The 121,896-nt window shown below is 49.2% G+C and overlaps 1 protein-coding gene across 1 annotated transcript; it reads left to right on the top strand.

Moving 5' to 3' along the window:
- Positions 1-1,903: 1,903 nt before the first annotated feature.
- On the top strand, positions 1,904-109,892 carry RPH3A (rabphilin 3A). Its single transcript, XM_060276326.1, has 20 exons — positions 1,904-2,173; positions 34,842-34,937; positions 59,783-59,926; positions 67,034-67,163; positions 70,410-70,496; positions 73,265-73,421; positions 75,948-75,989; positions 78,837-78,998; positions 85,777-85,863; positions 87,377-87,436; positions 89,016-89,246; positions 93,155-93,234; positions 94,138-94,212; positions 98,660-98,769; positions 99,965-100,091; positions 102,076-102,132; positions 105,375-105,526; positions 106,572-106,653; positions 107,471-107,567; positions 108,486-109,892. Exons 2-20 carry the CDS (start codon positions 34,861-34,863, stop codon positions 108,614-108,616), a joined length of 2,088 nt encoding a protein of 695 aa, XP_060132309.1. The 5' UTR covers positions 1,904-2,173; positions 34,842-34,860; the 3' UTR covers positions 108,617-109,892.
- The last annotated feature ends 12,004 nt before the right edge of the window (positions 109,893-121,896 follow it).

Below are 121,896 nucleotides of genomic sequence, written 5' to 3'. Positions count from 1 at the left end.
TCCGACTCTGGGATTGCGGCGCTCATCTCGCTCTATAGGCCAAGGGAGCCAGCGTTTGTCCGCAGACAGCTTCCGGGTCATGTGGCCAGCATGACAAAGCAGCTTCTGGCGAACCAGAGCAGCGCACAGAAACGCCGTTTACCTTCCCGCCAGAGCAGCCCCTATTTATCTACTTGCACTTTGATGTGCTTTCGAACTGCTAGTGGGCAGGAGCTGGGACCGAGCAACAGGAGCTCACCCCGTTACAGGGATTCGAACCGCCGGCCTTCTGATCAGCAAGCCCTAAACTCTGTGGTTCAACCCACAGCGCCACCTGGGTCCCTTTTATATATATATAGGTTAAAAACAACTAAATATTTTTTTAAATAATTAAAATAAGTGATAAGCCAAAAGCAGATTAAGGCACGGCAACATTCTGCATATCTGGACAAAAAATGTTTTTATTAGGCGCTAGGGGTAGTGACGGTGCCTGCCAGATGTCAATCGGCAGGGAGTTCCAAAGAGCACCAAAAGATCTATTTCTTTCAAAAGTGGTGCTACGTGGCATCTGTAACAGCACCAGTTCCACTGATCAAAGCAGTTCAGTGGGCATATATGAGGTGTGTTGATCTCACAGGTAAACCGGTCCCAAGCTGAACTTTGAATCTGCCAGGCAGCAAACAGGCAAACCATGCAAGGTTCCTGAGCACAGGTGTTATTATACTCTGTCAGCAATCATGCTGCAGCACTCTGGACTAACTGCAGGTTCCGGATCAAGGACAAGGGAAGCCCAATGCAGGCAAGAGAAACAGGATGAATGCAAGAAAATGCAGTTGCTCTTAGACTTAGACAAAGCTGGGAAGGAGGATTGAGGAGTTAAACAGCGGGTGCTTGAGGGATTGAGAGAGAAGAGGAGCAGTATGTGCACAGCCTGGGGGTGGGGGCAGCGGGACAGCAGGAGACCTGGGGGTGGCGGAGGATGAAAGCGTTGCAAGAGAGAAGATTGTGGGCAGGGACGCGGTCTAAGTTTAGACAGAATTTGCCTGATAATTTGGGCGGAACGTTCCCCAGGATTTTGCCACACACACACACTCACACACACGGAGGCTTCACAGTTAGCAAAAATGAGGGATGGGGTTTCTGAGACACATTGGGAAGACCCTTTGGATATGTATGAGTCGGACTATATTGGTCTACCTAGCTCAGTATTGTCTTCCGTGACTGGCAGAACTTAGCTCTCCGGAATTTCTCTCCCAACCCTGCCCGGAGATGCCATCAGAGATTGGACCAGGCACTTTGTGCATCTAAGGAAAATGTTCTCCCCCCTGAGCTACAGCCTCTGCTTTCTCTCTCCCCTCCCCAAACCTGCCGTCCTGCGGAAAGCTGAAATGTGCCGATCCATTAAAAAAACACACCTTCGGGAGGGAAGAGCCCAACGACCGTTTGTGAACACCGTGCACTTAGAAACCCAGAATTAGAATCCCGGAATTGTGGAGCTGGAAGGGATGGGTCATCTAGTCCAACCCCCCCGCCGTGCAGGAATCGCAGCTAAACTAAAGAATCTCTGGCAGGTAGTAGCCACCTGACCTCTGCTTAGAAACCTCCGAAGGAAGACAGCAACCGCTTACGTGTCCACCTGCGCGTGAGAGTGAGAAACCTGCGTGTTGGCCGTCACGTGGGAACGGCGCGTATATTGTGGCTTCCCTTGCACCACCCGGCCCGGGCTCCTTTTCTGCCCAGCTGCTCCCTCCCCAGCCCCTCCCAAGCGGCTGGCCAGTCCCTCCGCCCCCCCCGCTCCCGCCCCCTCCAAGCTCTGCGCAGCAGGAGCCTCGCCTGGCAAGGCGGGGCAGGGCTTGCGATTGATGTGCCTCTTGCGACTAGTCCGGGCGGCTCGCGCATGCGGGGAAGGCGAGGGCTCGCGCCACAGCTGGACGGAGAGGCGGCGAGGCGCGCGCAGGGCATGCTCTCTCTCTCTTTCGGCTGCGCACGGGCGTCTCCCCCGGGCGATGTAACCTCTCCCCCGCTAGGCTTTCTCCAGGTTCCCTTTGATCTCCGCGTCCGGCTCAGCAGGGAGCGATAAACAAGCGCGCGAGCGAGGACTTTCCTTTTCTCTCCGCGTCTCTTGGCGAGTCTCCCTCGGTCAGAACCGCTGCCGCAGATCCGCTGCGGAAGGAGAGCCCTGCCTGCCTTGACGGTAAGCCGCTCGCCCGCCTCTCTCTCTCTCACCCGCCTGTTTGGGCTGGCCGGCCGGTTGGGTCACGGCTCGGGCGACGCCGCTGGGCGCTTAGGAGGTATTCTGGGCGCGGGTTGCAGGCAGGGGTATCCCCACGTTTCCTCCCCACCTCGCCTCCTGTTGGAAAACACGGGAACGATCTTTCTTGCGGGATCACTCTCCCGGCGCCGTGGGAAAGTTCAGCAACCTCACCTCGGTATCCTGCAAAGAATCACAGCATTGGAAGAAGTAGCCCAAGGGTCATCTAGTTCAATCCCCCCCCCAAAAAATGAGAGGGGGCTCCCAGTGGCAGGCGTCTGGCTTGGGGGCAGAGCATTTGAAGCACTCTCAACACCCATTTAAAGCGCAGGACTCCTCCTCCGAAGAATCCAGGGAGCTCTAGTCCCCCCCCACCAATCTTTAATTCCCAACACCCTTAACAAACTGTAGCTCCCGGGAAGTCAAATGCCCGTTGAGTGTGCTTTAGATACGAGGGGGATCTGCTGTTATAGACTGGGCAGATGTTCCAAGTGGCTTCTTGTGGCTTTGTTGCTCCTCCTTGCCCCCCTTGGTCCACTGCCTCAAATGGGGAGGGGTCCTAGCGCTGGGGTGGGGTTCAATGCCTGCTCTGCATGCATGCGGAAGCCTCAAGTGCTGCCCTTGTCTTTGCCAGCAACAGGCTCTTGGCTGGCTGGGTATGGAACTGCCTTCCATTGCCCGAAACCTGATTGAACTGGCCTGGGGGGGGGTTGGATCAGTGAGGTTTTGACCTGCAGGTGATAATCAAAGAATTGTAGAGTTGGAGGGGAACATGAGGGTCCCCTAGTCCAACCCCCTGCAGTGCAGGAATCTTTTGCCCAACGTGGGACTTGAACCCATGACCCCGTGATTAAGCATCTCACGTCAGGTTTCTGAACAGTGTTAGCCTGTTACAACAAAGCCAGGTGGCAGCTGGCAGCAAAGGACTCCCTAATCCCTAGGCACGCCTGCCATATATTTATAGGGCACCACCTTCCCCAGTGAATCCTGGGAACTGTAGTTTGTTGAGGGTACTGGGGGCTGAAGTGTTGGGCATGGGGAACTACAGTTCTGGTGCCTGAATGGGATGCAGGGAAAGGAAAAAGCATAAATTCTCTTGCTATGGGAAAGCTTGTGGAAGGTTGGCTTTGTGTCCCTCGAAATGAACTGGAGGGTCTGCGTTGTCTTGGCTGGTGCTCCCTGCTTTGCTGCAGACTTACTGGGTCTTGCAGAGTCCTCCCTGCTCATCTTTGATCCCCAGGCCCACAGAGCTGTGGAGCTGAGCAGCTGCACAAGAAAGGGCAAAAGCCCATATCCCATTCTAAGTACACCTGGAGTGGCAATATGTTTGAGGGGTGACGATGAAGGAGGGTGTGATCTGCAATGCCTTGAGAGGGATGGAGGTGGACAGCTTCCTGATGGGTGAAAAACCGGACGAGGCTCCTGCATCTTTAATAGCAAGCTGCCTGTGCTGCGAAGCCTTCATCTTCACATCTATTGATGGTATGAGAGCCCTGTCCACCCTCTTTCTTGACTGAGTGCTTTCTTGTACTTGAAGGAGGTGGCTGTGGCATTGGGCCAAGGAGGAGCACCTGTATTGCCAAATGGGCATGTAGCAATAACGGGGGTGGGCTGGGCCTTCTGGGCTCTACGTAGGTATACATCTGGCCGCTACTGGCGGCCACAGGATGCTGGGCTAGATGGGCATTTGCTAGGATCCAGCAAGGCAATTCTTGTAAAGACTTGGACAAACTCTCAGAGGTGAGGTCTGTCAATGGGTTTCTGCCCCAAGGAAGGAACCTCCCTGTTTAGGGGTAATCTACTGGGGACAAAAGGCTAAGATGCCTGGCTGGCCCCTGCTGGAAATGCGATGCACCCTAGGTGCAATGTGGCTTGGATATTATGTTCTCGTGCTCGTAGCTCCGATATGAATCGATGGGAACTCCTGTACATCACATTGTGTTACGCAGAAATGATTAACATGGGAGCGTGTGTGATAGAAGGCACTTTCCTATTTAAACAGGATTCATGCAGAGTTAACAGATACAAAAAAAGAAAGAAAAAGGAATGCAATAATATTGAGAAAGATATTCTGTGCTAGGTGGGGAAACTGGTCCAAGCCTTGGCCAAGTTGCATGAAGATGGGAAATGGGAGGCAGAACAGAAGGGAAATGGCGGGTCGTGATGGTGTTAAACCCAAATGGACAGAGGAATGGAAGAGAGGGAAGTCCTCTACAAGCAATCAGTTTAGTTTGGACTTCTGAGAAGGAGAGGGAAATTGGGGGGGGGGGGAGAGCAGAAATGGATGGAATAATGGAAGGAAGCAAAAGCCCCCTGCAAATGAGAGGAAAAAGCTTTCCCTTACTTTTATCAAATTTTCATGAATCACAGAATTGTAGAGTTGGAAGGACCTCAAGGATCATTTAGCCCAACCCTCGATTTCAACTAAAGCATCTCTGACTGATGGCCATCCAACCTTCTGCTTCAACGCCTCCAAGGAAGGGGAGTCCACCACCTCCCAAGGGAGTCTGTTCCACTGTCAAACAGCTCCCACCTCCGGAAAATCCTTTCTTGCCATTGGTTCAAGTCGACACACTTTTGGACAATGTGTTCCATGTGACCCTAACAAGAAAGATTTTTCTGAGATTCCCTTGCCCCCCTTTGCTCTGGCTCTGCTCCAGTTTTGGGTCCCCCACAAATCCACCCGTCCCCCGGTGACAGAGGAAAGGCTCCTGGCTCCTGCCCTGCATGGAGGTCGTGTCTGTGTAAGGATGACATGCGACCCAGTGTTTGTTCTGCTGCTGCATCTGAGAATCACACCTGTGGGGTTTTTTGTTTGTTTGTTCTGTGGTCCATATCCTCTGGGGAGTCATAAGCTGTGTGCGCGCATGCATGGAGAGCAAGGAGCTGATTGCAATAGCTGTCAATTCTGCTGCTGCTGATCTTCCTGACCAAGCTCTAGATTTTGAAACACTTCCCCCGCCTGCGTGTTGGCAACCGTGCAAAAGGTTGTCGACGATGAGCCTGGCTTTTTGTCACAAAATCCATGGGAGTCTGCAGCAGTTATACAGCGGTGGTCTTTCAGACCCATACTTTACTGCGGAGCAGCAAGGCTTAGCTAGGGGATGGGCTTGGCCCTGGGCCCTGCTCTGGATTCCGGAGTTTGTTCCTGGGATGCGCCTGACCACGTACAGCAGGCATGACCAAACTTGGCGCTCCAGTGTTTTGGGACTACAACTCCCACCATCCCTAGCTAACAGGACCAGTGGTCAGGGATGATGGGAATTGTAGTCCCAAAACGTCAGGAGGGCCACGTTTGGCCATGCCTGATGTACAGAGTGTGTTTTCCTCTCACCAGCCGAGGAACCACAGCCCATATCACAGAGGATGGTCCTGAATGTGTGTAGTGCAGAGGCCTTGCTGAAGCTAAGCAGATTCCAGGTGAGAGGCCACCTGGAATTACCTCCCCCCCCAGGGCCTCACCAGGTCCTATGCCATCTTCCATCTACCATGGAAGAAAGGTGGGGTATATAACATAATCATTAAAGGACAGATGAGGGAGTTGGGTATGCTTAGCCTGGAGAATGAGAGGTGATGGGATAGCTATCTTCAAAGATCTGAAGGGCTGTCCCATGGAAGATGGAACAAGTGTTTCTCCTGCTCTGGAGGAGAGGACACAAACCAAGTGGAGCCAAATGACAAGGAAGGAGATTCTGACCAAACTTCAGGAAGAACTTTCTGATGGGAAGAGCTGATCACCAGTGGCAAGGCCTCCCTCGGAAGGTGGCGGACTCTCCTTCCTCTGAGGTTTTTGAACAGAGGTTGGATGGCCATCCGTCAGGGATTTTTAAAGCCATGATTCCTGCATTGCAGGGGCTTGGACTAGAACGGTGATGCACGTTCCGGTGCTACAATTCTGCGAAAGAATACACCTGGGATTAAAAGGATGGGCTTCTGTGTAAAAAAAAAAAGGCCTGAGGTGGTTGCACGCCACGGAAGGGAAACCGAGGGTTGCCCAAGGGCAGATATGGACTCCGTGATGGAGATGGAATGCAATAATTATTCCAACGGCTCAATGTGCTTCATGCCTGTTACCCAGTTGCAACCCTCATGACAACCTTGCAAAGCAGGGCTGTGGTTCTTTAGCTATTGTTGAAGTCCAAATCCCATCAGACCCAGCCAGGATCTCCAGTAGAGAGGCATTTTGGGAGTTGTGGTCCAGCAACATCTGTGTAAAGTGTTCTTATCTGCTGTAAAGCGAGTCGGTGTTCTGATCTCTAATACCGAAGATGGCGAAATTGAAGCTGAGCGATCGTCTCAGGCTAGCACATGGAGTTTCAAGCAGGGTTCAGCCCCAGCTCTACTAGGGGGCTGAGCGATGGCCCAGTACTGCTACCTTTGTGTGTGTGTGGCAGCAGCATCTGCGCTAGGGCTACTGAATGAATTAGGGGCCAAGTCGAACCCTTGCAGTTACTGCTTGCTCCCCCTTTTAATCCCGGAGAGACATCACTTACTAACTGAGCTTGAAAGGTGCTTTAATCCATTTCAGAATTAGCCGTGACATTTCCACGCAGGTCCCCGAGGTCTTGTGCCACAGGCTACTGGGGCGGTTCTGGTACATCAGGAGTGTGGAATCGATCTGGCTTGCTACATGGTGCTTCTGCTTGCTCTCTCCTTCCCCACAAAGATGCCCTGCTCCTAAATGGGTCTGTTAATGGATGCACAGAGCCTCGCGCAGAGCTAGTACTAGTTTGTACACATACAGAATGTACAGTGCCAAAAATGGACTGAGCGTTCGCTGCCAAAAAGCCCCTTCAGTGAATGTGGGTTTCTTTCCCAGGAGCTCAACTCTGCAAATATCTTCTATGTAAATCAGTTTGTTCTTGGTGGTGGTGGTGGTGGGGGGCAGAAGGGGAGTCTTAATGACTGTGTCCACAGAAAAAAAAAAGGCCTCTCTTGTTCATCTTTGTGGAAGTGCTTGATGGAGGCTGGAATCTATCTATCTACCTACCTACCTACCTACCTACCTAATCTATCTTCAATTCTCCATCCATTAGAGGCACCATTATTTATGCCCACTTCACAGCAGGGGGAACTGAGGCTAAGAATGAGGGCATGCAACAAATCACGGGAAAGTAGTCTATGGACCTCCAGATGTTGATGGGTTTTAGTTCCCAATGGTTCCACCCCCACCCAAAATCAATCCATAGCAAAGGTGTCCTCGAAGGACTTAATAATTGCTTTACTCAATCAAATCAAGGTCCATTTGAATTAGTGGCCTGTTTCCAACAGCACACAGCCAGAGGCCCGTGGAAGCTCAGGGTGCAATGGCAAGATGGCTTTCCCCTCTTGGTTCCCGCTGGTACTTAGAGGTGTAGTGCTTTAGAATATGGAGGTTCATAGCTATGGATGGATCTCCACCATAAATTTGACTGATCTTTTAATTCAGAGGTATCTAATATAGGGAGCATGGCCAATTTAAGAAGGATGTTGACAAGCTGGAAGGTGTGAGGGCAATCCAATCATGATGATCAATATATATATATAGGGTCTGACACTTCTGTTTCTAGTGTATCTGAAGAAGTGTGCATGCACACGAAAGCTCATACCAAAATAAAAACTTAGTTGGTCTTTAAGGTGCTACTGAAGGAATTTTTTTATTTTGCTTCGACTCAGACCAACACGGCTACCTACCTGTAACTAGTATGATGATCAAGGTTCTGGAAACAAAGCCTTATGAGGAATGGTTGAAGGAGCTGGGTATGTTTAGCCTGGTAAAGAGAGGAGACTGAGAGATATGATAGCCATCTTCCGATATCTGAAGGGCTGTCATATGGAAGATGGAGCAAACTTGTTTTCTCCTCTGGAGGGTGGGACTCAAACCAATGGCTTCAAGTTACAAGAAAGGAGATTCCGGCTAAACCTACGGAAAAACTTTCTGACTGTAAGAGCCTGTAGAAGGTGGTGGGCTTCCCTTCATTGGAGATTTTTAAGCAGAGGTTAAATGGCCACCTGTCTTGGATGCCTTAGTTGAGATTGCAGGGGGTTGGACTAGATGCTGCTTGGGGCCCCTTCCAATCCTACAATTCTCCGATTCTGTCTCATGTGTGTAACGGTTGTGCAGGGATTTGAACTTGGATCTCATCCAGAAAAACTCTGGAATGTGACCTACTCCGTTGCATGCACAGCTTCCTGATGCAGGCCCCCAAATGCAGCACAGGTGGGTGTTTCTATAATTCCAAAAGGAGATGGGGAAGAGCCAAACAGTGTGATTGCTAACATTGCTGTTTTATTGCTTCACATTGGGGCTCGCTCTGCTCTTCTGCCAAGGGCCTGCTCAGGCTCACGTTTTATCCACACACAACCCTGTGCAGTAGTTTGATCTGTCTGTGACCGGTCGAATTCCATCCAGTGATACTCATGGCCGAGTGGGGGATTTGAACCCAGGTCTCGCCAGGTCTTTGCTCAGCATTCTCACCATTGCACCACGCTACCTCTCAAATGTATGGAATTGTTGATTGATTAGTCCCTAAAAGTAAATGCCTCTGAGGTTTTTGATCCAGGTACCGCCGTTCAAGTACGTACCTGGTTCCACCAACTGACGATGCCCTCCAGATGCAGGCTACAATTCCCAAAACATCTGGAGGGCACCAGCTTGGTGAAGGCTGATCTCTGCAATACAAGGAAAGGGCCTTCTTGCTGGTGGATCCATTTCTGCTCGGTTGTCTTTAATGTGAGCTTGCTTAATTCGCACTTCCTGAAACAAAACAGGCGTCCTTTGAAGTCCATACTTCTCTGAATTTTCAACCCTCAAATGTGTACAAAAATGTATATTCAGGAAAAATGTGTAATCAGGGGAAAGTGACATCTGTATACGGTGATGAAAATAACATACACAAATGAATTTTATTGGGGGGAAATTGTTTGCACACGTGCATTAAAATGTGGGTTGAATTTTCATGAGGACTAGCATATATCACAGACTGATGAAGATATTTTAGGGGGTTGGACTAGATGACCCTTGGGTCCCTTCCAACTCTATGATTCTATGAAATATGAGAGACTGAAAAGGATACATTACTCCATCCCTCCTTTAAGATCTTTTTATCGTCTGCTGACCTTTACGTTTCCCCCAGGCTTTTAAAATTTGCTGCTTTGAAATGTCTTGTTTTCAAATCCCCTCTCCTCATTTAATTTGCTTTTGTTTCTTGGCATTTTAAGCCTTTTTGTCCTCGTTAAAGTTTTAGCTCTCCTTTTAATTGCTCAATTGCTGGCTTCTCATATTGTTGTTGCTGGATCCTACCCCCCCTCCATTTCAGTATCTTTCTCCTTTTATACTTACACCCTGAGTGTCTTCTTTGGGCAGCATTACAAATTAAGCAAATTATCATCCAGAATAATCTTTTGGATTGGAGACAGGGATGGAAGAAATTTCTGTATCTCCAGTTCCTGTTTTCCTAATCTTAAACCCAGTTTTCCCAATTTCTGCATTCATTCGTTATTTTTTTTTAAATGAAATTTTGTTTGCGCTTTCGTCCTAATAGAACCTGTTTTGCCTAATATATTTTTTGCAAGCCGCTTTCCCTAATATAATGCATTTTTACATATTACTTCGATTATTATATACATTATTTTTGGCAGAAAAAATCTCGACTGGTTCGAATTTTGAAGGAGAGGCATGCTTGGCTTGGGGGAGGGCGAATCAGGTGGGTTCAAACTGAAACCTCTCCTTCTCCCCATCGTTGGAAGGTGAGGATCCGAAGCTGGGAGGGTTTGATGGTCAATTTTTTAGCAATGCGATACGTGGCTCAATTCAGGAATTGGTCGGGGGGGGGGGGCAAGGAGGAGAGGGAGCCAGCAGGTATCCTCACTTTCCTCCCCTTTTAACTGCCTGTGATGGATTTTAAAATTCAGCCCAGCGGGTATGCAGTGCCCCGCTTTGGATTTTCAACAGAGATTTGCAGCGCGTCAAATTTATAGCTCTCCATCTCTCCGCCTGGCTTTCTCTGGCATCTAGTGGTTCACTGGCTTGCGGGGGGGGGAATGGGGGGGGAGTGGATGTGGTTGCCATGGTGAGGCTGCCACCGAAGCTCTTTTGGGATGGGGAGGGCGGCGGGCCCTTTGGAACGGCGCAAAAGGCGACGGGGTAAAAGATAAAAGAGATCCGATGTGGCAGGCAAAGGCAGCTTTTGGGTTTCCTCCAAGACCCCCCCCCAAAACCAGGTCACTGCTGCGTTTCGGAAAGCGCAGCGTATCACGAGGGTTTATATAACTCTAGGACTGGGCTGTTTTAAGAGACGAGGCTCAGGCCTGGAATGAGGAGCGCTGCACTAGACCGGGAAGTCTTGGGTTCGAATTTTGCCTTCTCTCTGAGTCTGCAAGATGGACTGCGGGCCAGGCCACTTGATTGGAGATTTTGTGGCCATGGGTGGCACTAGAGGAGGGGGGGCAAGGTGTCCCCCCAAAGGAGCTCCCCCCTCCGGCCTCTCCTCCATTGATGGACTCCTGTCATTAATGGACACTACGGAGATCTATATTCAAATGTAGGACACAACTACATACTTGTCCCTTCTGTGCCCCCCCCCAATGTTTTTCTGGTGTCCCCACTGCATACCCTCCAACAATCCTCTGATGAATATAGGGATGTTGTTGTTGTTGTTGTTGTTGTTGTTGTTGTTGTTGTTGTTGTTGTCATCGTCGTCATCGTCATCGTCATCCTATTTATACCCCACCCTTCTGACTGGGTTGCCCCAGCCACTTTGGGCAGCTTTCAACATATATAAAAACGTAACAAAACATTTTAAAAAACCTTCCGTCTACACGGCTGCCTTCAGATGTCTTCTAAAGGTTGTCTAGTTACTTATCTCCTTGGCTCGGGGTGGGTGGGTCACATAGCTCCATACCCTCCAACATTTCTCTGATGAAAATAGGGACATCCTAAGTTAAAGTGGGACATTCTGGGATAAAATTGGAAACTGGGATGGCTTCCCTGGAAAATAGGGACACTTGGAGGGTGTCTGCCACCGTTTGCGACTGAGCTTCCTGCGTTTTGGACTAGGACCACAAAGCTGGGGAAGGGAGGGCTACAGCTTACTGGCAGAGCATATGATCTGCATGCAGAAGGCCTCATCCTCAACTCCTGACTCCCGTTCAGGAGTCCAGAGAGCTGGTCAGTGCAGACCAGTGTTTCCCAACCAGTTGTGCCTCCAGATGTTTTGGGACTACAACTCCCATCATCCCTAGCTAGCAAGACCAGTGGTCAGGAATGATGGGAGTTGTAGTCCCAAAACATCTGGAGGCACACTGGTTGGGAAACACTGGTGCAGACAACACTGGCCTAAATGAACTCAGTGGTCTGACTCAGTCGAAGGCAGCTTTCAGTGTCCCTGTTTAAACGGGTAACTTATGTGGAACCACGAGGAATGGTATCCTGAGTTATTTTTAGGGGCAGTGCTGTAGCTCAAAGGCTGGGAAAGACCCCCTACGAAACCCCAGAGAGCTGCTGACAGTGTCAGCGGGTCTGAGTGCTGTTTCTCCCGACCTTCCTCTTATTTGTCTCATGTGGGCAGAAACATACAGCAGCGGTAGGGAACTCGATTCCCACCCAAGGTGTTGGTGGACCACCCCTCATATAAAGGCACCTAATTCGTGGTGGACGTGTCTAGCTGCTTCTATTAGCTGTGGTAGGTTGGTGGAGCTTCCATGTTTAGAGGCAGTATACCACCAAATAGAAAGTTCTGGAGACAAAACAAGGGAGGGAGGACTGTTGCTTCCATGCCTGGTTTTTGTGAGCTTCCTGGAAGCATCTAAAGAAGCTTATGGCCCCCTGATCTAGCTGATAAAAATAACACGCTGCTTAAAAGTGCTTTTTTCTGGGGGGACGCTGGGGTACACATACCCCTAAACCTATTGTGAATCTTTGTACTTTTGTCCATTTACTGTATTGATTTCCCCCAATTTGAACTATAAAATTTCGATTTTCTTGAGTCAAAATGAGAGTACCGCTAAAGATTTTTTTAAAGAAAAAAAGCACGTCTGGCTTAATGCCAAAATAGGCATCTAAGTAGTTTACAAAATATAGAAACCACTTGCACAACACTATTGAAATACACCATAATTAAAATGCACCAGAAAAGAATCCCATATAAACATCCTGCCCAGCACACGGCAGCAGCTGTGATGTGACAAGTTCCAGGGAGTTTTTACTAAAGAAAAATCACACCAGGATAAGGGTGGGGGACAGTAAAGGGACATTTGTACTGCTTAATTCCTGAGATGATTTGCTCTCTTCCCTGCTGAAAGGAAGAACTCCTGCAGGTGACCTGTTTATTCAGCATTCACCCTGATTTGCTTGCACAAAGCTCACTCAGTGCTTAGATTCTCTAGCGTTTGTTTGGATTTGTTACAACAATGAGAATTCATCCTGATTTCATGCGTTCACCCCAAACTTTCTCATTCATTTCCCCATCCCATTCCAAATGCAGAAAGCAAGCCCACGCCCACCCCTCTTTTAAACATGATTTTTTTCATGCTAAGGTGTCAGAGCACTTTAATCCATCTAAAGGTTGGGGCTATGTGCTTTCATCCCTCTCAAAAAATACCGACAGCCTGGGGGCATATAAGTGCACATAAGAGGTCTTTTCTGTGACATTGGCTCAGTTTCCCTTCCCCTCAAGTTTCCTCCCCCTTAATTGAGATTTAGCTTTTAAGCTCCTCTGGGCAGAGACCTCTCGCTTGCTTTTCTGTGCAAAGAACCGCATTGCACTGCTGCTTATCATAGTAGCAATAGTAGAAGAGGTAATACTACTATGATAACTGGGTATCTTTCTTTCAGTAGCACCTTAAAGACCAACTAAGTTTTTACTTTGCATGCACACGAAAGCTCATACCAAAATAAAAACTTAGTTGGTCTTTAAGGTGCTACTGAAGGAATTTTTTAATTTTGCTTCGACTCAGACCAACACGGCTACCTACCTGTAACTAGAACTATGGGTATCTTTCATGGGTCTCCTCTACCCTTGTTAAGGGCTTGTTGTAGGGAACAGGGAGAGGAAGGAGAAAGTGATTTATTTAATAGATTTATATCTCACCTTTGTCCCTAGATGGGATTCTAGGCTGCTTCCAACATTTAAAAGCATCGTTGTAAAATGCAAAGCAAAAAAAAAGTTAAAGACAGTAGTGAAAATGCATCGAAACACATTTAGAACTAGCAAGATGAATAAATAAGTAAAAATTCAGCGGTTCCCATGATCCACTGGGCAGCTTCCGGGAAAAAGTCTTTGAACCTTGACTGCGGTCCACTGCTTAGCATTTTCTGACCCTCAGTTTCCAAAGGCCTGTCTGAACAAGAAAGCTCTCAGCCTGCCTGCAGAAGGAATAACAAAGAGGGAGCCAGCCTTACGAGGGAATTCCACAGTATGGGAGCAGCCACAGAGAAGGCTCTGTCTTGTGTCCTCAACAGCCAAGCTATGGAATGATGAACCTGGAGGGACAAATTGCAGAGGCTGCTGTTTGGGAATGAGTGGAGGGTTGCGGGGCGGGCTTCCCCTTGCCCCAGACATTGGATCCACTGAAATTCAGGGGGCATGTTTTGCCCCATTCCTCTAAGAACACCTAGAACTTCCTGACGTGTGAGTGGATCAAAAAAAGGGGAGCCTACATATAAGGTCAAGAACCCACTTTGCACATGGGTCAAGGTACCAGGGGGAAGAAGACCCTTCCCTGCTGGAGACCCATAAGCCCCAACAGGCATTGCCCTGTCATGCTGGGGCTGATGGGAGTTGTAGGCCAAAAAATCAGAAGGGCAGCAGGTTGGCAAAGACTAGGGAGCAGGACCTCTGACGATGGGAATTGCTAGCTAGGGATAATGGGAGTTGTAGTCCAAAAACAGCTGGAGATCCAGGTTTGGGAAACACTGGTCTAGCTCCTTCTGTCTACACTAGGCATCCCCAAACTTTGGCCCTCCAGATGTTTTGGACTACAATTCCCATCTCCCCCAACCACTGGTCCTGTTAGCTAGGGATCATGGGAGTTGTAGGCCAAAACATCTGGAGGGCCACAGTTTGGGGATGCCTGGTCTACACTGACAGGCAGCAGTGTCTCTCCAGGGCTCCTGGCTGGGAGTCTCTCCCGACCCCACCTGGAGACACCAAGACTGGAACTTGGGACCTTCTGCATCCAAGCAGAAGCTTTGACCCTGAGCTATGGCTGTTCTGCTTGCACAGGTAGTATTTCTTTAGTTATACCCCAGGCAAGAATTGTCTCCTTGCTTTGCTTTGCCATTTTCAGAAATCCAAAGCATATGGAGCAGCAGAATGTTTATTTTCTCTCTTTCTGAACTCTGCTGCTGTCGTGCCGTCTGAGAAAAAAAAGGGGGGGGCTCTTCTGTGATGGATTTTCCCTACAATGGGATTTTTTTTACTGGTTTAATCATCATAACAAAATGAGGACATAATTCTCCAGTGGGGAGAGAGGAACGATTTGCACCTGCTGTTAAGAGGATAACAGATAAATAATTTGGTTCAATTGCTAATGCCAAGGACTTTGTTTGTGTTCTGTGGCATAAATATAAATGCTGGAGAGGGTTTATGCGTGTGCCTGGCATGTCTCTATGTAAGCCATTCTTGATGTATCAGTCCCCGCCCCCCTTTTTTAAAAAAGATCCAGATGTTGTGGGTTTGGGGGCAGTCAGTCTGGATGATGCTGCAAGTCCCTTCCGATTTTGGGGATCCTGAGTGTTAGAACAAAGGAGAGCAAGCTTATCAAACCAGCCCCTTTGTCTAGGTAATGACTTTGGCCACCACGACCAGCATAACCAAAGGAGTTGCACTAGCCACTAGGTAGCAGCACAATAGTCAAAGTTGTGCGCGAGAAAGCAGAGTTGGGAGTGGGCTGGAGGCTGGAGACACCGGAGACCTGCTTGCTCCATGCTGGATCCATAACTGCCACCATTGGAGAAGCAGGATCTCTTGGGGTGTTCATGCTGTGAGCCCCTCCATCCTATGCTGGGGTTGTATATATGTATCTCCGAAACTATTCAACTTCGTTGGATTGGTCATGTTGTTTGGAGGCCTGTTGATCGTCTTCCAAAGCAACTACTCTATTCCGAACTTAAAAATGGAAAGTGCAATGCTGGTGGTCAACAAAAGAGGTTTAAAGACTCTCTCAAGGCAAATCTAAGAAATGTAGTATAAACACTGACAACTGGGTAACACTGGCCTGCGAGGGCTCCAACTGAAGGCACTCGAACCCAGGACGAAGGGGAGAAACGTGCTAAGAGGATGGCACCTTTGAAAACCCTCACTGTGATCAACTCCTGCCTGGAAACCTGTGGTGGCCTTGCGGGCCTTGAAATTCGCCTGGTGCTTTCAGTGCACAGCTTCCAGAGGTTGATGAAGAAGAAACATCTCTTCACCCTGGCTCTTGACACTTGAGGAGTCCATTTTCACGACCCACCTTATTTCTGCGAGAAGAATGGTTGATGAAGATGACGGACTATGCCGAAATGGCAAAATTGACTGGGAAAATCGGAAACCAGGAAGAGAAGAACTTTCAGAAGGAATGGGAAAGATTTGCAATGTATTTAAGAGAGCACTGTGAACAACTTAAAAACCTTGGTAGGATTTGAGTAAAGCTTGTACTGTATAAGAGACTAATGGTAAAAATGGACTATTAAAAAACAGGGAAAATAGAGAAGCAGTTGAAAAAAGATTGATAATAGAAGGGCGGAGGGGAGTCGAAGGATTCAGGGTGATGATGTTGATGTTTAATGCTTGAATTTTAATTGGTAATGTGACAAAACATTTCTGTGATTGTAAATAGTTTTAAATTGTTGTTAATATTGTTGATGATGCTGTGTGTGTGGGGGACGGGGACGGGACAGGAGGAGCTGATTTATAAGGTCTTCATCCTGGCTTTGGGAAGGTGTGATTGCCTCATCATCCGTGATGGATTTTTATGCTTACTGTACTGCTTGCCGTTTGGATCTATTACCTGCTCTTTTTTTTAAAAAAAAAGATTTTTAATTGTTTCCCCAGCTGGGGGGCCTGAGAAGGGTGGGCAAAGGGCTATTTTAAAATGGCAAACTCCGTCTCCTTTCTCCTTCTGCCTTAGGCCATTTTGAAGATCTTAAGCTGATCCCTAGTGATCCCCCGTCCCGTCCCACTGCCCTGCACCCACTGCTTTCATAGAATCATAGAATCATAGAGTTGGAAGAGACCACAAGGGCCATCCAGTCTAACCCCCTGCCGAGCAGGAAACACCATCAAAGCATTCTTGACATATGCCTGTCAAGCCTCTGCTTAAAGACCTCCAAAGAAGGAGACTCCACCACACTCCTTGGTAGCAAATTCCACTGCCGAACAGCTCTTACTGTCAGGAAGTTCTTCCTAATGTTCAGGTGGAATCTTCTTTCTTGTAGTTTGAATCCATTGCTCCGTGTCCGCTTCTCTGGAGCAGCAGAAAACAACCTTTCTCCCTCCTCTATATGACATCCTTTTATATATTTGAACATGGCTATCATATCACCCCTTAACCTTCTCTTCTCCAGGCTAAACATACCCAGCTCCCTAAGCCGTTCCTCATAAGGCATCGTTTCCAGGCCTTTGACCATTTTGGTTGCCCTCTTCTGGACACGTTCCAGCTTGTCAGTATCCTTCTTGAACTGTGGTGCCCAGAACTGGACACAGTACTCCAGGTAAGGTCTGACCAGAGCAGATTACAGTGGTACTATTACTTCCCTTGATCTAGATGCTATACTCCTATTGATGCAGCCCAGAATTGCATTGGCTTTTTTAGCTGCTGCATCACACTGCTGACTCATGTCAAGTTTGTGGTCTACCAGGACTCCTAGATCCTTTTCACATGTACTGCTTTCAAGCCAGGTGTCTCTTGTGTTTCTTGGTGCAGTTGGTGCCCAAAACACCCTGCAGGACTCAAGGTCGACAGAGACACATTTCCCAGGAACTTTGTGCTGGAGAGCTAAGACGAGATTGTCAGGACAGCATTCCCCGAAATGCTGAAGTGCTGCTGTTGTGGTGCACATCCTGAGATCCCCCCTCCCCACTGCAAAAGAGCCTAGCCATCCCGGATAAAGCGCCCCCCCCTCTCCCTCCTGTTCTAGATCTACCTCTTCCTTTCCACATCTGTTTGTTTACCTTTCTATCTACCTGTGTACACAGGTACTTTGAGGGCCGCTCTGTTTCCCCTGTAATTGGCCGCTCTGTTTCCCCTGTAATTAACGCTCACGACTCCTCTGTGATGATGTTTGCTTTAGGGAAAGAGGTTTCCTCGCATCGCTGGGGCTTAATTCCCTGGGCGCTGCGGTGAGTGGATGCCTTCTTCTTCCAGCATAGCGTAAAGTGTCAGAAAGTCCCAAATTTGGGTGGCAGGGACGGGAAGAGAGAGAAAAGCGGGGGGGGGGGGGTCAGGTCCCAACAGAACAAGGCCCCCTGGAGAGAGCTTGCTTGTCTCCATCCTTCTGCTCTTCTGCAGGGTTACTAAAGACAAGGTTACCTGAACTGTGAGGGGTTGCCCTCTGAGGTGTTCTGCAGATGGAATCCCATTCATAAGGGTCTGCTAGGAAGATTTTAGTAGACTGAAGTTTGGTAATGATTGGTGCTTGTATGGGGTACTAGGGATGGGGTAGTACCTCTGCTGGGGGACAAGGGACATGGGTGGCACTGTGGTCTAAAAACCACTGAGCCTCTTGGGCTTGCTGATCAGAAGGTTGGCGGTTCGAATCCCTGCGACGGGGTGAGCTCCCGTTGCTCTGTCCGAGCTCCTGCCTACCTAGCAGTTCGAAAGCACAGCAGTGCAAGTAGATAAATAGGTACAGCTGCGGCGGGAAGGTAAACACCGTTTCCGTGCGCTCTGGTTTCCGTCATGTTGCGCCAGAAGCGGTTTAGTCCTGCTAGCCACATGACCCAGAAAGCTGTCTGTGGACAAATGCTGGCTCTCTCGGCCTGAAAGCGAACTGAACGCTGCAACCCCACAGCCGCCTTTGACTGGACTTAACCATCCAGGGGGTCCTTGACCTTTTTTCACTTTCTGCTGGTCGACATGTAATGCTCCTTCTGGGGGTACTTTGTCCACCTCTGGTCCCCACCTCGCACTCGGCTCTCATCTGTGGCTCCTAGAAGCTGCCAGCATGCGATAGCGGCCACACTGTAGGAGCAGCTTTGACCGGCTGGGCTGCCCACTGTGTCCAGACTTGCACCCCAAAGAAGCCACTTTGGTGTTGCTAATGGAGTGGTTTGACTTCACTCCTGTGGGTGAAGTCTCCATTGTCTCTTGAGGCAGACAGAGGCCAACATGAGGTGCTTGTAGGAATGGACAGGGAGGGTGGAAGTGGGCAGAGGTATTCTGGGGTGGGATTCCAGGCATAAGGGAGAACATAAGAAGAGCCTGCTGGATCAGGCCGGTGGCCCATCTAGTCCAGCATCCTAGCAGCCACCCAAGATGCCTGTGGGAAGCCAGCAAGCAAGATTTGAACACAAGAGCCTTCTCCCTTCCTGTGGCTTCCAGCAACTGGGATTCGGAAGCACGGTTGCCTCTAACTGTGGAAGGCATAGGCTAGGAGTAGCCATTGACAGACCTCTCCTCCTTGCAGGGGGTTGCACAAAAAGGCTGTGATGCCCAATGTTCCTAGTGCCTGCAACGATGGCTGGGGTAGGAGCTGCTCTGCTCGAGCGACTTGCGATCTACCTGCCGGGGAAGCTGCGCTTCGCTTCTCCTCTGCAGCCGTTGCCAATCGCAGGGGTTTTTTTCCCTTTCTTTCTGGGGGTGGGCACGCCTGGCGAATTTGCTCGCCACCCTGCAGATGTCTGCACCAGGCAGGAGGAAATTCACATTGCAGCATTACGCTCTCTCAACGACGACAAACTGGAACGGGAACACATTGGATTCCTCGTTCTCGAGGATGGAACGTGAGTTGTGAATGAGCTTTGAGGTTGGGGGGGGGCGAGGAGAAGGAGGAGGAAGGGAGGCTGCGTTTCATTGAAAAGCTCCTGCGCTGTTTTTGTTTAATTTTGCCTCTCCCTTCTGTGAGCAGAGCCCAGCTCCGAGACGCCTTCTGCCGCAGCAGAAGGGAGGCTGGGCAGCCTTTCAGGAATCGCGTGGCATGCCTCAGCCTCTTGGGATCTGCTGTTGCAGTGTAACTGGGGTTTGCCCCGGGGTGTGGTTGGCTCCCAGGAAAGAGGGAAAGGACCCCATTCCCGCAGGCTCTAGGGCAGGGAGCCTCTTTTGGATGAAAGGCCCCATTCCCTGATGGGGAACTTTCCCAGGGATACTTGTCAGGCTGGGGCTCAGGCATCTCCTTATACAAATCTGCCCAGAGGCATGGCTGGTAGTGACCCACGAGAGAGCCTTCTCTGTGGCTGCTCCCAAACTGTGGGATTTGCTCCCAGGAGAGGGCAGACGGGCTCCCTCCTTGTTATCCATCTGCCTAAGGCTGAGACCTCTTGTTCTCCGACAGGCCTTTGCAAACTGAGAAGCTGGTTTTAAATGTACTTGGAAGTTGAACGGAATCCATTCCAGAAGTCCATTTGACTTCCAAAACGTTTGGAAACCAAAGCGCAGCTTCTGATGGGCTGCAGGAAGCTCCTGCAGCCTATCAGAAGCCGCGGAAGCCCCACCGGATGTTCAGCTTCCAAAAGAACATTCACAAACTTGAAGAGTCACTTCCGGGGTTGCATGGGAGCCAAAACGTACGAGTGCCAAGTTGTTTGGGATCCAAGGTACGACTGTATTGTGTTTTTATTTTATTTTTTTGTTGGGAGCTACCCAGAGTGGCTGGAGCAACCCGGTCAGATGGGTGGAATAATAATAATAATAATAATAATAATAATAATAATAATAATGCGTATTTTGCAAAATAAAAAAATTCCTTCAGTAGCACCTTAAAGACCAACTAAGTTTTTATTTTGGTATGAACTTTCGTGTGCATGCACACTTCTTCAGATACACTTGAAACAGAAGTCAGACCCTTATGTATATACAGAGGGTGGGGGGTCGGTGGGAATGGGTGATGGGCTGATGGGAGTGGTAAACCTGTAGATGGCTGTTAATGACTGCTGATGACTGCAATTGGTCCTGTGGGGAAAAAGCAAGGGCTGAGGCACTAAAGAAAGCTTGATCATGCATAATGAGATAAGAATCCAATGTCTTTGTTCATCCCAGGTGGCTCCATGGTTTTAAGCTTGGTAATGAGTTCCAATTCAGCAACTTCTCTTTCCAGTTTGTTCCTGAAATTTTTCTGTAATAAAACAGCTGCTTCGAGATCTTGTATAGAATGTCTTTTTTTTGCAGTATTTTGCAACAATGCTTTAAAACTTTGTAAGCCACCTTGAATCCCGGCTTGGGAGAAAGGCAGGATATAAATACATAAATGCAAAATAATAACAACCGCCTGCAGTCGGTGGGGCCAGACGCAAAACCCGGTGGAGCATCCGGTGCAACTTTCCCCTTTGTGCAATAGGCTTCCCCCAGGATATCTCTGTCTTCCATCCAGGCAAGAAAGAGGCAAAACAGCAGTTCAGGGACACCTTCCAGCCAGTCAAAAATACTTGAGGGTGTTGTCCTTCTCCCAGATTGCATTGCTTTCAGTAGAGGAACACGGGCGTTCTTTAGCTGTGATTCCTGCATTGCAGGGGGAACCAGAAGACAACCGCTCACGGCAGCACTCAGGAAATCAAATTCAAGCGATGCCATGAAATTGTTTCCTAAAGCAGACACCATCGCTAAGTAGTCGCGAGCATTAATTACAGGTCTTCCCCGGGAGTGGGGATTCGAACCCTGGTCTCCCAGGCCTTAGTCGGACACTCTAAACACCACACGACTACTGGCTTGCAACTCCAGGCCTGCCATCTCCTGCAACAGGGACACAAAACAGGTCCTAGCTCATACTTTATCCTGACACATTGAACTTGCCTCGAAGTTGAGCAACGTATTCCTTTCCCTCTGAAACATTTATCTATGGGCAGATCCACACCATAAATTCAACTGGAAGCTGTAGTTTCCCCTTACAGAGCTACAATTCCCAGCACCCATAGCAAACTACAGTTCCCAGGATTCTTTGGGTGTAGTCGTGTGCTTTAAATGCGCGTGGGATGTGCTTTAAATGTATGTCTAGTATCTTCCAGAGGGCAGGTTGATTGTGGTGGAAATTGTTTTCTCCCTCTCTCATAGCGCTTGAATTTGTGGGCATGCAGTAGAGCTGAATGTTGGAAGATAAAATGAAGTCCTTCTTCATGCAACAACAACAACAACAACAATAATTTCTACCTCGCCCATCTGGCTGAGTTTCCCCAGCCACTCTGGGAGGCTCCCAATAGAGGAATAAAAACACAATAAAACATCAAACATTAAAAACTTCCCTAAACAGGGCTGCCTTCAGATGTCTTATAAAAGTCAGATAGTTGCTTATTTCCTTGACATCTGAGGGGAGGGTGTTCCACAAGGCGAGTGCCACTACCGAGAAGGCCCTCTGTCTGGTTCCCTGTAACCTCACGTCTTGCAGGGAGGGAACTGCTAGAAGACCCTCAGCACTGGACCTCAGTGTCCGAGCAGAACGATGGAGGTGGAGATGCTCCTTCAGATATACTGGGCTGAGGCCGTTTAGGGCTTTAAAGGTCAGCACCAACACTTTGAATTGTGCTCGGAAACGTACTGGGAACCAATGAAGGTCGTTCAGGACCAGTGTTATGTGGTCTTGGCGGCTGCTCCCAGGCACCAGTCTAGCTGCCTCATTCTGGCTTAGTTGTCGTTTCCAGGTCACCTTCAAAGGTAGCCCCATGTAGAGCACATTGCAGTAGTCAAAGCTATTAATGGCTGCTAGCCAGGATGGCTCTGCTCTGTCATCTCCTTGTTCAGAGGCTGGAGTGCTTCTGAAAACCAGTTCTTGTAATCCACAGGAAGAGAGAGTGCTCTTGTCCTTGGGTCTTGCGTGCGAGTTTCCCACGGGCACCTGGTTGGCCACTGTGAGAACACAAGTTGGACTAGTTGGGCCACTGGCCTGATCCAGCAATTTGCTCACCTCTACAGCAGCGGCTTTGCAAGGGCAGGTGCTTAGGCAGAACAGTGTGGAGCAGTCGAAAGGAGCATGCGCAGAGTGCCTTCCTCCAGCAATCGCGGCAAGCTCACGCCCAGTTGAGAATATGGGAGAAGACAGTTGCACCCCTGTTGTTGATCTGCTTTTATTGACGGCTGCTTCCTTATTGCCGTTATAGTTCTCAGCAAATGCCGCCCCGCGCCGTTGCCCTCGCTGCCAAGGGGGTCTTTGTTGAGCATGGTTTTAATTGGGATGCACAGCTCTGATAGAGGAGCTGGAGCATCATTAAAAGCGAGATGCCGTGCGCTGATAGGCCTTGAAACCTCTGTGCTCTCTGAAATACATTTTTTTTTGCTTAGATGGATGCACCAGACAACGGCTTATTAAATTGCTAATTGGGAGCTGTGGGGCATCTTTGAGAGCCAATTTGAGATACCTCCTGTGCCTGGAATAGATGGTGACTAAGAATTAGGGTGTGAGGAGGAGGAAGGGGGGCTGTTTATGGAGGAGGGCCTCCCCCACCCGTTTGAGGGGAGTGTTGGCACTGGCAAAATCTGCAGGTTGTTCCCAGCTCCTGGGAAAATGCTGGGCAGAGACTTGATAGAGAGCTTGGGTTTGATGCCTGGATGCCTAGCTGATACTGGAGGAAGCGCAGCAGATGCTCATTTTTCTTCTGCAGTCTTTGAGCAGTGGCATAACATCGGTTGCTGGTGCCCGGGGCGTGTGTGTGTGTGCACTGCCACTGAAGTGACCCCACCCCCACTGGAGCAAAGCGGGGCCGTGCTGAGACCCCCTGCCCGCCCTCTGCGCAGGGAGGAGCCTGGCCAGCCGATGCAGCCCTTGGCGGGCGGAGAGGAGCACCGGGCCAGGCTGCGCTGGGGCCAACCTGCATGGGGAAACCTGGTTCGGCCCCCTCAAAAATTGTGTGCCTGGGACCACAGCTCCCATGGTACCCCCCCATGCTACACCTCTTCCTTTGAGTCTTTCCTCCCTTTGGGGAAGCATAGAACAGCTTTGCTTTGTTTTTGCAGAAGTTCCAGTCTCCCAAAGGGGTTGGCTCTGGGTATAGCTGCTGGCTCTTGGAGCCGAGGCATTTCCCCTCGCCCAACCTTTTTTTTTGGGGGGGGGAGGGGACCAGGTCCCCTCAATGTTCAGAGGGCATTCAACTCCGCCCCCCCCGGCTCCTCACGATGTCACAGGCGTGACATCAGGATATCTCGTCAGGTCCCCTCAAGCATCTTGAGAAGTTGGCGCCTCTGACTCTGGGGTTAGGAATGTATGGAGAACCTGCAGGATCAGGTCCAGCCCAGTGTTTGAAACTCCCATTTGTTCTAGACGCATTTTGCATCAGGAAATTTCATTAGTGCAAGCAGTTTCTGATCTCTGGCCGCAGTGCTGCACCTAAGATTTCAGATTAAAACAGCAGAGTGGAAGGAAAGGAGGACCTTTTTCTGCCTCCCTACTTCCAGCTGCTCTCTGAAGACTGGTGAAGAGACCCTCTTAAGAATATTATGGGGGGCAAGCGGGAGAAGGACTCACTAGACCAGGCATAGGCAACCTTGTCTCTCCAGATGTTTTGGAACTACAACTCCCATGATCCGTGACAACTGGCCCTGTTAGCTAGGGATCATGGGAGTTGTAGTTCTAAAACATCTGGAGAGCCAAGGTTGCCTATGCCTTCACTAGACCATATGAAAAATGAACATAACATTTTACCTGCAGTTCATTCATTTTCAGCTCTGTTTTCTTGTTATAAAAAAGTGCATAGATATTCAATTGTTGCACCCATAACCCCAGGTTTAAGGTGCCATTTAGCTCCTAGCTTTCGCATCTCAGTTTCTAACACTGGCCCAGCATCCTGTTCTCACAGTGGCCAACCAGCTGCCTGTTGTGGGAAACCCACAGCACAAGAGCCCTCTCTGTGGTTTCCAGCAACTGCTATTCAGAAGCATTGCTGCCTCCCACCGTGGAGGCAAAACTTACCCATCCTGGCTAGTAGCCACTGGGCATCAGATCTCTCCTTCTTGCCCTTGCTCTTGGGACTGTCCCCAAGTCACGACCTTCAGTGACCCCGCTCCATGCCTTCTTCTGAGGCCTTTGCATGCCTGGGATGTACTTAACGGACGTAGGTAGGCAGGTCTCCCTGTGCAGAAGCTTTTGCATGGCTGCGATGTTGCCTCCTTAAAAAGGTAAGAGTCACATCCATTGCCCAACCCCTCACCTTTGCCTTTGGCTCTACCCATCTCGAGCGCCTGGTCCCCACAAGGGAGTGGGTGGCGGTGTGGTCTAAACCACGGAGCCTCTTGGGCTTGCTGATCCGAAAGTTGGCAGTTCGAATCCCCGCGATGGGGTGAGCTCCCGTTGCTCTGTCCCAGCTTCTGCCAACCTAGCAGTTCGAAAGCAAGCCAGTGCAAGTAGATAAATTGGTACCGGTGCAGCGGGAAGGTAAATGGTGTTTCCATGCGCTCTGGTTTCCGTCACGGTGTTCTGTTGCGCCAGAAGCGGTTTAGTCCTGCTGGCCACGTGACCCGGAAAGCTGTCTGTGGACAAATGCTGGCTCTCTCGTCCTGAAAGCGAGATGAGCACTACAACCCCACAGCCGCCTTTGACTGGACTTAACCACCCAGGGGTTCTTTACCTTTTTATCCCACAAGGAAATGTAGTCCTCAGGCTGAAAATATTGCCCCACTCTTGGAAGAGCTGGACCATGAGTTTGGCCTGCAACCACCTCTTCCCCCAAGACCATCTATCTGCTGAACTGAATTCATCCTGCTATGAATGAATGATTCATATGATTGAGGGCACTAGGAGAAGGGCACTAGGATTGAGGGCACTAGGAGAAGGGGACGACAGAGGACGAGATGGTTGGACAGTGTTCTCGAAGCTACGAACATGAGTTTGACCAAACTGTGGGAGGCAGTGGAAGACAGGAGTGCCTGGCGTGCTATGGACCATGGGGTCATGAAGAGTCGGACATGACTAAACTAAACAACAACAACAACAACATGCCCATAAGGTCACAACAGGTGTGGACATTACCTTTCCAGCGTCAATAGCCGACAGTGGGGAGAGGGATTGCAATGGGGGCTGGGGGCTCCTGCAAGCCCTCTCCCAGTTGGGTTCAGGAGGCTGCCGAGAAGGCGTTCAGCTCTTTTGAACATAGCCAGTGAAGAATAAAAGAACTGTAGAACTGAAAGCAACTCCGTCCGAGGGTCATCTAGTCCAACCCCCTGCAATGCAGATGCCTCTGTCTTTTTGCAGGTGGGTGGCAAGGAGCCAGCCTGGCAGATCACTTTGTGCAGAGCTGAAGTTGCTTTAAAAGCCCAGCACTGCCCACCTGGGTGTCTACCTGCTCCCCAGCTTGCATATTTTCTCATAAACCTATTACATAACAAACTCGTGAACCAGACGTTGCTGGACTCCCGACAGCCAGCACCCCTGAGAGTCTACCGGCATCCCTGCGGGGAAACGGGCCCTGAAAAATGCCCACCGCCTTCGCCTTCTTGGCTCTGCGGATCTCTCCCTCTTGCTTCTATTCCCCTCTCGCCACGTCCTCTTTGGTCATTCGTTCCCCCTTGTCGGGCTTTCCTCCTTCTTTTCCCGAATGAAGATTGATTGCGTTCAGGCTTCCTCAACGTGGGGAAGAAGAAAAGAAAGCCAAGAGCGGTCCCTCAATCTTGGCTTTACCCGCCGGAGTTGCATCAGCCAGCCTGTTCAATATTTAAGAAAGCTGCATTGCAGAGATGGAAACAAGCCGGTCGCCAGGTTGCTCCCACTCTGGAAAGGCCGTTTCCGGGAACCGTATAGCACCCTTGCGCCTCTCCTTTTCACCCCTGCCCAGGTTCCAGGTTTTCCTACGGGACCCGTCTGCTTCAGGGTGTGCCAAGGGGTCTGAGTGCTGCTTAGCTCTCGGTAAGGCAAAATGGAAAAGCGCACCCCCCCCCAATTTCAAGCTCATGGTGCCTTATAGCTCCTGGCTCTGATGTTCTGCCTCTAGGGTCAGAGGCAGCAATGCTTCTGAATGCCAGTAGAGGGGGCTCTTGTGCTTGGGTCCGGCTTGTGCGTTTCCCTTTGGGGCATCTGGTTGGTCAATATGAATCATAGAATCATAGAATCGTAGAGTTGGAAGAGACCACAAGGGCCATCCAGTCCAACCCCCTGCCGAGCAGGAAACACCATCAAAGCATTCTTGACATATGCCTGTCAAGCCTCTGCTTAAAGACCTCCAAAGAAGGAGACTCCACCACACTCCTTGGTAGCAAATTCCACTGCCGAACAGCTCTTACTGTCAGGAAGTTCTTCCTAATGTTTAGGTGGAATCTTCTTTCTTGTAGTTTGAATCCATTGCTCCCTGTCCGCTTCTCTGGAGCAGCAGAAAAACAACCTTTCTCCCTCCTCTATATGACATCCTTTTATATATTTGAACATGGCTATCATATCACCCCTTAACCTTCTCTTCTCCAGGCTAAACATACCCAGCACCCTAAGCCGTTCCTCATAAGGCATCGTTTCCAGGCCTTTGACCATTTTGGTTGCCCTCTTCTAGACACGTTGCAGCTTTTCAATATCCTTCTTGAACTGTGGTGCCCAGAACTGGACACAGTATTCCAGGTGAGGTCTGACCAGAGCAGAATACAGTGAGAAGATGCCAGATTGGTTGGGCCCTTGGCTTGATCCAGCAGGCTCTTCCTAGGGTCTTTGCAGGCTTCCACCAGCCTGTACTGGCTGGCGCTGGTGGGCCTTGCAGTTCAAAACATCTGGAGGGTACCAGGTTGGCAAGCTTATGATATCTATTTTTTGCATTTCCGTCCCACCTTTTCATCCAAGGAGCTCAAGACGACATGCATGCCACCCACCCCATTTATTCCCCACAACAACCCTGTGAGGTGGGTCAGGCTGAGAGGCAGTGGCTGGTCACCCACCAATGAGCTTCATGGCTGAGTGGGGATTCAAACCCTGTCTCTCCCAGGCCCTTGGCAGACCCTCTAACCACTACACCACACTGCCTCCACTTCATCAGACATGCGGCATGTCAGTGTGCACAGAGTGAAGGCTTTCCCAGTTCAGCCATTTAAGCTGGAGATGTCAGGGCTGGAACATAGGGACTTCTGCATGCCAGGCAGGCGTCCTGAGCAAGAGACCCTCCCCAGAGTTACTGTAACTGCTGTGGAAGCTGCCCCTCTCTTTGTCTTGTGGGAATGCTGCTGGTGTTGGCATTCTCCCAACCAGGTTAAGCTCCCTCTCGGAGTCTTAAGCAGTTGGGTCTCTCAGCGGAGGGTAGTTCCACCAACAACACCATCAATATACAGTCGTACCTTGGTTCTGGAACGCCTTGTGACCCGAACGTTTTGGCTCCCGAACGCCGCAAACCCGGAAGTGAGTGTTCCGGTTTGTGAACGTTTTTCGGAAACCGAACGTCCGATGTGGCTTTCCAATTGAAGCTCCTGCAGCCAATAAGAAGCCGTGCCTTCGGTTTTTGAATGTTTTCGGAAGTCGAACGGACTTCCAGAACAGGTTCTGTTTGAGAATCAAGGTACAGGCTTCTCTCTTGTGTCTTGGTCAGACCACGCCTGGGGATCCTGTGTCCAGTTCTGGGGACCACAATTTAAGAAGGATGTTGACAAGCTGGAAGGTGTGCAGAGGAGGAGGACCGAGGTGTTCAAGGGTCTGGAAAGCAAGCCTTATGAGAAACAGTTGAGGGAGCTGGGTATGCTTAGTCTGGAAAAGGGGGGACTGAGAGGAGATTACCATCTCAAGGATGGATGGAGCAAGCTTGTTTTCGCCTACTCTGGAGGCTAGGACCCGAACCAATGGATTAAAATGACAAGAAAGGAGCACACTGACTAAACATTAGGAAGAAGTTTATGAAAATAAGAGATGTCTGACAGTGGAGCAGACTCCCACGAAAGGCGATGGACTCTCTTTCATTGGAGGTTTCTAAAGAAAGTTTGGCAGGCCATCTGCCTTGGATTCCTTAGTTGCAATTCCTGCACCACAGGGGGTTGGACTAGATGACCCTCGGGGGTCTCTTCCAGCTATACAATTCTACATTTGAGTGGCTATTATCCATAAGCCATTTTAAGGTGGCTTTGGATTCTGCTTGGATAGCCACTCTGCAGCGTGGACTCAATCACTTGGTTCCTCTCACAGGCTGCCCCATTTCTTGTTGACATCAACCTAATAATAATAATAATAATAATAATAATAATAATAATAATAGTAATAGTAATAATAATTTATTATTTATACCCCGCCCATCTGGCCGGGTTCCCCCAGCTACTCTGGGCAGCTTCCAACAAAATATTAAAATACAGAAATCCATCAAACATTAAAAGCTTCCCTAAACAGGGCTGCCTTGAGGTGCCTTCTAAAGGTCTGGTAGTTCTCTTTGACCTCTGGTGGGAAGGCATTCCACAGGGTGGGTGCCACTACCGAGAAGGCCCTGCAGTCATTGCTGCCTTATGGAAGAGTTTGGAGCCCAAGTCCTCGAGACTGGTCAAAAAGGCTGAAGCAAGTTGTAGGGCTGTTCCCCACAGAGCTGGCATGACTCAGAGATGTTGCCTTCCTTCCTCGTTTACATCTGTTCTCCAAAGATGCAGGAAGCAAACCGGAGCCTCCCTGCCCCGCCCCCCTCTGGGGATTTGAGGACCGGAGAAAACAAAAGGAAAACAGCATTTCCCCTTTGATCATGTTTTTCACATGCCTGAAATGAGATACTTGGTGAAATCTTGGCAGCTTTTTCTTTTAATGATCCAAGTGCGAGGATGTCTCCTGCTGCTGCTGTTAGATGGAGAGGCTATTAATGGTGCTGAGACACGGAGGCTTCCCCCCCCCAAAAAAACCTACTTTGCAAGGTAATTAAAACCATCCTCACCTGGCAGGGAAGGAAGGCAGGTTTGGTTGAGGTTTGAAGTGTGCGCCGCCCCCTCTTACAGTAGAAGCTGTTCACCACCCCTCCAATTAATCAAGCTTGATTTTCACAGATCCCTTAAGTTTTTAAGATTTCAGGGCTCTGCTGTGCCAGCCTCGTGGCTTGCTTCTGCACCTCATGTACATGACACCTGTTCAACCCATGCACTTTTGATGACAAAACCGTTACAGGTTTGTGGGGTCAGTCTGGATGATGTCCCGGGTCCCTTCCAAGACTGTAAGCCAGCATCCAGTGATGTTAAAAATCTAGAGACTGCAGAACCAGTCCAATCTGGCTTTGGCTGGCCAGGTAAATTCTGCTACTTACCAAAGAGGTTGCTCTGTTGCCATGGAGATAAATGGGTGGGTCTTTTCCAAACTCACCTGTCTGGATGCAGATGCCATTTCGGGATGGAGAACAACAGGCACGATGGTAGGAGGGCTTGGTATGTGAGACTTGTGTGTGTGAGTTTTTGGCTGGTGCTGGAAGCTGGGGAGGCAGAGGCCTGCCTTGCTCTTTGGACTCAAGGGCTGTGAATTCGGGCTTCCCTGGAACCCTGATATCTTAAGATCTGTCACATGGAAGAGGGAGCAAGCTTGTTTTCTCCTACTCTGGGAGGGTAGGACTTGAACCGATGGCTTCAAGTTAAAAGAAAGGAGATTCTGACTAAACATACAAAAAAAAAAACTTTCTGACAGCTCTCGACAGTGGAACAGTCTCCCTCAGGAGGTTGTGGACTCTCCTTCCTTGGAGGTTTTTAAAAGCAGAGGTTGGGTGGCCATCTGCCATGGACGCTTTAGCTGAGATTCCTGCATTGCACGGGGTTGGACTAGATGACCCTGGGTGTCCCTTCCGACTCTATGATTCTAATGGGGAAGGAAGTTCTGTTGAGGCCTTAATGCTGCGAGTCCCTCCATCCTCTGCTCAGGTTGTATGTATGGATATACATCTTTGGGGAACACTGCCACCACCAAAAACATGCACCATAGATATGGGAGGTATGTAAAAGAAAAGTGAAGGTGTGTAAATAGAGATTTTACAATACTGAAAACACAGAGCAGAGTGCCTTTTTTGTTGTCCTTAGCATAAGGTTCCTGGCCTGTCCCGTGAAAAAGAGCTTGAGAGTCAAGGGGTTGGGAAATCCTTTCTGCTTAAGTGGGCTACGTCACTGTGCTCCGTGGACCAATGCTCTGGTTTGGTATAATACAGGGGTAGGCAACCTATTGTTGTCTTTGTCCTTGTCCATGGAGTTTTCTTGGCAGGGATACTGGAGTGGCTTGCCAGTTCCTTCTCCAGGTGGATCACATTTAGTCAAAACTCTCCACTATGACCTGTCCATCTTGGGTGCCCCTACACGGCATAGCTCATAGCTTCTCTGAGTTATTCAAGCCCCTTCGCCACGACAAGGCAGTGATCCATGAAGGGGAGCCCACTGGAAGGACAGATCCTGAAGCTGAGGCTCCAATACTTTGGCTACCTCATGATGTTGGGAAAGATGGAGGGCACAAGGAGAAGGGGACGACAGAGAATGAGATGGTTGGATAGTGTTCTCGAAGCTACGAACATGAGTTTGACCAAACTGCGGGAGGCAGTGCAAGACAGGAGTTCCTGCCGTGCTATGGTCCATGGGGTCACGAAGAGTCGGACACGACTAAACGACTGAACAACAACAACAGGCAACCTAAGGCCCATGGGCCACAAGCGGCCCACGGGGGTCATTTAACCAGCCCATGAGCTGCCGCCGCACTGAGCCACCCACTCGGCGAGTCCCCGCACACTGCGCTAAACCAGCGCAGCTCAGCTCGGGGACTCGCTTCCACGGCACCGGAAATCGTGTCTGCACCGATGCTGGAAAACACAGGCGCACACGCAATCCAGCCCATGGAGGGATCTCCGCTGGAGTGAACTGGCCCAGGCGAGGTAAACCTTGCCAACCCCTGGTATGATACTTCTGATTGCAAACTAGTGGGAAATCCTTTTGGCTTGGTGGAAGTGCCCCCACCACCACCGCACATCTCAGAGATGGGAGGTTATCCCCTTACCCCATGAATGCCCACTTGACCGCTTTGATTTATGGAACTGGCTCTGTTGCAGGTGCTATGTAAGACTTGTTCTGCGCTGGCAAGAAACTGATCTTTTATTGTGTTAGCAGCACCCGCACTTTGGAACTCCCTGCCTATTGATAACGTAGAATTATAGAGTTGGAAAGGGACCCTGAGGATCATCTAGGCCAGGGGTGGCCAACTTCCAAGAGACTGTGATCTGTTGTTGTTGTTGTTATTGTTGTTGTTGTTGTTGTTGTTGTTGTTGTTGTTGTTTAGTCGTTTAGTCGTGTCCGACTCTTCATGACCCCATGGACCATAGCACGCCAGGCACTCCTGTCTTCCACTGCCTCCCGCAGTTTGGTCAAACTCATGTTTGTAGCTTCGAGAACACTGTCCTACCATCTTGTTCTCTGTCGTCCCCTTCTCCTAGTGCCCTCCATCTTCCCCAACATCAGGGTCTTTTCCAGGGAGTCTTCTCTTCTCATGAGGTGGCCAAAGTATTGGAGCCTCAGCTTCAGGATCTGCCCTTCCAGTAAGCACTCAGGGCCGATTTCCTTTAGAATGGATAGGTTTGATCTTCTTGCAGTCCATGTGACTCTCAAGCGTCTCCTCCGGCACCATAATTCAAAAGCATCAATTCTTCGGCGATCAGCCTTCTTAATGGTCCAGCTCTCACTTCCATACATCACTACTGGGAAAACCATAGTTTTAACTACTGTATATTCCTGCATACAAGACTACTTTTTAACCCAGGAAAATCTTCTCAAAAGACGGGGGTCGTCTTATACGCTGGGTCATATTTCTTATACGGCGAGTATATCCCAAACTCTATATTTTAACTGGAAAAGTCGGGGGTCGTCTTATACGCCCAATATACGGTATACAGACCTTTGTCAGCAAGGTGATGTCTCTGCTTTTTAAGATCTACTCAGAGTTAAAAACTGGCAGTGATCTACCCCTTTTGGGGGGGGGTTCAGGTTGAGGTTGTTGAGCTTTTTTAGGAAGGAAATCCATGCTTTGGGGGGTTCGGGTCAAAGTTGAGCTTTTTTTTTCCTCTTTTTTTTTTAGGAAGGAAAGCCCTGTTTTGGGGGCTTCAGGGCAAAGATGTAGAGGGAGCCAAAGTTGCTGAGCTTCTTTGGGTGGAGCCAGTGATCTACCAGTGATCTACCACAGAGATCCAGTGATCTACCAGTAGACATGCTCTACCTGTTGGACATACCTGATCTAGGCCAACCCCCCTGCAATGCAGGAATATGCCACTGTCCCATACGGGGATCGAACCTGTAACCTTGACATTATCAGCACCACGCTCTAACCAACTGAGCTACCAGGCAGGCACCCTCCCACTGCTCTTTTTGGCTCCTGCTTGCTCAGACAAGCTGCCCAGATACATAAAATGTTGACATGTGTCTTAATCTGTTTTTCACATCATTAATTGCAATAATAATTGTATTATTTCAACAGCTGCTTTAACTGGTTTTATTGATAATTTTCTTGTTTTATTCTTTCTTAGTAAACAGCTTTGAGGTTTTTCTCTCTCCTTACGATCAAGTGTATATAAATTTTATGAAACCTATAAAATATCCAAGCTAGTAGGCCTAGCCTTGTCACCATTTCTTCACACAATAACAATAAATAGGTAAAGGTTGGTGTCCAGTCATGGACGACTCTGGGGTTGCGCACTAATCTTGCTCTATAGGCCGAGGGAGCTGGCGTTTGTCCGTAGACAGCTTCCAGATCATGTGGCCAGCATGACAAAGCCGCTTCTGGTGAACCAGAGCAGCGCACGGAAACGCCGTTTACCTTCCCACCGGAATGGTACCTATTTATCTACTTGCACTTTGACGTGCTTTCAAACTGCTAGGTTGGCAGGAGCTGGGACCGAGCAACGGGAGCTCACCTCGTCACGGGGATTCAAACCGCCGACCTTCTGATCGGCAAGCCCTAGGCTCTGTGGTTCTATATTAAATAGAACACCCCTATTTTCATCAGAGAAATGTTGGAGGGCATGAATCTGTTGTCATTGTCCCAGCATGTCACCGTTATGTAGGATTCATTCCTGAAACAGGAAAAGGAAGCCAGCTCTCTGGATTCTACGCCATTCACAGTCTGTTTTGCTTGTTTAAAGTTGTGCCTCTTTGTGCTGTTGTGTGGCGATGCTATCTCAATCCACACCGCTGCATCTCTTCCGATACCCAGGAGCTGCTTTCTGGGGTCCCATGCTCGCTGGCTTTCCTCGTGCAAATGGCGTGGTGTGTGGCAGGAATCTAGCATCTAGACTCAGCGCTGACATAGCAAGGCAACACCCAACGTACGGCTGGCGCACTGTAGCATTGCGCAATGTTTAGTAATAATAATAATAATATCCATCTGGCTCGGTTTCCCCAGCCACTCTGGGCGGCTTCCAACAGAAAAATAAAACACAGTACTCTATTAAACATTAAAAGCCTCCCTGAACAGGGCTGCCTTCAGATGTCTTATAAAAGTCTGGTAGTTGTTTTCCTCTTTGACATCTGTTGGGAGGGCGTTCCACAGGGCAGGCGCCACCACCGAGAAGGCCCTCTGCCTAGTTCCCTGCAACTTGGCTTCTCGCAACGAGGGAACCACCAGAAGGCCCTCGGTGCTGGACCTCAGTGTCTGGGCAGAATGATGGAGGTGGAGATGCTCCTTCAGGTATACTGGACCGAGGCCATTTAGGGCTTTAAAGGTCAACACCGACACTTTGAATTGTGCTCGGAAACGTACTGGGAGCCAATGTAGATCTTTCAAGACCGGTGTAATGTGGTCTCGGCAGCCGCTCCCAGTCACCAGTCTAGCTGCCGCATTCTGGATTAGTTGTAGTTCCCGGGTCACCTTCAAAGGTAGCCCCACGTACAGCGCATTGCAGTAGTCCAAGCGGGAGATAACCAGAGCATGCACCACTCTGGCGAGACAGTCTGCAGGCAGGTAGGGTCTCAGCCTGTGTACCAGATGGAGCTAATAGACAGCTGCCCTGGACACAGAATTGACCTGCGCCTCCATGGACAGCTGTGAGTCCAAAATGACTCCCAGGCTGAGCACCTGGTCCTTCAGGGGCACAGTTACCCCATTCAGGACCAGCTCTCGATCGCTCCCATATAAATGTCTGTGCAGACTTGATGTCAAACTGACCCGTTGCAGCGTTCACAGATTCAGTTCTACTTGCATCAGATAAAATGCCCCATGTTGCTTTCCCTCCAGGAACCCTGCCTTGTGAACAAAATTGCAACTCGGCAAAATCTCTCCAGGCCAGAGAGGCAGTTTCTTCCCTGTATATTCCCTGGTATCCACTTATGGTGCCCAATGATCCTTTAAGAAGAGACCTGTTAGTGACCTGCAAATATGGAGGTTTCTCAGGGAGCTAAAGGGCTTGTTGCCTTGGAGCTCTGTCAGCAGAGCGCGAGACTCCAAATCTCAGGGTCACGGGTTCAAGTCCCATGTAGGGCAAAAGATTCCTGCATTGCAGGGGGTTGGATTAGATGACCCTCGCGGTCCCTACCAACTATTCTAAAGAGCTCACCACACCCTCTTCTTTGCTGCCACAATCATTACCTCTTCGACCCTTGATCTCGCTGCTGATTTACAAGGTCTCGCTGCTTTTTTGTCTTTCAGGGAGCCTCAACATTCAGCCATGACGGACACGGTCGTTGGCAACAGCGCTGGTCAATGGATGTATCAGAATGATAGACAGATGGCTCTTCGGGGCGGGTAAGAAGATTCCCTGGCTTTTGACTCTCCACTTCCACCACCCACCTGCCAGCTGAGTTGTATATTATATCACAGCTTGCGTGGAACTTACGTTCCGGGGGTGGCACATATACAATATATATATATATATATATATATATATATATATATATATATATACAGTGGTGCCTCGCTAGACAAATTTAATTCGTTCCATGGGTCTTTTCTTATAACGAAAAATTCGTCTAGCGAATCCCATAGGAATGCATTGAATTTGTTTGGAAATTTTTTTTGCCCATAGGAACGCATTAATTGAATTTCAATGCATTCCTATGGGAAACCGCGATTCGCTAAACGAATTTTTCATAAAACGAATTCGTCTAGCGAGGCAACCTCCACTCGAAAAATCCTTTCGTTAAGCGGAAATTTCGTTAAGCAGGGCATTCGTTAAGCGAGGCACCACTGTATATATATTCGAATCGCATACCCCATCCTTACTTTCCAGAGCTGGCAAACTGAGTGGGCCTAATCCCTGCACCCCGCTAGCAAGGCAGAGAGCTTTTAAACTCTCCTCCTTGCTTACCAGGCAAGGCCTGTACAGCACACAGACTCTGGGATGCTCTCATGAGATCTTCTGGAGCTGTCTGAGTTCCCATGGGATGTCGTGAGAGCATCCCAGAGCCCCTCTCCAAGTGGAACTTGCCTGGAAAGCAAGGCGGAGAGCTTAAAAGGTCTTTCCACGTAGGTAAAGCCTGACGCAAAAGGAGCTTTTAAGCTCTCCGCCTTGCACGCAATTAATTTGCACTGTTTCGACCGGCCAGTTTTCAACTCTGGAAGGTTGAAATTGTGCAAATGTGTTGTGCATAAGATGTGACCATACTGTTTAATAATGTGTGTGTTGTGTGCATGCCTGCTGCGATTCAACAGGCATGCACAGAACCTGGAAGAATGTGTTATCAGTGGCATAATTTAGTTGCCAGAAAACCAGAGGTTTCATTCCTCGTTTCTAAGCCATATTTCTTTAGAGAACTAGTTTCACCCCACTCTTTAGCCAAAACAATGTGACTTACAAGATCAGTCGTAGAGACTTACAATAAAAAAGACATGACACACAAGGAAAAGGGGATGGGGAGGGAGGAGGGAAAAAGTCAGCTCATGCAGCAGTTCTCAGCATTAACAGTTCTTATAACGATGCAAATATCTGTTTGAATTATGCATTATGGCTGTCACCTATTGAAATATCAGCAGCCTGAGGAGGTACCGGTAGTTGATCAAGGGAGCTTGTGTGTGTGTGCTTCAGTGCTCTGCAGAGTTTCTTTGTTCCTTCCTGTGATAAGCAAAGCAAACCAGAATAAAATGCACAGAATGGTAGGAGCACTGCGCAAAAGAAGGGGAAACGGGGATCATTAACACAGGTTGCAGAATTAAGTCTGTCTGATTGCAGAATGTTGATACCCTTCAAAGATGAACTCAAGAAGAGCCTTGCTAATTCCAGCTTTGGCAGGTCCTGACAGCAACTGGGGGCATGGGGGTGGGGGGTGGAGTGGGGAGACTCTTAAACACCGACAGCACCTCTAGGCACACCAGCAGTGATCAGAAACTTTGCTGGAAAAGCTAAAATTGTGACCTGAGTATCTCTTCCCCCAGCCACCCGTGGCCTAATTTAATTTTGCCCGTTAATTCTAATCCTTAAACTGCCATCCATCTCAAGTCATCCCTCAGCTTGGCAGCGGAATTAAATTCAAATCATTTAAATAATGTATGCAGCTATTCCCTTGCCAGAAGTGTTTGCTCCTTATCAGACTGGATTCCAGGAGCTGCTAATGACCGGGGGGGGGGGGGAGGAGACAGACACGGAGAGTCCAGTAGATGTTAAATTGTTTGGAGATCATTGTCAGAGGGCAGGGAATGTAAGGAAACTGTGATAGCCATGGGCCTGTTGATGTTGTTGGTTGACCGTGCGGGGGAATGCCAAGTTGGCGTGGGTTTAATTGGGGAGTCCCAGAGCTCCAACGTTCATGGGCTCTGAACTAGCAGGGGCAGACCTGGAAGGAGACCTCGGTGTGTGTGTGTGTGTCACAGTAGAGAGCTGAATGAAGATGTTGATGCAGTGTGTGGCAGCTGTGGAAAAAAAAGCCAAATTGCACGGTCGGGATCATTAGGCAAGGAATTGAAAATAAAACTGCCAATAGACGGAGAGCAAATACGATAGCCATCTTCACATATCTAAAGTGCTCTCACATAGAAGATGGAGCAAACTTGTTTTCTCCTGCTGGCAAGAAAGGAGATTCTGACTAAATATCCGGAAGGTCTTTCTGACACCAAGAGCTGTTGGTGCAGTGGTACAGACTCCCGCAAGAGGTTGTGGACTCTCCTTCTTCGGAGGTTTTTAAGCAGAGCTTGGATAGCCATCTGTTGGATTCCTGTGTTGCACGGGGCGTTGGACTAGATGACCCTCAGAGTCCCTTCCAACCTTGCCATTCTATAATTGTCACAATGCCATTATACAAATCTATGGTGCCAACTGCATTTGGAGTACTGTGTAAAGTTCTGGCCGCCTCCCTTCGAAAGGTATTGTAAGGGGGAGGGCTCATAGAGAACCCCCCCTTCATCTGAAGCAGCCCGTCTCCCAGCAGTCAGGAGAGCGAAGGGTCTGATAGAGGGAGTCAGGGAACGGAGAGGGAGGGCCAGGGCTCTGGCAGCATCCAAGAGCCCCTGCTCCATAGGCAGGAAGAAAGGGAGGCGGACAGAGAGGACAGGAATTGGTCAGACAGAAGACCCGTCCCCCCCGACGCCGGAATTGAGGAGGAGGAGGAAAGGGAGGCGCTTCTCAGTTCCGAGGCTTTTATGTTGGTCCAGAACGCAGAGGGGGGCAGTGCAGGAATCTGACTCGAGCGGGTAGACATGGAATCAGTAATTCGTTACACTGTAAATAATGTGCACCAATAAAAACCTCTGAAAGACAAGCATGTGGAAGGTCGTTACTCAAGAGTAGTCACCACATCCCTGACAGGTATATTGAAGAGTTTTTGTTTAGAGAAGAGGGGGAAGTTTTTACTCCCTGTCTGATAACTCTGGAACTCAGGGACATCCAAAGAAAGTGAATATTAGAAGATTCAGGACACATAAAAGGAAATATGTGCATCACATACCCACTCTCACAGGAGGCAGTGATGGCCACCAACTTGGGCAAATGAATGGAGGAGAGGGCTATCGATGGCTACCAGCCAGAATGACTCTGCTCTGCCTCCAAGCGTGGAGTTTCTGAATACCAGTTGCTGGAAGCCATGGGAGGGGAGAGCGCTCTTGTGCTCAGATCCTGCCTGTGGGATGTCCTCTGAGGGTTCTTTTTCTGGTACCAGGTCAGGGCAAGGCATGATGTCAACCTGCCCAATTTCCAAACTTGGGAACCGCTCATACGCAGGGCTTCCATCTCACAGTAATCTCCTTGGGTTGATTGGCCCTTACCCAGCCCGTCCCCAACTCCAGGCATGTGTCCAGGACTTGATCAGCCTCCCCTTACTGAGACGGTTGCCGAGAAATATTAGCATCCTTTGATGATGTTTGTTTGGTGCAATAATGTATTTGACTTTTCCCCTCTTCCTTTTCCTCCCCCCACGCTGCTTTGAAGCGGAAAAGAACAGTAAGTCCTCTGATTATCTGTTGTGCATTTAGTTCACATATACACTCATGGCATCTGGCTCGCCGGGGACTGATTGATAGCTTGATGAAAATGTGGACACACAAGTGTTACAGATCGGTAGGAAATGAAGTGAAAATAAACTGCCAGTTAATATCATGATGCTGGTATGCAAATCAAGGGTGTGAAGTCACGTCAGAAGGCTTCGTGAAGCTGGGACTCCATCTCCAAGGCTTACCTTCCAAGACCCGGATTGCAGAATCCGGGACCGGCAGCCGTGTGACACCGGAAGTTGCGTTGACATAACTTCTGGTGTCGCTTTGCCCTTCTATGGGTACCAAAAATGGCCGCTGCCGGCTTCGAAAGTCACTTGTACGCATGTCAGGAAGTGCGTCAACGCAACTTCCGGTGTCGCTCCACCCATCTATGGGCACCAAAAATGGCCGCCGCCGACACCGGAAGTCGCGTCTATGCACTTCCGGACATGCGTAGATGCGACTTTTGAAGCCGGCGGCGGCCATTTTTGGTGCCCATAGAAGGGCGAATCAGAAAGAAAAAAAATGGATGCCGGCAGGAGAAAATAATGGAGAAAAACGGGAGACGAAGTGATATGGGGACCACCGGGAAAAGGTAAGTAAAAACGGGGGTTTCCCGGGGAAAACGGGGTACTTGGCAGCTATGCTCCAAGGCCCCAGACACCACTTCTGAGTCCTTGAGAGGCCTCAGGCTTGAACTCCAGTGCTTCGCAAGGCACCAGAAGTCGTGTTGGAGGCCCCGCTGTGTGGGTGCCAAGCACCCACAACAATTTTTTTGTGGGTGCTCGGTCCCCCAGGGCCCCCCAGTTGGCACCGGTGGGTCTGGAGTTGTAAAGTGTGGACCTGGGCCTGGAAAGAGCAGGGCAAACGTTAAGTGTGGACAAGCCCTCTGGGTAGATAGCACTGATGTAGATGGACCAAAGGTCTGGCTCATTGTCCAGGATGCCATCACAAGAACATAGCCAGGCTTTGAAAGGAGCCAACCTCACTCTGAAGATGAATGGGAAAACTCATCTGCCAACCCCCTCCTAACGCCGGCTGCCTGCGAGGAGGCATTTCTGTCTAGATTACCCACCAAAAACACCCCGCCTTGGCTTGGCGAGGGGAAGAATGGGGAGACGAGATCTTTTCAGAGCCCCCCTCAATTTCACGATGTGAGCAGCGCAGCGGGCAAGAACAATTGGCACTATTTATACGTGCCCTATTTAGCTCTCTGCCTGCGCCGGCTGGCTTTTGTTCCTCGATTCAGCTGCAAATTTCTGCTTGTTCCTGACAGAATAGAAATGCAGATGGCAGTTTGGATTCTGGGCGGGGTGGGCGCCATCTGGGTGGTGTGGATCTGCGAGGCGGCTCCCAAAGGGCTTTGTTCTCTCAGGGTGGGCAAGGTCTCATGCCTGTGCCTTCCCCAGTTGTAACGGGAGCCTGTAGGAGAGAATTTGGAGGATTGCCATCCGTACCCCTTTCTGAGGTGTCTCCAGTAATATGTTCCCTACAGTTCTGGTCGCCTCCTCTCAAAAAGGAGGTTCAAAGATGTTAAAGGTGGCCATAAAATGGCAAATGCAATTCAATTGAAAGATTTCTCTGATGAAAATAGGGACATCCTGTTTAATAATAATACTGTAATAATAATAATACCCCACTCATCTGACTGGGTTGCCCCAGCCACTCTGGGCAGCTTCCAACATATATAGAAGCATAACAAAACATTGAACATTAAAAAACCCTTCCCTATACAGGGCTGCCTTCAGATGTCTTTTAAAAGTTGTCTAGTTATTTATCTCCTTGGCTCAGGGGGTCACATACCATCTAACATTTCTCTAATGAAAATAGGGATATCCTATTTTAGAAGACACCTGAAGGCAGCCCTGTTTAGGGAAGCTTTTAATGTTTAATAGATTATTGCATTTTAATGTTCTGTTCTGTTGGAGGCTGCCCAGAGTGGCTGGGGGAACTCAGCCAGGTGGGCGGGGTATAAATAACAAATTATTATTATTATTATTATTATTATTATTATTATTATTATTATTACTACTACTACTACTACTAAGGAAAAGCGGGACATTCCCGGATCAAATAAGAAACTGGGATGGCTTCTGTAAATCTGGCACTGACTCTGGAAAATAGGGACACTAGGAGGGTCTGGCAGGGACCCAGGTAGCGCTGTGGGCTAAACCACTGAGCCTAGGGCTTGCTGATCAGAAGGTTGGCGGTTCGAATCCCTGTGACGGGGTGAGCTCCTGTTGCTTGGTCCCAGCTCCTGCCAACCTAGCAGTTCGAAAGCACATCAAAATGCAAGTAGATAAATAGGAACCGCTACAGCGGGAAGGTAAACAGCGTTTCCATGTGCTGCTCTGGTTTGCCAGAAGCGGCTTTGCCATGCTGGCCACATGACCTGGAAGCTATACGCTGGCTCCCTCGGCCAATAATGCGAGATGAGCGCGCAACCCCAGAGTCGGTCACGACTGGACCTAATGGTCAGGGGTCCCTTTACCTTTACCTTTAGGAGGGTCTGGCAAAGTGATCCACATCTGGGTAGAAAAACTGATGCCCTTGAGCAGGGGTCAGCAAACATTTTTCATCAGGGGGGCGGTCCACTGTCCCTCAGACCTTGTTGGGGGCCGGCCGGGCTATATTTTTTGGGGGGGAAATGAACGAATTCCTATGCCCCACACATAACCCAGAGATGCATTTTAAATAAAAGCACACATTCTATTCATGTAAAAACACCAGGCAGGCCCCACAAATAACCCAGAGATGCATTTTAAATTAAAAACACGCTGATTCCCGCACTGTCCTCAGGCCAGATTTAGAAGGCGATTGGGCCGGATCCGGCCCCCCAGGCCTTAGTTTGCCTACCTATGGCTTTGAGAAAGCTACAATTGCTCAGGTAGATTTTGGCCCCAAAGCCATTGATGTTCCTTGAACCACAGCTTGCTTTGTGGTTCTGTTGCTGTGACCTATTTGTTACGACCAGGAATTTTCACCGGTTGTTGTTGTTTTTTTTTAATTGCCCTTCTGAGGAGTATCTAATAAACCGAGTGTCAGGGGGCCTGGTATGGCTACTCTAGAGTAACGACTCCAGCATGGTCTTTTAAGGCTTTTATTAAGTGCTGATTATTTACAGTGTTCAGAGCAGTAAAAATGCATCCTTAAGGTGAGGTGTCAGAACTCCCGAATGGCGATTGGCGCGTTTTCTTCCAGCACCACAACTTTGGCAGACCCAACCTCTTCCCCCTACGTTTGCGTCGCAATTCGGGAGTTGGGGGGATTGGCCTCCCCCCCGTGCGTCCAACTTCCTGTCCCACCTGAGGCATGGGCTCCACAACCCTGCCTGAGCCTCGGACACCACTTCCTGACTCTCCGCTGGAGGCAGAGCTCTCCTTACTCTCTCCAGCGCTTGGTGATGGGCTGGAACTTAAGATGGGAGGGACTTCCCTGTATCCCTTGTCCCTCACATCCACCCCCCTCCCAGGCTCCTCTCTCCTCCTCCCCAGTGGCTCTCTGCTTGCTGGGGACGAGTGAAATCCCAAGAAGTCTGTGGCATCCGAGCCTGTGGGTGTGAAAATTTCCCCCCAATCCTGCGATCTCTCTCCTTCCCCCTGAGAAGACGGAAATCCCAAGAAGTCAGTGGCATCAGAGCTGGTGGGAGTAAAAATGTTCTGCCAGTCCTCTCCTGCCTCTGACGTCGTTGACCTCGGTGAAACCCACACCTCTTCTTCCGTGTCCTCAAATTCCGCTTCCCATCTCCATGGGGAGCTGCTGCCTGCTATCCCTTCCTCCTGCTCCTCCCCCTCTCCCTCCCTTTCCATGTGCCAGGGCTTGGGCCTGTGGGGGAACAGGGCGTGGAATTCTTCCACTAAAAATTCCTCAGGTACTTCCGTGGCCGGTATCCACTCATTGTGGGATGGCGGAGTGTCCTCCCATGCTATCAGGTACTCCAGTCCTCTCACCCCTCTCCTTGAGTCTAAAATCTCAGTTGCCTCATTGAGCTGTCGGGCGTTTCCCGTCTCCCCCCCTCCCTCTGGAGGCTGATCGCTGTCCCTGAACCTGGTACTTTCCCTGTACGGCGACAGCAGTGATCTATGAAACACTGGGTGCACTCTCATGTCCTCCGGCAGTGCTAGCCTGAAGGCTACCGGGTTGACCTGTTGCGTGACCGTGAAGGGGCCCAGCCTCCTGTGTGCTAACTTTCTGCATCGCCCCCTGGTGGGAAGACCTTCCGAGGATAACCAAACCTTGTCCCCCACCCTTATGACCTCTCCCGGCCGCCTGTGGCGATCTGCCCCCTTCTTATACGCTTCCTTGGCCCTCTCCAAGTGTTCTCTGAGCTGTTGGTGCACCGTCTCCAGGTCCTCTGCCCACTCCTCGGCCTGTGGGCCCTCTTCCTCCTCCTCCCCCTCCCTCTCCGGGAAAGATCTGAGGTCGCGCCCATAGTTGGCCTTAAAGGGCGACACCCCTGTGGAGACGTGCACCGCATTGTTGTAGGCAAATTCTGCCAGTGGCAGGCGATCCACCCAGTCCGTTTGCCTCTGGCTGACGTAACATCTCAGGTACTGCTGCAGAATGGCGTTGACCCGCTCCGCCTGTCCATTGGTCTGCGGGTGCCGAGCCGTCGACAAGCTGACCTCCACCTGCAGGAGGTTCATGAGCCGTCGCCAGAACCTGGAAACAAATTGGCGGCCACGATCCGAAATAACTCTTAAAGGCAATCCATGCAGTCGGAATACGTGGTCCACAAACAGTTTGGCCGTCTCTTCTGCCGAGACCGCCCTGGCACACGGTATAAAGTGGCACATTTTGGACATGAGGTCCACCACCACCAACACTGCGGTCTTGCCCCTGGACGACGGCAGGTCTGTGATGAAGTCCATGGACACTACTTCCCACGGCCTGTGCGGTGTGGCTAATGGCTCCAGCAAACCTGCTGGTGGCGCTCTGACCACCTTTGCTCGCTGGCAGGTGTCACATCCCCTGACATAATCCCGAACATCCTCCCGCACCCCTGGCCACCAGAAGTGTCTCATGACTAGGTGAGTGGTTTTGTCCCTTCCGAAATGACCCGCCGTTGGGTTGTCGTGCATCTGCTTGAGAACCTTACCTCTCAGCTGTTTGGTCGGGAGGTACAGGGCTCCCCTGTAAAAAAGCAAACCCCTCTTCTCCTCAAAGTCTTTGGCCTGCTCCCTCCCCCCTCTCAGGTCTCTGAAGATGCGGGTGGCAAATTCATCCGCTGCCGTCAGTGCTGTGAGTTCTGCCTCGCTCACCACTGCTGCACCACATGACCATGCAGATGGGGGGAAAACGTGCCTGGGTGCTGGTGGCAACTCCTCCTCCATGTACTCTGGCTTGCGGGAGAGGGCATCCGCCCTGACGTTCTGCTCCCCCGGGATGTAGTGGATGGAGAAGTTGAAGTTCGAGAAGAACTCTGCCCACCGTATCTGCCGCTGGTTGAGCACCCTGGCCGTTCTCCAGAACTCCAGGTTCTTGTGGTCTGTGCACACCTGGATGGGGTGCTTGGCGCCCACCAGGAAGTGTCGCCAGTGCTGGAACGCCGCGTGGATCGCGAGAAGTTCCCTATCAAACACTGTGTAGTTGCGTTCAGGCTGGGTCAGCTTCCTGGAGAAGAAGGCACAGGGTCTCCACTCTCTGTTGGCGTCCAGTTGCAACAGAATCGCTCCCACAGCTTTATCAGAAGCATCTGTCTCCAGGCGTAGGGGCGCATCCTGCACCACGTGGAACAGGTGCTGGTCTGACGCGAACACCCTCTTGAGGCTTTCGAACGCTGCTTGTGCCTCTGGTGTCCACCTGAACTTCTGCTTGCCTCTCAGGCAGTCGGTGATGGGAGCCGTGACCCGAGAGAAGTTCTGGATGAACTTCCTGTAGAAGTTAGCGAAGCCTAGTAGTCGTTGGGCATCTTTGCGCGTCCTGGGGCTGTGCCAGTCCAGGATGGTCTGCACCTTGTCCTTGTCCATTGCCAGTCCCTTGTCTGACAGCTTGTAGCCCAAGAAGTCCACCTCCTTGGTGTGAAACTTGCACTTCTCCAGCTTCACATACAGGTGGTTGTCCTTCAGGCGCTGCAACACCTCCCTGACATCCTTCACATGCTGCACTGGGTCATTGGAATAGATAAGGATGTCATCCAGAAAGACCAGGCAGTTCTTGAAGAGGAGGGACCCCAGGACGTGGTGCATGAAGGCCTGGAAGCAGGCTGAGCCCCCTTGCAACCCGAAGGGCATCACCAGATATTCAAAAGAGCCCAGAGGCGTGAACATCGTGGTCTTCCATTCATCGCCTTCCCGGATCCTGATCAAGTTGTACGCCCCCCTCAGGTCTAGCTTGGTGAAAATCTTGCCCCTGCGTGCCGCTGTCAGGAGATCATCCACTCTGGGCATGGGGAAAGCCACTGGCTCTGTCACCGAATTCAGCCGTCTAAAATCCACCACCAGGCGGCGCTGTTGCGTGTCTTTCTTGTCCACCCAGAAGACCGGGCTGCCCCCTGCTGCCTTGCTTTCTCTGATGAACCCCCGCTTGAGGTTCTTGTCGATGAAAGCGCGCAGATCCTCCAGTTCCTGGTCTGACATGGCGTACAGCTTGGCTGGGGGTATAGTTGCCCCTGGCACCAGGTTGATCTGGCAGTCAAAAGGCCTGTGTGGGGGTAGGTGGTCGGACTCCGCTTCGCTGAAGACCTCCTGCAGGTCCCAGTACGGCTTGGGTATCGCCTCACCCCCTTTGACGTGCATGGTGGCCACCGTGGCTATCGGAGGCCCCTCCCCTGGTTGGTGCTGCATGCAATGTTCCAGACAAAAGTCCGACCCAAACGTGATGCATCTCTGGTGCCAACTTATGGAAGGGTCGTGGCGCGCCAGCCAGCTCATTCCCAAAACGATGGGGGGGTCTGAGATGGTCGTGACGTTGAAAGCCAGTGTCTCTGAGTGCCTTCCCACCGTCATTCTCATGGGGGGGGTTTGATGAGTGATGGCCCCTCCCAGCAACTCTCTGCCATCAATGGTGGCCACATGCAGGGGAAAATCCAGCTGCAGAAGTTGGATTTGGTGCTCTTCTGCAAAGTTTCTCGAGAAGAAGTTGGCAGATGCCCCACTGTCAATTAAGGCGAGGACTGACAGGGGGTAGCCATTTGGGAGCGTCAGCGTGACTTCTAGAACCACTCCTGCTCTGGGAGGGGTGGGCTGGCTCTGCTCCTCTCTGTGCGGGTGGGCGGGCTGGGGCTGTTCACTGCTGACTGTGCCTGGCTGCTGCCCCTTGTCTCCTGCAGCCAGGCTGTCTCGTTTCCCTGCTGTGGTGCTACGTCAGTGGGGGAAGGTACAACCGTTCCCGCCTTTCCTTGCCACTCCCTGCGATGAGGGCAGTCTCTGACGCGATGCCGGGGGGAGTTGCAGAGAAAGCAATTCCCTCCTCTTCCCTCCTTGCGTTTTGGCGCCGCCGGGGTTTGAAAAGCCCGCGCGCGCGCTCCCCCGATCTCCATCGGTTCCGGCTCTGGGCTTGGTCTGGGCGGGTCTGGGGGCGGTCCCTGGGGTGGGTTTTGGTGATGTGGTCTGTCCTGAGAGCGTGGGAACCAAGGTTTTGCTGCGCGCGTCGCTTGTTTGTCATACCATCTGGATTCCTGCCTCACCCCCACCGCTAGCGCCGCTTTGCTGAGCTGATCCATAGTCTGCGGTCTAGGACCTCTTGCCAGCTCATCCTTAACGTCTGCATGCAAACCTAGGTAGAAGGCTGATTTCACTGGCTCACTGTTCAGATCCCACCCCAGTTTGTGCACCAGCATGGTGAATTTCGCCCAGTAGTCTCTAACTGTCGATTTTCCTTGTGTTAGGTCATGAAGCTCCTGTTTAGTGGCCTCCATTTCACTGTCGCTAGCGTACATTAATTTTAAAGCTTCTAGAAATAAAGTTGCGTTCTTCATGCAAGGATTTTTTTGCGCGATGAGCGGTCTTACCCATTCCCGGGCGGCCCCCGTCAAATGCTCTATGATAAAGTAGACTCTGTGCGCGTCATCTGGGAATTCTGCTGCATGCAATTCCAGCGCATAATTTATCTCAGTCTCGAATCCGAGGTACTCCCTCGGGTCTCCGCTGAACTTGGTGACTAGGCTCTGTCCCCTTCTCACTTGGACTAGCTGCGGCTGGGGTGCCCCCCCACCTCTAGCGGCTTTCTCCTCTTCCAACTTTTTCTGCAGGTCTAATACCATCACCCTTAGCTGTTTCTCAGTCTCCTCTTTTGTCCTCACCTGGTCCACCAGCTTGTTCAGCTCCTCCTGCGCCCCTCGCGCTTCCTCCTGAGCGGCATGCAATTGCTGCTGTGCGTGCGCTGTGAGGGTCTGTAGCTCCTGCTTCGCTGCTTCAGCCTCCAGCCTCCAATGCTCAGCCTCTTGAGCGCTCATCGCTGCACTCCAAAGTAGCCAAAAAAGATTCGGGAGTTGCTGTCAGGGGGCCTGGTATGGCTACTCTAGAGTAACGACTCCAGCATGGTCTTTTAAGGCTTTTATTAAGTGCTGATTATTTACAGTGTTCAGAGCAGTAAAAATGCATCCTTAAGGTGAGGTGTCAGAACTCCCGAATGGCGATTGGCACGTTTTCTTCCAGCACCACAACTTTGGCAGACCCAACCTCTTCCCCCTACGTTTGCGTCGCAATTCGGGAGTTGGGGGGATTGGCCTCCCCCCCGTGCGTCCAACTTCCTGTCCCACCTGAGGCATGGGCTCCACAACCCTGCCTGAGCCTCGGACACCACTTCCTGACTCTCCGCTGGAGGCAGAGCTCTCCTTACTCTCTCCAGCGCTTGGTGATGGGCTGGAACTTAAGATGGGAGGGACTTCCCTGTATCCCTTGTCCCTCACATCCACCCCCCTCCCAGGCTCCTCTCTCCTCCTCCCCAGTGGCTCTCTGCTTGCTGGGGACGAGTGAAATCCCAAGAAGTCTGTGGCATCCGAGCCTGTGGGTGTGAAAATTTCCCCCCAATCCTGCGATCTCTCTCCTTCCCCCTGAGAAGACGGAAATCCCAAGAAGTCAGTGGCATCAGAGCTGGTGGGAGTAAAAATGTTCTGCCAGTCCTCTCCTGCCTCTGACGTCGTTGACCTCGGTGAAACCCACACCTCTTCTTCCGTGTCCTCAAATTCCGCTTCCCATCTCCATGGGGAGCTGCTGCCTGCTATCCCTTCCTCCTGCTCCTCCCCCTCTCCCTCCCTTTCCATGTGCCAGGGCTTGGGCCTGTGGGGGAACAGGGCGTGGAATTCTTCCACTAAAAATTCCTCAGGTACTTCCGTGGCCGGTATCCACTCATTGTGGGATGGCGGAGTGTCCTCCCATGCTATCAGGTACTCCAGTCCTCTCACCCCTCTCCTTGAGTCTAAAATCTCAGTTGCCTCATTGAGCTGTCGGGCGTTTCCCGTCTCCCCCCCTCCCTCTGGAGGCTGATCGCTGTCCCTGAACCTGGTACTTTCCCTGTACGGCGACAGCAGTGATCTATGAAACACTGGGTGCACTCTCATGTCCTCCGGCAGTGCTAGCCTGAAGGCTACCGGGTTGACCTGTTGCGTGACCGTGAAGGGGCCCAGCCTCCTGTGTGCTAACTTTCTGCATCGCCCCCTGGTGGGAAGACCTTCCGAGGATAACCAAACCTTGTCCCCCACCCTTATGACCTCTCCCGGCCGCCTGTGGCGATCTGCCCCCTTCTTATACGCTTCCTTGGCCCTCTCCAAGTGTTCTCTGAGCTGTTGGTGCACCGTCTCCAGGTCCTCTGCCCACTCCTCGGCCTGTGGGCCCTCTTCCTCCTCCTCCCCCTCCCTCTCCGGGAAAGATCTGAGGTCGCGCCCATAGTTGGCCTTAAAGGGCGACACCCCTGTGGAGACGTGCACCGCATTGTTGTAGGCAAATTCTGCCAGTGGCAGGCGATCCACCCAGTCCGTTTGCCTCTGGCTGACGTAACATCTCAGGTACTGCTGCAGAATGGCGTTGACCCGCTCCGCCTGTCCATTGGTCTGCGGGTGCCGAGCCGTCGACAAGCTGACCTCCACCTGCAGGAGGTTCATGAGCCGTCGCCAGAACCTGGAAACAAATTGGCGGCCACGATCCGAAATAACTCTTAAAGGCAATCCATGCAGTCGGAATACGTGGTCCACAAACAGTTTGGCCGTCTCTTCTGCCGAGACCGCCCTGGCACACGGTATAAAGTGGCACATTTTGGACATGAGGTCCACCACCACCAACACTGCGGTCTTGCCCCTGGACGACGGCAGGTCTGTGATGAAGTCCATGGACACTACTTCCCACGGCCTGTGCGGTGTGGCTAATGGCTCCAGCAAACCTGCTGGTGGCGCTCTGACCACCTTTGCTCGCTGGCAGGTGTCACATCCCCTGACATAATCCCGAACATCCTCCCGCACCCCTGGCCACCAGAAGTGTCTCATGACTAGGTGAGTGGTTTTGTCCCTTCCGAAATGACCCGCCGTTGGGTTGTCGTGCATCTGCTTGAGAACCTTACCTCTCAGCTGTTTGGTCGGGAGGTACAGGGCTCCCCTGTAAAAAAGCAAACCCCTCTTCTCCTCAAAGTCTTTGGCCTGCTCCCTCCCCCCTCTCAGGTCTCTGAAGATGCGGGTGGCAAATTCATCCGCTGCCGTCAGTGCTGTGAGTTCTGCCTCGCTCACCACTGCTGCACCACATGACCATGCAGATGGGGGGAAAACGTGCCTGGGTGCTGGTGGCAACTCCTCCTCCATGTACTCTGGCTTGCGGGAGAGGGCATCCGCCCTGACGTTCTGCTCCCCCGGGATGTAGTGGATGGAGAAGTTGAAGTTCGAGAAGAACTCTGCCCACCGTATCTGCCGCTGGTTGAGCACCCTGGCCGTTCTCCAGAACTCCAGGTTCTTGTGGTCTGTGCACACCTGGATGGGGTGCTTGGCGCCCACCAGGAAGTGTCGCCAGTGCTGGAACGCCGCGTGGATCGCGAGAAGTTCCCTATCAAACACTGTGTAGTTGCGTTCAGGCTGGGTCAGCTTCCTGGAGAAGAAGGCACAGGGTCTCCACTCTCTGTTGGCGTCCAGTTGCAACAGAATCGCTCCCACAGCTTTATCAGAAGCATCTGTCTCCAGGCGTAGGGGCGCATCCTGCACCACGTGGAACAGGTGCTGGTCTGACGCGAACACCCTCTTGAGGCTTTCGAACGCTGCTTGTGCCTCTGGTGTCCACCTGAACTTCTGCTTGCCTCTCAGGCAGTCGGTGATGGGAGCCGTGACCCGAGAGAAGTTCTGGATGAACTTCCTGTAGAAGTTAGCGAAGCCTAGTAGTCGTTGGGCATCTTTGCGCGTCCTGGGGCTGTGCCAGTCCAGGATGGTCTGCACCTTGTCCTTGTCCATTGCCAGTCCCTTGTCTGACAGCTTGTAGCCCAAGAAGTCCACCTCCTTGGTGTGAAACTTGCACTTCTCCAGCTTCACATACAGGTGGTTGTCCTTCAGGCGCTGCAACACCTCCCTGACATCCTTCACATGCTGCACTGGGTCATTGGAATAGATAAGGATGTCATCCAGAAAGACCAGGCAGTTCTTGAAGAGGAGGGACCCCAGGACGTGGTGCATGAAGGCCTGGAAGCAGGCTGAGCCCCCTTGCAACCCGAAGGGCATCACCAGATATTCAAAAGAGCCCAGAGGCGTGAACATCGTGGTCTTCCATTCATCGCCTTCCCGGATCCTGATCAAGTTGTACGCCCCCCTCAGGTCTAGCTTGGTGAAAATCTTGCCCCTGCGTGCCGCTGTCAGGAGATCATCCACTCTGGGCATGGGGAAAGCCACTGGCTCTGTCACCGAATTCAGCCGTCTAAAATCCACCACCAGGCGGCGCTGTTGCGTGTCTTTCTTGTCCACCCAGAAGACCGGGCTGCCCCCTGCTGCCTTGCTTTCTCTGATGAACCCCCGCTTGAGGTTCTTGTCGATGAAAGCGCGCAGATCCTCCAGTTCCTGGTCTGACATGGCGTACAGCTTGGCTGGGGGTATAGTTGCCCCTGGCACCAGGTTGATCTGGCAGTCAAAAGGCCTGTGTGGGGGTAGGTGGTCGGACTCCGCTTCGCTGAAGACCTCCTGCAGGTCCCAGTACGGCTTGGGTATCGCCTCACCCCCTTTGACGTGCATGGTGGCCACCGTGGCTATCGGAGGCCCCTCCCCTGGTTGGTGCTGCATGCAATGTTCCAGACAAAAGTCCGACCCAAACGTGATGCATCTCTGGTGCCAACTTATGGAAGGGTCGTGGCGCGCCAGCCAGCTCATTCCCAAAACGATGGGGGGGTCTGAGATGGTCGTGACGTTGAAAGCCAGTGTCTCTGAGTGCCTTCCCACCGTCATTCTCATGGGGGGGGTTTGATGAGTGATGGCCCCTCCCAGCAACTCTCTGCCATCAATGGTGGCCACATGCAGGGGAAAATCCAGCTGCAGAAGTTGGATTTGGTGCTCTTCTGCAAAGTTTCTCGAGAAGAAGTTGGCAGATGCCCCACTGTCAATTAAGGCGAGGACTGACAGGGGGTAGCCATTTGGGAGCGTCAGCGTGACTTCTAGAACCACTCCTGCTCTGGGAGGGGTGGGCTGGCTCTGCTCCTCTCTGTGCGGGTGGGCGGGCTGGGGCTGTTCACTGCTGACTGTGCCTGGCTGCTGCCCCTTGTCTCCTGCAGCCAGGCTGTCTCGTTTCCCTGCTGTGGTGCTACGTCAGTGGGGGAAGGTACAACCGTTCCCGCCTTTCCTTGCCACTCCCTGCGATGAGGGCAGTCTCTGACGCGATGCCGGGGGGAGTTGCAGAGAAAGCAATTCCCTCCTCTTCCCTCCTTGCGTTTTGGCGCCGCCGGGGTTTGAAAAGCCCGCGCGCGCGCTCCCCCGATCTCCATCGGTTCCGGCTCTGGGCTTGGTCTGGGCGGGTCTGGGGGCGGTCCCTGGGGTGGGTTTTGGTGATGTGGTCTGTCCTGAGAGCGTGGGAACCAAGGTTTTGCTGCGCGCGTCGCTTGTTTGTCATACCATCTGGATTCCTGCCTCACCCCCACCGCTAGCGCCGCTTTGCTGAGCTGATCCATAGTCTGCGGTCTAGGACCTCTTGCCAGCTCATCCTTAACGTCTGCATGCAAACCTAGGTAGAAGGCTGATTTCACTGGCTCACTGTTCAGATCCCACCCCAGTTTGTGCACCAGCATGGTGAATTTCGCCCAGTAGTCTCTAACTGTCGATTTTCCTTGTGTTAGGTCATGAAGCTCCTGTTTAGTGGCCTCCATTTCACTGTCGCTAGCGTACATTAATTTTAAAGCTTCTAGAAATAAAGTTGCGTTCTTCATGCAAGGATTTTTTTGCGCGATGAGCGGTCTTACCCATTCCCGGGCGGCCCCCGTCAAATGCTCTATGATAAAGTAGACTCTGTGCGCGTCATCTGGGAATTCTGCTGCATGCAATTCCAGCGCATAATTTATCTCAGTCTCGAATCCGAGGTACTCCCTCGGGTCTCCGCTGAACTTGGTGACTAGGCTCTGTCCCCTTCTCACTTGGACTAGCTGCGGCTGGGGTGCCCCCCCACCTCTAGCGGCTTTCTCCTCTTCCAACTTTTTCTGCAGGTCTAATACCATCACCCTTAGCTGTTTCTCAGTCTCCTCTTTTGTCCTCACCTGGTCCACCAGCTTGTTCAGCTCCTCCTGCGCCCCTCGCGCTTCCTCCTGAGCGGCATGCAATTGCTGCTGTGCGTGCGCTGTGAGGGTCTGTAGCTCCTGCTTCGCTGCTTCAGCCTCCAGCCTCCAATGCTCAGCCTCTTGAGCGCTCATCGCTGCACTCCAAAGTAGCCAAAAAAGATTCGGGAGTTGCTGTCAGGGGGCCTGGTATGGCTACTCTAGAGTAACGACTCCAGCATGGTCTTTTAAGGCTTTTATTAAGTGCTGATTATTTACAGTGTTCAGAGCAGTAAAAATGCATCCTTAAGGTGAGGTGTCAGAACTCCCGAATGGCGATTGGCACGTTTTCTTCCAGCACCACAACTTTGGCAGACCCAACCTCTTCCCCCTACGTTTGCGTCGCAATTCGGGAGTTGGGGGGATTGGCCTCCCCCCCGTGCGTCCAACTTCCTGTCCCACCTGAGGCATGGGCTCCACAACCCTGCCTGAGCCTCGGACACCACTTCCTGACTCTCCGCTGGAGGCAGAGCTCTCCTTACTCTCTCCAGCGCTTGGTGATGGGCTGGAACTTAAGATGGGAGGGACTTCCCTGTATCCCTTGTCCCTCACACCGAGGAATCCAAACAAAGATGGTTTATTGATTGGAACAGAGAAAAACACCTGATGGGATTCTGCTCGGTTGCAAAGATCTGCCGGATAAACTGCTTACTTTGGTAATCCAAGATGAGGGCCTGGGAATATAGGCAGGGTGTGGGGTGGGGAGAGATTTATTGACGGCCTGATTGTACATGAAATACAATTTGGTCGATAAGAGCTGCAGCCAAAGGCTTTGCTTGTAATTTCAAACTGAGACGGGGGGGTTCGGCTCCCTCCACCAGAGAGTTTGTCTCCTTGCAAATGCCGACTTTTCAGACACAAACCAGAGGGGAGAGGGGGAAATGTGCAGCAACGCGACAACCTTCCCAAGCGATTTAGCAAAGACCACCGCTACGAGGGCTGCTGCTTAATGGAAATCTGGAAGTGTTGTTCTCAAGTGAAATACTGCTCCCTTTCCTTTATGGGGTATCTAAGAGCCCATATCTCCTACCGATAGAGAACCTTAAGCATGACAGAGCCGCTTCTGGCGAACCAGAGCAGCACACGGAAAGGTCGTTTACCTTCCCGCCAGAGCGGTACCTATTTATCTACTTGCACTTTGACATGCTTTCGAACTGCTAGATTGGCAGGAGCAGGGACCGAGCAACGGGAGCTCACCCTGTCGCGGGGATTTGAACCGCCGACCTCCTGATCGGCAAGCCCTAGGCTCTGTGGTTTAACCCACAGCACCACCCGTGTCCCAGGCTCACCCTATTCATACACAAATATGCCCTTAAGACAGGATTTGCGAGCAAAGAGACAATGGGGAGGCTTTCCCACTTCCTCCTTGCAGAGAAACATTTGGGGTAAATTTGGGAGAGTCAAAATGGTTTCAGGATTGCTCTCCTGTACTATTTCAGACACGTAGTTTATATAGAGTGGTACCTCGGGTTACAGACACTTCAGGTTACAGACTCAGAAACAGTACCTTGGGTTAAGAACTTTGCTTCAGGATGAGAACAGAAATTGCGCGGCGGCAGCGGGAGGCCCCCATTAGCTAAAGTGGTAAAAAGGTAAAGGGACCCCTGACCATTAGGTCCAGTCGTGACTGACTCTGGGGTTGCGCGCTCATCTCGCATTATTGGCCGAGGGAGCCGACGTATAGCTTCCACGTCATGTGGCCAGCATGACAAAGCCGCTTCTGGCAAACCAGAGCAGCACACGGAAACGCCGTTTACCTTCCCGGTATAGCGGTTCCTATTTATCTACTTGCTTTTTTTGATGTGCTTTCGAACTGCCAGGTTGGCAGGAGCTGGGACCAAGCAACAGTAGCTCACCCCGTTGCAGGGATTCGAACCGCCGACCTTCTGATCAGCAAGCCCTAGGCTCAGTGGTTTAGCCCACAGCTCCACCTGGGTCGCTAAAGTGGTATCTCAGGTTAAGAACAGTTTCAGGTTAAGAATGGACCTCCAGAACGAATTAAGTTCTCAACCCGAGGCACCACTGTACTTATGGATGTGTTTGCCTTGAAAATTAATGAACATATGATTTATATACCGTATATGAGATCTTAGAATTCCTGTAACACAAGGAGTTTGCCTTATGGCAGGGCTGTCACCTCAAGGATGAGCAGCTCTGGCCAGGTTCTTCCAGGCATGAGACCTGCCTTGGTCTAAAAGGCCTTGGGATGCTCACAGCACCGGCCTCCTTAGGTAGGAATTGGTGCGTTTCATGCCTGGCTGGCAGATGTTTCCCTCGTGGAGTCCCTCCTCTCTTCCTTTCTCTTCCTTGCGCTCTGGGAGCGAGAGAACCCTGTTGGCTCATTTCACAGATACGCTCAGCCTGGATTGCAGAGGAAATTGCTGCATCAAATCCCACTGCAGGATGAAAAGCGTGAGCAGCCTCAGATCCGGAGAACAAGCCCAGTCTCTCTCTCCGCCTGTCTTTTTTGCAAAAAGACAACTCTCTTCATGTTCTCATTTCCTGGAACGCTGGTAGTTTTCTGGGCGGCCTTTATGTGGGTCGGTGGGAGGTTCCCCCGCTGGTCTAATATCATGCAGAGGCGCAGGAGCAGGCGCACAGCTCACATGCAGCAACATGTGGGGAGTGACAGTGTGGTACAGTGGTTAGAGCGTCAGGCTAGGAACCTGGGAGGCCAGGGTTCAAACCACACACCCCCACACACACTTGGCCATGAAGCTCACCGGGTGTGACCTCGGAGCAGTCCCTGCCTCTCAGCCTAGCCTATTTCATAAGGTTATTGTATAACTCCACACTCTCCAACAATTCTTCAATGAAAAGAGGGCTGTTCTAAGGAAAAGCGGGGCGTTGCAGGATCAAATCAGAAAGTGGGACAGTTTCTGTAAATCTGGGACTGTTCCTGGAAAATAGGGACACTTGGAGGGTCTGGATAGCCAGCCTGCAACTCACGTAGGGGCCTAAAGCCAAAATTGCAAATAGTCAAAAGTTCATTGTTGGGTAGGATTGCCAAAATCACCCCCCACCCCCAGGAACCCCTTCCCCTTTCCATATGCGTAAAGCTGAATGCGCACAATAAGTTAAACGTGCCTAAGTTATGAGCACAGAAAGCTGTGACCTAAGGCTTTGGGGCTAGACCTGAACTTCCCTACTGTTTTGCTCGGTGATGCTGACTTAGCAAGCGGTTTTGAAGGAGCTTCTCCTGCGTTGCCATTCTGCTCTGCCGTTGGCCCGCTGCCTTGGCCGTGACTCAGTTGAGCTGCAGCAAGCAAACCCCCTTTTCTCATTGCCTGCGTTTCTTGGAAGCCGGCGCTGCTGCTGGGCTGCAGACTTAATTCTCGTTCTAGTCGACAAAATATAGGCTGCCATCGGAAGGGAAACAAGCTGACAGGCTCCTCGGCCAAAATGCTCTTGCTTATTATTCCAAGAGGACAAACTGATTATTAAAAGGAGCTGGGCTTGTGGCAACAATAGTAATTTTGCACTTTGCTTAGCTGCTTCCCCCCCTGTTCCTCCCCCCACTTTTGGTGGTGGTAGGTTCCCCCCCCCCCGGCAGGCAAAGCCTTGAATGAGGAAAAAGCAAATGTGAGTGACAGCTCTGCCTCCCAGGCCCTGATGACCCTGTTGGCATCCACCTCTGGTCCTGCTGTGTGTTACTCACAGTTTGCAAAGGCCTGGCAATGTGGAAGGCATGAAAGCACCTGAATTATTTTTAGGCTTTCTTTATCATTGTTTTAAATGGTATTTAGGTGGCGCTGTGGGTTAAACCACTGAGCCTAGGGCTTGCTGATCAGAAGGTCGGCGGTTCGAATCCCTGTGACGGGGTGAGCTCCCGTTGCTCGGTCCCAGCTCCTGCCAACCTAGCAGTTCGAAAGCATGTCAAAAATGCAAGTAGATAAATAGGGGGAAGGTAAACGGCGTTTCCATGTGCTGCTCTGGTTTGCCAGAAGCGGCTTCGTCATGCTGGCCACATGACTTGGAAGCTGTACGCCTGCTCCCTCGGCCAATAATGCGAGATGAGCGCGCAACCCCAGAGTCGGTCACGACTGGACCTAATGGTCAGGGGTCCCTTTACCTTTACCTTAACATTGTTTTTAATGCCGACACATGCCCTGGGACTTTAGGGTGAAGGGAACAACAACAACAACAACAACAACAACAACAACAACAACAACAACAACAACAACAACAACAACAATACAGTGGTACCTTGGTTCTCAAACGCCTTGGTTCCCAAACACTGAAAACCTGGAAGTGTTCCAGTTTCCAAACTGCGGCTGTTTCCAGGGCACCTGCACCAATCAGTTGCTGCTGTTTGGTTTTCAAACATTTCGGACGTCAAACAGACTTCTGGAACGGATTAAGTTTGGCGCTTTTGTTTTTGCTATTTATTTTGCAGTTTTGTTTTTGAAGCTTTTTCAGTTAATTTGTTTTTTTGTGACGGTGTGGAACCCAGTTCAGCTACTGATTGATTGTGTGACTGCAGAAATGGATAAAAGCTCCCCATCCAAACAATGACGGTACGGTGGTACCACAGGTATAAAACATTTCAGGTTACAAACTCAGCTAACCCAGAAATAGTACCTCGGGTTAAGAACTTTGCCTCAGGATGAGAACAGAAATCGTGCTCTGATGGCGCGGTGGCAGCAGGAGGCCCCATTAGCTAAAGTGGTGCTTCAGGTTAAGAACGGACCTCCGGAACGAGTTAAGTTCTTAACCAGAGGTACCACTGTAATCAGTATAAATAAGAAAAAAAAATAATTTTAATTTTTATCATCTACAATACTGTCTTATTTATTTTATAGTACAGTACATTGATTATTGCTTTCATTTTATGGATCAATGGTCTCGTTAGAGAGTAAAATTCATGTTAAATTGCTTTTTTTTAATAATTAAAAAGATCTTTATTTCAAATCTTTAAAAACATTACAAAATTATAACAAAAAGCAAATTTGTTATAAAAAGCAAAATAAAAGAAAATTGCAAAACATAATCCAAATTATAAAAAAATCAGGAACAATAACAAAACAGAACATATAGATAAATATTCCAAAACATAACATAATTTCCTCCCCCTCTTCCCTCCCCTTCCCCCCTCCCCCCCACTGCTCCCCCCCCCCACTTTCCTGACTTCCATTTCCACTCTAATAGACTATCAGAGTGGAAATGGAAGTCGGGAAAGTGTGGGGGGGAAGCAGTGGGGGGGAAGGGGGGAAGGGGAGGGAAGAGGGGGAGGAAATGATGCAGATTGCAAAGGGATCAAGGACTCCTCCTGCTGTTCATAGAATCATTGAATTGTAGAGTTGGAGGGAATCCTGGGGGTCATCTAGTCCAACCCCCGGCCATTCAGGAATATCAGCTAAAGCATTCTAGACAGGTGGCCACCCAACTTCTGCTTAAAAACCTCCATTCAAAGGGAGTAGTTGTTTCTCTTATTACGACACCGCCTCCCCCCCCCCAAGTGTCTGGACAAGGGGTTCCAAATTCTGGAATAGTGTATTTGGGATAATACGGGCGAAGCATGGGCTACAACAGCTTGACACACACTCTGAAAACTGTCTGAGGTCAGAGGCGAGACCAAACGGACTTAGATTCAGTTGCAGCTCTCCTAGCAACTGGCAGACTTTGCATCGCTAAATACCGGAAGACCAAATTGACCTGCCCCACATTGAAAGACTAACAAGATACAACACGGTTGCCATTGAAAAATTTCCATCCTCTTCATTTGGGCAGGCTGGAATTCAAAGCTGGCTTCCGTCCCTCCCCCACTTGCAGAATTTGCCTCCGCAAGATGGGGATTTTTGTCACTGGGGTATAAAGCCATCATCTCCAGCTGCTGTTGCCGGACAGGAGAAGCTGATGTCGCAAACAGCTCAATGAGCAAAAAGGAGCAATGGACAAACACTGGGCAAAGAGGAAACGGGAGAGTCCTGGGACACAAGAAAACCAAATAATTAAGGCCCCTTCACGATGTGGGATTTGCTGAGCATGGTCTTGACAGAGAGATGTAGCCCAGTTGGCTGTTACTAATATCAAATCCATGGTGGATAAATAACTGAAGCTCTTACAGCATATATCTGCATAGGACTGGAGGCTGCCTGTTGCAGATCTGCATGAGTTACTCCTCTCCTTGTGATCGGCCGCTGTTGTGGGCTGGCAGTTCTGCCATCTCCCTGCACTGGGGGCCTTTTGGTTATTCATCCTGCTTCTGGTGCACATTATAAAGAAGCGGCAGTCCCAGAACAGGGACTCATGCAGAAACACCTGAGGCAGGCTCCTCTGAGTAGTGCTGGCTCTCTCACACGCTATCTCCATCACAAGCCTTGGCAGCAAAGAGGCATAAAGGCATCATTCTCTTTTGATTTTTGTGTGAAAGTAGTAGGCATTGAGGAATGGGGGTTCAGTCTGGAATCAGAAGTGCAGTGTGTGGGAAGGGGATAGCCCTTCCTCCTAGACTATATCCTAAAATAAATAAAATTGTTGTTGTTGTTTAGTCGTTCAGTCGTGTCCGACTCTTTGTGACCCCATGGACCAGAGTACGCCAGGCACTCCTATCTTCCACTGCCTCCCGCAGTTTGGTCAAACTCATGTTGGTAGCTTTGAGAACACTATCCAACCATCTCATTCTCTGTCGTCCCCTTCTCCTTGTGCCCTCAATCTTTCCCAACATCAGGGTCTTTTCCAAGGATTCTTCTCTTCTCATGAGGTGGCCAAAGTATTGGAACCTCAGCTTCAGGATCTGTCCTTCCAGTGAGCACTCAGGGCTGATTTCCCTAAGAATGGATAGGTTTGATCTTCTTGCAGTCCATGGGACTCTCAAGAGTCTCCTCCAGCACCATAATTCAAAAGCATCAATTCTTCGGCGATCAGCCTTCTTTATGGTCCAGCTCTCACTTCCATACATCACTATTGGGAAAACCATAGCTTTAACTATACGGACCTTTGTCGGCAAGGTGATGTCTCTGCTTTTTAAGATGCTGTCTAGGTTTGCCATTGCTTTTCTCCCAAGAAGTATAAAATAATAACATAAAATAAAATGAGACCGCAATGCAGTGACACATCTCCATGGCGGTCACATCTTATTTGGTCCTAGAAGTTTGTAATAGCTGTGCGTGTGCATGAAAAGAGAGTTTGGGTGGCCACCTCACAGGGATGGCGCAGTTGTGGATTCCCTGCATTGTCCTGGGGTTGGACTAGATGACCACTTGAGGTCTCACCCCTTTCAACCCTCCGCTTTTCAGATCAAATATGTTTCTTCATGCAGAGCAGCAGAAATGTAAACTACTTACATTCCCTGTGACCTGTTGGGAGATTTCTATATTTTATTAAATGGTAGATAAGTTTATTCAGATTTTTTTTTAAAGCTGGCTCGATGGCCTTATGAAGGCAACTGTCCTCCCCGGCCCGTGTGTTGCGCTTGGTTCCTCTTGCAGCGGCTTTGATGTCCTCCTCAGATGCCCTCCTTGACCAGATCCCCCTCTTTCCTATGCCCACTGCAGAGCCCCCGGCAGCTGGTCAGCTCACGGGACCCAGCCAGACCGAGGGAGGAAGAACGAAGATCTGACGGATGAGGAGAAGGAGATCATCAACCGGGTCATTGCTCGTGCTGAGAAGATGGAAGAGTTGGAGCAGGAACGCATTGGGTAAGGAGGCCACGTGAGTTGGGAGGCTTGCTCTGTGTGCAGGTAGCAAATCTGCATCCCTCCAGATGTTCCCAGACACCAGGTCCCATCAGCCCCAACCAACATTATCCTCCAGATGTTCCCAGACATCAGTTCCAACTCTACCGTTCTACCCATTCCTGCCAAGTTCCGGCCTGAGAAATAAGGGACTGGACCGGAAGTAGCAGACCGGAAGTAGCGCTGCCGCCATTTTGGAACTGGGCGGAGCATGCTCAGAAGCGACTTTTGATGCTGCTCTGCCCTGTTCCAAAATGGCCGCCGCACCAGAAGTCGCACTGCAGCCATTTTGGAACTGGGCAGAGCAGCATCAAAAGTCGCTTCTGAGCATGCTCCGCCCAGTTCCAAAATGGCCGCCGCACCAGAATAAACCGGGGGAAAACAAAAAAAAATCCGTTTTTTCGGCTGGGGGCAGCCGGAAAAACGGGGGTTTCCCGGGGAATACGGGAGACTTGGCAGCTATGGTTCTACCATCCCAATATCCTTTCCATGGTGCTGGGCAGCTTGATTTGTTAGAGGGCTTGCACCTCTCTCTTTGCATGTTCTGCTCTCCTGGTCTTCTCTGCTCCTGAGCTAGGAGACCATCAGCCAATTCTGTCTGAAGCAGAAGCAGGGGTGGGTGGCCTGGCGTCCCCCAGATGCCGTTGGATTCCTTCTCCCATCACCCCCTGCTAGCAACATGCACGGCAGACAGGGATGATGGGCACTGTAGTCCAGATTCTTAAAAGACATCTCAAGGCAGTTTTTAGTGTTTGATGTTGTCTTGTGTGTTTTTTCCTATTTTTGCTGGGAGTCGCCCAGAGTGGCTGGGCGGCATGCAAATTAATTATTGTTATTGCCATTGTTATTATTTCAGGAGGTACGTGAACAAAATGGGAGAGGGGAGCAAGTGAGAAAATGCAGAGTTGGGCCATATGCATGCATTTAAAGGATGAAGATAGCACTTTTAAAAAATCATGGTTTTCCCCCAAAGAATCCTGGGACCTGTCATTTATCCAGGGTGCTGAGCGTTGTTAGGTAACTGCTATCTCCCCTATCTGACCCAGGTGGCACTGTGGGTTAAACCACAGAGCCTAGGGCTTGCTGATCAGAAGGTTGGCGGTTCGAATCCCTGCAACGGGGTGAGCTCCCATTGTTTGGTCCCAGCTCCTGATGTTCGAAAGCACATCAAAGTGCAAGTAGATAAATAGGGACCGCTCTGGCGGGAAGGTAAACGGCGTTTCCGTGCGCTGCTCTCATTTGCCAGAAGCAGCTTTGTCATGCTGGCCACGTGACCCGGAAGCTTTCTGCGGACAAACGCCGGCTCCCTCGGCCTATAGAGCGAGATGAGCGCCGCAACCCCAGAGTCGGACACGACTGGACCTGATGGTCAGGGGCACCTTTACCGTTCTCTCCCCTAGAGAGCTGCAGTATCCAGAGTGGTTTAACAACCAGTCCCTCTTCACAGGGAACTCAGGGGCACTTGAACTCAGCTCCCATCCCCATCAGTGCTGGAAGCAATCCCCCCCCCTGCCTCCCCAGGACGAGGCCATCAGGAGATGTGGAATTTTGTCTTTCTTAGTGCCAGGAGCTGCTGTGGCTGCCCAGTCTAGCTGTGCTCCTTCTTCCTCCACTTCTGAATTCAGGAAGGACAGAGAAGCCCTGCTCCTCTTTAGTCACCAGCAGCCCAGTCAGAAAGGAGGAGCGGGTACGCTTGACTTATTTTCCAGCCATAAGCTGCTGCAGTGCACCATTTCTCACGAGGAACAGGGAGTGGGAAACGACGTCTCACTGGGACGCATGGGAAATTGCCAGTAAAGGAGGGGTGGGGAGACTCTTGAAGGGGGGCATTTCCCCGCTGCTGCAGCTAAACATAAGCCAACTACATTCTCTTTGCAAACACGTCTGATTTAAAACTGCCTTTCCTCTCCTGCTGTCGACCTCGCACAAATAGTGTTGCGCAACTGAAGCTCACCAATCCTTTTGAATACCGGTCACCGGAAACCACAAGAAAGTGCTATTTTGCTTGGGTCTTGTTTGCATGTTAAAAAGTAAAGGGACCCCTGACCATTAGGTCCAGCCGTGACCGACTCTGGAGTTGCGCGCTCATCTCGCATTATTGGCCGAGGGAGCCAGCGTATAGCTTCCAGGTCATGTGGCCAGCATGACAAAGCCGCTTCTGGCAAACCAGAGCAGCACATGGAAACGCCGTTTACCTTCCCGCTGTGGCGGTTCCTATTTATCTACTTGCATTTTTGACGTGCTTTCGAACTGCTAGGTTGGCAGGAGCTGGGACCAAGCAATGGGAGCTCACCCCGTCGCAGGGATTCGAACCGCCGACCTTCTGATCAGCAAGCCCTAGGCTCAGTGGTTTAGCCCACAGCACCACCTGGGTCCCTATTGTTTGCATGTTACAGTAGCCTTATTCTGCACGAATTTGCTTAAACCTCCTTTGAAGCCATCCTAGTTTGTGGTCATCGCTGCCTCCAGTGGCAGGGGGTTCCGTAGTTTAACTATGCACTGCATGGTCTTTGTTCTGTCCCAAATCTTCCAAATTTCAGCTTTGTTGGATGTCTGCGAGGTCCAGTCTTATAATAAAAGTCAGAAAAATAAGACAGATGCTAGAGACGGCAGAAACTGGTCCCCCTACTGGCCTCCTGGGAAGACCTAGTGCCATCGGTGCAATATTTTAAATGTATTTAAATAAATAATGTAAACGCATTTCCTTGTATTCGAGTTGATTCTGATTTTAGGGGGGGGGGTTAGCCCACAAATTATTCCGATCTACCTCCACAATCTCTGTCATCAGATCAGATTCCCATCACGGTTTACACAGAGTTCTATCCTCTAAACACCTCTGTAATCGAATAATTATATGATTTAAAAAAGTTCTCGTATATTCTTTTGTATGTAAAACCACCTTTTCAAATGATGTTAAACATCAGAAGCTTTTAACTTCAGAATTTGATTTTAAAAATGCACTGTTTGAGGAACTTAAAAGCCAATTTACGTCCTTCGTTCCGCTTTTCCCTCATCATTCGTTCTGCTGATATGGGTGAGCCCGTTTTCAGATGAATCAATTAATCTACAATTGATTTATTTGAAAATGGTCCACCTATATCAGCGGAATGAGAAAAATCACCTGTTCGTATAATGTGCTCAGCACAGGCTGTGCCTAGAACTGGGAAATAAGCTGAGCTGAGCCCAGTCCCGAAGTCAGGATTGGTGCAAAGCCTTCACCTGCAGCTCCTGTTTTAATGTCATAAGCTGACTGGCTCAGTAAAATGTTTCTCCTCTAACAACACTTCCCGTAATAACGCACACTGATTTAACGGTTTTGTCAGATTTGGGTCACACCGCGACAGGAGGGGATGAAATTTCCTGCGGGCTGGATGTTCTGGAAAACCTCTCCAGAGGGCTTCTCTTTTCCCCGCTCCCCCCCCCCCCTTCTCTTTATATATTCACTTCAGAACAGAATAAATAATAGATTTTTTTATTGCATGCACTATTTTTATCTGCTTGGGAATTTACGCAGCATGCCTGCCCGACCGAACTGCCTCTGAACGCTTGCAGAGAGAGAGAGAGAGAGAGGCTGCTGGGGGTGTTTGTGAAGCTCCTACTTTGCTGGCAGACGGGGCTGTCTGTGCAATTGGCGGGTGGGGTAGGGGTTTTTGCAAGCTGCAGCCCCCCCCCCCCCGCAAGCCCTACTTAGTTTGTTTCTCTCTCTTTTTTTTATTAAAGATTTTTATTGAAGTACGAGAATTGTTACATACATTATATTCTCTCCTTCCAATTTTTAATTTCCCGTGCCATTTTTCCTTTCCCTTCCCACCCCCTCCCCCACCGATAACCCATTGGAAGGGTTCAAACAGTTGTCCTCAGCCACGGGCACAATGCCTTTAATTTTCACTGGATGTCTTCTGGTCCAATAGTTGTTATCCATTGAAGATAGGGGTTCCATCTGGTCCTTATCACAGTAGACTTGGCCTTCCATGTTATTTCCTGTGACGTTAGCGAATCAAAGGATAATGAAAGGAATAGATGAGATTAAAGTAAGCAAATTTAGGGAGCTCGAACTATCGGTAAAATTCTTTCTAAAATGGTATAGAACTCCGGCCCAGCTAGCTAATATGATACCAGGATTGAACCCTAACTGCTGGCACTGTGAACAAGCCCAAGGGATGGTTCTCCCATATGCATTGGGAATGCCCAGAGGCAGGGGGATTTTGGAATAAAATCCTTAAGGTTATTAATGAAGTTTTTAAAGTGAAGCTACCTGTAGACTTCAATACTTAGTTTGTTTCTCAACAGAAAAAGGCAAATGAACCTTCTGGCTTGGTAGGATTCTTCCTCCTAGTCTAAGCTGCATAGCAGTAGTTGGCCACAAATGTACAGAGGTGTGAGGAAAGACTAACGGCATATTCTCTGAAATCCTCTACATACTGGATCTCGGGGGCACACCTGTACAGTGTTTACCTGTGAGATCCTCATACCCTCATATATGCCCATTTGACCGCTTTGATTTGCAGAATTGGCATTGTTACAGGTGCCACGCAATCGTTGCTCTGCCTTTCTTTGTAAGAAATCAATCTTTGAGTGTGGCAGCATGGGCACTTTGGAACTCCCCGCCTCTTGATATCAGGCAGGAGTCTTCACTGCACTCTTTTCTCCACCTGCTGAAAACCTTTTTTTTTAATAGACAAGCTTACCCAGGTATTTACATAGTTGGTGCGGGTTTTAATCTGTTTTTAGCTTCCTTGTTGGTGTTATCTATTCCCCCCCCCTGTTTTTAAGCAGCTGTTTTTAACTGTTTACTGTAATTTTATTGTTTCATTGTTTCTTTAAATTGCTTTGAAGGTTTTTTTTTCAATCAATCAATCAATAAATTGATATGCCTCTTGTTACAGGTAGGTAGCCGTGTTGGTCTGAGTCGAAGCAAAATAGAAAAAACTTCCTTCAGTAGCACCTTAAAGACCAACTAAGTTTTTATTTTGGTATGAGCTTTCGTGTGCATGCACACGAAAGCTCATACCAAAATAAAAACTTAGTTGGTCTTTAAGGTGCTACTGAAGGAAGTTTTTTCTATTTTGATATGCCTCTTGTTATGCCATTTTTAATAGAATCACAGAATTGTAGAGTTGGAAAGGGTCCCAGGGGTCATCTAGTCCAACCCCCTGCAATGCAGGAATCTCAGCTACAGCATCCATGACAGGTGGCCATCCAGCCTCTACTTAAAAACCTCCATTGAAGGAGAATCCAATTACCTTCTGAGGTAGTCCATTCCACTGTCAAACAGGTCTTACTGCCAGAAAGTTCTTTCTGATCTTTAGCCAGAATCTCCTTTCTTGTAACTTGAAGCCATTGGTTTCGGTCCTGCCCTCCGGAGGAGAAAACAAGCTTGCTCCGCCTTCCATGTGACAGCCCTTCAGATATTTGAAGGTGGCTCCCTTGTATCCCCTCACTCGTCTCTTTTTCAGGCTAAAAATGCCCCGCTCCTTCAACCGTTCCTCAGAAGCCTTGGTTTCCAGAGCCTTGATTATCTTGGTTGACCAGCTTGTCAACATCCTTCTTAAACTGTGGTGCCCAGAACTGGACATAGTATTCTGACCAAGACAGAATAGAGTGGTGCTATTACTCCCCTTGATCTGGACACTAGACTTCTGTTGATGCAGCCTAGAATAACATTAGCTATTAACGGTCTGGAGCAGGCATGTCAAACCTGCGGCCCTCCAGATGTTTTGGACTACAATTCCCATCTTCCCCAACCACTGGTCCTGCTAGCTAGGGATCATGGGAGTTGTAGGCCAAAACATCTGGAGGGCCGCAGGTTTGACATGCCTGGTCTGGAGGGTTGGACCCGAGCCAACGGATTCAAATGATAAGGAAGGAGATTCTGAGTAAGCACGAGGAGGAACTTTTTGACGGTAAAAGCAGTTCGACACCCTCAGCAGGTGGTGGAGGTTATTAGGCAGAGGTTGGATGGCCATCTGTCATGGGTTCTGTAGCTGAGATTCCTGCATTTCAGGGGGTTGGACTAGATGACCCCCCGGAACCCTTTCCAACTCTACAGTTCTATGATTTGATGAGTCCACATACAAAGTAAGACTTGAACCCCTGCAATCCCTGGAGTACGAATTCCATGAATATGTAGGCATGTAAGACAATCCCTCCAGTGCTGTGTCAAGTTTCATATGAAACTGTTGCTGAATAATAGAATTCATAGAGTTGTAGAGTTCATCTCTACAAGGATCACCTCGCCCAACCCCCAGCAATACAGGAATACGCCACTGTCCCATACGGGGATCGAACCTGTGACCCTGGCATTATCAGCACCACAGTCTAACCAACTGAGTTATCCAGCCTTTGACTGTGTGATCTCCCCTCTTTCACTTCTGAAAGGACTGTACCACCTTAGAAGGAAAGGCACCGTTGAGCTGACATTAAGGAAAGGCTTTCTAAACCAGGCTTCACCAGTCTGCTGCCCTCAACCCCAGCCAGCACAGCCAGGGCCGTCTTAAGCATATCCGGCCCCTTGGTGCCAAGTTCCCTCTGGCGCCCCACCGCCCGTTTCCCAGAGTTGTCAACCTTTTCCTAATCCTCTGTGGGGATCACTCTCTCCTCCCACAAGGGCTTGGGAAGGAAGCTGCACGCCCGCCAGCCATATACGGTAGTTGGCGGGGTGCAGCGTCCATCCTAAGCCTCTGCGGGGATCGCTCTCCTTCCGCGGAGGCTTGGGAGGCAAGCAGCACGCCCGCCAGCTATATGGGTGACGGGGTGCAGCTGGCGGGCGTGCAGGGAAAGGGGAGGCTGCCGGCAAAGCCGCACAGCTCCCCCACTTGCTGGGGCTCCCCTGAGAGGCCGGCGCCCTGGCGCTACGCGCCAGTAAACCCTATGGGAAAGATGGCTCTGAGCACAGCCATGTGACTCTTAAAGATGGTGGGAGCATGGCTGCGTCACCTTGGGTTGATGGGAGTTACGAGTTCAGCAAGATCTTCTGGGTTGGAAATAGCAGGATTTAATCAATTAACGTGGCCAAAAGGAACATTTCCTGCATCCTTTTTTGACTTTGCTGCCTTGCCTCCCCTCCTCTAGGCGTCTCATGAACCGCCTGGAAGACATGCGCCGAAATGTGGCCGGCGATGGGGTCAACCGCTGCATCTTGTGCGGCGAACAGCTGGGGCGCCTGGGGTCAGCCTGCGTGGTGTGCGAAGATTGCAAAAAGGTGAGGAACCCAAACCTCTGCCCCCTTTTCCACCTCCTGCCCTTGCATGCTTTCTTCCAGGGGTGGCCCAGTTGTTGTTTGCTTCCTGGGACAAAGGGCAGGACTCTGAGGGTGACTGAACTACCAAGGTGGCATCCTCAGCCGACCTCAGCACCCAAGAGGGTCTGAAGGGAAGGAGGCGGCCTGTCAAATATTTGGGGCCTGAGGCATTTTGGCCTTTATACGCTAAGGATGGGTATGATCTAGTCATGAAATTCCACTCAATATTGATCCAGGGTAGATTCCAAAGTATCGTTAGCAGAGTAGCAACTTAAACATGTTGCAGGAGTCCCAAAAAAATAGACCGGAGGCAATTAATATTTCACCCAGCAGAGCTTTTACTGCTACTGAGGGCAAATGAGCCTAATGGTCACAAATCCAACACATTCAGGGTTGGCACTGCCCATAAGAAATCCAGTTGCAGCAGACTTAACTCAAACTTAGAATAACTTATCATAAGTCTAAACCAGGCATCCACAAACTTCGGCCCTCCAGATGTCTTGGACTACAATTCCCATGTTCCCTAACCATTGGTCCTGTTAGCTAGGGATCATGGGAGTTGTAGGCCAAAACATCTGGAGGGCCGCAGTTTGGGGGTGCCTGGTTAAGTGCCACAGCTAAAGGGGCTGTTTAGAAACCTTAACACTATATACGGAACACCACACCAGAGCAAAAAGAGAGAGCGAGAAACTCAGGCTCCTTCTGGCCCTAATATTATAGTCAGCATGACATTGACAGAAAAGAGATAAGAGAACCATTTTAAACCAGCTGTACTCAGCTTCTCTGAACATATAACCCAAACACCATTAAGCTTCTGCTTGCTTCTTTCGCACAGAGAAGCTTCCAGAACCCTCTTGCATTAAGTAGAATAGGATCTACACATCAGATCCATACTTTCTGCACTAAGAAATGCAAACTGACGGATCTATCGCCACTGCCAGAAGTGTCATGCTCCTGAATACCAGTTGCTGGAAGTCACAGGTGGGCAGAGAGCTGCTGTGCTCATGTCCCGCTTGTGGGCATCTGTTTGGCCACTGTGAGAAAAGGATGCCGGACTAGACGGACCTTTGGCCTGATCCAGCAGGTGCTCTCCTTATGTTCTCATTTATTTTGGAGGGGGAAAGCGACCCCTGCACCTTGGACCGTTCCACCTGTGTTCCTCACCAAAGCCTCAGAGCACCTTCACTCAGAAGGGCAGGCGGTCCCCCTCCTTGCCCGCCATCTTGAAAGCAAGCCTCGCTGTGCTGGAAGGTTGACATCCTTAATTAAGCTGGAGGCAGCCTCCCCTCAAGGACACAAGTGGCAGCGCCAGGGCTGCGCGGCACAGATGGCACGAGAAGGCTCCCCCATCTGCTGCGGTCGACCTTCTGCAGCCGGGCCAAAAAATGTCTGGCGCCGTTTCAGTCAGAAACGTGACTCTCCTTGATTGTTGTTATTGGAAAGTGGGTGGGTGTGCACAGCTTTCAGACAGGCCGCATCCAAACAACAACAACAACAACAACAACCAGTGCTTTTTTCTATAAAAAAATGTTTAGGGGTACTCCCATTTTGACGAAAATTACCTTTTTATTGTGCAAATTGGGGGAAATAAATACAGTAAACGGGCAAAAGTACAAAGATTCACACAATGTTTAGGGGTATGCATACCCCTGCGTCCCCCTCCCCAGGAAAAAAAGCACTGCTAATAATAATGCCAATATTTATGGATTTAAGGGGGAGAGATTATAGAGAACCTCCCCCTCTGATCAGGAGCAGTTCACCCCTAAGCAGCCATGAAAGCGCGGGGTCTGAAGGGACTAGTTAGGAAATGGAGAGAGAGCGCCAGGTCTCTGGCAGCATGGGAGAGCCCCTGCTCCACAGAAGGGAAGAGAGAGAGGGGGGGGGGAAAAGGGGGAACAGGGAAAAAACAGATCGTAGACCCTTTCCCCCGGCACCGGAATTAAGGAGGAGGAGAAAGGGGAGGAGATTCGCTGTCCCGCGGCTTTTATGTTGGTCAAAGTCGCGTAAAGAGGCAGTGCCGGATTCTGGATCGGAATGAGCAGACATGTATCCAACAGCTTGTTACACTGTAAATAGAGTGCACCAATAAAGACTGTTAAAAGACAAGCTGGAGGAGACTCTTGAGAGTCCCATGGACTGCAAGAAGATCAAACCTATCCATTCTTAAGGAAATCAGCCCTGAGTGCTCCCTGGAAGGACAGATCGTGAAGCTGAGGCTCCAATACTTTGGCCACCTCATGAGAAGAGAAGAATCCTTGGAAAAGACCCTGATGTTGGGAAAGATTGAGGGCACTAGGAGAAGGGGACGACAGAGGACAAGATGGTTGGACAGTGTTCTCAAAGCTACGAACATGAGTTTGACCAAACTGCGGGAGGCAGTGCAAGACAGGAGTGCCTGGCGTGCTATGGTCCATGGGGTCACGAAGAGTCGGACACGACTAAACGACTAAACAACAACAACAAAAGACAAGCATGTGGAAAGTCATTACTCTGGAGTAGTCGCAACAACCTTTGACAATACCCCTCCAATGTGGCCCATCTGAAAGCACTCTTATTCCACTTTAAAGAGTCCTGGGCTCTGTGGTTTGTTAAGGGTGCTGAGAGGTGTTAGGAGACACCCCCCCCCCGGCCAATTCCTCCCCCAGAGCCAGTGGTGGAGCTTCATGCTCCAGCACCGGGGGGACGGGGGATGGAGAGCAGGCCGGGGTGGGGCTGGCGTGTGTCCTGGGGGCATGGTACGTCGCCTGTGGGGGCGTGGCGCTCAGCGTGGGTGGGTGGGGAGCCACGATGGCACCCCACTGGGATCGTGCTGCCAGGGGCGTTGCGCTCCCCCTGCACTCCTCTTCCTCCGCCAGTGCCCACAGCTACAGTTCCCAGAGTGGTTTGACAGTCAATCCTTTTCCACAGTGATTGTAGGTCTATAGAGGTCTCCTAGGAGCTCTCAGCACCCTTAACAAACTACAGCTCCCAGAATTCTTTGGGGGAAGCTTAAAGCAGTACCGTAGCATCTTAAATGTGTGTTGTGATTATGGGCTGTTCCAACGTGGGAGACCAACATGGGCACTCTCTGTCTTCCAACGTGGGAGACCAACATGGGCTGTTTAGACACTCGTACACAGACATAACAGAAGTCCACCTTCATTCTGATAAGGGCTTTTCTGGCTGTGTTGGCATCACGAGAGTTTTTCATCTTTCTTTCCCATGCAGAATGTCTGCACTAAATGTGGCACCCAGACCAACAACAACCGGCCTCACTCCGTCTGGTTGTGTAAGATCTGCTGCGAACAGAGAGAGGTCAGTCGGGAAGTGGCTTGTTAGATCTGCATTTTCCTGGGAAATATATGAACGATGCAGAGTATATGCTTTTTCAGGTGGTCTATCCCATACCTGCCAAGTTCCGGCCTGAGAAATAAGGGACTGGACCGGAAGTAGCAGACCGGAAGTAGCGCTGCCGCCATTTTGGAACTGGGCGGAGCATGCTCGGAAGCGACTTTTGATGCTGCTCTGCCCTGTTCCAAAATGGCCGCCACACCAGAAGTCGCACTGCAGCCATTTTGGAACTGGGCAAAGCAGCATCAAAAGTCGCTTCTGAGCATGCTCCGCCCAGTTCCAAAATGGCTGCCGCACCAGAATAAACCGGGGAAAAACAAAAAAATCCGTTTTTTCGGCTGGGGACAACTGGAAAAACGGGGGTTTCCCAGGGAATACGGGAGACTTGGCAGCTATGGTCTATCCTAATATGCCTATTTGAGGAGTCAGGACTTTGTGGCCTCCCTAGCTTCAATGGACTACAACCCCTATTCCCCCTTGCATTTTTTTTAATCGTGGTTTCTTAAATTAAAATTCACCAGCATGAATTTCTCCTAATTTCTTATGCAATTTGCCTAATATGCACAATCTTTTGCAAAGCGATTTCTTCTATTATGCTATTTTCAGCAGCATACAAATTTTTAGGCACACTTTAACCTTGGGATATGCATTTTTGTATACAGTTCTTGGCTGGGGAAGTGCTTTGCAACATATGGAGAAATGGGATTTTATATAGTTTAAAGTTGTTATCGTACTTCACCAGATCTTAACCTATTACAGTACAGTGGTGCCTTGCTTAACGAATGCCCTGCTTAACGAAATTTCCGCTTAACGAAAGGTTTTTTCTAGCGGAGGTTGCCTCGCTAGACGAATGCGTTTTACGAAAAATTCATCTAGCGAATTGCAGTTTCCCATAGGAATGCATTGAAATTCAATTAATGCATTCCTATGGGCAAATTTTTTTTAAAAAAAAAAATTCAATGCATTCCTATGGGATTCGCTAGACGAATTTTTCGTTATAAGAATAGACCTGTGGAACGAATTAAATTCGTCTAGCGAGGCACCACTGTATTTGTAAGTATGGATTCCAAATGTCATTGAGTTTGTCCATGGCAAGTATGTGTTTATATAAAGTGACGCATTTGGGGGTGAAAAGTCTTAATTTCACATATATGCCAACGGGGTTTGACCTGGAGTTGATGGATAAGGAACGAGACCTTGGGGCAGGCTTCCTCAACCTCGGCCCTCCAGATGTTTTTGGCCTACACCTCCCATGATCCCTAGCTAGCAGGACCAGTGGTCAGGGATGATGGGAATTGTAGTCTCAAAACATCTGGAGGGCCGAGGTTGAGGAAGCCTGCCTTGGGGCCATAGTGGACAGATCGATGAAGATGTCGGTCCAGTGTGTGGCAACTGTGAAAAAGGCAAAGCCCTTGCTAGATCTGACCCTGCCGTTGGAAGAATCATAGAACTATAGAGTTGGAAGGGACCCCAAGGGCCATAATAATAATAATAATAATAATAATAATAATAATAATAATAATAATAATTTATACCCCACCCATCTGGCTGGGTTTCCTCAGCCACTTTGGGCAGCTCCCATCACCATCAGCGATAAAACATCAAACTTCAAAAACTTTCCTAAATAGGGCTGCCTTCAGATGTCTTCTAAAAGTCAGATAGTTGTTTATTTGCTTGATATCTGTTTAAAGGGCATTCCACAGGGCGGGCACCACTACCAAGAAGGCCCTCTGCCTGGTTCCCTGTAACCTCACTTCTTGTGGGGAGGGAACCGCCAGAAGGCCCTCGGAGCTGGATCTCAGTGTCTGGGCTGAACGATGGGGACGGAGACGCTCCTTCAGGTATACTGGGCCGAGGCTGTTTAGGGCTTTAAAGGTCAGCACTGACACTTTGAATTGTGCTCGGAAACGTACTGGGAGCCAATGTAGGTCTTTCAGGACCGGTGTTACATGGTCTTGGCAGCCATTCACAGTCACCAGTCTAGCTGCCGCATTCTGGATTAAGAATCATCTAGTTGAGTCCCCTGCAATGCTGGAATCGAGAGCATTCAATCAGGTGACAACCCATATTGCCAGCGGTACAGTCCCAGGAATAATAATAATAATAATAATTGTGAGGGGGAGGGATTACAGAGAACCCCCCCCTCATCAGAAGCAGCCCGTCTCCAAGCAGTCATGAGAGCGAGGGGCCTGAAGGGGTGAGTCAGGAAATGGAGAAGGAGTGCCAGGGCTCTGGCAGCACTGGAGAGCCCCTGCTCCACAGGCAGGAAGAGAGAGAGAGGCGGGAGGAGTGGACAGGAATAGGGCTGACCGTAGACCCTTCGCCCCGACACCGGAATTGAGAAGGAGGAGAAAAGGGAGGTGATTCGCTGTCCCGAGGCTTTTATGCTGGTCCAGATCGCGGAAGAGGGCAGTGCCGGATTCTGATTCGGAATGAGAAGACATGGAACCGACAGCTCACTACACTGTAAATAATGTGCACTAATAAAGACTTTTGAAAGACAAGCACGTGGAAGGTCATTACTCAGGAGTAGTCGCAACAATCCTTGACAATAATAATAATAATAATAATAATAATAATTAATAATAATAATTTATTATATTCCCCAGCCACTCTGGGCGGCTTCCAACAGAAAAATAAAATAAAATAATCGATTAAACATTAAAACTGTACAGCATCAGCCGTCTCTGAACACACTGTTCTCATGCCTCTTTGTCCTGTTCTGTTTTCAGGTATGGAAGCGCTCTGGGGCGTGGTTCTTCAAGGGGGTGCCCAAGCAAATGCTCCCTGAACCTATGCCCATCAGCAAGGGCAAACAGCAGCCGCTGCCCAGTGAAGCAGCCGCCCCTGCTCAGGACTCGAAGCCGTATCCTCGCCAGCAGAATCGTGGTAGGCAAAATATGCTGTTGATTATTGCACCGCTGATAATATACAACATTGTTAGATTAGATTTCAGCATAGGTTAAAAAAACAAAAACTCCAAAATAATAGGTCTCTGCTGCAAGGAGTTTGCAATGCAGACTTATGCAGTAAGAAAGAAGAGAGGCATGGGGGAGATGCAATGGTTAAAAATTGTGGTGGACAGTCCCCTGCCCCACCCTGCTTGATTTGAAATTGGCTCGATATTAAGCTCCTCCCTTTCCTGAGAATGTTCAGCCTTGCTTATAAAATTGGTGCACATGTTCTGATGATTTGCACATTGCATACTTGTTGTTTAGCCTAGCCCAGGGTTTCCCAGACTTGGGTCTCAAACCATTTTTGGACTACAGTTCCCATCATCCCTGACCACTGGTCCTGCTAAATACAGATGATGGGAGTTGGAGTCCAACAACAGTTGGAGACCCAAGTTTGGGAAAGCCTGGTCTAGCCCATTCACTCAGGACTAATCTACACTCGTGAGTTATAATGTTAAAAATGTGTTATAAAAATGTGACACCAGAGGGCAGTGTAGAGCAGTGATCTGTCACCAATGGGAAATTGCATGGAGAGCTATATTTTTTTTATAGCATTTTCCAGATCAGTGTAGATCCAGCCTGAGATTGTTGGAGAAAGCCCTTCTAGTCATTTCCTGGCAGAGATTCACCAGGTGTTGCATCACGAGAGCGCCTTCTCTGCAGTGGCCCCCATGCAGTGGCATGACCATCTCCTAGAGATTCTGTGAGCGCCTATGATAATGGTGTTCTGCCTTGCAGGGAGCGGGTGGCACTGTGGTCTAAACCACAGAGCCTCTTGGGCTTGCCGATAAGAAGGCTGGCAGTTCGAATCCCCGCGACGGGGTGAGCTCCCATTCCTCTGTCCCAGCTCCTGCCAACCTAGCAGTTCAGAAGCACACCAATGCAAGTAGATAAATAGGTACTGCTGCGGCGGAAAGGTTTCCGTGCGCTCTGGTTTCCGTTATGGTGTTCCATTGCTCCAGAAGCGGTTTAGTCCACATGACCCGGAAAGCTGTCTGTGGACAAACGTCAGCTCCCTCGGCCTGAAAATGAGATGGGCCCCATAGTCGCCTTTGACTGGACTTAACTGTCCAGGGGTCCTTTACCTTTACCTGCCATGACGTTCTCTAGTACTGACTATTGAAAATGTTGTATATCTGTAGCATTTGCTATTAGTTTCTGACAGTCTTTACTGATTTCATTCTGGAAACCACGGTGTTGTTCTAATATGGAAGTCCAATACAATACAAGCAGCACGCAAGGGCACAAAATTCAATCAAGTTTCAATCAAGTATTATTAGTACAAAAAAAAAAACAATAAGAGAACCATATACAAGTGCTGACACAGAAGCCAAAACCAAGCGTCAAGCAGATAGCATATACAAATAAATACCGAAAGGCAAACCAGTCTTTATGGTCTTTGAGGCTATATAGCGGTCAGCAAAGTGGCAGCAGGTCGAACGAAGTGTCAATGATAGACAGGCTGCCGGCGTTTTTCGCCTGTTTCGCCCATATGACGGGCTTCTTCAGTAGTTTCTCCTTCTGCTTTCAGTTATGTTTAATGCATTCAAATTGGTATGAAACCACTTATCTTGGCTTAGGTCACAATGCTCAAGTTCTTTTTCAAAAGGTTCTCTCATGCGGCTTTGATACATTTACATATTCAATTTCTTATATTCAGAGTTTTCTTAGTTTGAGCATGTATTGACTAAGCCTTTCGGTATTTATTTGTATATGCTATCTGTTTGACGCTTGGTTTTGGCTTCTGTGTCAGCGTTTGTATATGGTTCTCTTATTGTTTTCTTTTTGTACTAATAATACTTGATTGAAACTTGATTGAATCTTGTGCTCTTGCGTGCTGCTTGTATTGTATTGGACTTTTGAAGAAATTGGCAGCATTAGCCCATTATTTCAGTTTTTGTTGTTCTAATATGGAAAGCAGGCTATCAATGTGTTAAGAAAAATAAATGAACAAATGCAGTAGTTTGCTTATATTGACTTTTCAATAATTGTTAAAGATCAGATCGACAGCATTCAAAGAGTGTGCTGGCTCTGCTTAGTTACAGATGGTACCTTTGGGCATCTCTTAGCAGTGCTTGCTCTGCCTCCAATAGCAGGACTGAAACTCCCTTTTTGTTGTATGAATTCACTTCCAGGGCCGTCTTACCCATAGGCGCTAGGGGTGCAGGGCGCTGGGCTCTCAGGGGTGCCAGGCCAAGAGTCCGGGACCCGAGAGTTGAGTCCATGGAAGAGCGCCACGGCGGGCTCTTCTGCTGCGGGCGGCTCTACGCCACATGTTCAGTGGTGACTGAGCCAGCGAGATGTTGAGGCAGCCGGCCGGCTCCGCCCTACTGCATGCCTGGGACTGGGCAACCTGGCAGGGGGGGGGGCTGGGCGGATCTTTGCACCCCGGCACCGCATATGCTTAAGGCAGCCCTGTTCACTTCCTTTCAATAAACAATCCCTTCCTTTTGCTTCCAAGGTCAAGCTGAAGCAGCTGCCCCCGTCGAACAGGAATCCTACGGTAAGAAATCTTACTTCTTTGGCATATTTATTCCTCTTCATTGCATTTGTATCTTTTCCATTGTATTCTATTATGGGAAATTGCTTTCAAAAATGCATATACATTGGTTCTTAAAAGCCTTGGTCTCAAACAACTTGGAACCCAAACACTGTAAACCCGGAAGTAAGTGTCCCGATTTGCGAACATTTTTTGGAAGCCGAATGTGCTCCGTTTTGAGTGTTACGCTTCCGATTTGAGTGCCACACTTCGGTTTTGAGTGCTACGCTGAGGTCTGTCTGTTTTTGCTATTTATTTTGCTTTTTTGTTTTTGTGCCTTTCTTGTTTTGTTTTTGTGACTGTGTGGCCAGTTCAGCTACTGATTGATTGATTGTGTGACTGCAGTACATTGTTTATTGCTTTCATTTTATGGATCAATGGTCTCGTTACTTAGTAAAATTCATGTTAAATTGCTGTTTTGGGGGTTGTTTTTAAAAGTCTGGAACGGATTAATCTGTTTTGCATTACTTTCTATGGAAAAGCATGCCTTGGTCCATTGTCCCTCAGACCTTGTGGCGGGCCGGAGGGAGCTGGAAGAAGAGGCGAGGGGAGCAAGTAGTCCTCCTCCTCAGCCCCAACCCCAGCCGCTGCGCTTACCTTCCCAGGGGCTGCTGCTACCACCACCACCACCACCTCTGCTGCTTCTCGTGGGCAGGCAGAGCGAGCTCATCCGGTCTGCTCTCTGGCCCACAGGAGCGCAGGGTGGCGACAGGAAGATGAGCAGCGTGACAGGGCTGGCTCTAGAGAGGGGCTGCTTAAAAGAGCACTCAGCCAGCTTAGCCCAGCCCCCTTCCTCCTCTAGGCAGGGTGGTGAGAATCCAGGAGGAGGGAGGGAGGAGTTGCCGCCGCGATGTGTGAGGGAGAGTGGGGGAAATGAAATGGCACAGGGGGGGGGAAATGGCACAGTCCGAATAAACAGAATCCCCACACCGATCCACGGACAGTCCACGGGCCGGATCCTGAATGCAATTGGGCCTGCATTACTTTCTATGGGAAAGCGCACCTTGGTTTTGGAACACTTGTTTTGGAACAGGCATCCGGAACAGATGAAGTTTGAGAACCAAGGTACCACTGTATTAGGAGAAAAGTGCTCTAGAAGAGTGGCAAATTTTTGTGAGGATTTTTTTTTTTTAAACAAACTGATGCAAAAATGTTGAGAACCTAGCTTGAGATCAGAAAAACAAGAAACAGGAACTGAATTTGTCAAATCCCTCCCTCCTTCTGTGCAATGAATTTGCTCTGCTGGCTTCTCAGCAGCTTTCAGCCCCTCCTTGTAAACTAAGCAGTAGCTTGGAGCAGTTTGGCCTTGCACAACTGTTCTACGGGGCGAGTTCTCCGGTGCTTCCTTCTTCCCACCATTTGGGCCCCCGAGAGACTGATGAGCTTTTGTCTTCCGCTGTCATTCTGAGGGGCTGTCAGCTGCTCATCAGGAGGTGCTAATCTTGAGTGATTGCCCCATTATTAAAATCTGGATCAGCCTGCAAATCGCATGGAAGAGCCTGGCACCCACGGGAACGGCTGGGTGATTGATGCTGTCAGGACAGTCATTAGTCTGCTTGCGATCTAAGCAAGCACTGGCACACTGCAATTGTGGCCTGGCTCTTAGCTGTCAGCTGGAAAGCCAAGTCTCCTTTCCTAATTGCAAAGAATCTCCTTCCCGCTTGGCACAGCGAGCCAGTAAAATTGCCATTCGCTTGATGTGAATAAGAATCTAAAAATATTAAAATATCTATAAAAAGTCAATCTATTGCAAATTCCCTCCCTCCTTTCCATGTGGACTAAAGGGTAACTGCTCCCCCCCACCCCCCAGGCTCATACCTTTCTTATATGAAATGCCATTTTCAACATTTTTGAGCAGAAGATGGGGACCCTGGGTTTTAATGTGAACTCCCAAGTGCTCTAGCCCTAGAACCTGTTTTCAGTGCCAGAGCTGAGCCTCTGGGCCTATGCAGAGTTCCTTGTACTTAGAACTTAGAAGCCACAAGCGACCTCTACAGAACTGGCAGTTTGCAGGTTGGGGATAAGGGGTCCTACAAAACAGGCAATGACTTTAAGATACGCTACATGCCAAGTGGGGAAACAGCACAGGAGATCAAATCACACTTGTATATTCCCGGGCCAAAATAAACAGTTTTGCTTTTTTAATTTTTAATAGAATTTTTATTAAATTTTCTGTTATACAATTTAAAACACTCACTTTTGCATCCTTAAAATATCAGTGACTTCTCTTCTTCTCTGCATACCGTAAATCCCTGCACATTTTTACAAAAACTAAACCATTCAGTATTCCATCATTACATCCATCAAAACTTATTGACACTGTTGAATTTATCTTAACGCTGCCCGTGTTTTCAGCTGTACACAGTTATTTCCCATATATTCAATAACTGTTTTCCAATCTTCTCTATATGTATGTTCTTCTTGTTCTCTTTTTCTATATGTTAAGTCTGCAAGTTGAGCAATATGCAAAGTAAACAGTTTTAGAACAGGGCTATATGAAGATATTCCCCCGGCCCAAATATTGTCCGCTTGCGTTGCACCGGAGTCATGTTTGTTGTCAGCATTCTGTAACTGATCCTTTCCCTTCATCAGTGGATGCAAAGCCCTCTCTTTGATTTCACCGCAGGTCAGTCGGTGAGCTTTTGGGAAGCAAACAGCCCTCCTTCCTGCCGTCTGCAGCTTTCTAGCATTTCCTTCTTGCTCGCAGTTGTCATGACTTCCAGCTGGATATCTTTGCATCTGCTATTCCGATGGGAAAGTAACTTCCCTACTGTTTGTGCCCCTGCCCCTCTTTTTCTGATGTCTATGCAGGCGCTGAGCCAACCACAGCTGCTTCCAGTCGGAGAAAGTATCCGCAAATTAGCCGCAAACCTTCCGAGGCCAAGATGGGGCCTGGTGGCAGCGAATATGTTAGTGAGGACAACCGAAACTGGGAACACACTAGAGAGAATGAAGCCAGTCAAAGCCCTGGAGGTGAGAGAGAAGTAGGCAGAGAATGTTCCACCTATAATATATTCTAGTGCCCCATACCAGCTATTCCCAAGCCAAGCCCCATACCACTCACCTTGGAGAACTGGTGAGACGCCTGCAGACTGGAGGCAGGCAAGAGTTGTCACCATCTTAAAAACAGCCATTTAAAACATTCAGATAATAATTAAAACCAACAGCAAGCCCAGATGAAAAAAACACAGGTTCACATTCCACCTATCTGGGTCCTTTCCAACTCTACAATTCTACGATTTTTTAAGGAAAAATGCTTTTATAACGCCTTGATTTACTTTTATTTAATAAATTGATATGCCACTCGTTTGCAAAAGAAAAGGAAACCCCAAACAAATTTCAAAGCAATTTACAGAAATAACGAAACGGTAAAATTACAGTAAATGCAGTTAAAAACAGCTGTTTGAAAAACAGGGAAAAAACGGTTTTTAACATCAGCAGGAAGCTAAAAACATTAAAACTCTCACCAACTTTGTAAACATCTGAGTAGGCTTGTCTAAAGAAAAAGGTTTTTAGCAGGTGCCAAAAGAAGGGACTGCCTGGTGTCAATATGCAGGGAGTTCCAAAGTTTGTGCGCTGCCATACTGAAAGAGTGATTTCTTACCGTATAAGTGTGTAATGAGGATTACATGGCCCCTGTAGCAATGCCAGTTCTGCATATCAAAGCAGTCGAGGGAGCGTATGTGAGGCAAGGTGTTCTCACACGTAAGCTGGTCCCAAGTTGTTAAAGGTTTTATGTACCAATATAAACACCTTGAACTTGGCCCAGTAGCAAGTTGGCAGCCGTTGCCCATCTCTGAGCACAGGTGTTCTATGCTGTTGGGGTCTCACTCCTGCCAGCAATTGTGCTGAAGCATTCTGCACCGACTGCAGCTCCACAAGCTGACACGGCCACATCTGCTGTGTTTGTGATGCTGTCAGTTGCGTTTCCCTGCTTCGCAGCTGCTTTGTCCCTTTAGACTTTGGCGTAATATGGCCTTGGAAATTGCCCTGGTACAAAAAAAAAAAGCTAACAGATGATGGACAGTCTCCCTAGATGGGGGTCTTAGCTAGGGGAGCCAAGCGGGTAGGTTTTTGCCCTGTGAGCTAAACACAAACTGGAAAGGACCCAAGATTCCTCCGCTATGCAGGGAATGTTTAAACAGCCTGCCGCAGAAGAGCTCTACCCATCATGTAATCCCCTCGCCTCCTGCCATATGGGCTGCTGGCTTTCATCTGGGCTGAATTGCAAAAACAAAACAAAACGATGCTGCAATGTTTGATCTCATTATCTCAAGATGTGGGGCAGCAAGCTGGCTGACTGTGTGCCAGCATCTTTCCTGTCCAAATCTTGCCACAGTGCAAACTCAATTACAGTACAATCCTGCGTCTGTCCACTGGGGATAAACAGTTCTCTCGGGTTCCGCAGGGGCTTCTCTTTGGGTAAACGGTGGTATAGGGACTTGGGTTTGTTTAGCTTGGGGAAGAGAAGACTGAGAGGTGACATGATGGCTATCGAAACAAAATAAAAAAATTCCTTCCAGCAGCACCTTAGAGACCAACTAAGTTTGTCGCTGGTATGAGCTTTCGTGTGCATGCACACTTCTTCAGATACCTTCAGATGATGGCTATCATCAATGATCTGAAGGGCTGGCCCATAGAAGAGGGAGCAGACTTTTTTTCCTGCTCCTCCAGAGGGCAGGACCCGATTCCAATGACAAGAAAGGAGATTCTGACTAAACTCCAGGAAGACATTTATGACAGTAAGAGCTGTTTGACAGTGGAACGGACTCCCTTGGAAGGTGGTGCTCTCCCCTTCATTGCAGGTTTTTTGTTTTGTTTTTTGCTTCCAGTTTACTTTAAAAATAATAATATTTTTTATTTGTTTTCCAAATGGATACAAATCAAGCCTAGTTTATTTAATTTAATACTTTTAAAAAAATCAGGTTTCCCACTCCTGCTGCCAACATATGTCCATCTCTTCTGTTGTTGCCACTTCCTTTTTTCTTAAAACCCACTTGAAATCTCCACTAGATGTAAAGCATTCTCACAGCTGCCAATATACAACTTCACAAACAGTATTCTTTTTGTTTCCCATAAGTATATTTTCCTTTTCACATGTGTAGTCATTCAAATCAATGTTCTCAGACCTGTTGCAGAGGGATATTGGGCCCCTCGTCTCGTTCCCTTCCCTGCTGCTTTTACAGGGTCACATCCCAAAGCATCTTGCTTGCAGGCTGAAAACAGTTCATTTTTTCTTGACACAAAGTCTTTCCCCAGATAATCCACTTTGGCACCTTTCTCCCTCTCTACAGATCTGGTCCATCAGTCCTTTTAATTGCATTCCATCCCACCTTGTTCATTGCAGGTTTTTAAGCAGAGGTTGGGTGGCCGTCCATCAGGGATACTTTAGCTGTGATAATAACAGTACGTTTCCGAGCACAATTCAAAGTGTTGGTGCTGACCTTTAAAGCCCTAAATGGCCTCGGTCCAGTATACCTGAAGGAGCGTCTCCACCTCCATCATTCTGCCCGGACACTGAGGTCCAGCACCGAGGGCCTTCTGGCGGTTCCCTCATTGCGAGAAGCCAAGTTGCAGGGAACTAGGCAGAGGGCCTTCTCGGTGGTGGCGCCTGCCCTGTGGAATGCCCTCCCAACAGATGTCAAAGAGGAAAACGACTAACAGACTTTTAGAAGACATCTGAAGGCAGCCCTGTTCAGGGAGGCTTTTAATGTTTAATAGATTATTGTGTTTTATTTTTCTGTTGGAAGCCTCCCAGAGTGGCTGGGGAGACCCGGCCAGATGGGCGGGGTATAAATAAATAAATTATTATTATTATTATTATTATTATTATTATTATTATTATTACACGTTCAAGTTTGTTTGAGGCAGGTGAGCATAGAGAAAGTCTGAGAAAGCAGGTGGGTGGGTGGGTAGGGAGAAAACAACCAAACAGTTGGGCAATTCTCTCCTTTCCTTTGATGGGGTTTCTATTTAGACTCATAGAATTGTAGAGTTGGAAGGAGTCATCTAATCCAACCCCCTGCAAGGCAGGAATCACAACTAAAGCATCCATGACAGGTGGCCATCCAACCTCTGCTTTATAACCTCCAAAGAAAGAGAGTCCACCACCTTCTGAGTTGGTCCATTCCAACGTCGAACACCTCTTAATGCCAGAAAGTTCTTGCTAAGGTTTCGTCAGAATCTCCTTTCTTGCAACTTGAATCCATTGGTGTGAGTCCTAGCCTCCGAAGCAGGAGAAAACAAGCTTGCTCCATCTTCCACGAGATGGTTCTTCAGATATTGGAAGATGGCTCTCATCTTACCTCTCAATCTTTTCTTCAAGGATTTTCAGAGTAATGGATGCAGCTTCGTTTTTAAAACAACAACAACCTCAAAAGGTGTTTTTGATCAGGGTTTCTCTCATCCGCTTCCTAGTTTCTGATTGCTGCCTGTGTTTTTATTCCTTTTATCCTAAATATAGCTGACCCACTTGAGTTATTTATCTGGTGGGGGAAGCAAGAGATTATTTTCTGCCTTCTTTAGGAGTAAAACTGCCCAGTTTTGCAGCTTAATATTGTGCTCCAAAACGTAGTGTTTTATATTTCCACGAGTCAGCCTTTAGAATAGGCAAAACATGACTGCCTCTGAGATTGTGCTAAGTGTTGTTCCCCCACCTCCCACAGGTAACCGCATCCAACTACCCCTTTTTTATTTTCAAAGGGTCTGGGATTTAATCCAAGTGTAGTCACATCAGGTATAGCCCTGTTGGTACTGAGAGAGGGCTAATCCACACCTCCATTTCCCCTGGGGAAACCCGATCTTTAGTGCTGAATCAGAACAAATGGCAATTGGGTTTCCTGCAGATTGCTGTTTGTTCCGATTAGTGCTAAAGAGTGGGTTTTCCAGGGGAAAGTGGCAGAGCAAATTCAAAACCACTTGGTCTCGTGCCTAAGAAAGCTCAGGACAAGCAAAAGTGCTTTCTAGGCACGTGTGGATGAGACCAGAGTCTTAGTGGGTACAGACAGATCAGGGATAATCACAGAGTTTGCATTTTTAGGTGACTAGATTAGCAATTTGGAAAGCTCCCACTGAGTTTGGGGTCGCTTTCCTCATAAGACAGCGTGAGGAGATGTTGCAAGAAAGGAGTCGGAGTCACTGGGTAAATGTCAAAAATTACACCACACATTTGGTGGAGTTACAGTGGGCCAGGCAGGTCAAGGTGTGTCACGTTCCTGATGATTAGCAAGATTTACATCGTTCCAGATGTAGTTTACACAAAGCATTGACAGTAGAAATAGGTTTTTGCTGGGTTTCGTTGGCATGACAACTGTGATGTCTGGCAGGGCCCCGGTGATCCCTTTAGGCAGCGGACCTGGGCAAACAGTAGAGTATTTGGGGTCCGTTGACCGTTGATCAAAAGGAAAAGAAAGGAGAGCCCTTTAGGTGTTTCCTTTGATTGGTATCTGCCTACGTGGTCTCACACTTTGAGGGAAAGGTAAAAAGTTCCTGCAGGCACCACGTTCCCCATAATGCAATGGGACACACAAGATTTTCAAGTTCCAAAAGCAAGAATCCTACATTTACAAACGATTTTATCCGTGGTTTCATTGAGAAAAACAAGCTTTCCTTGGTTTAACGGTCTAAATAGAATGCGTCTGGTTCCTATTGGATGGATAGAGCTGCGATTGCCTGCTTGCTTGCTTTTTCCGGCCGCTGGAGATGCTGAGGGATTTAAAGTTTTAAATGGCTGTGGAGTGAGTGGCTTTGGATAGATGAGAAGGGAAACTGGGGCACAAGCCTTTATTGAAGGAAATAATAACGGGGTTAGCAGGCAGATTATCCATACCTGCCAAGTTCGGGTCTGAGAAATAAGGGACTGGACCGGAAGTAGCAGACCGGAAGTAGCGCTGCCGCCATTTTGGAACTGGGCGGAGCATGCTCAGAAGCGACTTTTGATGCTGCTCTGCCCTGTTCCAAAATGGCTGCCGCACCAGACGTTGCGCTGCAGCCATTTTGGAACTGGGCATAGCAGCATCAAAAATCGCTTCTGAGCATGCTCCGCCCAGTTCCAAAATGGCCGCCGCGCCAGAATAAACCGGGGGAAAACAAAAAAAATCCGTTTTTTCGGCTGGGGACAGCCGGAAAAACGGGGGTTTCCCGGGGAATACGGGAGACTTGGCAGCTATGCAGATTGGATGGCAGGGGGTTGCGTGTGTGTAGTGCAGAACTTTCCAAACCGTGTGTCGCGACACTTTAGTGTGTCAGCTGCAGTGTGCAGGTGTGTCGCACGATATGGGTCCGTATCTCTTATAAGGGGTTAGTTTAACCTTGCATGTGAAACTGAATTACTGCGCCGCAAAAAAACACGCATGTCTAAAAAGTGTGTCACCGACATAAGAAGTTTGGAAAGCTCTGGCGTAGTTCTTTGCAGGGCCGTCTTTACCCGGGGGTGCAAGGGGTGCGGGGCACCCCGGCGCCGAATGCTGGGGGGGGGCACCAGATGGCTGGCGGGCGCGCAGCTTTCCCTCCCAAGCCTCTGTGGGAAATTCTCTTCTCCCGCAATGGCATGGGAGAGAGTTGCGCACTCGCCAACCAGATGGCTGGCAGTGTGCAGCTCCCCCCCCCATGCCACTATCCGTGTATAGGACGACCTCATCTAATACACGGGAAAATATGGTAATTTGGGGGCGCTGGGCGGATCCTTGCACCCGGCGCCGCATATGCTAAAGATGGCCCTGGCGCTTTGAGACTACAATTGGATGTACTCATTGACAGGCATTGCAGAGGAGTCTGCGGGGAACAAAGATGGCACACTAAAGGAGGCGTGTACAGGCAATGATTGGTTTTCTGGTAACAAAATTGAGGACACCTCTACCAAGCGCCCACTGATAGTTGTTATGGCTCCGAGGTGTAATGGATTCTAAACAGCCCCTTTAGCTGTGGCACTTAGACCAGGCATCCCCAAACTGCAGCCCTTCTGATCTTTTGGCCTACAACTCCCATGATCCCTAGCTAACAGGACCAGTGGTCGGGGAAGATGGGAATTGTAGTCCAAAACATCTGGAGGGCTGAAGTTTGGGGACGCCTGGTGTAGACTCTTCCGCCTGAGACGTGATGCTCCTCCCTAATCTCTGCTTTCTCCCCCCACTTTTTTTAAAAAATAGTTTTTATTCTTTAAATTTCCCCCGAGTCACCCTCCCAATTACATTATAAAAACTTGTGTTTCTGTACATCCACCACGACTTATAACCATATACATCTGTAAAACACATTCTTATCAAGTGACCCACAAGCTAGTATAATCCTGTGGTTTTCTGGAGAATTTGTGAACGAAATAAAGCTCCACCGTTCTCCCACAAAGGCAATCTTTGTGCTTTGTTCCTCTTGCCAGCCTTCATTTGTGGGCCAATTTCCCCATTAGCGGCAATGCCCCATACTCTCCTGAACCAAGTGTTCACGTGTACAAATGTTCAAGGTTTTCCGTCTTGATGCCCATGTGGATGATTTGCACACAAGACTTAACATCTGTCCTGAAAGGCAACACTATATACTTGGTAATTGTTTAAAAAAATGTCAACAAAGTTAGTAATTTTTTAAAGTAAGAAATTGCACCTTAAAAAAAAAAAAAACCCTTCGTGCTGCCATTAAGAGAATCACAATAAATGGTTTATCTGCCAGGTCCTGGTTCTCATTTAAATACAGATTCAGTAACACAAGCTCTGGGGACTTTGTGATATGCTGACAATTATACTTTCTTCCTTTTTTAAAGGTGTGAAGCAACCTACTTCTGCCCAGGCTGCAGGTACTAGGCCTCTGGCTTCTAACCAGAATCCACCTGCCCAGGTGGCAGAACAAGGTATGCCTGGTGATTGCTGAGCTCCAGGGTATTTCTCCCCTTTCCAATAGTACCTTTTAAAACCAGAATAATTGGAACAAGAGACCTTGTGCTGATTTCCCTTACTGTATTGGACAAGGGGTAGAGGAGGCTTCCTCAACCTCTGCCCTCCAGATGTTTTGAGACTACAATTCCCATCATCCCTGACCACTGGTCCTGCTAGCTAGGGATCATGGGAGTTGTAGGCCAAAAACATCTGGAGGGCCGAGTTTGAGGAAGTCTGGGGTAGAGTCTCCTGTTTTCACTGCCATTTTGAATGCCCTGATATATGTGTGTGGCTCTGTAAGGAAACAGAGGCTAAGATCTCCTGCCCTCTTGGGTTTTTTTGGGGGGTGCTGGGGCTGAATCTTGAGGGCAGGCAGGTGAACTCACAGCCTCTTCTTCTCCTGTTGCTGACTGCCATTTTGAATCTCTGCAAACACCCTGGGGCAAGGCAGCTTCACGAAGCAGCACCATGTCAGGGCCCTTGAAATTCACCCCCATTCCCTCGAAGTGCTGAAATGCCCCTTTGAGACCTCGGTCTTAGGAAAGGGGCGGAGGATCAAACCTTGCCCCTTGGCCTCTCTACCTGCCACCTGGGGCACCCTGGAGGCCATTCCCTCCCCAAACCACCTCCCTTCTTGGCCTTCCCTTCCTGCTATAGTGTTTTGCCCAGCTGAAATGTACCCTTGAACTCAGGTCACCTGGATGGAGGAAGGACAGAGAGCCAGTTTGTCAGCAAGGATGTTGACGAGCTGAAAGGTGTGCAGAGCAGGGCAGCCAGGATGATCAAGGGTCAGTGCCGAAATCCCTAGGGAGCAGAAAAGACTATTTATGTATGTGACCAAGGTTGCATGGATGTTAAAGTTCCTACCGGAGAAGAATGGCAGATGAAGTTGATGGACTATGCTGAAATGGCTAAAATGACCGGAAGCGTCAGAAATCAGGAAGACCAACATTTTAATAAGGAATGGGGAAAATGTATAACTTATCTTAAAGACCATTGTAAACAGTTAAAACTGCTAGTAGGATTGGAATGTCACTTGTCGTTTAAGGCTGAATTCTGGACACAATGCAGATGTAAAAGATTTGGATCATCATAAAAGATGCGGGAATATATGATTAATAATAGGACCCACAAAGGGGAGGATGGAAGTCCAGGAGATTCCTTGGAATCTTGTTTTTCTGATTTATGTTTGATATATGTAAAATTTTGATTTGAAAAACCAAGGGTCTGGAAGCCAAGCCTTATGAGGAATGGCTGAAGCAGTTGGGTATGTTTAGCCTGGAAAAGAGGAGACGAAGGGGAGATACGAGAGCCATCTTCAAATATCTTAAGGGCTTTCCCATAGAAGATGGACTCCTTTTCCCCGGTTGTGCCTTAGGATTTTCCTAAATGCACCTCTTTGCTTTTGAAATGTAAGATGTAAAGAGCGAGAAATATAAGTGCCTTGTTGGGAATACCTATAGTTCAGTGCAGACTTTTGCTTTGTAGGCCCAGCTGCTGTGGGGAGGCCAGGGACAGGCCCTGGAGGTCGCTTTCCAGAAAGACAAGGTACAAAGTGTCTGATTTGTATATTAACAAATGTGGTGGTGGGATTACAGCAGGCATCTCCAAACTTCGGCCCTCCAGATGTTTTGGACTTCAATTCCCATCCCCCCTGACCACTGGTCCTGTTAGCTAGGGATCATGGGAGTTGTAGGCCAAAACATCTGGAGGGCTGCAGTTTGGGGATGCCTGGGTTACAGGATCAAAAGGGGAGAGGGATCTAGCCTTTATGTCCTGGATGTGGGCTTCACGGGGGCATCTGAATGGCTGTCATCAGAAACAGGGAGCTGGGCTAGACGGATCTCTGGTCTGATCAAGAAGCACTCAAGTTTTCTCTCTTCTTGTCCTCCATCTTTGAATGCTCACGATCAGGGTGTTGATCTCTTCCCAAGATCAGAAGTGGATCATTCCCTCTCCCAACTTAGTGTTCCCTGTTTCCTTTTATCAAATACCAGAGAGGGTGTGCATCACAAAAGAAGATACGGCCCAAAATTATTAAGTGTAATATATATGAAATTATCTTGGGTTTATATCTAACAAAAAACCCATATCAAAATAGTTGAGAGAGAACCTTAACGATTGGAAATTCCGCCAGACCAATGGAACAGGATCTGGCATAATGTTCCCCAGCAAACAGTAAGTGTGACCCTCAAGGAAAGTGTTTGCAGGCACAATTCAACGTTCTGGTTATGACCTATATGGCTTAGGCTATCTGAAAGACCATATTCCCTCATATGAACCTGCCCGGGTTTTGAGATGTTTTGGAGAGGGTCCCTCCACCCTCACAGGCATGCTTGAGGGAGACATGGGAGAGGCCTTCTCGGTGGCTGCTCCCAGACTTTGGAACTCCCTCCCTGGAGAAGTTAGATTGTCCTTGCTGTCCTTTTGCCAGCAGGTGAAGACTTTCCTATTCCATCTAGCCTAGGCATCCCCAAACATCAGCCCTCCAGATGTTTTGGACTACAATTCCCATCATCCCTGACCACTGGTCCTGTTAGCTAGGGATCATGGGAGTTGTAGGCCAAAACCTCTGGAGGGCCGCAGTTTGGGGGTGCCTGATCTAGCCTCTATGGTAGTGTTTCCCAACCATGGGTCTCCAGCTGTTTTTGGACTACAATTCCCATAATCTCTGATCACTGGTCTTGCTAGCTAGGGATGATGGGAGTTGTAGTCCAAAAACAGCTGGAGACCCAAGCTTTGGTAACGTTGCCCTAGGGACTGAATGTTTTTGAGGAAAGGGTTGGTGCTGTGATGCTTTTTATTGTTGCCTGTGTTTATAACGGACCTTTTTATATTACGGTATTTCAATGCTATTGGTGTTTAATTACATTTTAAATATCTTTTCTATGTTTTTAGCTAGTTCTGTTTTATCTGTGTGCCTTGAGTATTTGTTAACCTGACCATATCTTCTTTTTCCTTTTCCTTTTGGATTCTGTCTATACTATACTATACTATACTATACTATACTATACTATACTATACTATACTATACTATATTTTTAGAAAAAAGAAAAGAAAGCTACCCTAGAACTCTTACCCCTGACCAGTCTTCTTCCTCTCGCTGTCTTTCTCTCTGCTTTCATAGGAAGTCTTTCAATGGCTCCACCCCAAGCTGATCCCCCCTACTCTGCTGCTGGGACATCCAGGGATGAGAAAGCCGCCTCTGGATACCCGTCACCTGCAGGGGAGAGACCTATGCGCCAGGTGGCTCCCTACAGCCAAACCGGTCCCCCTCCTGCTGCACCTGCACCCCAACGGCAGCCTCCTCAAGAGGAGGAGGAAGACGAGGCCAACAGCTACGACTCTGACGAAGCAAGTAGGTCGTAGTTGCAACAACTGAGCTAAGGCCATTGTTTCTTTTTTCTGTTGCAAAGAGGCCATTTCTTTCTTTCTTTCTTTCTTTCTTTCTTTCTTTCTTTCTTTCTTTCTTTCTTTCTTTCTTTCTTTCTTTCTTTCTTTCTTTCTTTCTTTCTTTCTTTTCCATGACTTTGTAAGAGGAACCCATAAGAGCCACATGGCTTCAAAGATAAGGAAGTGCTCCAATCTTAGACCTACCTGTCAGAGGTTCTTGCGACTACTCTAGAGTAACGACGCTCCACATGCTTGCCTTTAAGCAGCTTTTTATTAGTGCAGGCTATTTACAGTGAGCTGGGTATGTACAACATGTCTTCTCAGTCTGATGCAGAATCTGGCACTGGACCGCCCCCTGGACCTCCTCCAACATAAGAGTCTCGGGACAGCAAATCTCTTTCCCCTCCTTCTGCGTAATTCCGGAACCGGAGGAAAAAAGGGTCTGCGCTCCATGTTTTCCTTCTCCCCCCCTTTCCCTCTCTTCCTGCCTCCTGTGTAGCAGGGGCTCTCCCGTGCTGCTAGAGCCCTGGCCCTTTCTCTCCACTTCCTGACTGGACTCCTGAGCGTCCTCGCTGCTATCGCTGCTTGTGGAGGAGCTGCTTCTGATGAGGGGAGGAGGATCCCTATATTCTCTTCCCTTTACACTACCAATTACCAATATTGTCCCCACTGATTAGGGACACGGGTGGCGCTGTGGTCTAAACCACTGAGCCTCTTCGGCTAGCCAGTCGGAAGGTCGGCGGTTCAAATCCCCGCGACGGGGTGAGCTCCTGTTGCTCTGTCCCAGCTCCTGCAGTTTGAAAGCACGTCAATGCAAGTAGATAAACAGGTACTGCTGCGGCCTGAAGGTAAACAGCATTTCCATGCGCTCTGGTTTCCGTCACGGTGTCCCGTTGCGCTAGAAGCGGTTTAGTCATGTTGGCCACATGACCTGGAAAGCTGTCTGCGGACAAACATCGGCTCCCTCGGCCTGAAAGCGAGATGAGCGCCGCAGCCCCATAGTCGCCTTTGACTGGACTTAACCGTCCAGGGGTCCTTTACCTTTTACTTTTACCTGTCCCCATTGATTAGTCTCTAGTGATTTCTGATTGGTAAAAGATTGCTTCCTTAGGCAACTCAAGCTTCAGGGATATGGCTTGACTTTTTTATTTGGTAAATTTATAATTTAAAATTGGAGAGAAAACTGCAGAAACGAGCAGCTTTTGTGTCAGGTGACCTGATTTCTGCCAAGGTCCACTAGCTTTGGGGTGTGTGGGTGCACATTGGCTGTGAGTGGGGTCCAGAGTTGCAGAGGATAGAATTTGCAACATGGCAGGGCTCCACCATGCCGCATCCTCTCTTTGTCCTTGGACCCTATCTCTGCAGGGCACATAAAACAGGCTGCCTGACTCTAAGCCAAGGTGCCTCACCCTGATCCAGCTCTTCCTTAGCCTACAGAGCAGTGCCTCCGTCTGAAGAGGCCAGGAATGCATGACTTGCGAATCCAGACCCCTGAGTGTACAGTCCAATTGCCTCTTACACGCATCTAACTCAGGGGATAAGGTTGAAGGCTGGCCGGCTGAAATCCCGCAAGTTAAACTCAAGGCAGATAGCTCAAAAGCTCTTTTTGCCTGGAGCTTTTAAGCCAGGCATCCCCAAACTGTGGCCCTCCAGATGTTTTGGCCTACAACTCCCATGATCCCTAGCTAAGAGGACAAGTAGTCAGGGATGATGGGAATTGTAGTCCAAAACATCTGGAGGGCCGAAGTTTGGGGATGCCTGTTTTAAGCTCTCTGCTCGGGAAGGCTAGGAATGATTATATAGGGGGTGACTCCATGGGGGCAGTTCCCCCATGGAGTTTTTGCATATACGTACATGGGACCCTTGGACCCGAACCCCCGCGTAAGATGCAATCTTGATTGTCTCAACATGAATCACTTTGATTTCTTTTGTAGATGTGGTGGGTGGGATCAGAGAGGGATCCTAGAGCTCTTAGATCCCTCAGTGTCCAGGTCTCTCTGCCCTGGGAGCTTTCCCCAAGCCTCCTACCAATAGGCGTTTTAAGTTTATTTTTGCAACATGAAGGAACAGAAGCCAAAGTTGGTGGTTGTGTTGCTGTCATTCAATGCAAGATTCTGAACTGCCTTGCTTTTGTGATATAGTGGGAGACGCCATTGCACAAGTCCCAAGTTTCTCCCCCTAGTTTTGTCTCCTGCATTTTTCATGGCTTGATTATACTTTTAATCAAGTGCTAGATTTTCTTGGGCCCGGGGATGCTGCTGTCCTTTTCAAAGTAATGGTGGCTGCCATCCTTTGGGGGCTTGTGACATCGTTCCAGAGCCTCCCTAAGTGCTTTTAATGGTTAGTAAATAAGTAATCGGGGAGAGGAATGGTGGAGTGCAACCGTTTTCCTCCTCTGGTGGAAGATAACAACCCCATCTCTGCCCACACCCACAAAAAACACCCACCCACGCTGGAAGATTTCAATTATTCATCCAAGACGGAGGAGCCCGCAGGCATTCTTATGCAGCTCTGCTCTTTCTCGGGGTGGGGGTGGGGAGCCCCATGAGGTGAAAGGCAAAAACTAGAATCTTCCATCTTCGGACTTACCTAAGAGATGTGCATCAACTGCAGAGTTGTCACACATCCCCCAAAACCAATCTCTCTCGTACAGCCTTTGGCACAGCCACTCGGTCAGGGCCAGCCCTACCGTTAGGCAAGGTGAAGTGGCAGATGCAAAGGTACGTGGAGCAGACAGAAGTGGGTATGCAGGGATATCCGGGTTGTGGGCAGCATATTAAAAGACAGATTTCTTACCAACCCAGAACGGGAGTTATGTGGCCCCTGCAATAGTGCCAGTTCTGCAGAGTGGAGCGGTTGAGACGGCATGCTTGCGGTAAGGTGATCTCACAGGTGAACTGTTCCCAAATCTTATGCCCAACTACAGTGGTACCTTGGTTCTCGAACATAATCCGTTCCGGGAGTCTGTTTCGCTCCTGAAAACCAAGGGGCGGCTTCCGATTGGCTGCAGGAGCTTCCTGCGCTCAATCGGAAGCCACGGAAGCCGCACCGGGCGTTCGGCTTCTGAAAAACGTTCGCAAACCGGAGCACTCACTTCCGGGTTTGCGGCGTTTGGGAGCCGATTTGTTCGGGAGCCAAGTCGTTCAAGTAACAAGGTACCACTGTATCTGTTTTTGAGTGGAACACCCACCACCGAAGTCGTTTTTTCCCCTGGAAAACAAATGCTAGAGTTTGGGTAGGTAGCCGTGTTGGTCTGAAATAAATAAATAAATAAATAAATAAATAAATAAATAGTCCAGTAGCACCTTAAAGGAAAAGGTAAAGGGACCCCTGACCATTAGGTCCAGTCGCGGACGACTCTGGGGTTGCGGCGCTCATCTTGCGTAATTGGCCAAGGGAGCCGGTGTACAGCTTCCAGGTCATGTGGCTAGCATGACAAAGCCGCTTCTGGCAAACCAGAGCAGTGCACAGAAACACCGTTTACCTTCCTGCCGGAGTGGTACCTATTTATCTACTTGCACTTTGACGTGCTTTCGAACTGCTAGGTTGGCAGGAGCAGGGACTGAGCAACGGGAGCTCACTCCCTCGCGGGGATTCGAGCCGCCGACCTTCTGATCGGCAAACCCTAGGCTCTGTGGTTTAACCCACACCTTAGAGACCAACTAAGTTTGTTCTGCGTATAAGCTTTCGTGTGCTTGCACACGACTTCAGATACACTGAAACAGAAGCCACCAGAGCCTTATATATACTGGGAGGGTGGGGTTTTTCTTAGAAGGGTAGTAGGAGATGGGTGATTGTTGTATCTGAAGAAGTGTGCATGCCTTCCTGCAATACCCAACAATGTTGTCAGCATTAACCTTTCTTTCTCCCCAGCTACTCTTGGTGCCCTGGAATTCAGCCTTTTGTACGACCAGGAGAACAGTTCTTTGCAATGCACCCTCATCAAGGCAAAGGTAAATGTCCCCCCTTTGGGTCCTTGAAGAGTAAATCAGCTGGTGAACTGGAAGATTACCAGGCTCTATTATTCTCCTTCTGCACCAACCTTTCCAGGTGTTCTACGGGGTGTGTGCGAATCTCGAAGAGTAGCCTTGTTTCAGTTGACTGCTTGTTTTGGAAAGCGCAGATTTGATAGATTTGCCTTCCAGTGCAAACCGAATTGAACTTCTACTCTATCCCTAGCAGCATCAGAGGGCAGTGAGATAAGAGCTTCCCCTCTGCCCCTGCCCTCCAGCTCACAGAAGAAGCACTTTAAAGCAGCCCCACACCATTAAGACTGGAGCAAAAAGCCCCGCCCACCTGTCAATCACATTAAGTCATGTGATTAATAAGAGGTTCTCTGCACTGGTCCAGTAAAACGCTTCAGCTGCGCTGTACAGACCAGGAACAGTTCTCTTTGCAGAGCATTAAGCACAGCGGCTGGATTCTTGTTGTGGTAAAATCCTTGTAGCTTTGCAGTGACGACTCACGGAAGCCCAACTTTTGAAGACAGTTTTATTGCAGAAAAATAACAGAAACACCTCCAGAGCTTTCAGACATGACTGCTCCACACCCCACTAGCAAACAAAACAAACACTCTATATATACTGAGCATCTTAACAACTTAACAACTTAAATCACATGACCTTGCTAATTTGCCAGCGTCTTAGGTTTAAAGTCCTAACAATTAATAGGTGGGTGCCCCACCACAGCGTCAAATTTGGCCCATTAGTAGGCAGATCCTGATAAAGATCTGGCCCACAGAGCCAAAAGGATTCCCCACCCCACCTTGTTCCATCCTTGTTTGGTCATGGCACGAGTTAAGGCAATTTGGCCTCTGGCGGAGTTATTGAGCCTGCTCTGGTTTTATTTCTGCCCAGGGCTTGAAGCCGATGGACTCCAATGGGTTGGCAGACCCTTATGTGAAGCTGCACCTTTTGCCAGGGGCCAGTAAGGTAAGGTCATTTTGTCCCTTCCTCCTCCTCCTTTGATAAGAGGCAACAAGCTGGGAGGTGTGCAGGGGAGGGCAAACAAGATGGTCAAGGGTCTGGAAACCAAAGCCTTTGAAGCAGAGGTTGGATGGCCATCTGCCAGAGATTCTTTAGCTGTGATTCCTGCATTGCAGGAGGTGGGACTAAATGACTCGTGGGGATCACTTCCAGCTTTATGATTGTATGCAGTGCCGGATTTACATATAAGCTAAACAAGCTAGAGCTTAGGGCCCCACTCTCTTGCCCCCCCCAAAAAAAAATTTAAAGGAAAAAAAGACCCCTGGATGTACATTTCCAAAATATAAGATAAAAAACAAATAAAGTAAAACCTACATACACTTAGAGCTTAATCATTATTTCACTATTAATATTGTTGTTGTTGTTTAGTTGTTTAGTCTTGTCTGACTCTTCGTGACCCCATGGACCATAACACGCCAGGCACTCCTGTCTTCCACTGCCTCCCACAGTTTGGTCAAACTCATGTTGGTAGCTTCGAGAACACTGTCCAACCATCTCGTCCTCTGTCGTCCCCTTCTCCTAGTGCCCTCAATCTTTCCCAACATCAGGGTCTTTTCCAGGGAGTCTTCTCTTCTCATGAGGTGGCCAAAGTATTGGAGCCTCAGCTTCAGGACCTGTCCTTCCAGTGAGCACTCAGGGCTGATTTCCTTCAGAATGGATAGGTTTGATCTTCTTGCAGTCCACGGGACTCTCAAGAGTCTCCTCCAGCACCATAACTCAAAAGCATCAATTCTTCGGCGATCAGCCTTCTTGATGGTCCAGCTCTCACTTCCGCACATCACTACTGGGAAAACCATAGCTTTAACTTTACAGACCTTGTCGGCAAGGTGATGTCTCTGCTTTTTGAGATGCTGTCTAGGTTTGTCATTGCTTTTCTCCCAAGAAGCAGGCGTCTTTTAATTTCGTGACTGCTGTCACCATCTGCAGTGATCAAGGAGCCCAAGAAAGTAAAATCCCTCACTGCCTCCATTTCTTCCCCTTCTATTTGCCAGGAGGTGATGGGACCAGTGGCCATGATCTTGTTTTTTTAAATATACTCAATATTAATATTAATATACTTATATTTATATCACTATTAATATACTTCTTAATTGTATTTCAAACCACTGAGCCTAGGGCTTGCTAATCAGAAGGTCGGCGGTTCGAATCCCTGTGACGGGGTGAGCTCCCGTTGCTTGGTCCCAGCTCCTGCCAACCTAGCAGTTCGAAAGCACATCAAAGTGCAAGTAGATCAATAGGAACCGCTACAGCGGGAAGGTAAACGGCGTTTCCATGTGCTGCTCTGGTTTGCCAGAAGCAGTTTAGTCATGCTGGCCACATGACCTGGAAGCTATATGCCGGCTCCCTCGGTCAATAATGCGAGATGAGCGCGCAACCCCAGAGTCGTCCGCGACTGGACCTATTGGTCAGGGGTCCCTTTACCTTTACCTATTAATATACTTCTTAATTGTATTTCAGTTCAACAATTACTTTGATAAAATACATATTTTGTTATGTGCAAATGGCTTTAGGTCCATAAATTACCATGTAGGATAGATTCAACACAAAAAAACAGTGATGGTTTTCATATAGTTAGGACCGGATTTCGGTTTGATGAGGCCCTAATAAGCTGTATGAAAACCGTGGTGTGACATTTTGAGGAATTAAGGGGAAATGCACGAACTCCTATCTCAGCGGAAATGTAGAGAAGGTAATCTCCAAGCCAAAGCAGCAGTAGACATGAACCAGTCTCCTCCTCCTTCCTTCCCAAAATCAAAACACAGCACATGCAACCGCTGTGTAATTACAACACTTATGAACTTAGTCAAGTCAGCCAAACAGCAGCACACAGTGTCACAGTGTCACACCACAGCAATAAAAGATATCTCGAGGGTAGTACTAAAGCCGGCTTTTAAAAGCCTGAGCAAATAACACACTTTTAACCGGGCCCATGACCCTGATCAGCAGAGGTGTCAGCTGACCCTGACCAGGGAGGGCTTTCCACACCCCCACGCCCAAGGCACCACCAGTGGAAATGGCCTGCCTGACCTCCGGAACTGGAAGGTGGACTTGGAGAAAGGCCTCGTGGGATGAGCTTATTTGCCAGCCAGGTTACTCTGTTCCCCTTGGAAAGTGGAAATCTATGCCACCACGTTTTCAGCTTTTACGTTTCAAGAGCTGCTGCTGGTGGTGGTGGAAATAAAGGGTTTCGAGACAGACACGAGGGAAGCTTCTTTTCTCCTTCTCTCGTAAGGCTAGAACTCGAGCCTGAATCTTAGAACATCCAGGACAGATCAAAGAAAGGACCTTTCCACTCATCGCATAGTTAAACCGTGGAAATGGCTCCTCCAGGAAATAGTGATAACCAACCGAGATGACCCATAGAGTTGGAAGAGACCACAAGGGCCATCCAGTCCAACCCCCTGCCAAGCAGGAAACACCATCAAAGCATTCCTGACAGATGGCTGCCAAGTCTCCGCTTAAAGACCTGCAAAGAAGGAGACTCCACCACACTCCTTGGCAGCAAATTCCACTGTCGAACAGCTCTTACTGTCAGGATGTTCTTCCTAATGTTCAGGGCCGGCCCTACGGCCAGGCTGGGTGGCGCAGGGCACCACGGCGCCAGCCCACCAGGTGGGCGCCGCGAGCTGCGCCCGCCCACTGGCCGGCCGGTCTGCCGCGCAGCTGCGCCCACGGCAACCGCGCTGTGCCTGCCCGCCCGCCACGCAGCAGCGCCTGTGGCAGCCGCACTGCGCCCGCCCACCGACCACGCTAGGAAACGGGGCGGGGGGCGCTGGAGGGATCCGGCGCACCACGGCGCCAGGGGCGCTTAAGACGGCCCTGCTAATGTTTCACCCTGAGATCATCTCCTTTGTGTGCCTCCTCCTCAAGAGGTTTGGTGGGTGGCAACATGAGAACGGGGCCTTCTTTTCAGTGGCTCCCTGTCTGTGGAATGCTCTCCGCAGGGAAGTTCACCTGGCGCCTTCATTATACACCTTTAGGCACCAGGCAAAAATGTTCCTTTTTAACCAGGCCTTTGGTTGATCCGATTTACATCCTTTCAAAATTGGGGTGTTTTTTTGGGGTGTGTGTGTGCTATTGGGTTGTTGTTCTTATTTTTATTAGGTATCTTGTGGTTTTATATCTTGATTTTATTCTGTGAACTGCCCTGAGACCCCCGAGTATAGGGCAGTGTATAAATTCAATAAACAACAACAACAACAACAACAACAACAACAACAACAACAACAACAACAACAACATGGAAGCCATTAAAATGCAATTGGACCAATTCACAGAGGAGAAAGCCCTCGGTGGTTACTAGTCATGATGGAAGCTGTTCTCTGCCTCCACAGCTGGAGACAGGGATGCTTCTGAATCCCAGTTTCTGGAAAACGCGGGAGGGGAGAGGGCTCTGGTGTTCAGGTCCTGCTTTCGGGTTTCCTATAATAGGCACATGTTCGGCCATCCTGTGAAAACAGGCTGCTGGACTAGATGAGACCCCATAGGCCTGATCCAGCAGGATCTACTTATGTCATCTGTGTTAATTAACCCAGAATACCCACCCACCCACTCTTGTTAATGGTTAAATTAAACGTAGTTCCTCTTTTCCCCTTCAACACCCTTCCCCACCCCCAATTTTGGAGGGCTGAAGTTTTCTGTGCATGTTCCACAGCCTTTGTCGAAGCTCATAGCTGCACTCTGGGGGGAAAACAGGTTAATGAGAATGGCAGGTCTAGAAAGAGGCATTGTTACCGCGAGGTGAAGCCTCTGCCCGAAAATCTAATTACTACTGGGGGTTTAAAAAGATTGGTTTGCTGCAAAGGTTTTTATGCAGGTCTAATTGGTACCTTAGAAATAGGAAGCGCCTGCCGATGAGTGACTCAACTCCTCTAATAGATTTTCTTCCTCTTTGCTGTATCAAAGAGCAGCTCTGCCAAGCTGTGCTCTGTGGGACAAGGGGAATTCTATGCAACAAAGTTCTAGGGAGGACAGGATTGCCCCAGTCTGAACCAAGGAGGCGTTTCTTTTCGCCAAACAAATTTAAACTTTTTGTCCACCCTTGGGAAATGTCAGTGAGTTTTCTGAAATGCTCAGACACAGAGCTTTAAATGGTGGACTGAGCAGGGGAAAGTTAAATGTGGATAAGACCTCAGCTGGATCCATTGATCGAGGTTGTTTTGTAAGTTTCCTTCTGGTGTCTTACTCAGACCGCCTTGATAAATCCTGCAGAATAAAGGCACCTACTAAAATATAGTGCATCGGTATGCGAAAACAAACCCAAACCACTCCAATGTGGCTTGATACAGTCTATCAGGCACGGCGGCCCATTCAAAGGTGTTCAGATCAGGGAGGTTTGTTGGGTTGTTGGTAAGGACTCGTGTATGTTTTAATAGCTCTGCTTGTTTCCTAGTCAAACAAGCTGAGAACCAAGACTTTGAGGAACACCCGGAACCCTGCATGGAATGAGACTCTGGTGTACCATGGCATCACGGACGAGGACATGCAGAGGAAGACATTGAGGCAAGTCAAAGGGTTAAGAGTCAAGCTTTGAATCAAACATGATGGGATCGTTCCTGCTTAACACCCACAAAGTTACCTCTGGCGACCTGATGCAAAGCGTCTTCAAAGGTCCTTCTGAGATGAAGGTTGTGGACAACCCTCGGGAGGTTGTGGACATTCCATCCTTGGAGGTTTTTAAGCAGAGGTTGGATGACCATCTGTCATGGATCCTTTGGTTGAGATTCCTGTATTGCAGAGGGTTGGCCTAGATGACTCTTTGGGGTCTTTTCTGACTCTACAGTTCTATGATTCTATGACCCTGGAGAGCTGCTACCAGTCATAGCTGTTAATAATAATAATAATAATAATAATAATAATAATAATAATAATAGAAGAAGAAGAGTTTGGATTTGATATCCCGCTTTATCACTACCCAAAGGAGTCTCAAAGCGGCTAACAATCTCCTTTCCCTTCCCCCCCCCAACAACAAACACTCTGTGAGGTGAGTGGGGCTGAGAGACTTCAGAGAAGTGTGACTAGCCCAAGGTCACCCAGCAGCTGCATGTGGAGGAGCGGAGACGCGAACCCGGTTCCCCAGATTACGTGTCTACCGCTCTTAACCACTACACCACACTAGGAATTTATTATTTCTACGCTGGCACATCTGGCTGGGTTTCCCCAGCCAATCTGAGCGGTTTCTAACAAAAGATTGAAAATGCATTAAAACATCAGTCATTAAAAACTTCCCTAAAAAGGGCTGCCTTCAGATGTCTTCTAAACGTTAAATAGTTGTTAATTTCTTTGACATCTGACGGGAGGGCGTTCCACAGGGCGGGTTCCACCACAGAGAAGGCCCTCTGCCTGGTTCCTCACTTCTCGCAGGGAGGTTACCGCCAGAAGGCTCTCGGAGCTGGACCTCAGTGGCTGGACGATAGGGGTGGAGACGCTCCTTCAGGTATACAGGGCCGAGGCCGTTTAGGGCTTTAAAGGTCATCACCGACACTTTGAATTGTGCTTGGAATCGTACTGGGAGCCAATGTAGGTCTTTCAAGACTGGTGTTATGTGGTCTCGGCAGCCGCTCCCAGTCACCAGTCTAGCTGCCGCATTCTGGATTAATTGAAGTTTCCGAGTCACCTTCAGAGGTAGCCCCACGTAGAGCGCATTGCAGTAGTCCAAGCTGGGGATAACTGAAGCGTGCATGTTTGTTCCTTTCAGGATCTCCGTGTGTGACGAGGACAAATTTGGCCACAACGAGTTCATAGGTGAGACGAGGGTGGCCCTGAAGAAAGTGAAGGCCAACCAGAGGAAGAATTTCAACATCTGTCTGGAAAGAGTCATCCCGGTACATTTCACCGTTGTCTTTATGCTCTTGTCCCATTCATTGTGATGGTTTGTGCGTCTTTTCTTATGTGAACATGTGTGCATCTGCTCTGTAGCACAGAAGGGATGGGAAGCTGAGTTGGGAAGAGTAGGAGACTTTTGGAAGGATGACTTTGTCCAACTAATAATCAACACGGCGGGTTAAGGAGAAGGAAGCAAATGCTACCCACGGTTTCAACACTGGGCACCTCTGGTTAAAGGCAGATAAGAGCATAAGCAGAGCCTGCTGGGGCCAGGCCAATGGCCCATCTAGTTTAGCATCCTGTTCTCACAGTGGCCAATGAGATGCCTCACTGAGAAGCCCACAAGCAGGATCCGTGCACAGGAACCCTCTCCCTACCTGTGGTTTCCAGCAACTCAGGACTGCAATACCTCAAGGACCACCTCTTTCCATATGAACTGACCCAGTCCCTGAGATCATCTTCTGAGGCCCTCCTTCATGCGCCTCCTCCTCAAGAGGTCCAGAGGGTGGCCACATGACAACGGGGCCTTCTCTGCAGTGGCTCCCCATCTGTGGAATGCTCTCTGCAGGGAGGTTCGCCTGGTGCCTTCATTATACACTTTTAGGTGCCAGGCAAAAACGTTCCTTTTTAACCATTTCTTTATGTCTCCACTTTCTCTATGCCGTGTGTAATTTTATAAGCTTCTATGCTGTCACCTATTAACTTGCCTTTTCTCAGAAGTAAAAAGTCCCAAGCGCTACAGCCTTGATGTACCCCCTGGGTCAAGTACAAGGTGATGTGATCCTTGCATGGTGTGGAAAAACCCTTGCATGAGAAAACTTCTCTCTTATAATGTAGAATTGGGGGGCCATCTGTTGAAGCAGAAGATTTAGGGCAGACAAAAGGAAGGAGTCTTCACACAGCACATAGTTCAACTGTGGAACTCACTCTCACAGGATGTGCCAGTGGCTGCCAACTTCGCCGGCCTTAAAAGCGGTTTAGGCAAGTTCATGGATGAGAATGCTGCTAGGCACGATCATGGCGTACTGTGTCTAGTCTGAATACGAGCTGGAGCGAGGCCTCTTGTCCTTGGGTCCTGCTCCCGGGCTTCCCATTGGGGCATCTGGTTGGCTATTGTGGGAACAGAATCCTAGACCAGTTGGACCATGGGCCTGATCCAGCTGCAGGGAGGCCTTCTGACGCTATGTTTTACGGATGCGGTCTTCAGCACATTTACGTAGTGGCTCTGTGCATTGAAAAATGTGGGTTTTCCTAGTGAGCAAACGCATGCGCTGTGAAAGTTGTACCATCAATTGGCTAAGGCAGGAATCTCCCGTTACACAAACCTGGGGGGGGGGGAAGCCTCACTGAACTCTGTGGGACATACCTCTGGGAAGATAATGTTTGGGGCAACAGTCTGTGTATTTAATAAAATGCTTACTGCTTTATAAAAGTAAAGGTAAAGGGACCCCTGATCATTAGGTCCAGTCGTGACCAACTCTGGGGTTGCGGTGCTCATCTCGCGTTAATGGCCGAGGGAGCCGGCGTATAGCTTCCAGGTCATGTGGCCAGCATGACAAAGCCACTTCTGGCGAACCAGAGCAGCACACGGAAACGCCGTTTACCTTCCCGCTGTAGCGGTACCTATTTATCTACTTGCACTTTGATGTGCTTTCGAACTGCTAGGTTGGCAGGAGCTGGGACCGAGCAACGGGAGCTCACCCCGCCATGGGGATTTGAACCGCCGACCTTCTGATCAGCAAGCCCTAGGCTCTGTGGTTTAACCCACAGCGCCACCTGCGTCCCTGGTAAAAGTGAAGGTGCTTTCATTCAAACACAGGTTGCGGGGGGTAGTGAGAAAGTCAGAGATACATTTGAGGAGAAAAAGTGGTTCAGGACCCCCTTAATTCAGGTTCCCCTGGACTCTCAAGCTACCTTCTGGACAATATTAAAGGAAACCTTTTTTCCCTTCCCCCCCATCTTTCACTCGACGCTAACCCCAAGATGAAGCGTGGAGGTACAACTGGATCTTCAAGAGGAATGGCATTGTATGAAGATGAGGTAAGACATTATCTAGACTGAGGAGAGGTTTCTCCTCATTTTCCATGGCCACAACTCAGCCGCTGAGGAGAAACACTAAATTATTTTCTGAGCAGATGCCCTCTGAGACTAATGCATATTTTTTAGTTCCAGTGCCTTGATCAGACTGTTAGTGCAGGACAGGGGAAGGCAGTGGTGGTGCAGTGGTTAGATCAGGACATGGGAGACCTGGAATGATCATGTGAGCCTCAGTGGACAGAGTGGCAGTTTACCAGTTACCAGATTCTAATTTTGTTGTACCCCCAAGATTAATTTATATAATTAATATCATTGATCGTCATTACTATTTATTGTTGCTATTTTATTATTATTATTTTTTAATGTAATTATGTATTTTTTCATTTATTTTCATTTATTGTGGGAGCCTTTTTTGTGGAACCTTGTTCAGCTGCACCATATGGTCCATGGTAAACCTGTCAATGGAAAATTTCTGTGGTGCCCCCCTGCCCCTTGCTGCTCTAAGCACATGCTTAAAGGTAAAGGGACCCCTGACCATTAGGTCCAGTCGTGACCAACCCTGGGGTTGTGGCACTCATCTCACTTTATACGGTGTATAGCTTCCAGGTCATGTGGCCAGCATGACTAAACTGCTTCTGGTGAACCAGAGCAGCGCATGGAAACGCCGTTTACCTTCCCACCGGAGTGGTACCTATTTATCTACTTGCACTTTGACGTGCTTTCGAACTGCTAGGTTGGCAGGAGCAGGGACCAAGCAACGGGAGCTCACCCCGTCACGGGGATTCGAACTGCCGACCTGCTGCTGATCGACAAGCCCTAGGCTCTGTGGTTTAACCCACAGTGCCACCTGCTTATGTAATGGTTAATTCAACCCTCCTGGGCCTGCATTGCCAGAGGTTGCATGCCAGAATCAGTTTCTGATAGGTAAAGGCATACCCTGTTTCTACAAAACAGCTTTCCATTCGTTTTCCATTCAGTGCCGCTAACTCTTTAGTCAGCTTTTCCATGAGAGCCACAGAGTCCAAACCTTTAATCTCCAAGCAGACAACTGCAAATTATCCAAACCTTTCAGATTTGGAGCAATCGGCAGACGAGCTTCAACAGGTAGAAGGTTGACCCGTTATTTGTGGAGAAGGTCCTTCTGTTCATCCTTAAGGCCAGTTGTGGAGTGCATTGAACAGACTCTTTTGTGATCAAGCTTCCTTCCTAAAAGACGGCAGTCCAAAATGCTTTAACGGTGCCTGTCCAGTTCTAAACTGGTCTTTGGAAGATGCAACATTTGGAAATCAATGGGGTGGGGGGGAATGAATTAGTTAGTTTAATCTTTCCAGTTAGTAATCCCCGACTGCAGCGCTGTTAGTCTGTTTCCTATTTCCGCGCTTTTCTGAGGATTGTGGGATGGCTTTGCAAAAAGTGGGTGAAGCTTAGGGGGAGAGATCTAGGACTCTTTTAATCTGGAGAAGAAAGCCTGGGTCAGTAGGACAGAAACGAACTAGCTGGGTGCCAGGAGGATGGCTGGGCCATCTTGCTGAGCAAATTCCACTCCCCCAGAACATTTTCGTGCACAAGGTGCCCTCGTGTGGTCACACTTAACATTTCACTGCATTTTCTGAGTTAACGCTTTGAAAACCCAAGGGTCGGTTTTGTGCTTCTCAAGCCATCAGTGGCGGATCTTGGGGCCTCAAATTTCAGCAGCGGCCTGTGTGATACCAAAAGTTAGCATCCCTACTGGCACCCCCCCTCCCCTGAGGCTCCACGCCCAGTGCAACCGAGTGGGAAAAGACGGAGCGCAGACCCTTTTCCCCGGCACCGGAATTAAGGAAGAGGAGAAAGGAGAGGAGATTCGCTGTCCCGCGACTCTTATGTTGGTCCATGTCGCGAAAAGTGGCAGTGCCGGATTCTGGTTCGGAATAAGCAGACATGTTTCCAGCACCTCGTTACACTGTAAATAAAGTGCACCAATAAAGACTGTTAAAAGACAAGCATGTGGAAGGTCGTTACTCAGGAGTAGTCTTAACAACCTCTGACAGGTACTCTCATTTTGGCTTAAGAAAATCACCATTTTATAGTTCAAATTGGGAAAAATAAATACAGTAAATGGACAGTAAAAGGTTCACAAAATGTTTAGGGGTATGCGTCCCCCCCAGAAAAAAAACCCACTGGCCTTGGGAGATTGTGGATTCTCCTTCCTTGGAAGTTTTTCAGCAGAGGTTGGATTGTCATGGTAATTCTACTCCATATTGATCCAGAGCAGATTCCAATGTATAGTTAGCAGAGTAAAAACTTAAACAGGTTGCAGGGTTCCCCAAAAATAGACCAGAGGCAATTAATATTTTATCCAGCAGAGCTTTATTGCTACTGAAGGCAAATGAGCAAAAGGGTCACAAATCCAATACATTCAGGATTGGCATTGTCCGATAGGAAATCCAGTTGCAGCAGACAACTTAAAAGTTACAATAACTTATAATAAGTCTAAACCTTAACACTATATACAGAACACCACACCAGAAGGAAAAGAGGTAGAAAGAGATAACGAAACCCAGGCTCCATCTGGCCTATTTTTGAAGCCGGCATGACAGAAAGAGATAACAGAACCAATTTAAACCAGTTGTAAGAAATAACCCAGACATCATGAAGCTTCTGCTTGTTTCTTTCACACAGAGAAGCTTCCAGAAGCTTCTTGAATTAATCAGAATAGGAAAGATCTCTATACATCAGATCAATACTTTCTGCACTAAGAAAAGCAGACTGACATATGCAAGTCTCCCGTCAGCGATGCTTTGGCGGCATAGCTGCCAAGTCTCCCGTTTTCCCCGGGAAATCCCCGTTTTTCCAGCTGTCCCCAGCCGAAAAAATGGATTTTTTTGTTTTTTCCCAGTTTATTCTGGCGCAGCGGCCATTTTGGAACTGGGCGGAGCATGCTCAGAAGCGACTTTTGATGCTGCTCTGCCCTGTTCCAAAATGGCTGCAGCGCGACTTCTGGTGCGGCGGCCATTTTGGATCTGGGCACAGCAGCATCAAAAGTCACTTCTGAGCATGCTCCGCCCGGTTCCAAAATGGCCGTCGTGCTACTTCCGGTATGCTACTTTCGGTCCGGTCCCTTATTTTTCAGAGAGGAACTTGGCAGGTATGTTTGGCGGTGATTCCTGCATTGCAGGGGGTTTGGACAATGACCCTACAACTCTACGATTCTAAGATTCTATGACTCTATACCAAAATGCAGACTCTCTCTTTCTCCCCCACAGATGGGCCAAGCGGGCGACGTGGAGGAACGGGGCAAAATCCTGGTGTCCCTCATGTACAGCACCCCGAAAGGAGGCCTCGTGGTCGGCATTGTGCGTTGTGTCCACTTAGCGGCCATGGATGCCAATGGGTACTCGGACCCCTTTGTGAAAATGTACGTCCTGGGCACAAACTCCTGGGCTTTGCCGGCTGCCGGCTTTGTCGACGACTTAAGTCGCTTGCAATTCTGAGAGTGCTCGGGAAAAGTGTGCCTCTTTCTCTGAGAGCATCAGTGCTTTGCCATGTCAGAGGACCTTCCTTATTCCTACTAAATCCCTCTGCTTTACCAAATTGTTCGGCGCAGCCGGCACCAGCATGAGGTGACACAACTCTTGGGAAACGTTGCGATCCGACCAACCTCATGTTTCCAGGACGGAAGTGGCAGGCAAGGGTGTGGCTCCCCTACGAAGAAAGACTTCTGTGTTTGGGACTTTTTAGCATAGGAAAAGCTGAATTTCTCCAAGCAGAATGCATAGTAACATTGGGTCCCCCCCCCCAATTTATATGCATTTATATGCACACTTTCCTCTAAATACCCATGTTTGCAAACATTAATTTGTTTTGGCTGGAGGAATGTCTCACAAAATATGGGAAAGTGCCCATTTTGGGGCGTGTTTGCATATTACTTTGGGAACTGTGAATGGGGTTGTTTTAAATGCAGACTGGACCAACTTTCTGCCCCATCCCTGTTGGGAGCAGATGGAACCAGAAGGAGGGTTGAACAGGGGAGCAGTAGCAGAGGGGAAGAAGCAGCATGAGCTCAGTATTGTCTACACTGACTGGCAGCAGCTCTTCAGGGTTTCATGCAGGAGTGTCTCCCAGAGCTACTTGGAGATGCCAGGGGTTGAACCTTCTACATGCCAAGCAGCTGCTCCTTCTATGTTTGTCACCTGTGGAGAGTCACAGGTTCATCACCTCTGGGATAATGTGCTTTTCTGTTTGTCCCCCCCCCCAAAAAAAAATTAGCTTGACAGTTCAGCAAACCACCTCCCTGCTCGCTCTTTCCATGATTATGCATCACCGTTACATTCCAAAAACATGGTTGGAAGAGAGACCTTTGTTTCCTTCCGCATGGACTGATGCTCACTCTTTTTAGCTTTTCCGTTGTCTTTCATCATCCCCCAAGTTCTGGAGAAACGCTCACATCTTCTTCTTTCCAGATGCTTAAAGCCGGACATGGGGAAGAAAGCGAAGCAGAAGACGCAGATTAAAAAGAAGACATTGAACCCGGAGTTTAATGAGGTGGGGCAAGGCTAAGATTCCTGTGTTGCCGGGGGGTTGGACTAGATGATCCTCGTTGTCCCATCCAACTCCATGACGCTATGATTCTAAGGCCTCTTCTCACATTCCCTGTGGTGCATTCATGGATCTCTGAGATTTTCAGAGCCTGCTTGCCACACACGCCGCCTTCCCCCAGCCTGATGCTCTCCAGATTATTCATCATTATTATTTATGTACTGTATTAACCTCCCCAGGAGTTGAGTGACAAACAGATGTACCATTTGAAAACAAACAAACAAACAAACAAAGCAAACAGTTTAACACATTCTAAAAACACAGTTAAAAACATCTAAAATCAGTTTCGGAAAAGTTCAAAAATATTCTTCCACCCAGTACTTCTTCAGCCACCAAATGCCTGGGTGAAAACAGGAATGTTGTCAGATTCCTTCTGAAAGCCAATAAAGAGGGAGGCACCGGTGCACCTCACTCGGGAGGGCATTGCACAGCCAGGAGCCACCACTGAAAAGGCCCCGATTGGATTCCAGCTCCCATCAGCCCTGGTCAACATAGCCAGGAAGGAAGGCAGTACTTTAGAGGCAGCCCCAGAAATGGACAGTGATGGAGCAGGGATGTGTTTGTTGTGTTTATGTTGTAGATAGTGAAGGCTGGGCTGGCTTCACCTCAACCCATCCCCTCCTCACTTCGTCTGACTTCCTGGTTATTGACAGAAGCCTGCTTTGAGCGAGGAGGGGGAGGCTAACCGGCCAAGGCCTTGTCCGCCCCTTCCCTAAAGCCCCACCACTTGATTCTTGATGGAGAGTGTTATCTTTTTTTGCAGGAGTTTTTCTACGATATCAAACACAGCGACCTAGCCAAGAAGCAGCTCGACATATCGGTTTGGGACTATGACATTGGAAAATCCAATGATTATATTGGTGAGTGCTATCAGAAGCAACGGGGGACTCTCGGCTTGCTTAATTAGGGTTCTTTAAACCATGGTGATGTGTCTGTGTGTGTGTCTAAATTGAATTTTAGGTTCTTAGGGTATCCAGGAATGGGCTGTTTATTGGGTTTCTTTCTCAAGAGGTGCTTTGCAGTACAATCCTCAGTACAAGGTCTTCCTGGTCCTCTTCCACCCAATGATGCTTTTGGACTACAACTCCCAGCAGCCCCACTCAGCCCTTGCTGGCTGGGGACTGATGGGAGTGGCAGTCCAAAGCCCCTGGGAGGGGGGCCTGGTTAGGGAAGGTGGTGCGGGATCTTTGATAGGCTTACCTTCCAAGTCCCGGACTGCAGAATCCGGGACCGGCAGCCGTGTGACACCGGAAGTTGCGTCGACGTAACTTCCGGTGTCGTTTTACCCTTTTATGGGCACCAAAAAAATGGCCGCCGCCGGCTTCGAAATTCACCACCGACACCGGAAGTCGCGTCTATGCACTTCCGGACATGCGTAGATGTGACTTTTGAAGCCGCCGGCGGCCATTTTTGCTGCCCATAGAAGGGCAAATCAGAAAGGGAAAAAAAAGGCCGCCGGCAGGAGAAAATGACGGAGAAAAACGGGAGACGAAGTGATACAGGGGACCACCGGGGAAAAGTAAGTAAAAACGGGGGTTTCCCGGGGAAAACGGGGTACTTGGCAGCTATGGATAGGGCGGTGGGCATTGCAGGGGGTCATCTCGGCCAGGTTACCCAGGGCAACTGTTGAGCATTGGTTGAATAAGATGCGAACTGTCAGGTTTAAGAAAGAAAAAAATATAACCTGCAAGTGGGGTTTGGGGCCTCCCATGATGCACGCAACGCCTCCCTCTGCAGCTGTGTCAAAGGGGCATCCTCTGCCTTTCTGTCTCTTGCAGGTGGATGCCAGCTGGGCATCACAGCCAAAGGCGAGCGCTTGAAACACTGGTACGAGTGCCTGAAGAACAAGGACAAGAAGATTGAGCGCTGGCACGCCTTACAGAACGAGAACCACGTGGCCAGCGATTAGGAGAAACCGCCCCCCCCCACCCCACCGTACCTGAACCCTCCTCCTCCACCCAACCCCCTGTAGATTCCCAGACGTCTTCCAAGACGGTTGTGTTTCTTTCACTCCTGGGGAAAGGATTCCCCTGTCGTCTCCTGCCTCCTTAATCATCTCCCTTTTCTTCTTGTTTTCCTTCTCCTCCTCCATCGTCTCCTGCCTCCTTCTGAGAGCAGCTGCTTCTCTCTCTCTCTCTCTCTCTCTCTCTCTCTCTCTCTCTCTCTCTCTCTCTCTCTCTCTCTCTCTCCCTTCCCTTTCTTTCTTTGTCTGCCTCCTTCCGGGAAGCAACTTCTCTCCTGCTTCTCCTCTATTCTCCACGCCAAGGATATAGGTTCTCTTTTATGTTTTGTATCGTGATCCATTCCTGCCACCTTCTCCTGCCGTGGGTGCATTGATGTATAGACTTTATCAAGCAATAGCCCAGCACTGGAAATATTTTACGTTTGGCCTTTGCTTATCCTGACAGCTAAATGACACCCATCCACCCACCCGACCTGACCCGACCTCGCCGTGCTTCTCCTCGACCTATTGAAGGTCTTTGTACTCTTAAGTGCCCTTGAACTGACCTCCTTGCCCGCCTTCCTCCAGTCTCCACCTGGGCATGTGGAAGGTTGCGCTCATTCTCCTCCTCTTTGCACACTCAAACTACTCTGTGCATCGCTCATGGGAAAATGCACGGCTACGGTTTTTTGATCCGGCTGCTCCAAGCATGTGGGGCAGCTGAAACGAAACCAGACCAAACCAGCCAGATAGCGCAAGTCTTTCAAAAACCAACGCCTACGCTGTAGAAAGCTTGGGCTTCCGACTCTTAGCATCACTTTGGTCTTGCCTTTTTCCGCGACCTGCCATAGACGTAATTCCGCCAAGATTCATTTCTCAGCATCGCGATGCAGCATCTTGCAAGGTGCCACCTTGGACACTTTTAAGCTGGAAAAGAACCACCTTTGTCCTTTCCAGTTTGGCAACTATGTGGGCTGGATGGCCAATTTAAGAAAAAAAATGCTGTGCTTCTCCTCCCACCCACTGTGTGGTGCTGTTGTACAAAGTCCTGTTCATGTTAATGGGGCCTGTCTAGGACAGCTGTCTGTCTAGGATAGCTGTTTTTTTCACTGCTCTGGTGCCCTCCAGGTGTTGTTAGAGCATACCTGCCAAGTTCCAGCCCGAGAAATAAGGGACTGGACTGGAAGTAGCAGACCGGAAGTAGTGCTGCCGCCATTTTGGAACTGGGCGGAGCATGCTCAGAAGTGACTTTTGATGCTGCTGTGCCCAGTTCCAAAATGGCCGCCGCACCAGAAGTCGCGCTGCAGCCATTTTGGAACTGGGCAGAGCAGCATGAAAAGTCGCTTCTGAGCATGCTCCGCCCAGTTCCAAAGTCGCCACCGTGCCAGAATAAACCGGGAAAAAACAAAAAAATCCGTTTTTTCGGCTGGGAACAGCTGGAAAAACGGGGGTTTCCCGTGGAATACGGGAGACTTGGCAGCTATGTGTTAGAGTCCAACTCCCATGAGCCCCAGAAGCCAGCGTGGCCCGATGGTCAGGGATGATGGGAGCTGGAGTCCAATGAAATCTGGAAGTTCCAGGAGGTGTTTCCCATTGACCATGCCCTACTGTTTTTCGAGCACACCCAGAATCTAAGATTCAGATGTTCAGAGGTAGAGGCAGCTTGGAGGGGTGGTGCATTTGCAATATTTGTGCAGAACATCACATGCCAAGGGCCCTTCTTGTGCACAGCAGAGAGCAAGCTTGACCCAGAAGCTTCGGTGAAATGGGGGCAGCGCCATGTGGCTTATCTGCCACTTGAGAAGTTTCCTTGCTGGTTGAGCTAGTTCTCCCCAAAGCCCTGGACTTGTTGGTAGCGGCACCGTCAAAATGCCCACCTGAAATCTCTCAGGTCACGTTCGCTGTGGCTTGAGGCCCGGCATGCATCTGTATGGATATACAACATTTTCATACTTCTTAGGTATTATACCTGTGTTGAAACTTGAAAACAAAAAACCCCACAGCACAAAAGCATTGGTTGGGTGTTATGTGGGGCCATGCTGTAGCCACGTTCACAATCCATTGAAAATAACTACGATGCCCCTTTAAACAGTCATGGCTTCCCCCAATGAATTCTGGGGGCTGTGGTTTGTGAAGGGTGTCGAGAGTTGTTAGGAGGACCTTATTCCCCTCGCAGAGCTACAATTCCCAGAGTGGCTTGATGCCTCTTCCCAGGAAGCTATGGGAATTGTAGTTGTGGGAGGGGAATAGGGGTCTGCTCGCAATCTCGGCACCCTTAACTACATCTCCCAGAACTCCTTAGGGGAAGCCACGACTGTTCAGAGTGACATCACAATGCTTCGATTGGATGATGTGGCCTATGTTGACTTCAGGCCGCCATAGCTGGCTCAAGACAAAGGACAAAATGGCGCCCCTTCCACTTTTTCCAGACAGAAATGGTGTCCCAGAAGCTCTGTGCCCAGTGCAACCAAACCAGTTGTGTTCCCCTACATCTGCCTTCGTCACCAGCTCAGACTGTTGGTCTACCTGACCCAGGATCATCCAATGGGTAGCAGCCCTTGGGGATGTCCATCCCAGATCCAGTCCTTCCCACCAGCTGCTTCCTGAGTACGTTCATTTTGGAGGTGCCAGGAGTTGAACTTCAAAATTGCTCCTGCTTTTTTTTTTATTTTAAAAAAATCAATTGATAAGAAGAAAAAAAAATTCGGAAGGGGGGCAGATTCCGGTGAAATTCTCATGGATGGTTGCTTTTTGTTTTTGGTCATGGTTGCATTTTTCATTCAAGGTGGCTGAGGTCATCTTTGCTGATGTCCTTCCATTCTTCAGGCCATCTCTCTAGGGCTCTCGAACCTTTCCCACAAGGGCCCATGCTTCCTGGAAAGCGTTGCCAAGGACCTCATGGGGCTTTAGCGGATGCTATGACTGAGAGTTGCAGCAGGACATCAAAAGATGTTCATCTAGCAATGGAAGAGGACATCTTCCTGTCACATCTCGGCCACCTCGTAAGTAAGATAAGTGCAAACCCTGCTAAACCAAAACTGAAAGAACCAAACAGCCCCAACCTCAAGTGTCATAAGAAAGTGTCAGAATAATTTTTCACATGGGATGAAGATAATCTGGAACAAGAATTGGAAACCTGGTGCTCTGCTGATATTGCTGGACCCCCATCTGCACCAGAGAACATGACAGAGTCCAACAACATAGGAACTTTGATTAGACCATTGGTCTATCTAGCGTAGGCAGCAGGTTTGTGTGGTTTCAGGCTGAGGACATTCTCAGCCCCAACTGGAAATGCTGAGCCCTGAACCTCAGTCCATGCAAATCACTGGCCACCCTGATCTAGAAATGGACAGGAAGGATTCAGCATGGCATAATTTCAAACCTTCTATGTAAAAAGTAGGCGCTGAGCTAGCCTACCTGCCTCACCTTCAGGAGTGCTGGTTCCATTACCCTTCACTTGCGAGGTCACACCTGGGCCATTTTTGTGTGGTTGTCAGGATGCTGTCAGCAGCTTTCGGCTGGTTGCCCAGGAAAGTATTAAAACAAGGGAAAGTTTCTTACTGTCCTTTTTTATTCCAATATTACAGAGAGAGGCTAAAGAGAACCCAGCCTCTTGGATAATGGCATTGTCCCGAGTGAATCTCTATCCCTCTCTCTCCAACTTCTTCATTTGTCACTTCTACAGGTGCTGCTATGGGACCTCTGTCTTTAAGCTCTTTGCTCTCCTACTTTTAAGGCTCGCTGGGTCCTGGGAGATGGAGGGTCTGGAATGCTTTCTAAAGACTCCGCGTCAGTCTGCTACCATTCCAGTTCTGCCTCCTCCTCTCCCATTATTTCCCAACTTTCCCCCCTCATCTGTGTCTGAGTTGTGACCTCCTGCAAACCACTGTTGCAAATCTATACTGTCTTCCTCTTGTCCCTGGAAGGGTCAGGATTTGAGGGAGACGGTCTCCACCATTCCTCCTCTGTCCAGTCCTTGACAGTGGTCTGCTGTTTCAGAGCAGAGCCCCAATGGCCACTCTTCCCTGTGGTTTCCAGTAGCAAATCTCCCTCTCATCTTCCTTGTCCAATAGACTCTTAGTTGTACATTTGTGAAGGGCACCTTCATGAACAGATGTCTCAGCTGTCTTGTCCTGGATGAGAGTTTCAACAGGGTGTCGTTTTTCCTTGTTGGCCTGTCCGAAGGACACAGCCCCAGAGTTCTGGTACAGCCAAACTTCTTGACCTACCTTGACCTTGTATTTTTTTTAAAAAAATATATCCCAGTTGCTTAGATGGCTTTTTGGGTCCCTCCCAACTCCATGTCTATCTCTAGGTCTATCTATTTAATCATCTATCTAGACAAATCTTCTAAGATTTCATAAAACTTACTGGGAATTTTTTTTGTTCCTTTTGTAGACAGCAAAAACCATCCAGCAGCCTAGCTGTGCTGTTAGCCATCTGACCACCTGGCAGAACTTTAGGCTAATGGATCCCTTGTGAAACGCTGGTGTCAAAGTCCCAGATCTGGTGTATCTTTGGGACCTCCTATCACAATGCTCTCCCTCCAATGTCACCAAGATCACTGGTTCGTGCTAGGAAAGCATGTTTTCTCTTTCACATTTAAATTCTGGGAAACGGCAATGAGATGGTTGGGACATCAGATGGACGGTGAACGTTTTTTTGATCCAAGGGCCACCATATTTCACTGTGGGCAGATTCTGGGGCTCACCTGCCGATGGAGGGTGGGAGCCAGAAGCCAGCAGAGGTGCCTCAGAACTTTGTATGATAAGCGACATTCCAGCTTCACAGACATGTAAGAGGTTCTACACACCCACCCCATCCCACCAGAAATATCTCTTTGTCTTCCATCCTGGCAGGTGAGATGCGTTGCTGCTTTTCAAGGGCGCATCTGTCAGGCCAAAGCACTCTTGTAGGGCTGGGGTCCCCCGGAGAGAGTCAGGACGGTGTTGGAGAGCCGAGTGCAAAGCGTGGCGTTCACCTCTCTTTGCTCCTGTCATCTCTTTCCAAAATACACAACAAGAGAGGAACCTGTTGCAAGTTTCCTGCCAAAGGCTGACGCCACTCTCATTTAATGCCAAGGTAGATGCAGAGGAAAGGCCTTCAAGCCCTGCGTAGACAGGGGCTCCTCCCCTCTGACGCCAACATTTCTCTTCTCCATTTCATGTGCCGCCTGGAGATGCCTTCTTTGTGCAAGTGGTTTGTTTCCCTCCAAAGTCTGGTTTTTGCACAGCGCGGTGTGAAGATTCTTGTCGGGGGAAAAAAACCCAAGAAAGGACCTGCATTTCTCCCATCCGCCCTCCCAGATTTTCACAATCTCCACCCCTTCAACTTCTTGGCAGTTTGTGACCATTTTGTAATGTGCCCGCTTTCCTTCTTTGTAAATAAAGCATGAACATCTTAGATCAGGAATGGTACACACCCCTCCCCCCCACCCCTCCCCTCCCCTCTTCCTTCTCTTGACAATTGCATTCTCTCAAGCATGCAATGAGACTTCACAGAGAAATAAAAACAGTTTACAACTATTTAACAGCCAACCTACCACCAGTACTAAAAACCCCCACAAAAACCCCAATCCCACCTGACCTTCTGCTGCATGCAGGTGTAAGAAAACACCCACTTTTCTTCATGTCATACCTAATAAAGTGAGAACAACCTGGGGGGAACCTCACTTTGCCTTGTGTTTTTGTCACCTGCGTTTCTCGAATATGTGCAGCTGAGGCAGAAGTCTAGGTGGAAATACTCTCAAGAAACCAGTGTGCTGCAGTTTTGTCAAAGAGTGTTGGACTAGGGCCTGGGAGAGACCAAGGGTCGAATCCCCACTTGGCCACACCGGGTGGCCCAGGGCCACTGACTGCCTCTTGGCCTCACCTACCTCGCAGGGCTGTTGTGGAGCGGGGAAACCATTTAGATGACTTCTTGAGCACCTTGGAGGAAAAGGTGGGCTAGAAAGTCAATAGATTAATAAGATCAATCCAAAATCGTTGGGGGGGGGACGGACGGACGGTATCTGATCAGTCTTCCAATGCCATCTGAGGCCTGGCACTCGTCTCTCAGTCTCCTTCCTTCCTTCCTTCCTTCCTTCCTTCCTTCCTTCCTTCCTTCCTTCCTTCCTTCCAACCGGGTTCCTCCTCCTCCTCTCTGGGGCTGTCGAGGAAAGAGGCCCTGGCCAGAACGCACCATGAACGCCTCCCTTATTCTCTTATACAGTGGTACCTCGGTTTAAGAACAGTCCGGTTTAAGAACGATTTGGTTTACGAACTCCGCAAAACTGGAAATAGTGTCTTGGTTTGAGAACTTTACCTCGGTCTAAGAACGGAAGCCGAACGGTGGAAGGGCACCGGCAGCGGGAGGCCTCGTTAGGGAAAGCACGCCTCGGTTTAAGAATGGATTTGGTTTAAGAACGGACGTCCGGAACGGATTAAGTTCGTAAACGGAGGTACCACTGTAATGGCAAAGGCACCTACATGAGAGGTGCTGGAACTGAGTTCTGGTGAGTTCCAGCTGAAAAAAAGCCCCAGGGGCCCCCCAAGAGCTCCCCCACCCACCCTTGAGCTGGCACCTCTGTGTTGGTCCATGATATGTGAGCTTTTGAAATGCAATGCACACTATTGTTCCCGATCATCCTGTCTGAAGAAGAGTCCTATTTAACTCAAATCCGCTTCAAGAGAACTTTGGGTAGAGCTATTTCAAAACAAAGCTTCGGGAATCTGGGCAGAATAATCAGGACCTTGTTGCAATCTTAAGTGTGCAGCAGGTGGCAGTAACACTCAAAAGATGCTGATCGTTGTCAGCAAACACACTGGGACATCAGCACGTGAAGGAGGAGGATTGCAACACTGGTGTGTGTGTGTGTGTGTGTGTGTGTGTGTGTGTCCAGTTTTCCTGGCAAGGCACAAATCTATGGAGGAGCTCTGCAATAGTTGGCCCAATGGGTGGGAGCCACTAAAAAGCCAAAATCCATGCTAGGGATCACTAGGAAAGGAATTGAAAACGAAACTGCTGATAGCATAATTCTGTTATGTACATTTATGGCATGACTGCAGTTGGAATGCTCTATATAGTTCTGGTTGCCTTGCCTCAAAAAGGATATTGAAAGGACTTCATGAAGCACAGTTAAACTATGGAACTCCCTCCCACAGGAGGCAGGGAAGGCTGCCAACCTGAATGGCTTTAAAAGAGGATTGGACAAAATTCATGGCTACTAGCCAGGAGGGCTCTGCTCTGCCTCCACGGCCAGAGGCAGCGATGCTTCTGAATCCCAGTCGCTGGAAACCACAGGAGGGGAGAAAAGTGCTCTTGTACTCCAATCCTGCTTCTGGGTTTCTCACAGGCACATTGTTAGCCACTGTGAAAACAGATGGGCCTCTGGCCTGATCCAGAAGACTCTCTTTGCATTCAGACACCTTTTAATGCCGCGGATGTTTCTGACAGAGGTGGAGCTCGCATTGTTGCACAGAAGAAATGGGATCGAGGTCAAGTTTGGTCTCACCAGAGCTCATCTTTGGAACCTGATTTCAACACCAGGGTTCAGACCAGCGGCATATAGTTTTAAACTACCAAAGACAAAGGTGTCTCTGACCCTATGCAAAGTGCCTTTCCTTCCCTGTCAGTGATGGCCGCCCACTTGCTGGAATCGGGTGCCAAGGTTCCTATGCGCGGCGGCTGCTGTTTCACAGCTCAACCTGCTCCTGCCTAGATTCCTCTTAACTTACGTTGCCCAACTGCATTTATATGAGAGGGCAGTTCTCACTTTTGGGGACCCCCTCCCCAACAACACTTGACTTCTGATCCAATGCCTTTTTCCTTCCCTTTTTCTGCACACTAATGTGATTTGGCCCAATCGATGGAATCTCATCTTGGAACCAGCCGAGCCGGTTGTCACAACTAATAATTCACAGTTTTAGTCGCTTGGAAATCAATACAGATTTGCTCTTTCCTGAGAGGTTGTAAAGGCCCTGCAGCAGGCGGGGGACTGAGCAGCAGACCGGCAGCTAAGCAGTTTGGACACGAAAGCCAATTTCTTGCTACATTGGGACAGAGGCCAGCTCCAGCCACTGAAGGTGCCAAATGCTTTTGGCTAAGGAGGTGAAGAAGGTGCTGGCTCTGCCCCTTGGCCCATGAAAGAGAAGGCCACACCCTTTGAGCAAAAGCCCTCCCCCTGGGGCTCCCCCCAATAGGCTTTGCTTTTGATGACGGCAGGAAGATGATACTACCATAATGGGTCTAATTACAGGTGGGGATGAATCAGCGTACAGCGGGGAGATTCAAAAAGTATCTACGGTACATGGTGCCTAGAGAATAACTTGCACCTAAATATTAGCAAGACAAAGGAGATGGTGTTGGAAGAGAGGGGAACTAGCCCCGTTGTATATGGGGGGGTTGGGGGGAGAGAGTCTCTTCCTTTAAATACCTGGGAGTTTACCTTAGTGAATACCTTACTTGGAAAAATAATATAACTCAGGTGGTTAGGAAGGCCCAACAGAGACTCTACTTCCTCAGGGTCTTGCGAAAGAACAATGTTAAACAACAATTGATGACCTCCTTCTACCGGTCCACAATAGAAAGTGTCCTCTCATTGTATCACAGTGTCATGGGCGTACCCAGCGCGGGGCAGGGGGGCAGCTGCTCCCCCTAGAAGCAGGGCCGGCGCAGCCATGGGCGAGAGTGGCGCTGCCGGTGGGGCTAGTGGGCAGAGGCGGAGGCGGAGCACAGCACAGCAGAGCGCGACTTCGCCATTTCCGCCAACAGCGCCATGCCCTCCCTCCAGCTCCCCGTCGCGCCCTCTGGCAAGCGCGGCGGGGAACCAGAGAGCGCGGCGGGAAGCTGGAGGGCACGGCGGGCGGGAATGCCGAACTCGCGCTCCGCTGGGCTGTGCTCCGCCTCTGCCCACTAGCCCCGCCGGCAGCGCCACTTTCGCCCATGGCGGCGCACTCCGCCGGGGTACTGGTCATAGTGCACCGGGGGCAGTGCTGGCTGCGTGCTGTCAGTGGAGCCCCGGCGCCTCCGACTGCAAAAAGCTTCGCGGCGCCTAGGTGAGACCGGAGTCAGTTTGACATGGGCTCTGTAGCCCCGCCCATGTTCCCACTTTGTGGCCCCTCCCCTCCTTGCCTTGGCCCCGCCCCTTGCCCAGCCTAGTTTTGATCCTGGCTACGCCCCTGCACAGTGTGGCACGTTGGCTTGACAGCCACGGACAGAAAGTCTTTGCAGAGGGTGGTGAACACAGCACTTGAGACCATGGAGTTTACTCAGTCATACCAACAGGCTAAAAAGCAGTTTCTGTCTGCGGGCTGTTAGGCTGCTGAACGGAAAATAATATAGTGCAACTTACTTTCAGGGTTGGTGTGCTGTGCGACAAGCACACAGAGTACAATGAAATTGAGTGTTTGGGGGAGGGAGGCTCGGTTAATTTCATTGTACACAGGTTGTACTTTGACAATAAAGGTATTATTATTATTAAGGAAGAGGAAATGCCCCTCCCCTCTGTGCAGCAACCTGTCCTGGTGCCTCTCCCATATTCTTATGAGCATGCCAAAGCAGGTAGGATCTGCAGTCCTGGTTCGTGCTGGACTCGGGTTTCCAGACCTCAGGGCTGACCAGAAGTCTCCAGGTTGCCTGGCCCCCTCTGGGGGCAGGGGGAGGGCTTGAATTTCCAGGTGGGTGATTGTAAAAGGTTATTAAGAAGACTATGCATGCAGCTTGCAAGCTGCAGCCCAGCAGAAGCTGGCTGCAAATTATTGCATAGACGCTCTTGGGTGGAATCTGCTCTCCTCTCCCAATTAACCCCTGTCTCCAGGGCCCATACTGTGGCATCACCTGGGGCCACCCCTCCATCTCATTAATTCAGAAGACTGCATACAGCTTGCCAGCTTCAGGCCTACAGGAGCTGGCTGCAAATTATTGCATGCACTCTTTTGGAAGGGTCCGCCTCCCTCCTCCCAAATAATTCCCTCAATCTCTGGAAAGTTCCATAGACTCTTCAAGGTGGCACACCTCTTCTCTTCTCTCCCAATTAACCTCTGTCTCCAGGGCTCAGTGATACTGAAATCTGCATGTCAATTTCTCAAGTTTTCTTCCCCTAAAAAAGGCACCCCCCCCACTTCATTCTCATAGAATTCCTTTAAAATTCTAGGTGGTGCACAGACTCCTCCTGGATTAAGACCTGGGCGGCCGGGGTTCAAATCCTCACTCTGCCGTGAAGCTCACTGGGTGACCTTGGTTCAGTCACTGCCTCTTAGCTCAAACTACCTCATAGGTTTTCTAGGAGGAGGAGATGGGAGGAGGGAGAACCACATGAACCACCTTGAGCTGCTTGGATGTAATAAATAGGTAAATATATCCCTGGCAGTGGGACAGCATTTTCTGTTTTTCCTCAAGGGCTAAAACATCCTGGGATAGCCCTGATTTCAGCTATATGCAACTTTTACATATATACATTATGCTTGGAACTGAACCCCAGCATAAGCTGTGAGCCAACTATATACATTGTTGTTGTTGTTTAGTCATTTAGTCGTGTCCAACTCTTCGTGACCCCATGGACCATAGCACGCCAGGCACACCTGTCTTCCACTGCCTCCCGCAGTTTGGTCAAACTCATGTTCGTAGCTTCGAGAACACTGTCCAACCACCTCGTCCTCTGTCGTCCCCTTCTCCTAGTGCCCTCAATCTTTCCCAACATCAGGGTCTTCTCCAGGGAGTCTTCTCTTCTCATGAGGTGGCCAAAGTATTGGAGCCTCAGCTTCAGGATCTGTCCTTCCAGTGAGAACTCAGGGCTGATTTCCTTCAGAATGGATAGATTTGATCTTCTTGCAGTCCATGGGACTCTCAAGAGTCTCCTCCATCACCATAATTCAAAATTCTTTGGCGATCAGCCTTCTTTATGGTCCAGCTCTCACTTCCATACATCACTACTGGGAAAACCATAGCTTTAACTATATGGACCTTTGTTGGCAAGGGGATGTCCCTGCTTTTTAATATGCTGTCTCGGTTTGTCATTGCTTTTCTCCCAAGAAGCAGGCGTCTTTTAATTTCGTGACTGCTGTCACCATCTGCAGTAATCAAGGAGCCCAAGAAAGTAAAATCTCTCACTGCCTCCATTTCTTCCCCTTCTATTTGCCAGGAGGCGATGGAACCAGTGGCCATGATCTTGGGGTTTTTTTTGATGTTGAGCTTCAGACCATATTTTGCGCTCTCCTCTTTCACCCTCATTAAAAGGTTCTTTAATTCCTCCTCACTGCATGAGGAGGAACTATATACATAAGACCATACATCTTCTATAACCATATATCTGTTTACATATATCTGTTTACATATACAGTATATGTTTACATATATCTGTTGACATTCATTCCAAAGAAACCGAACCATGGGAAATGCTCAGGCACCCGGGAGTCTCTTGCCATTCAGAGATCGCAACCATAAGACAAACACGATAAAACCCCCTCCATCCCACCCATGAGAATTTCCCCAGAATTTCCCCTCCTTTGATGCAATTTCTTTTCTCATTATTGAGAACTGTTGAAAAAAAGCACGGGAGAAATTTCTGGCAGAGTGCTAACCAGGCAGAGGGCCTTCTTGGTAGTGGCGCCCGCCCCGTGGAACGCCCTCCAATCAGATGTCAAGGATCTGACTTTTAGATGACATCTGAAGGCAGCCCTGTTTAGGGAAGTTTTTAATGTTTGATGTTTTATTCTGTTTTTAATATTCTTTTGGGAGCCGCCCAGAGTGGCTGGGGAAACCAAGCCAGATGGGCAGGCTATAAATATTATTACTATTACTATTATTATTATTAACCTCTGGTGGCTGGTTTTGTAAGGAGCTACACCTTTGGGGTGATTTTTGGAGGTGTGAGCAATAGTGCAGACAACAACCTCCCTTTCGAGAATCATTGTTTCATTGACAGCGTTTGTGAAATATATACTCACGCAGTTAATTGCTAGGTGAGCCTCTATGAATTTTTCAAATCCCCAGGAAGTAAATATCAGGGCTGGATGGGTTGTTGTTGATGGTGGTTGGTTTTTTTTATACTATTATTAAAAGAACTGTATGCTGCATAAATAGGAAAATAAGTTATTACCACCAGAGAATGTAGCTTTCAGCTTCTGCCATAAATCCAGGGTAGCAATTGACTCGTGTGTTTATAAGCAAAGAAGACGAGAGTTGAAGGTGAACAGCAAATGTAAGTGGAAGAATGGGGTGGAAGGAATGAATGGAGCCTTTTGATTAATCAGGCTCTGAATATTAACCATGCATTGTGCTGATCTTATTGGAAATATATACAGTGGAAAGTGCTTTGCTTGCCGGTTTGGCAAATAAACCTTGCAAATCTCCGGTAAAGGAGGGGGGGCGGTTGGAATTGGCTTCCAGAAAACTCTGCTCATGGCTCCGAAGCAGGTGTGGAGCAGAGAAGGGACCCCAAGGATCATCTAGTCCAGGGGTCAGCAAAAATTTTCAGCAGGGAGCCGGTCCACTGTCCCTCAAACCTTGTGGGGGGGTGGACTATTTTTTTTGGGGGGGGAACGAATTCCTATGCCCCACAAATAACCCAGAGGTGCATTTTAAATAAAAGCACACAGTCTACTCATGTAAAAACACGCTGATTCCCGGACCGTCCGTGGGCCAGATTGAGAAAGTGATTGGGCCAGATCTGGCCCCCAGGCCTTAGTTTGCCTACCCATGATCTAGTCCAACTCCCTGCAAGGCAGGAATCACAGCTAAAGAATCTCTGATGGATGGCCATAAGACCTATGTTTAAGAACATGCAAGGGAGTGTTCACCACCTTCTGAGGGAGTCCATTCTGCTGTTGAACTGCCCTTACTGTCAGAAAGTTGGAATCTCCTTTCTTGAGCTGGAATCCCCTGGAATGTCAGTTTCTGCAGGGATAACAGTTGTCAAATTTCTCTCCTGGAGACTATCCTTGGAAACCTAGCAGCTGGAGAAAAAGTACGTAAGTTTACAGACCCCCCAACGTCCTTATTTTCATTGGAGAAATGTTGGAGGGTATGAGTTTATTTATTTGTTTATTGCATTAATATCCTGCCTTCTCTTCCAAAATGGTGTCACCCAGGAAGCTTCATGGCCGAGTCAGGGGATTTGAACCCGTGTCTCCCAATCTGATACTCTAACCACTACACCACATTGTGTCTTTACCAAGATGGGCCATCAGTTTTTTTTTTTTTTACAACCATACTCTTTCCTTTTGCCTCCAGCTTCTGGGTATGTAAAGAAAACTGTTTTTTAGATAACT

Source organism: Zootoca vivipara, chromosome 6 (genome assembly GCF_963506605.1).
Source record: "Zootoca vivipara chromosome 6, rZooViv1.1, whole genome shotgun sequence".
Lineage (NCBI taxonomy): Eukaryota > Metazoa > Chordata > Lepidosauria > Squamata > Lacertidae > Zootoca > Zootoca vivipara.
The sequence above is the reverse complement of the archived record's forward strand: the minus strand, read 5'-3'. Positions and strand labels throughout refer to the sequence as shown.

Bases quoted from the DNA above. Each gene is read 5' to 3' on its own strand.
- RPH3A (XM_060276326.1), top strand. From the start codon at position 34,861: ATGACGGACACGGTCGTTGGCAACAGCGCTGGTCAATGGATGTATCAG. The intron at 102,133-105,374 runs GTAAGACATTAT...TCTCCCCCACAG, and splicing joins TGGCATTGTATGAAGATGAG to ATGGGCCAAGCGGGCGACGT. The intron at 106,654-107,470 runs GTGGGGCAAGGC...CTTTTTTTGCAG, and splicing joins TGAACCCGGAGTTTAATGAG to GAGTTTTTCTACGATATCAA.